Source organism: Corythoichthys intestinalis, chromosome 9, assembly GCF_030265065.1.
Source record: "Corythoichthys intestinalis isolate RoL2023-P3 chromosome 9, ASM3026506v1, whole genome shotgun sequence".
NCBI lineage: Eukaryota > Metazoa > Chordata > Actinopteri > Syngnathiformes > Syngnathidae > Corythoichthys > Corythoichthys intestinalis.
In genome coordinates, this window is record NC_080403.1 from 40,830,339 (window position 1) to 40,952,234 (window position 121,896).

At 39.4% G+C, this 121,896-nt stretch overlaps 2 protein-coding genes and 1 pseudogene across 4 annotated transcripts; 1 reads left to right on the forward strand and 2 right to left on the reverse strand.

Moving 5' to 3' along the window:
* Positions 1-983: 983 nt before the first annotated feature.
* mettl1 (methyltransferase 1, tRNA methylguanosine) lies at positions 984-34,501 on the reverse strand. 3 transcript variants are annotated; one of them, XM_057846152.1, is made up of 6 exons: positions 34,288-34,501; positions 33,996-34,123; positions 33,731-33,891; positions 22,052-22,165; positions 16,421-16,522; positions 984-1,363 (listed from the first exon to the last, which is right to left on the reverse strand). In XM_057846152.1, the coding sequence occupies exons 1-6, from the start codon at positions 34,365-34,367 to the stop codon at positions 1,232-1,234; spliced, it is 717 nt and encodes a 238-aa protein (XP_057702135.1). In that variant the 5' UTR covers positions 34,368-34,501; the 3' UTR covers positions 984-1,231. The 3 variants fall into 3 exon arrangements, with proteins under 3 accessions (XP_057702135.1, XP_057702134.1, XP_057702136.1); XM_057846151.1 differs by having other exon boundaries at positions 988-1,363; positions 33,731-33,915; XM_057846153.1 differs by lacking the exon at positions 984-1,363 and adding an exon at positions 16,134-16,347 and having other exon boundaries at positions 33,731-33,915.
* Positions 34,502-42,823: 8,322 nt separating this feature from the next.
* LOC130922080 (E3 ubiquitin-protein ligase MARCHF9-like) lies at positions 42,824-61,253 on the reverse strand (annotated as a pseudogene).
* A 9,374-nt stretch (positions 61,254-70,627) lies between these two features.
* cdk4 (cyclin dependent kinase 4) lies at positions 70,628-121,220 on the forward strand. Its single transcript, XM_057846640.1, has 8 exons — positions 70,628-70,912; positions 95,419-95,649; positions 95,737-95,872; positions 101,121-101,288; positions 103,826-103,935; positions 108,808-108,858; positions 108,948-109,083; positions 116,966-121,220. The coding sequence occupies exons 2-8, from the start codon at positions 95,432-95,434 to the stop codon at positions 117,065-117,067; spliced, it is 921 nt and encodes a 306-aa protein (XP_057702623.1). The 5' UTR covers positions 70,628-70,912; positions 95,419-95,431; the 3' UTR covers positions 117,068-121,220.
* The last annotated feature ends 676 nt before the right edge of the window (positions 121,221-121,896 follow it).

Sequence of the window (121,896 nt, forward strand, 5' to 3'; positions counted from 1 at the left end):
GTGCTAATAATTGTGACACACATTATTTGATGTCAAATAATTATTTCTTTATGTGGGATTTTTTCCCCACTGAATAAATGCACTTGTATTGAAGGTTGGATTTTTCTCTTCATTTCCATTAAGGTCCCATATTATTTAGAAAAAAATACATTCGAAGCTAAAAAACATAATTATTATGAATCCAATTATAATGGAGGGCACTGTAAATGGTCTCCAGGAGTGGTGGGGGAATTGTATTTTAACACTTTAAACACTATATTACAGCTCCATGCATTATCGTACTATTCTGTTTGATGCTTCCCTCGCCCGACCACGCCCCTTTTATTGCCGCAAACTGGGCACCCTAGATGTCTGGGCTCGGTTGCCGCCGCAGCCCTCCTAAGTTCCGCCCCTGGCATATGGAATGTAACAATGATTTAGAGTAGATAGTATTGACACATTTAGGCATATCCTCAGGACTGTACAGAATGGGGCACTAAAAGTTCTAACAACAGCTAGTAATTCCACATTCATGTCATCAAATTGACAAATACATTTGAGTGTCGGATTATAGCCAACACTAAAGGTGATACCATCAAGGTGCATTTTTCCGATCAACCAACTCACCTTCTATTGACTGGGGCAAGTGCCGTCCCGTTACTAATCACATCCCCTGCAGCAGCAAATACTTCAAAACTCCTGACAGAAAAAGATATGTGCCAAAGTGCCAAAATTAACTGATGAGTTTAGAAAGCTGCCAATTGTGTTAAAGACTCCTCTTTGCACTGCACCTTTGATTAAATAAGCTTGTGTTAAACTGCAACAAAGAAATGGTATTTTCATGCCTTGGCTTGTTTATAGCTGTGAATTAAAAATCACTGGTTAAAAAAGAGGATTAATTTGACTTTTTCACTCTGGTGATTGAAGAAAATTCTAACATTTTTTTCCCAAGCTAGCCAATAAAGACCATAAAATGATGCTTTAATAATTTAAAGGCTCCCTTTATTGTTATCACTGTATGATAAGGGTACGACAATGATAAAGGTATTGGGTTTTGCATCATGATTTACAGGAAACATTTAAAATTAAAAAAACAAACATTCAGAGAAAGAAACTCAAGGTTAGACCCTAAAAATACACATGATATTGTAATGGAGAAAACATCCACCTGTCAAATCAGCAAAGCTGCTTAATCCTCCATGTTGTACCAAGAACGGAGCAAGCATCTGTTCTTCGGTTTCTATGAAATGTCCTAGATATTTTTTTCTGCATTTGGATCTTCAATCCTCCGGAAAATAGCCCGAAAATTTTGCCCTTTGTTGCGCTGCACTTTCTTTCCCTCCTCTGTGCAAATACCCAAGCGAGGAATGATGACATCATCTACCTGCGAAAAGAAATTATTTGAATGAAAACCAAAGATATCTTTCCTACATGTCAGATATACAAAAGAGAAAAGACATTCGTTGTGCATGTTCGTTTGAACAAAGAAAAATTGAGACAATAGAGCATTGAGGTACATTGCGGAGAAAAAAAAAGTTAAAAAAATAAAAGATTTATCTAAAGCCATGTTACAGAAAAATGAAACTTTAGCCGCTTTCACATACACCTGAACACTGTTTAAATCCTGGGATTTAAATGGGCAGCCCTTATATGTGGAAACAATTTCCCGAGTTTGACTGACACGGAGATGAGGCGAACATTTACCGAGTTACGTCTTGTGTAATGTCCTGGACTTTACTGGGAAGTGGTGTGTGTGAAAGCTGGTGTTAAATTCACGGATGACGTAAATAGCATGATGGGCCGAGCGTTACTTCCTCTTCCTCGCAGTCAGACGAAAAGCGGTAAACAAACATCGCAATTATCAACATAGCAAGCTGAAAATAGCTAAATTAAACTGAAAACATAACAAAATTTGCTACTTGATCGTATCTTTGGAAATGGAAAAACAACGGAGGGATGCGTTCAAGGGTTTATTAAATACAAACAAAAATACACGCGATCGCGGAAAAGGGGGAATAACACATTGGGTCTGTGACAGTAGGTCGACGGGGATCAATAATACTAATATAAGCGGTAGGCAGAGAGCCGATAAGACAAAATATACACTCAAAAACCAGCACAACATAGGGGATTTCAAAACAAGGGCGGCAGACAAACAAGCTAGCAAACGCACAAAATTCGAGAGTACAAGGTGTCGAATGGCACCCAGCAAGTTAATATCTCGGCTAGTGCTGCAACGGTTAATCCATTAACTCGAGTATTCGATTAGAAAAAAATATTCGAATTAAATTTTGCTGCTTCGAGTATTCGTTTAATTAAAGTGGCGTTGTCCTGGTTTATTTTTAAAGTGTTTGCATTGAGTTTTATTGATTTGGGTGGATACATTGCCTTTTAGTCTGCCTCATTTCACATAGCTGAATCCAGGTGCTCCCTGTTAAGACTAACGTAAATGAAATTTTTGTTTGAGCTAATCTTTCTTTTGAATGCATTTGTAATTTAGTTTATAGGTATATTTAGCCTATTTTTGTGGAAATATGTGTCTGAACCATTTGTTAAGAGCATTGTTAAAAAGTAAGCATTTTATAGCATTTGAACTAGCAGACTTTTGCTATGTAAGTTAGCCAATTGTTCTTTTGTTGTACATGGATCCTCCTTCATTTTTTTATACTATTTGAGGCTCAGCTTTGGTAATTTAATTTTTCATGTGTCTTATCTGATTATTCGAACTAATGGTTCATCGATTAATCGACTACTAAAATAATCGATAGCTGCAGCCCTGATCTCGGCACTCTTCTCTTGGATCGCCTGGGCTTAAATACAATCTTCATGAGCTTGAATTAGCTGCAGTTACGACATAGGGAACGTTCCCACGACCAGCTCTGTAACAAAATACAATCTGACCAACACTATGTGACAGCTGATGCTGACCAAAAATGTCAGGGTTATACAATCGCGCCAGCAGCCCTCCACAGAGTCCCCGTACAGAGAGCGCCAAGTGGGCAACATGGGACAAGTCCTTGAAAGTGTCCAACCCGCGTCATTCCCGGGATTTCTCTTCATGCGTGAAAGCAATGATGGGAGTAAATCCCGTGTCACCTTACATGGGAATTTACCGGGATATGGGTGTGAAAGGGGCTTTAAATATTTTTGGACCATAATTTGTTACACAATGTAAAATCAATAAACCAAGCAATTGTATAATAGGTCAAAGCAAACTGTTAATAATGACAACTTAAAAACCTAGTTCCTAGTATTATTGGGTAGAGGTGGGAATCTTTGGGTACCTAACAATTCGATTACGATTCAGAGGCTCCAATTCGATTATAAATCGATTATTGATGCACCAAACCCCCCCGCTTTTAATTTTTTGTACACTACGTTTTGTACAGCTACAACATTAGCCTGGCTCATCAAATATTTCAAATAGATCTTTGTTATGGTTGTTTTTGGGAAGCAAAATGTGAAAAAAAATGTCATGATATGACGTAATTTTGCCATGGCACGACATGGTGAGGGAGTCGGACTCCGATGCAGCCCATCACCACAGCTACAAAAAAAAAAAAAAAAAAAATAATAATAATAATACATTTTATTTATAATCCTAGGAGAAACACTGTAACCTATATTTTTTGCAGCCTGCAGCATAGGATTTAAGAGTCTAGGAACTTTAATAGTACAGGACTGTCTCAGGAAATTAGAATATTGTGATAAAGTTCTTTACTCTCTGTAATGCAATTAAAAAAACAAAAATGTCATACATTCTGGATTCATTACACATCAACTGAACTATTTCAAGCCTTTTATTATTTGAATATTGCTGATTTTGGCTTACAGCTTAAGAAACCTCAAAAATCCTATATCAAAAAATTAGAATACTTCCTCAGACCAAGTAAAAAAATAATTTTATAACAGCAAAACTAAATCAAACATTTGAAAATGTCCATTGATGCACTCAGTACTTGGTTGGGAATCCTTTTGCACGGATTACTGCATCAATCCGGCGTGGCATGGAGGCAATCAGCCTGTGGCATTGCTGAGGTGTTATTGATGCCCAGGATGCTTCGATAGCGGCATTCAGCTCATTTGCATTTGTAGGTCTGGTGTCTTTCATCTTCTTCTTAACTATACCCCACAAATTCTCGATGGGGTTCAGGTCAGGGGAATTAGCAGGCCAATCAAGGACAGTGATGCCATGGTCAGTGCACCAGTTACTGGTGGTTTTGGCACTGTGGGCAGGTGCCAGATCATGCTGGAAAATGAAATCCTCATCTCCATAGAGCTTTTCAGCAGATGGAAGCATGTAGTGCTCTAAAATCTCTTGGTACACAGTTGCATTTACTCTGGACTTGATGAAACACAGTGGACCAACACCAGCAGCTGACATGGCTCCCCAAACCATTGCTGACTGTGGGAACTTCACACTGGATTTCAAGCAACTTGGATTTTGCTCCTCTCCAGCCTTTCTCCAGACTCTGGCGCCTTGACTTCCAAATGAAATGCAAAACTTGCTTTCGTCTGAAAAGAGGACTTCGGACCACTCTGCAACTGTCCAGTGCTTCTTCTCCATAGCCCAAGTCAGACGCTTCTTCCGCTGTCTTGAGTTCAGAAGTGGCTTGACCATGGGAATACGGCTATTGTAGCCCATTTCCCGGACACGTCTGTGAACTGTGGCTTTTGATACCTGGACTCCAGCTTCAGCCCACTGTCTTTGAAGCTCCCCCAAATTCTGGAAGCGGCTCTTCTTCACAATTTTGTTAAGGCTGCGGTCATCTCTCTTGGTTGTGCAACGTTTCCGGCCACATTTTTCCCTTCCAACAGACTTTTTGTGGATATGCTTTGAAACTGCACTCTGTGAACAGCCTGCTCTTTGAGAAATTTCTTTTTGTGTCTTACCCTCCTGATGGAGGGTATCAATGATGGTCCTCTGGACAGCAGTCAGATCAGCAGACTTCCCCATACTTGTGATTTAGTTTACTGAACCAAGCTGAGTGTTTTTAAGGCTCAGGAAACCCTCGCAGGTGTTTCGAGTTAATTAGATGATTCAGGTGATTAGTTGAATAGCCTACTTGTATACTTTTTCATGATATTCTAATATTTTGAGATAGGATTTTTGAGTTTTCTTAAGCTGTAAGCCAAATTCAGCAATATTAAAATAATAAAAGGCTTGAAATAGTTCAGTTGATGTGTAATGAATCCAGAATGTATGACATTTTTGTTTTTTTAATTGCATTACAGAAAGTAAAGAACTTTATCACAATATTCTAATTATCTGAGACAGTCCTGTATATACTGTACTGCTCATCAATGGCTCTCATATTTATGACATGGGAGGAGTTCGGCGAGGCCATGGAAAACAACTTCCGGATGGCTTCGAGGAAATTCTGGTCCACCATCCGGCGTCTGAGGAGAGGAAAGCAGTGCACCGTTAACACTGTGTATAGTGAAGATGGTGTACTGCTGACCTCGACTCGGGACGTCGTGAGTCGGTGGGGAGAATACTTCGAAGCCCTCCTCAATTCCACTGACACGCCTTCCTTTAAGGAAGCAGGGTCTGGGGACTCTGAGGTGGGCTCTTCGATCTCTGGGATTGAAGTCACTGAGGCGGTTGGTAAGCTCCTCGGTGGCAACGCCCCGGGGGTAGATGAGATCCGCACGGAGTTCCTAAAGGCTCTGGATGTTGTAGGGCTGTCATGGCTGACACGCCTCTAAAACATCGCGTGGACATCGGGGACAGTGCCTCTGGATTGGCAGACCGGGTTGGTGGTCCCTCTTTTCAAAAAGGGGGACCGGAGGGTGTGTTCCAATTATAGAGGGATCACACTCCTCAGCCTCCCCGGTAAAGTCTATTCAGGGGTGCTGGAGAGGAAGGTCCGTCGGGAAGTCGAATCTCGGATTCAGAAGGAGCAGTGTGGTTTTCGTCCCGGCCGTGGAACAGTGGACCAGCTCTACACCCTCGGCAGGGTCCTTGAGGGTGCATGGGAGTTCGCCCAACCAGTCTACATGTGTTTTGTGGATTTGGAGAAGGCGTTCGACCGTGTGCCTAGGGGAGTCCTGTGGAGGGTGCTCCGGGAGTACAGGGTACCGAGCCCCTTGGTAAGGGCTGTTCGGTCCCTGTACAACCGGTGTCAGAGTCTGGTCCGCATTGCCGGCAGTATGTCGAATTCGTTCCCAGTGAGGATTGGACTCCGCCAAGGCTGTCCTTTGTCACCGATTCTGTTCATAATTTTTATGGACAGAATTTCTAGGCGCAGCTGAAGTGTTGAGGGTGTCCGGTTTGGTGGCCTCAGCATTTCATCTCTGCTTTTTGCAGATGATGTGGTGCTGTTGGCTTCATCAAGCCGTGACCTCCAACTCTCATTGGGGCGGTTCGCAGCCGAGTGTGAAGCGGTTGGGATGAAGATCAGCACCTCCAAATCCGAGACCATGGTCCTCAGCCGGAAAAGGGTGGCATGCCCTCTCCGGGTCGGGGAGGAGATCCTGCCCCAAGTGGAGGAGTTCAAGTATCTTGGGGTTTTGTTCACGAGTGAGGGTACGAGGGAGCGGGAGATTGACAGGCGGATCGGTGCAGCGTCTGCAGTGATGCGGACTCTGCATCGGTCCGTTGTGTTGAAGAAGGAGCTGAGCCAAAAGGCGAAGCTCTCGATTTACCGGTCGATCTACGTTCCTACCCTCACCTATGGTCACGAGCTGTGGGTCGTGACCGAAAGAACAAGATCCCGGATACAAGCGGCCGAAATGAGTTTCCTCCGCAGGGTGTCCGGGCTCTCCCTTAAAGATAGGGTGAGAACCTCGGTCATCCGGGAGGGGCTTGGTGTCGAGCCGCTACTCCTCCGCGTTGAGAGGAGCCAGTTGAGGTGGCTAGGGCATCTGGTTCGAATGCCTCCTGGACGCCTCCCTGGAGAGGTGTTCCGGGCATGTCCCACCGGTGGGAGGCCCCGGGGTCGACCCAGGACACGCTGGAGAGACTACGCCGCTCGGCTGGCCTGGGAACGCCTTGGAATCCCGCCGGAGGAGCTGGCTGAAGTGGCTGGGGAGACGGAAGTCTGGGCTTCCCTGCTAAAGCTGCTGCCCCCGCGACCCGACCCCGGACTAAGCGGAAGATAATGGATGGATGGAACTTTAATAGTATATACTGTAATGCTCATCAATGGCTCTCATATTTATGCTTAGGGGCCGTTTACACGAAAATGGCAACAGGGTTGTCAAGGAAAAATTTTTCCAGATAGCCATATCGTTTACACAGGGGCTTTTGGGGAGTTTGAGGCTACGTCTACACTAGAACAATATTTTTTTTTTGCCTTGCAATTCAGACAATATTTCATACCAGTCCGGACTGTGTTTAAAGTGCATTTATAAACGCCATGCTCCTGCAAGGGACTCCTCACTTTGCGCAGACTACGCCTGCGTAAAAAGGCGCAACCTCGTGTGTGACATCATCGTATCCGCTGGTCACCTCTGAACGGAAGCTTATAACATATCAGTTGATAGGACACGGGGCTCGAAGCTGATCCGTAGGGGTGCTATTTTCAAAAACTTAAAATTCAAATATTTTCAAAACCGAAGCCCCTAACAACCTAAAACCAAAACAGGCACCTCCTTTCAGCATATATGAGTCTCCAAAAGCAGCAACATAAAAAAAAAAAAAAATTTCAACAACTAATAAATCACTCATTTTTCACATTAGAAACCTAATACTTGAGGAACACGTTCAGAATCATCTTCTAAATTACTAATTGTTTGCCAAAAAATGGGCAGTTGGCCGAAAATTACCTGATCATTTGAATGTGAAGTTACGCTATTGTGTATGGATACAACATGGCAGCCATCACAAAACAAAGAGCTTTTTAAATTGAAAATTCTTGTATATACATGCGTAAATCGCAGAATTTCTATAGATATGAACATAAAAGAGTCTAGATTCTTGGTTAAAAGCAAAAAAAAAAAAAAAAAAAAACGGGCAGTTATCATTCATTTTACGTAAATATTTTAAGCTAAAGTTACAACATGGCAGCCATCACAAAACAAAGAGCTTTTAAAGTTGAAAGTTCTTGTAAATAAATGCGTAAATCCTAGAATTTCTACAGATATGAACGTAAAACAGTCTAGATTCTTAGTTAAAAGCAAAAAACGGGCAGTTATCACTCATTTTACGTAAATATTTCATGTTAAACAAATTTTTTCCCCATTCGTTTTTCTTCACAACGTTTCAAAGTGCATGCATGGTGCTATTTTATATAATAATTACCTTGAATCCTCGACCAAATCCCTCTTGAGACACTCCTGCCTGCTTGTATGCAGTAAAACTTCTGTCCTTTTCCACCTAAATCAGTCGTTTGAACGCAGCGTGTGTAGCAGTGAAAGCTTCACAAAGCTCTGCCTGGCCCGGCCCCCAACGGGAAGGCGTGGCGCATTGTCTTTAGGAGCTATCCAGTCAACTAATGGTGAAGTCTATACTTATGATTTTTCAGCGATGTTCAATGTCTTCTACATATTTAGGCATAAAATGTACAAGCTCTTTCAGTTGTAAAAAGCAGAGCAGGAAAGCAGTGTCTTTACCATTCGCCTCCATTGTTTACAATGCCATAAAGGCGATGGCGCACTCCGTGACGTTACGTTCTTTGTATCCGATTATTATACGGATAGCCTGGCTATTCTAGGTGGCATAGGCGCCGTTCATAAAATTACGTGCCCCCTAACACATGTAATAACATCTCTGGACAAGAGGTCAGTTAGCCGAAATGCTGTATAGTCTAATTACTAGGGCTGCAGCTATCGAATATTTTAGTAATCGAGTAATCGACTGAAAATTCTATCGATTAATCGAGTAATCGGATAAAACATTTATTTTTTAGGTAAAGAGCAATTATAAATATACATGAGAAAAAAATACATTTAATCCAATATTGAACAATTTTCAGTCAATCAATGTCTTTATTTTCGATGTACATTGTTGGAAACAGCCAACAATGGCATCTCAGATGTGACTAGAAAAAAAAAATCACTGCTTTAACTCAAAAAACTTCTAGGTCTTATTAAAAAAAACATATTTCTTACCTAAAAACGTAATTACGCTTGATAACACACATCACCTGAAAGCTACGTGTTTTTCCCACGTGTTTCAATTTAATTTCCATTTGTGTCAAGCTATTTTTTAGTTCTAGTTAAGTTTTAAGTTACTCTAAACTGTAAGTACTGATAGGATTTTGAGTTTTTGCAGTGTTCAAAATAAATGTATGATACCTGCTGTATTGGAGCACATTAGGGACCAGTGCTACTTGGTGTTTATTCAGCAATGACTACTGAGCTAAAACTGACAGTTAGCTTTATTATGTTTTAATTTTACACCCTCATCACTCTACAGCGCTGTGTTTTGACAGATTAAATAAAGCCTGTATGTAAGACACGTTAGCCACGCATCAACAGTGGTCATAATCAATAGAAACCTAGCCCTCCGAAGGGCTAACGTTACGTGAGCGAGTGACAGTAATGTTATATTTATTAGCGAGGAGAAGTCTACTGCTTAAAGATGGCGGCTGTTTACTAACGCTGCCCAGACGCGGCCGAGTCTGTCATTTTGCATCTAGTCCTAAATGCATGCGATATCTATGAGACGCATTGGACACTACCTGCTACCACATCACACAGGCGTAGTTTTTAGCAACGTCGTCGTAGTTTGTAGCAGCTGTTGGCTGCGGTAAGGTTTTTTTTTTTTTTTTTTACTGCTTCTTCCTCTACGCACGTCACGTCAGCGCGTTGTCCCCCATTAAGAGTAGTCTGGGCAAAACGTGATGCTTAGAGCTGGCAAAATTAAACGATTCCTCAAAGTGAATAAAATTACTCGGATCAGTTTTTAAACTCGAGTTACTCGAGTTGCTCGAGTATTCGTTTCAGCTCTACTAATTACACTTATCCGTCCTAGTGTAGACGTAGCCTGACAATGCAAAAATTTGAAAACGCCCTACAGAGTTGAAATCCTGACAACGCTCTCCCTTGCCGTCGTTGTCTAAACAGTTGACAATGCAAAATTGAGTTTTGGGTGACAACTGACTTCCGCATTCCAAAACGGTACGTGGCGATAATGCTCCAATATATTTGTCAGTGAAAGGGGTGAAGATACTGATGACGTGGACAGTCCAACAGAGTATGAAAACATGTATTTAAGTAGCTACCTTGTACACAGCCTAACTCAGTGTTTCTCAATTATTTTCTGTCACGCCCCCCCAAGGAAGACGTAAATGTTTCGCGCCCCCCCAACTCTCTGCCGCCACTGTAAATAGTATCATTTGTCTATAAAATTACTATTATAAATACGCATCTGCCTAACATTGTGTCCTTTTTTTTCTAATAAAGAAAAAAAGTATCATAGATCAACTTATAATAAAGTATAACTTTATTAACATTGTTTTGTTTGTAACAGAAGACTTGACGTGCATCAATTTGCCTGAATTTTAAAAAAAAGTCACATCCAAACTGTAAAAAATACACTCAAGGTACATTTTTGACCATACAGAAAAATAAAATGTAATAAAATCAGTAAATAATAACAAATTAAAATTGATTAGAAACATTCACTCATGAGGACAATATGCCAAAAAATTTGACCGAAAAAACAAAACTGAATAAAAGAAAGAAAAAAAAAAGAGTGTCCTTGGACAGGACAGCTTTTATTTTTGCGGCTCACAGTATTTACCTCCTTTGCAATGGTGTGGAGTTATTTTGCAATGAGCATGCTAACAATGCTCGCTGGATTACTGATATAACACTGACAAAGCAGGACGATTGTTGGCAATATTCGGCACGTTTTCACTGAAAAACAATCAAGCGCCTTATCAATGAGATTGGGGTCTAATGTCTTTAAGTGGCGTCGTAATTGATTTGGCTTCTGGCTGTCCGCTATAATTATTTTTAGACACAGTAAACAGTGGTCTTTCCTCATCACCCACTACATTATAAAGTCAAAGCTAAAAGGCAAACGGCACGAAAAAAGCGCATTCTCGGTGGCCGAGGTAGAACCGTAGGTGAGGGCGGTCGTCGTGACGATCCCAAGCCGAAAATGGCACTTCTCGGGCGGCAACGTGAGAACTGAACAAGACAGTGAGTCGCTGCGTGAGTGAGTCCGGTCGGAAAACGGCTTTCGAAAACGGCGGTGGCACACTGCTCTTCCTATCTGTCTTCTGTGTGTGCTGAGTGCTCTTCCTTAGTTCAAAAATACTGCGCGCACTCTGAAAATGAGAGCACCACTACCACCTACTGAGTGGATGTGCAAGTACACTTTATTCCAGTACGGCAAAAAAACAAAAAATGCATGTTCCCCGAGGTCACATGCGCCCCCCCTGGCATCGCTCTGCGCCCCCTCAGGGGGGCGCGCCCCACTATTTGAGAAGTACTGGCCTAACTGCGTTCAACATTATTTATGAATCCAGCCAACTATTCACTACTCTACTTACAGCCTGATGCACTTTGCCATTTTGTTATTTACCAGGACAAAAGAGGAAACAGCAGAAGGGTTACACGAAGGAATCAAGTTTTGGTGTTGCTGCCACCTACATATTGGGAGAGCACACTACATCGGCAAATTGGAGGTTTCGTGCACTTTTGTGCGTCCGTGTGCACGCAGCTTTCCCCCAACACAATGTTTGTGTAAACGCGGAATAATTAGAGACATCCTGATCCGATCACAAGATTGGAAATCGGGCTGATCGCGCCGTTTTTCAGAGGATCAGAATCGGCTGAAAAGGATGGAGTTTTTAATTAGAAATATATTTATGTTTCTCTGCTTCATGCGTGTACAGCTGCTTTTCCTCCTCACCAGTGCACTCTGCAATTTGCGTGTTAAAGTTAACGATGAGTGACAGCCGTAAGAGCTTTGATGTTGCAAGAGAAGCCTGGGAGCGCTGCACTTATACAGGGTGACTGTAAGATGTGCTTTAATGCTTTTGCACAATAACAGTATTTACAATAACAGTATTTACAATAATTAATGCAATTATGTGTGTTTAAAACTAGGTGTTATGATTATGTTTTCTCTATTCACTTATGCTTTAGTGTTTACACAATGAAAAGAGTGAAGTTTCTGTTTTCAGTAAACGTCACCATAATGTTTCATTCTGGTTTCTGTTCTCAGGAAATGATACAATCTCGATAAAACAAAACTTACGCATGTGCAATGAATGCTCTCCCACTTCTTAATAAAAGGCTGCTCTCCTCAGGGGGAGGGAAGATAAGCTTGTTGTGAGCCACTCGCTCCGCATCAACCTTTCTCCTGACGGCCGTCAGCGTAAAAACCTTATCTCTGTCTCCGTTCTGATCCTTGTCTTCGTCCTCCTCTAGGTCTTTATTATTTTGCTAGATACAAGTAAGTTTAGACCTAACAGTGACCCAAAAAAAAGTTTACACTGCCATAATACAACTTAAATGCCATGTTTATTCATCTTAGAATTAGAATTGAATCACAAATTATACATTATTGTAAAGAACATGTACAGTACACTCTATTTTTCAATGTGTCCTCCCTTAAGTGTCACAACAGCCTTCAGGCGCCTGCTGAACGCTTGACAGGTCTTCTTTATGTAGGATGCTGTCATCTTTTCCCAAGATCTAACAATGGACCTCTCCAAGGCTGCCACAGAAGTTTGTGGCTTCTTACAGGCAGTCATCCACAGTTGCCCATATGCTATAATCCAGGGGATTGAGATCTGGACTCTGGGGTGGCCACATATCACCTTGTCAATCAACTTTTTGGTCCGCCCAGATCTTCACTTCCAGACCCAGGTTTTCGTGAGGCTGTTCCAGTATCTTTCAGCTTCTTTTTAACTTTGTAGACTGCACATCTGGATATTCTCAGATTTGCTGCAATCTCAGTAGGTGTCAGACCGGCGCGCAGCAATTCAGGTACAGCTAAAGTTTTCTTCATTTTCAGCAGAAGCACAGGAATTGTAGAGACGAGAGATTACCAGCTGCATTGAGTGACCTTAATGTATCACTTAACCATGACAACCTATTTAGATACAGTGCCTTGCAAAAGTATTCGGCCCCCTTGAATCTTGCAACCTTTCGCCACATTTCAGGCTTCAAACAAAGATATGAAATTGAAATTTTTTTTGTCAAGAATCAACAACAAGTGGGACACAATCGTGAAGTGGAACAACATTTATTGGATAATTTAAACTTTTTTAACAAATAAAAAACTGAAAAGTGGGGCGTGCAATATTATTCGGCCCCTTTACTTTCAGTGCAGCAAACTCACTCCAGAAGTTCAGTGAGGATCTCTGAATGATCCAGTGTTGTCCTAAATGACCGATGATGATAAATAGAATCCACCTGTGTGTAATCAAGTATACATGCACCTGCTCTGTGATAGTCTCAGGGTTCTGTTTAAAGTGCAGAGAGCATTATGAAAACCAAGGAAAACACCAGGCAGGTCCGAGATACTGTTGTGGAGTTTAAAGCCGGATTTGGATACAAAAAGATTTCCCAAGCTTTAAACATCTCAAGGAGCACTGTGCAAGCCATCATATTGAAATGGAAGGAGCATCAGACCACTGAAAATCTACCAAGACCCGGCCGTCCTTCCAAACTTTCTTCTCAAACAAGGAGAAAACTGATCAGAGATGCAGCCAAGAGGCTCATGATCACTCTGGATGAACTGCAGAGATCTACAGCTGAGGTGGGAGAGTCTGTCCATAGGACAACAATCAGTCGTACACTGCACAAATCTGGCCTTTATGGAAGAGTGGCAAGAAGAAAGCCATTTCTCAAAGATATCCATAAAAAGTCTCGTTTAAAGTTTGCCACAAGCCACCTAGGAGACACACCAAACATGTGGAAGAAGGTGCTCTGGTCAGATGACACCAAAATTGAACTTTTTGGCCACAATGCAAAACGATATGTTTGGCGTAAAAGCAACACAGCTCATCACCCTGAACACACCATCCCCACTGTCAAACATGGTGGTGGCAGCATCATGGTTTGGGCCTGCTTTTCTTCAGCAGGGACAGGGAAGATGGTTAAAATTGACGGGAAGATGGATGCAGCCAAATACAGGAACATTCTGGAAGAAAACCTGTTGGTATCTGCACAAGACCTGAGACTGGGACGGAGATTTATCTTCCAACAGGACAATGATCCAAAACATAAAGTCAAATCTACAATGGAATGGTTCAAAAATAAACGTATCCAGGTGTTAGAATGGCCAAGTCAAAGTCCAGACCTGAATCCAATCGAGAATCTGTGGAAAGAGCTGAAGACTGCTGTTCACAAACACTCTCCATCCAACCTCACTGAGCTCGAGCTGTTTTGCAAGGAAGAATGGGCAAGAATGTCAGTCTCTCGATGTGCAAAACTGATAGAAACATACCCCAAGCGACTTGCAGCTGTAATTGGAGCAAAAGGTGGCGCTACAAAGTATTAACGCAAGGGGGCCGAATAATATTGCACGCCCCACTTTTCAGTTTTTTATTTGTTAAAAAAGTTTAAATTATCCAACAAATTTTGTTCCACTTCACGATTGTGTCCCACTTGTTGTTGATTCTTGACAAAAAATTAAAATTTTATATCTTTATGTTTGAAGCCTGAAATGTGGCGAAAGGTTGCAAGGTTCAAGGGGGCCGAATACTTTTGCAAGGCACTGTATGTTTCAATGGCTTTTAAACAAGCAGTCAACTGAGTGTAAACTTTTTTTTGGGTCACCCTGTAAGACGCCACATGTTTAAATCATCAATGAGCTTGATAAACTACAGCGCTAGTGTGAGTGGCAAGTCATTGTGTGTGTTCAAGTGTTCTCAGCAGCGTGAGTGGATTTGAGAGGACTCACTCAGTGAGGCATTTAATAAAGGCAAGTATATTTCTACGTTATTCTTGTTAAAAAAAATTGGTGGGACAGTAAAATGTTTAAAACTTTTTTTGTGGAACAATTTTCTTGGTATCGGAGAGGGACTCGGTAGGGCTGAGCGATATTGGGAAAAAACTGAAATTGCGATTTTTTGGGGGTTTGTGATATATTGCGATATTAAAACTAGAAGAATTTTCACCCGACTTGAATAGATCTGTTTGGGAAGACTTTGATTGACTCACTATGATGACAACGTATACATTGGATATGTCCCGATCCGCACACATGATCGGAAATTAGGCCGATCGCACCATTTTTCAGAGGATCGGAATCGCCCGAAAAGGATGGGGTTTTTAATTAAAGAATTATATTTATGTTTCCCTGCTTCATGCATGTACAGCTGCTTTTCCTGTTCACCAGTCTTGGCAGTTTGCCTGTTAATGTTAACGATGAGTGACAGCCGTAAGAGCTTTAATGCTGCCAGAGAAGCCTGGGAGCGCTATACTTGTAAGACGCCGCATGTGTCACTCATCATTGAGCTCGATAAACTCGATAAACTTGATAAACTTTGGGAAGACTTTGATTGACTCACTATGACCACAACGTATTCATTAGAGATGTCCCGATCCAATCACATGATCGGAAATTGGGCCGATCGCACAACTTTTCAGTGGATGGTGAAAAGGGTGAAAAGGATCGGGGTTTTTAATTTAATAAATATATTTTTCTGCTTAATGTTCGTAAATCATCTCACGCTCCTGAAAAGCAGTACGACCAAACTGTTTTCTTGGTCATCAGTGCAGCTGGCATTTGGTACATAAAGTGAACGATGATTGACAGGTTGTAGAGCTTTGATCTTGCCAGAGATGCCTCGGTTGCTTTACGATCGAAGGAACAAATGTGTTGATCATTTTGAGATTGGTACACAGTCTGAAGTGTTCTGTGATAACTCATTCATTGTGTAAGGGAGAGGCTGTTCTTGGCAGCGTGAGCGTCAAACCAAAAAAAATTTAAAAATCGATATCGGATCGGGACTTGGTATCGACAGATTCTAAAAATCAGGTGACTTGGACTCTGATTTGGGTGCAAAAATATGTGATCGGGACATCCCTAGTATTCATATAATACCGTTTAATCCAAGCTAAGGGCATTTTTGCATTATTGTGTAAGATTATTGTTGGGTAAATGTGGCCTTAGATGTAATGTCGTAAAAATTGCTATCGCCATCAATGGCAGCCAATTAAATGATTGTCAAAGCGTTTTTACTATGACAACATTTCAGTCAGTTTTTCCTTTTACCTTTCAATCATCAGCAGAACAATGAGTGAAAAAAACACTGGGAGGTGGTGAAAAGCCCTTTTTATTGCAGTGACCCAATGTTTCATGGGGGGGTGACTTGAACAACTAAACTTCCAACATGCACTGAACTGAACAGTTTGAAAGGCTCATAAGAGAGCTTGGGGAGTTTAAATATTGACCAGACATTCTCACTTGAACACCTCACAGAAAAGTGGAACACTGAAAAAAATGTGCGACCTCTGTGGAGCAGACAGAAAACAAATACAGTTGTGTGTGACCTGCAAATACAGCGTAAAAAAAAACTCCACGTACCAGCTCTTCATCGGGGACCTGTGTAAATAACGGATGTTCACTGAAGTGCTTCACCATCCAAAGGTGGACCTCCTCCACATCTGTGATGGTGTAGACTAAACCCTAAAGAGACAAAAATCATTTCAGAAAGATACTAGAGTTGTCTGATAATTACTTTTCAAACGATAAGTATATATTCCGATATTGTCCTCTAAAAATCCGATACCAATAAACGCGGCCGTGGAATTAACACATTAGGGCTAATTGTGTTGTGATGCCCAGGTTAAATGGTCTGCTCACATAACACATCCCAAGTATCTTAATTTGGGGACATCTAATGGTCAATAAGCATGCTGTACTAAGCTGTGACAGCCCTTGTACAAAGGCAGAAGGCTTCTACATTCACTTTCAAGGCAACATACACATTGGCCCAAAATCGATCATGAAAAACTGATATATAAATATATGAAATATTATCCGATATCATTTTAAAATGCTCAAGTTATAGATGATGTATGATTTGTATTGTTTAAAAAAATACCAAATGCAAAGCAATAACAGGACTTATGTGGTGTGTTAGTCTAACTTTTTAATTGCCACACAGCAGAGCAAGAATATAAATTTGCAGCAAATACTCTCCATAACCTCTTTCACCAACAACCCTGGCCGAACTTGCCGTCTCCTAAGCATAAAAAGATGATTAACTGTTGAGATATATCACTTCAACGTGCTTCCTTGACAGCAGTTAGTACATTGGTGAGTTTTTCCACCGAGGATAGCTTCTACAGAGGGAAAAAAATTATGATTTGACTATGTAATAACTAAACTATGGCAAAAAAAAGTCAGAATAAATCCATCAGAGTTTAGTTTTACATTAAACACCAGCAATTTCCTAAAACTTGGCCAAAAAGAAACCGTTATATTTTGGTATAGACCTGGCTAAAGGGATTTTCCCCATTTTGTAGACCTCGCTACATTAGTCATTTTACTTAATTTCACCAAAGAAATTGCACTTAATATTATGACAGCATTAAGAGACATGCAAGATGTAGGTATTTCTAATGATGTACAAGTTGGTGCAGATCCAAATTAGGGTTACGCAAACTTTGCAGAGGCCTGTGGTCCACAGGGAGCCAGTTCCAGTTATTAGGCTTTCAGTGCAAATTGCTTCTGAATGTTTCATCACATGTGCAGAGCAATGATCCTTGGCAGTATGATAAAAATAACACAGAGACAACACAGAGGTTAATCCACGATGTCACTGCTGTTTACTTTGGAGACTGCGCAGATAGGTTTACAAGAACAAGGACTTCTTAGAAAACCCAGTCATGCCACACATTACAACATTGTACTGCACTTTAGCTTACTTTTTTTTTCCAGGGTAGCCCAAATGAGGACATGAGACTGAATGCACGTTATCTGCCCTCTCAAATGTGACTTATGTCCAAAACAGATCTACAGATTGTGTCACTCATTAACTTTAATTCACATTTTGGGAGCGAACTGCAGACTTCATTGACAGCTGTCCCAACTGCCAGCACAATCATGGCTGGGTGCCAAAAGACGCTGCCAGACCTTGTACACACACACGCACGTGCACACCCACACATGCACACACACGCCCAACACAAACCCATAACTATTAAGCTTAATTTCGGCACAATCCATTCTTTGTTAGCGAGAATGAATTGGTGACTGGATTGAAAGCTTAAAGTTGCAAGGTCAGATGTAGGCATGTGCCGGTCTGAGATTCTGACGGTGTGATAACCTTAAGCAAAAATATCACGGTTTCACGGTTTGCACCTCTAAAATGTGTTAGAGATATCTGGGTTAAAAAAAACAAAAAACAAAAACAAAAAAAAAACCCTATAAATTGAAAAAGACTTATTTTTCAAAACATTAGCAAATTGGAACATAAGTATAGTGTAAAGATACACGATAATATCGGTCACCGATAATTATCGGCCGATAATGGCAATTATGATGCACACAGATAATCCAGAAAAAATTCAACCGATAATGCAATCCGATAACTATATACTTGATTTAGCCTCCAAATGTGCGCAACCGAAGAATTCAGCACACCGCCTCCTCAACCCCTCCCCTCTCTGAAGCCCCTGAGGGAGGTGGGGTGGAGGAGGCGGAGTTACATGACAAGAAGTAGTTGAATATTATGGCGGCTGTTACTAAAAAAAAAAAAAAAAAAAAACGACGCTCTCGCCATCTGCGAAACATGTACCTCAGAAGTTCCACGAGGCGGAAAGAAGGCGTCCACATTCAAAACCACTAACCCAGCATCCATTTAAAACTGCATCACAAAGATTTTTGGAACGAATACGAGGCTGCTGCTAGCGGGAATGCTAAAGCTATTGTAAACACAAACTAAGTTAAACTACGGGGCGTGTGACGATACAGAGTCGGGTTGTTTGGGAATGCAGCCCAAGGCGGGTGGTAAACTCGTATCTAAGGCTAAACACCGGCACGACTGGAGACCGATGGTCGGCATGTAGCCGTCTTCCGACGGAGCCCGCCGCTCTGGCCGGTCCGGCAGGTCGCCGCTGCCTCGCCGTTGGCGGGGCGGGCCGAGCCCGGTCCCCCGGCTTCGGGACCTCTGACGAACACCTTGGTTTCTCTAACGTTCCCCCACGGCGTGCGAGCAGAGCCAAGCCCCGAATACGCCGCGGCGTACCGGCCGGTGCGGGTAGATTATCCGATACGCACGTAAGCTGCCGCCGCCAAGACAAGACACGATTTTATTTTTACCGAAATGACCCGAGAGCCAAAGCCCTGGATAAAAAAAATAATGCAGTTTATACGACCACCAATCTTCATGAAAAACATGCCAATCACATTGTCACCACAGACATTTGGAAAAGTGATGTCCAGTAAGCAAGCTTATTATGACGGCACAGTGGTTAGATGATAATTTAAACATGGAGAAAACGAAGTCAGCCAGTCAATAATTTATTCCGTATGTAAAATGACGAGCGGTCAAATGACTTCGTAACGCTGCCTTTATTTTCGGCTCAACAAAACTCAGGCACAAAAGAACACACACTGGGATGCGAGCTCCAACTCAGTCCAAATAGTACTGCCTTGTATCAGTTTAGCTGCTGTAAAGCAAATGTCGTGTATGCCGCAAATGTAAACAAAGCGCTGCAGAATGGGTACATGACATCTCGCTCTTTTGACTTAATCATTTTCACAGTGTGCAACAAAGCATATAACATTAGCAATCACTTTTCAAATTAATTTAACTTATTTGTCTGCTCAATTACAGTCACAGTAGATAATCAAAACCTATTGGCACTTATTAACACTTATCAATTTTTATATGCACATTCCTGTTGTAATGAAATAATAATATTCTGTAGCCACAAACATTATTCAAAATCTTTCCTTCTTCCAAGTTTTTTTTAGGATTAAGTATAACAATGTATTGCTTAAAATAAGGCTGTTAAGATTATTTTCAGCTAGCTATTTTTCTTCCAAGAAATCTGAGGGAAATACACTTGAAGCGCTGGCAGATAATTCCACTTATTTCCAATAAATTTACACTTAAAATTGACTAGTTTTAAGGAGGTGTGTTTTGCAGTGTATTAATGTTACATATGTTAGGAATGGCTTACTTTTAAAGGCATTTCTGTGCAACTTAGGTATTTACTCTAAGTAATTGTTGCCAAAAGTTTACCATTACACATATACAGTGGGGAGAACAAGTATTTGATACACAGTCAATGGGAAAACCCATTGGCAGTGTATCAAATACTTGTTCTCCCCACTGTATATGTTGGAATTGAATACTTGTTCATATTTTATGTTGAAAAAAAGAGCAATAAATGATATTTTTGCACAGTAATATTTTCTTTTGTGTATACTTTAAAATTATACATAAATCTTTTAATAGAATTATCGGCTTGACATTATCGGTTATCGGTTGGAATGAGGAGGAAATTATCGGTTATCGGTATCGGTTGAAAAAAGTATTATTGTGCATCACTAGGATAGTTTTAAGTTCAAATAAATATACATAAAAAAAAAACCATTAAGTGACATATTTTAAATACAATTAAAATAAATGCAGCCCTTTAGGTGGGTCTAAACCCACAGCCACAGCTCAACATTATTAACATCAGAACAAAAATAATTCAATTATTTTCCATAAAAAGCACGTGTGTATGACTCGTATCATGTATATATTATACACACACACACACACTATTTCTCAGCAGAGACAGTTGCCAGGGGAAAAAAAACACCACATTCTACCATCGCTAAGCACACCAAACACGCTGGAGTTAACTCTCGTAGCTGGTGGGAAACATTCATGATAGTGTTTACGAACCTTTTATTTTTGTGTAAATGCGAAATCATATCAGAGGTATTGCCTTCTGAGCAGCCATCATCCGCAAACAAGTTATACATGTCGGTTGGCCCTCCTTCTCTAAGCTGCGGCCGTCTGTAACTGACGTATTCCCAAACCAGCGATTTCGTTTTCTTCGATGGGGGACAAAGTTTAGGAGTTTGAGCAACTGAGCAACAACCGGTGGGGGAGGTTTGAGCCTCGCAGCTGCAAGCGAGGGATTTCTCCCTGCAATTTTGGCACATTAAAAATGGCTAAAAAATTCTTGCAGTTTTGAAACTGTGTCGTGTTCATAACACGGTATACCTTAACACCTGTAATTTTGCACATGTCTAGTCAGATGTAGGAAAAATCACATATAGGATTTCTCAACTAGGGGTGTGACAATATATCGAAACGGTGATATATCATTATACTTTGCATCCCAAAAGGTTATCGATACGCTCATTCCAAGAATCGAGAAAAGGTATCAATGTTTTAAAAAAAAAAAAAAAAAAAAGAAGGAAGGAACCAACAAGTTGCTACCAAAATCTTACTACATAATAGTATTTCAGTTAACTCAATGGCAGCTGTCACTCTTTCTGATTTTCAGGGCATTTACAGGTCACTTTCTGTTAATTTTAGGGCATTTACAGTTCAAATGGATTGGATGTAAACTTACAGCAGAAGGATGAAGATAGCTTGTTTTTCTGTTTATTAGTTGTTTTGTAGAATGATTTCCTGACCAATGTATCGGTAATCGCTGTACTGCTATATCGTGAGATCATCGGTATCGTGAGCTTCATATCGGAAATCGTATCGTATCGTGAGGGACCAAGAGGTTCCCACCCCTATTCTCAACTGTAAAGTTTATTTAAAAAAAATGTGTATACAGTATCAACCCTATAACTATAAAGTCTAAACCAGGGGTGTCAAACTGGTCCTCGAAGGGCCTCAATATTGCAAAACATCGTCCTCGATGAAATACTTTCGTTATCGTCACTGTTGACGAAAATAATAATGCTTCAGGCAAAAACATGTCGCATTTGGACAGGCCAAACAGTTACACAGCTCCTTCCAACTACTGGAGTTTCACTCTAATCTAAATACAGTAAATCCACAGAAATACTACCAGTACTACCGAAATTAATATTAGGGTTGCACTGAAATAAAAATTGATAATCAAAACAAGGATACCAAAGCCAATTTGATTTTTTTCAGGGTAGACACAATTTCTGAGAATATATCTTTTAAACAACTAAAATGAGTTTACACAAATGTTTAATGAATGTGCTTTATGTGCTACGTACGCCGATTCTCAGTGTGTAGGCATACTCTGCCAACAACGTGGGACTGATGATCCTCCATTTGTGCTTGGTCTTCTTAAAATGAGGGTCCGGGAATAGGAAGAACATCTTACAGAGCTGAAAAGAAGGGAAAATATTCAGAAACCATTTAGTGAGCCCCACAAGTGATCAACTTTTAATCACTTTGACCCACACACAATTGTAGTTTTTATTTTTTTAAATATTTACTTTGACACCATATAATGTAACCTTTAAACATGGCAGCCGTTAGACTTTGTGGTCAGTTGTAAAACACGGCTGTTTGCAAACTGGAATTTCTCTTTATAGGTCCTTATAGTTTCTCACGTCAAGTACACATATTGTTAATATTAGTCTGCCAGATCCATTAAACACATTCAAATCACTTTTAAAAAAACATATACACTACCGTTCAAAGGTTTGGGGTCTAAGCGATCCCAAACTTTTGAACCGTAGTGTACATAATGAAAAAAAAAATATATATATATACAGTGGGGCAAATAAGTATTTAGTCAACCACTAATTGTGCAAGTTCTCCCACTTGAAAATATTAGAGAGGCCTGTAATTGTCAACATGGGTAAACCTCAACCATGAGACAGAATGTGGGAGAAAAAAAACAGATAATCACATTGTTTGATTTTTAAAGAATTTACTGCAAATCATGGTGGAAAATAAGTATTTGGTCAATACCGAAGTTCATCTCAATACTTTGTTATGCATCCTTTGTTGGCAATAACGGAGGCCAAACGTTTTCTGTAACTCTTCACACGTTTTTCCACACACTGTTGCTGGTATTTTGGCCCATTCCTCCATGCAGATCTCCTCTAGAGCAGTGATGTTTTGGGGCTGTCGTTGGGCAACACAGACTTTCAACTCCCTCCACAGATTTTCTATGGGGTTGAGATCTGGAGACTGGCTAGGCCACTCCAGGCCTTACGAAGCCACTCCTTTGTTGCCCTGGCTGTGTGTTTGGGATCATTGTCATGCTGAAAGACCCAGCTACGTCTCATCTTCAATGCCCTTGCTGATGGAAGGAGATTTTCACTCAAAATCTCCTTCGATACCTGGCCCCATTCATTCTTTCCTTTACACAGATCAGTCGACCTGGTCCCTTTGCAGAAAAACAGCCCCAAAGCATGATGTTTCCACCCCCATGCTTCACAGTGGGTATGGTGTTCTTCGGATGCATTTCAGTATTCTTTCTCCTCCAAACATGAGAACCTGTGTTTCTACCAAAAAGTTCTATTTTGGTTTCATCTGACCATAACACATTCTCACAGTCCTCTTCTGGATCATCCAAATGCTCTCTAGCGAACCGCAGACGGGCCTGGACGTGTACTGGCTTCAGCAGGGGGACACGTCTGGCAGTGCAGGATTTGAGTTCCTGGCAGCGCATTGTGTTACTGATTGTAGCCTTTGTTACTGTGGTCCCAGCTCTCTGTAGGTCATTCACTAGGTCCCCCCGTGTGGTTCTGGGATTTTTGCACACCGTTCTTGTTATCATTTTGACGCCACGAGGTGAGATCTTGCATGGAGCCCCAGATCGAGGGAAATTATCAGTGGTCTTGTATGTCTACCATTTTCTTATAATTGCCCCCACAGTTGATTTCTTTACACCAAGCGTTTTACCTATTGCAGATCAGTCTTCCCAGCCGGGAGCAGGTGTACAATTTTGCCTCTGGTGTCCTTCGACAGCTCTTTGGTCTTGGCCATAGTGGAGTTTGGAGTGTGACTGACAGAGATTGTGGACAGGTTTTTTATACCGATAATGAGTTAAAACAGGTGCCATTAATACAGGTAACGAGTGGAGCCTTGTTAGAAGAAGTTTGACCTCTTTGACAGCCAGAAATCTTGCTTATTTGTAGGTGACCAAATACTTATTTTCCACTCGAATTTGGAAATGAATTCTTAAAAAAAAAATCACACAATGCGATTTTCATTTTTTTTCTACCACATTCTGTCTCTCATGGTTGAGGTTTACCCATGTTAACAATTACAGGCCTCTCTAATCTTTTCAAGTAGGAGAACTTGCACAATTGGTGGTTGACTAAATACTTATTTGCCCCACTATATATATATATATATAAATATATATATATATATATAGTGTCAAGTATGAATATAAAGACACGGTGGCAATTACTAGTGATTGCAGAAGCTCAGTGCTTGCTGATGGAAAATTGGGGTTGGGGAGGATAACCATTTATTGCATTTTTTTCCCTTCTTTTTTTAATACAAGCAAACCAAAAACAAATTTAAAAAAGTGTTTCTGTCTGAAGAAATGTTTAATTAAATGGCAACCCTATTTTTTCAGGAATGAAAAAACCCCCAAAACATATCAATACATCATGTATTTCCTTATATTAAAGGCTTATTTCCACCGCATGCAGAGCGTTTACGATCTTTCGGTGAATGCCAGCCAAAATAAATTTTAGTGCTGCAACGATTAATCGATTAATTTCTGTAATTCGATTAGAAAAAAAGCTTCAAATCAATACAGTGCTACTTTGAGGATTTGTTTAATTAGAGTGCTGTTATAGTGGTTAGTTTTGAAAGTGTCTGCATTTAGTTTTATTGATTTGATGATTAGGGTGGAAACACTGCTCTAGCGGCAACATTGAATGTGACATAACTCATTTAAAATGGTTGAATCCAGCTGCTTCCCATTAAGACCAACAAAAGTAAGTTTTTGTTAAAGCTAATGTTTTTTTCAGCATTTGTAATTTACTGTAGGTTATAGGTATATTTAGCCATTGTTTTTGGGACATACAGTACAGTGCAAAAGATTTAGGCAGGACACCTGCCTAAAACTTTTGCACAGTACTGTATATATATATTTTTTATTATTAAATTTAATAGGATCATGGAAGCCTCCACTTGGGGAAAATATATATATACAGTATATCCTGTATATACATAATATAATAAAAATATACAGTACTGTGCAAAAGTTTTAGGCAGGACACCTGTGTTGGAACAATTTGTTAAGAGCATTGTAAATTTTTCATTTTGCTATGCAAGTTATCCAATTGTTCTTTTGTTATTCTTTTTTTATACCGTTTGAGGCTAAGCTCAGATATTTTAATGTATTTTTAAATGAAAGTGCAATCCTGCATAGTTTGAAGAAACACTCGAGAGTTTTATTTTGTATTTGCATTTAACGCTCTTTTGAAAGTGCAATCTTGGCAATCTTTGTTTTACATCTAAAATGAATTCTTAATCCGATTACTCGATTATTCGAACTAACCAATTGATAGACTAATCGACTACTAAAATAATCAATAGCTGCAACCCTAATAAATTCTCAGCCATTGAAATCAATAGATGTATTTCCATAGGACAGGAGTTGCGCATGTGTCCTGCGTGAGCTCTGTGGCAGACACAAGCCTTACGCGGGGCTCTTACTTCTGCCAGACGTCGCAAACATAACGCATCAATTCAGCTAAGCGCAACACGAGCGGCAGCAGAAGTTCTACAGACTAAAAGAATTGCTAAATTGTTCTTCACATGTTAATAGGATCCTGTTCCAACTATGATTTTAAAAAAATCTTTTAAATTCACAAGTTTTAGTCAATATGGATGATGAAAAACAGATTCTGGATCTCCAAACCATACAATTATTTATTACACAAGAAAAGAAGGGACACGGTAGCTGAAGAGCTGGGAGTTGATGGTATACTGTTGATTAAACTAACAGTTCATTAAAATATTAAAACAGCCAACATTCCATCCATCCCAAATGATGAATTATAGTTTACATTGGCCGTTTGATGACCGTTTGCAACGGTGCAAGCATGACCGAAGAACCCAATGTTGTAGGCTGACAAACAGACTTAATTTTATCTCTTAATTTCGGCTTTTGAATTTGTCCGTAGATGCTGACTCAGGCCATCTCAGGTGAACATTTAATCCACTATAAGCGCATGAATTTGGCACAGTACAGTATGTGATCTAAAAGGAGTTTTAAAAGTCATAGATTAATACAGCTAAATGGAAAAGGTAAAAGTGGCTTGCACAAAAGTACTCTTAATTGAGCTAAAGCGACAATCCCTTCAATAAATCACTCCATTGTAAGTAAACCCTATATCAGCGGTCTCAAACCGACTCCACAAAGGGCCGCAGTGGGTCCTGGTTTTTGTTCCAACAGATCCAGCACAAACAGTTCAACCAATGAGGTTTCTACTAACATAAGCAGCACCTGATTGCAATCAACTGATTACACTTGTAAGAAACCAGATTGGTGAAAAGGTATTTGTCTCGTTTGGTTGGAATGAAATCCAGTACCCCCTGCGGCCCTTTGAGGACCGGTTTGAGACCACTGCCCTATATGTTTTGTAGATAAATCCCTCTTGAACACGAGGATTTTTTTTTAAGGGTTTAGGGTCCTGTTGAGCTGCTTAGACACATATATATGCACACTAAGATATACAGTGGGGAGAACAAGTATTTGATACACTGCCGATTTTGCTGGTTTTACCACTTGCAAGCCATGTAGAGGTCTGTAATTTGTATCATAAGTTCTCTTCAACTGTGAGGGACGGAATCTAATACAAAAATCCAGAAAATCACATTGTATAATTTTTAAATAATAAATTTGTATTTAACTGCATGAAATAAGTATTTGATACATTACCAACTAGTAAATATTTCGGCTCTTAGTTCTTTTTTAAGAACCCCTCCTGTTCTCCACTCATTACCGGAAGTAACTGCACCTGTTTGAACTTGTTACCTGTATAAAAGACCTGTTCACATGCTCAAACAAACTCCAACCTCTCCACAATGGCCAAGACCAAAGAGCTGTGTAAGGACATCAGGAATAAAATAATAGACCTGCACAAGGCTGGGATGGGCTACAGGAAAATAAGCAAGCAGCTTGGTGAGAAGGTAACAACTGTTGGAGCGATTATTAGAAAATTGAAGAAGTTCAAGTTGACGGTCAATCTACCTCGTTCTGGGGCTCCATGCAAGATCTCACCTCGTGGGGCCTCTCTGATCATGAGGAAGGTGAGGGATCAGCCCAGAACTACACGGCAGGACCTGGTCAATGACCTGAAGAGAGGTGGAACCACAGTCTCGAAGAAAACCATCGGAAACACATTACGCCGTCATGGATTAAAATCCTACAGCGCATGCAAGGTCTCGCTGCTGAAGCCAGTGCATGTCCAGAAATGTCTGAAGTTTGCCACTGACCATCTGGATGATCCAGAGGAGCAATGGGAGAAGGTCATGTCGTTGGATGAGACCAAAATTGAACTTTTTGGTCTAAACTCGGCTCGTTGTGTTTGGAGGAAAAAGAAGGATGAGTACAACCCCAAGAACACCATTCCAACCATGAAACATGGAGGAGGAAACATCATTTTTTGGGGCTGCTTCTCTGCCAAGGGTACAGGACGAATGCACCGTATTGAGGGGAGGATAGATGGGGCTATGTATCGCCAGATCTTGCCTGACAACCTCCTTCCTTCAGTGAGAGCCCTGAAGATGGGTCGTGGCTGGGTCTTCCAGCATGACAACGACCCAAAGCACACAGCCAAGGCAACTAAAAAGTGGCTCCGTAAGAAGCATCTTAAGGTCCTGGAGTGGCCTAGCCAGTCACCCAGATCTGAACCCGCTAGAAAATCTATGGAGGGAGCTGAAAGTCCGTGTTGCCCAGCAGCAGCCCCGAAACCTGAAGGCTCTGGAGAACATCTGCATGGAGGACTGGGCCAAAATCCCAGCTGAAGTGTTTGCAAACCTTGTCAAGGACTACAGGAAACGTTTGGTATCTGTAATAGCAAACAAAGTTTTCTGTACCAAATATTAAGTTCGACTTTTGTGATGTATCAAATACTTATTTCATGCAATTAAATGCAAATTTATTATTTAAAAATCATACAACGTGATTTTCAGTTTTTTTGTATTAGATTCTGTCCCTCACAGTTGAAGAGAACTTATGATACAAATTACAGACCTCTACATGCTTTGCAAGTGGGAAAACCAGCAAAATCGGCAGTGTATCATATACTTGTTCTCCCCACTGTATGCCATTATCTGAATATCTTTAACCCTCAAGCGACCAAACTATTTAAATGGTTAATATTACTGACTAGGGTCATTTGTGACCCCATTGACTTTATATTGGAATATTTCAATATTTTAGAGTTCTTTATATGTATTTCACTCCTTAATATACAGGTGACCCAAAAACAGTAACACTTTAACAATTGGATAAAACCAAGATTGACGGAAGGAAGACTATTTTATTTACAGTGATTTAGACCTTAAAACATGCCATTTAAGAAACAATGATGGAATTTATTTAAATGACATCCTCCTGTATAATTATTATATATATTGCATATTTCATCCTGAATTCCTTATGGTTACTAAAACAGCAGATTGTTTACTTGCTCAAGGTCATTGTCTCGCAGTCCAGCAACTTGCTCATGTCTGCCAAAACGCAGAAATTCTCATTTTTTTCAACTGTAGTCAACTGCAGATTTTAAGAATGCATTCACGCAGGAGGATGCCATTTAAAGAACCTAATTTTTAAATGAAAATTCCATGGCTGTTTCTTAATTGGCATGTTTTAAGGTTTCAATTACATGAAAAAAATATTCTTCTATCCAGGGTCGTTTTTGGCAACCCTTTTAATTTTCGTCTTAGTTTTAGTCTTTTGGACAGTAATACTTAATACTGATTATTAATCACAGTCATATTTTAGTCATTTCAAAATGTCTTTGTCTTCGTCTAGTTTTTGTTGACGAAAACTGACTAATTTCCAACTATTTTGAATGAACATTGACAGACGAAGAAATATTGTAGCGTCTACAAGGTCAACGCCAACTATGTTATAATACGCACTAGGGCTGCAGCTATCGAATATTTTAGTAGTCGATTAATCGATGGACTAGTTAGTTCGAATAATCGAGTAATTGGATAAGGAACATGAAAATTAAAATACCTGAGCTGAGCCTCAAACGGTATTTTTTTTTTTTTAAATCAGGACCTATGTACAACAAAAGAACAATTGGCTAACTTGCATAGAAAAAGTCCACTAGCTTAAATGCTATTAAATGCTTTTTTTTTTAAACAATGTTCTTAACAATACTCTTAACAAATGTTTCACATATTCCCACATAAAACGGCTAAATGTACCGATAACAAAACACACATAAAACATTAGCTCAAACAAAAACTTAGCTTACGTTGGTCTTAACAGGGAGCAGTTGGATTCAGCCATGTGAAAAGAGGCAGACCAGAGGGCAGTGTATCCACCCTAATCAATAAAACTAAATGCACTTTCAAAATAAACCATTACAATGCCACTTTAATTAAATGAATACTCGAAGCAACAAAATTTAATTCGAATATTTCTTTTCTAAATGAATACTCGAGTTAATCGATTAATCATTGCAGCACTAATACGCACTCAGTGAGAAAAAAGGGACTTTACTTTCAGTTAATTATACTCACCTGAATGCCACAAACTGTATGTAAAAAAAGTAAGAGTTTAAGAGGACACTTACCATTAACATTAGCCGAATGCTAATGCGAACGTGAAATCTATGCTAACACTACGAGTTACATTTAGTGTGTGATGATCAATCAACACAGTCTATTAAAGGCTAAAGCAACATTGCATATTTTCTCTTTTCAAGAGAAGAAAACAAAAATTACCGTGTGTTTCAAAACAAGCAAGCCTGGAGAGGACACTGGTGAGTCGGGCTTGCGCAACAAGTCACAAGAGTGACACAACCAGAAATTGCTACAATGCAGGGTAACTACACATAAAATGTCACACATTGTGAACATGTAACAGAAACTAAGGCACATTTTTGTCTCGTTCTCGTCCTACCAGACGAAAGCTGGCATTTGCCTCGTTATGTTTTATTCTCCCAAGACATGTTTTTAGCTCGTTATCGTCTTGTCATTATCATGAAAAAATGGTTCATCAACGAAATAGTTACATCGTTGTAGTCATCACTGATGAAAACAACACTAATTCCCTCGCTCCTGGTTTTATTGGATTGTTAAAAAGTGCCAGTATTTTTGGGTCACCCTGTGTTTGTCCAATATTATGTAATAAGGTATGGAATTTGATATGTATATTTCCTTTTACAAAAAAGATGAACGTTCAATCCCCCGTCCCAGTCAAAATAGATTAAGCATCTAGCTACGTCAGTGGCAGCCAGTTAGGTGAAGCTGGCAACTGCAAGGGTTAAAAAAAAAAAAAAAAAAATCAAATTATTGCATGCACGTCATAAGTTAGCAGCACACCTTATTAGAACTTATATTTTTTATAGGGAATGAGATGCCAAATATGAAACATCTTTCAACGTGATGCAATGATGATGACGCATTACAGTTAAGATTATTTTACAAGTAGTTTCAGAACTGCGTGATATCCCTAATAGAACTAAAATTTCTGTATAATTTCCCTGTAATAGCGAGAAGTTTTCTCATAAGTGCACTCGGGACTATTTTCATTCCAGTTTTTGGTGCTCCACTGAAGTAACAAAGTCCAAAAGAAACCTCACAAACCTTTCAGCAAGCCAGCTTGTCATAAAATAATGGAAACCGGCCACATTTGGCAACAAAATAGATTGGCCAGGTATCAAGACATGCACGAGGTGTCAATAAGCCAGGGAGTGAACATTAATGTGGAAAAATTGTATGGGAACGTTATACTGTACAGTATGTCTTATATATAAAACTATATCATAGTAATAAAGTAGAACAATAAAAACCTGTGACAGCCAGATGCAGATTTCTGTTAAAGTCTAAAAGCTGACAGAATGAAGCAAAAAGAGTATCAAACCAGGGCATGGTGCTCACAACTTAACAGCAGTGGTGCAAAATCCCTGCTGCAGTCAGTGCAAACCTGGAGAAAAGTTAAAGGATTTTTTTTGTCTCTGTAATTGTAATCAAAGGCTACTGTATAAAATATTAACAATGACTTTTTCGGGTGTTCAAATACTTATTTGCAGCCGTATGATACAAATCAATTGTTAAGAAAATCATACACTGTGATTTCTGGATTTTTTTTAAAGATTGTCACACACAGTGGACATTAGGGGTGTGACAAAATATCGAAATGGTGATATATCGTGATACTTTCTATCCCAAAAGGTTATCGATATTTTCCTGTCAAGAATCGAGATATCGTTTTAAAAAAAAAACAAAAAAACGCTGCCACGCCCAATCCATTTAGACCGGGAACGTTCGTTCATTCAAAACCAGAGCATTCAGTCATTCGGTTTTCGGGGCATTTACAGGTCACTTGCTGTTCATTTTAGGGCAATTACAGGTCATTTCCTGTTGAGTTTGAGTCCCTGCCTATTCATTTGTGTGATTCCCAGGTCACTTCCTGTTCTGTAATGCAAAATAAACAGGAAGTGAACCATAAAATACCCCAAAATCAACAGGTAAATGACCTTAAATGGCCAAAAATTACTTCTTTACCAGGCATTGGCTGCCACTGACGGCCATAGACGTTCAATCCGTTTAAAGTGGGAAGGGTGGCAGCGAATGAACGAATGTTCTTTCGCTGCCACCCTCCCAGTTCAAATGGATTGGACGTCTACTAGTGATAAACTCATTCCAATTCACAGCAGAAGCTTGCTTTTCTGGTTATTAGTTTTTTGTAGAATATCCTAGAATGATTTCCTGACCAATGTATCGATAATCGTTTTATCGCCATATCGTCAGATCATCGTTATCGTGAGCTTTGTATCGCAAATCGTATCGTATCGTGAGGTTCCCACTCCTAGTGGATATCCAAATTTCAAACCTGCCCATCATTTCTTTTCTTTTTTTTTTTTTTTTTTTTTTAAATTAAGACGAAGCAAAGAGTAGGAAGGGGTAATGGGGGACCAGAACAATAGAAGGAGAGAGACTGAAGAAAAACAACAACAAAAAATACATTGAACGCCAACACTATCTATGAATATGTTGGTCAGGTGCTATCTTCAGCTAGATGTAGGGCTGGGCAATATGGCCTTAAGTACGTATCACGATAAATTGAGCAGATTTACCTCGATAACGATAAATGACGATAAATTCGCCCAAGCAAACTGTTATATAATTTGATAATTTGAATTAATGGATGGAATACAAATTAACAGTTTCTCGTTAAATGTATTTACCAGCTTTCAATTTAAAAATTGCACATGCAGTGCAATTAAGTATTAAAAAAAAAAATCTTGTAAACAAGAAGAATTCTTGTGTGAACATTTATAACAGCTTGTATGACTTGAAAAATATCATCACTTGAATTTCATTAAATGCATTCCGCATTGTTATACACTACATAGTGGCATGCGTTTAGATATTTAGAATAGATACAAATACGACACATCCACCCGCCCCCCAGAAATTATACTTAATTAAAAAATAAAATGTTTCACAAACCTTTCCTTTCTTTTATTCGGCTCAGTTTTTTACATCTTATGATTTTAGAAATCCTTACAGCATGCAATAAATAATATTCCTGTTCCCAAGCACTGTGCTTACTGTACTGTAATTTTTACAAAAAATAAGCAATACATAGTTACTCCCCGTCATCTAGGACGAGCCACTTACAAGACTAGCACTGTCGTGTATTACAAATACTGCTTTGAACACATCTTCACAGACAAAAACAATGACACAGGCTTAAAGAGGTCAACTTTAATTGTGTAAATCACACTTAATGACGACACAAACTCCTGGTTGAAATAGACGACATCCACTTAATTCTATTGAAGATATGTAATGCTGAGGCAATTTGTCAACTTTACTTTTAAAAAGAAACGTGCACTGTTTATCCAGTAGATGGGGCTCCTGCAGTATGTCAAACAGTGATTCAATTTAGGGCAATTGTCTTAAAAGTGGTTCATTGTTTCAGAAAGCCTCGGTTTTTCCATCCCTATCTGGAACCCGTCAAGAGTTTACTTAATGTCGGGTGAAAGTTTGGCGAAGCTAACTTAAGCCCGACTTCATCCCGTTTACTTGTAGCGTTAGCCGCTAGCGTTAGCAGCTAGTGTTAGCCTACCGGGCTTCTGTTTAATTGGCTTCCTGAAAACCATGTGACTCCAAACGTAAGCACACTGTCTGCTTTCTTAAAGGGGAATGAACATAGCCGAACAACACAGAGTCAAAGCGGGATGAAAAGACTATATTTTCTTTTATTAAATTACCGAATTTACCGACATGGTCAAAATTACGTCGGTAATCGTGAAGAATTTCGGTAACGGTCAATTTTCGGTTTACCGCCCTGCTCTAGCTAGATGTATTTCCGGTTGGCATCATGTGGGGGGCCTGATAACCAGGAAAAGAAGGGGGTCTAGAAGGTAAGTGATTGGGAGGGGTGGAGTGTACACAAATCAACCCTGTGATCTAGAATGGTAAACCCAGTAATCATGTGAATCTCTTGTGTGCGTGAGCTTGTTGGCAACCCACTCCACGCCACCACATTGCCAATCCCGGCACCGAGGCCCTCTACCCGAGCGCACCCAATCACATCCAGTCATGCATGAATCCCACTAAACATGCGATAGCCACGCAGACAAGCGAAGATGCCACGCCGGCTGCTCATCATTTCTAAGTGGGAGAATTTGCCAAATCGCAAGGTGTTCAAATACTTATTTTCCTCACTGTATGCGCATGCACAAAAGCAATGAAATAAAAGCCACATAGCCTACCTGTCCTTTCTTGAAAAAGTTGGGAAGATACTTCATGGCGTTGCTGCGAAGGCAGGCAATATTCTGGTAGTTTCCTGGATTGGTCTCACGCAATGACTTAATACGATCCTGGACATAATCGGACACCTTCACCCTGATCTCCAATCCCAGCATAAGTTTATCTGGGAAAAGTGGAGATAACTCCACTGAGAGTTAATGCATGTTGGAATGGAAATATTCAATGGTCAACTATGTAGATAAGTTTGAAGGGTTAAAATATAGATACCCAAAAGTCCCCCGTATCCACATCCAATGTCTGCAAACTCAACTTGTGGAGTTTCTTGAGGCGACTGCACCCCCGTGAAAAACTGTGGATATAGCGTGTGCCATTCCATCTCCTCAGGAGACACAGGACTGACAAAGGAAGATTAAAAAAGTGAGTCTATGTAAACAAGTAGGAGTTGAAATAACGTGAGGATGATAGACAAAAATATTGTTTCGTGGAAAATACTGAACATGCGTTCTCTCATTGTTGATCAAAACTATTCATTAACCGCAAATACACTGTCGTGACTTACTAATCAAATGTATGATGTGCCATCGGATTTGAATGTGCTCGCTGTCTGTAGTAACGCTTCTGTGGCATTGACGAAGCCATTTTGGCTTCCACAATGATGTTTTTCCCGATAACACGCCAAGTTCTTCTAATATTCACTCATCCAAACCTGATGGCAATACTGCACAAACTTTGCTGTCACGTTTCCATGAACGCTTAAACTAGCGTCGCAGAATTTAGACGTCATCGTGAAGCAGCCAGACGGGATTGGTTAGCGAAAGCTGAACCTACAATATTTTGTTAAGGAATTTCTGCCTCCACAAATGTAAATTTAGCAAGCTTTACCTTCATTTTCTCACGTTTATAACGAGACTCTCCTACATAAGTCTGTTGAGAAAAAAATCAAAGCATCTGAAAACGAAAAAAAAAAAAGCTCATTGTCTGCAAAAAACCCCTTTGGCAAAGTTCTGTTCGTTCTATTTTTGTTTTATTTTTGGTATATGATTATTCACAATTTTTTCCGTACACTTGTTTAAAAAAAAAAAAAAGTTAGCGAAGGTTACCGACGTGCCTACGTGCCAATCATTTTAGTAAAATCCCAACAAAAGGAATGCAAGAGCATTGAAATAAACGTCATCATTTTTTCATTCAATTTTCATGATGATTAGGTGTTTTTTTTTCTCAAGGCAAAAACATGTGCTCTTAACTCACAACGTTTGGGGGGAGGACAATTATAGTGAAGAGTTGGGCAGAAATTAATATAAATGTAATTCCAAATACCAAATTATACATAGTATTACATACAGTGCTGGCCAAAGGTTTTGGCACCCCTGCAATTCTGTCAGATAATGCTCAATTCCTCCCAGAAAATGATTGCAATTACAAATGCTTTGGTAGTAATTACTTCATTGATTTTGCTTGCAATGAGAAAACATAAAAGAATGAGGGAAAAAAATCAAATTATCATTTTACACAAAACTCCAAAAATGGTCCGGACAAAGTATTGGCACCCTTTGAAAAATCATGTGATGCTTCTCTAATTTGTGTAAGTAACAGCACCTGTTAGTTACCCGTGGCACATAACAGGTGGCAATAACTAAATCACACTTGCAGCCAGTTAAAATGGATTAAAGTTGACTCAACCTCTGTCCTGTGTCCTTGTGTGTATCACATTGCGCATGGAGAAAAGAAGACCAAAGACCTGTGAGCCATTGTGAGGAAGCATGGGCAATCTCAAGGCTACAAGTCCATCTCCAAAGACCTGAATGTTCCTGTGTCTACCATGCGCAGTGTCATCAAAAAGTGTAAAGCCCATGGCACTGTGGCTAACCTCCCTAGATGTGGATGGAAAAGAAAAATTAACGAGAAATTTCAACGAAAGATTGTGCGGATGGTGGATAAAGAACCTCAACTAAAATCCAAACAAGTTCAAGCTGTCCTGCATGCAGTCCAAGGGTACAACAGTGTCAACCCGTACTATCCGTCGGCATCTGAATGATAAGGGACTCTATGGTAGATTACCCAGGAAGACCCCACTTCTGACCCAGAGACATGAAAAAGCCAGGCTGGAGTTTGCCAAAACTTACCTGAGAAAGCCAAAAACGTTTTGGGAGAATGTTCTCTGGTCAGATGAGACAAAAGTAGAGCTTTTTGGGAAAAGGCATCAACATAGAGTTTCCGGGAAAAAATAAAATTGAGGCCTTCAAAGAAAAGAACACGGTCCACGCACCCAAACATGGCGGAGGTTTGCTGATGTTTTGAGGTTGCTTAGCAGACTCTGGCACTGGACTGCTTGACTGTGTGCATGGCATTATGAAGACTGCCAACAAATTTTGCAGGATAATGTAGGGCCCAGCGTGAGAAAACCGGGTCTCCCTTAGAGGTCATGGGTCTTCCAGCAGGACAATGACCCAAAGCATACAAAAGCAGTAGAAAATGGTTTGAGATAAAGCACCGGAGACTTCTAAAGTGGCCAGCAATGAGTCCAGACCTGAATCTCATAGAACACCTGTGGAGAGATCTGAAAATGGCAGTTTGGAGAAGGCACCCTTCAAATTTCAGAGACCTGGAGCAGTTGGCCAAATTCCAGCTGAGCATTGTAATAATCTCATTGATGGATACCGGAAGCGGTTGTTTGCAGTTATTTTGTCTAGAGGTTGTGCTACCAAGTATTAGGCTGAGGGCGCCAATACTTTTGTCCGGCTAATTTTTGGGTTTTGTGTAAACTGATAATGATTTAATTCTTTCATTGTCTTTTGTGTTTTTTTCATTGCAAGCAAAATACATGAAGATATTACTAGCAAAGCATTTGTAATTTAATCATTGGGAGAAATTGAGCATTATCTGACAGAATTGCATGGGGTGCCAATACTTTTGGCAAGCACTGTATCACTATGTCAGTCTGCATTAATGAAAAGTTGATTTCAAATTCCGTTTATACAACAAGACATGAACTGCGAAACCTTTATTATGTAGCTAGTCTGTGAAACACACTTTGTTGTCCTTTGACTATAATATTTCTCCTTGTCTGCCATTTTTGGGAAGGCCATCACAGCTTGAAATATGGATGCATCACATTTGCGAGGACTGCTTCTCTGACCTTTTGGTTGCAGGTGAAGAAAAGGACCAAACCTTTCTCAGAAACCATCCAAGCGCCACCATTGCATGCAAAGTTTAATGAACATAAATTTGTTGTATACAAGGCCTCAACTTTCCCCTCAAGCGCAAATACAGTATAGCACAGTGGTTCTTAACCTTGCTAAACATACCGAACCCCACAAGTTTCACATGTGGATTTACCGAACCCTTCGGAATTAGATCATCAAGATTTTTTTTTCAAATTCAAAACCAATATATCTAAATAGTGCTGCAACGATTAATCGATGAACTCGAGTATTCGATAAAAAACAAAACAAAAAAACATTCAAATTAAATTTTGCTGATTCGAGTATTCGTTTAATTAAAGTGGCGTTGTAATGGTTTATTTTGAAAGCGTTTGCATTGTTTTATTGATTTGGGTGGATAATCTGCCCCCTGGTCTGCCTCATTTCAAATGGCTGAATCCAACTGCTCCTTGTTACGACCAACATAAGCTAAGATTTTGTTTGAGCTTGTTTATTTAATGCATTCGTAATTTAGTTTATTGGCATAGTTAGCCGTTCTTTGTGGGAATATGTGTCTGAACCATTTGTGAAGAGTATTGTAAAAGTTAGCGTTTTATAGCATTTAGGGTAGCAAACGTTTGCATTGTAAGTCAGCCAATTGTTCTTTTGTTGTACACAGATCCTCAGTTTTTTTTTAATTTTTTTATACCGTTTGATGCTCAGCTCAGGTATTTTAATTTTTCATGTTCCTTATCCGATTACTCGATTATTCGAATTAACTAGTTAACCGATTAATCGACTACTAAAATAATCAATTCCTGCAGCCCTATATCTAAGATAGCAAGCTAATTAGTAAGCAAATTCCCGTTCAAAATTCTTCATTTTGACTGCATGTTTCATAAACCGGTCAAAATTTGAGACCAGGCTGGCCAATGGTCTCTTGTATTCTCTCAACCCAGTGTGAGTCAACCTTCTACTGAGCAAACCAGTTCCTCCTTCTATCAGATTGAGGACTAGCAGTTAAAAGAAATGGATTAAGCCTGTACATTAGGAGCAAACCAGTTCAAAACCTGGTCTAAAAAGCAGAGTTGTCTAGATTTAATTAGCGTACGAAAATAGGGCCCTGCGTTTCTTACCTTTGCCAAACCCCTTCGACTTACTCACCGAACTCCTGGGGTTCGATCGAACCCAGGTTAAGAACCACTGGTATTGCATATTTTACATCTAAATTGTTTGATTTAAAAAAAACATGTTGGCATTATGATTACTGTTCAAAAATACAAATTTCATTTTTTAAATTCAATGCATATTTAAATACATGCAATACATTGGATGTACATATATTTTTAAACAAAGTTGATGCATATTGGACATACTGTACATTTACTAAACTTGAATATACATTTTTGCCATAATCTTACATGTTTTTCTTTATTGTAAATTTTCCTTCCAGATACAGTACATTTATAAACTGTGATTACATGTCACTGATGGTGTAGTCTAGGCATGTGCCGGTATGATATTTTGACGGTACGATAACCATGAGCAAAAATACCACGGTTTCACGGTATCACGGTATTGCAATTGTGGCTCCAAAAAATTTTGAGATTAGGGGTTTGAGATTGAGGTTAAAAAAAAAACAACTTTTTTCCAATGAACAGGATTTTTTTTTTAGACCATAGTTGCAAACTGGAACATGAATATATTGTTAAAATAAATAAATTATCAATAAAAAAATATATATTTTAAATAAAATATCGCTTATACACTACACTCACAGCCACAGCTCAAGTTGCTCAAGATTAGAGCAAGAACAAAATAATTTATATAAAGTAAAAACACTTCTGAATAATTAAAAAAAAAAAAATTTATACTGCATGACTTTTTTTTTCAGGGTGGAAAAGCTTAAGTGAAGTTTCACCATTTTCAGCCACATGATGTCATGCCTTTGTTTTAAAAAGAACAAAGAATTCATAAGTTAGTTAAACATGTATAAGTTAGTTAAAACGTCAATATTGTTGTGGAAAGGTTTCATCAAAAAAAAATTTTTTTTTTTTTTTTAACATTGGGAGTGAGACCTCTCCTTGATCCAGCGAACGTGGATTTGTGCTTAGGGCAAGATCATCTTTCCCAATAAGCGATCTTTGACGCAATCACTTTTTCTCCTTCATTCAAGCGAATCAAGCTTGTTTTCTCACTCTGCGGCAGTCACACTCAACGAAGTTGCTCTCCCAGCTCCTAGGCTAACATTCATCTTTGTAAGCTTTTAGTTAGTTTGTATATTGAATTTGAAAGGAAAATGTGTGTTTTGTTTTTGGCGACCTTTTACCATAGTGCTAATCTGTTGAAGCTACTCACATGGAAAAATCTAATTGTACAACATTTTAAATGTATTCATTTTGTATATTACACTTAGCACGATTTGAGAGCTCAATAAATTGAAGAACAGTACGCCTTATGTTTGAAGTATTTGTTTTTGGGTTAGCTGGCTGGCTAGCCGATAGCGTCACTTTCACACACAGCAACAAACGGGAGGGGGTGAGCGCTGCTGCGCCAAGCCGCTTCTGGCTGCATTTTTGACACAAGAAACATAGCGAATACCGCACTACGGTCTGACGGAAAATTTTAGTGGTTTTGAAACCGCGACGTTTTCACACCACGGTAAACCGTGAAACCGGTAACCGGCACATGCCTAGTGTAGTCACGCTTGTGGTACATTTGCCTAACTTCAGAGAAAGCAGTTTGGGATTGATTCCCACTCAGTAGTTGTGTGGTTGTGAGTGCGAATGGTTGTCTGTCTCTATATGTCTGCCCAATGGCTGACTGGCTAACAGTTTAGGGTGTAGCCTGAGGATATTCAATGTTTGAAAGTGGATGTATGTTTTAGTTATAAGGCTTTATGGTATTTTTTTTTCTTAATCACACATATACAGTGCAATTTTATGCTATTCAATATTCTCATATTACTCTGCAAGTATTTTTGTCCAGCCACAAAAAAGTGTCAATACAATCTTAAATATTGTGTTAACATGCAAAAGTATATTTTAAATGGATTTAAAGATTTGAGGTTTTATGAGGATTTTACCAAGGGCATAGGTTTGCATAGGGACGGTAGGGACATAACACTACCAACTTTTCAGGATGAGCAAATTATCCCCACCAACTTTTAATCAGCCTTATTTGCATTATTTGATGACTTCAGTTATATAGGTCATTTACATTGTCTTCCCATATGTTGAAAGGATAGAATTGATCCCAACATTATTAAGTGAATTACAGTACTTTCATTATGTTCAGACTTACACTGACCCCTTTTCCCTCCCTGAATGTGCCAGTCCATTTCCCCCCCTCAAACGCACGTTTGATTGGGTGATGACTTGAGCCCCCCCCCCCCCCCCCACACACACACACATTCACAGCCCGACAGATGTCGCCTCCCCCGCCCCCTTCAGAGACATGGGATATTAGAAGTTTTTTTCTGCCAGCAGCAGCAGCAGCCACTGTAAGTAATGTAAAAGACAGACATGTTGTGGAGGTGAGGACACTCCACTAATCTTGCTACTGTTACAGTGCTTCAAGTCGATTTTACTCACTTAGATTTCTTGAAATAAGAAGAACAGCTAGCTGAAAATAAGCTTGACAGAATTATTTTAAGCAAAAAAATTGTATATTTAATCTTAAAAGAAAAACTTCGTCAGAAATGTTCTTAATTCAAGAGTATTGTTCAAAACATTATCTAAAATATCTTTTTTCTTGATTTAGGTGAAAAATTACCAACTTTCAGATGTACAGTTGTGGTCAAAAGTTTACATACACTTGTGAAGAACATAATGTCATGGCTCTCTTTAGTTTCCAGTTATTTCTACAACTCAGATTTTTCTCCGATAGAGTGATTGGAACAGATACTTCTTTGTCACAAAAAACATTCATGAAGTTTGGTTCTTTTATGCCTTTATTATGGGTTAACAGAAAAAGTGATCAAATCTGCTGGGTCAAAAATATACATACATGGATCTGAAAAAGCGAATCATTGACTTGAACAAGTCAGGAAAGTCACTTGGAGCCATTTCAAAGCAGCTGCAGGTCCCAAGAGCAACAGTGCAAACAATTGTTTGTAAGTATAAAGTGCATGGCACTGTTTTGTCACTGCAACGATCAGGAAGAAAACGCAAGATATCACCTGCTGCTGAGAGAAAATTGGTCAGGAGTGTGAAGATTCAACCAAGAATCACCAAAAAGCGATCTGCCAAGAATTAGAAGCTGCTGGAACACAGGTGTCAGTGTCCACAGTCAAGCGTGTTTTGCATCTCCATGGACTGAGAGGCTGCCACGCAAGAAGGAAGCCCTTGCTCCAAAAGCGGCACCTTAAGGCTCGACTGAAGTTTGCTGCTGATCACATGGACAAAGATAAGACCTTCTGGAGGAAAGTTCTGTGGTCAGATGAAACAAAAATCGAGCTGTTTGGCCACAATGCCCAGCAATATGTTTGGAGGAGAAAAGGTGAGGCCTTTAACCCAAGTACACCATGCCTACCGTCAAGCACGGTGGTGGTAGTATTATGTTGTTGGGCTGTTTTGCTGCCCATGGAACTGGTGCTTTACAGAGAGTAAATGGGATAATGAAGAAGGAGGATTACCTTCAAATTCTTCAAGATAACCTAACGTCATCAGCCCGAAGATTGGGTCTTGGGCGCAGTTGGGTGTTCCAACAGGACAATGACCCCAAACACACGTCAAAAGTGGTAATGGAATGGCTAAATCAGGCTAGAATTAAGGTTTTCGAATGACCTTCCCAAAGTCCTGACTTAAACCCCATTGAGAACTTGTGAACAACGCTGAAGAAACCAGTCCATGTCAGAAAGCCATTAAGTTTAACTGAACTGCACCAATTCTGTCAAGAGGAGTGGTCAAAGATACAACCAGAAGCTTGCCAGAAGCTTGTGGATGGCTACCAAAAGCGCCTAATTGAAGTGAAAATGGCCAAGGGACATGTTACCAAATATTAGCGCTGCTGTATGTATATTTTTGACCCAGCAGATTTGATCACTTTTTTCTGTTCACCCATAATAAAGTCATAAAAGAACCAAACTTCATGAATGTTTTTTGTGACAAAGAAGTATCTGTTCCCATCACTATCAGAGAAAAATCAGAAGTATCTGTTCCAATCACTATCAGAGAAAAATCATAGTTGTAGAAATAACTGGAAACTCAAGAGAGCCATGACATTATGTTCTTCACAAGTGTATGTAAACTTTTGACCACAACTGTATGGGCTTAATATGAACAAATAGTAATGTTTCCTTAAAGTAAGTGGAAGAATCCGACGCATTAATCTGTTGAAAGGTGGAAAAGCGCTATATAAGTATAACACCATTTACCATTTAACTAGCCTTTAACACTCAAAAAAAAAAAAAAAAAAAAAAAAAAAAGATGGAAAAAATTATTTGACTAGATTTAACAAAGTATATCAGATTAAAACGTTATAAATTTGCAGTGTGAAAGTTAGTATAGGTCAATACAGATTTGTTATGCATTAATAATTTAGCCGATCAATTAATTAGGTTCATATTGGTGAGAAATGTAGCCCTGACCCCCATTCACTAAATATGTTTGGTCTTATTAATGTCCCGTCCCCAGCAAAAAAATGTACATGCAGTTATAACGTCCCTACCAATATTAAGACCAAACATACTCCCTTGGATTTTACAAACCCAATCTGTTAACGCTAGACATTCACATGTATTGGTAAATGCAAATGCAGTACAAATAAGCATAACAGCATTTCCACAAGTTATGTTCATTCATCAGGGAAAAAAAGACAACAATGATTGGTCCTGGTGTTAAAAACAAGACAAAGACCAATGATTACAGACAGAAAACAAACTTTAAAAGTTCTATGGAGTGGTTATGCTGCAATGCCAGAGTTCATTTGCTTGCTGCCGACGCTGCTACGCTGCTACCTCATGGCCACTTCACTGTCGTTGATGTTGTTTGGCCAAAGCCTGGTCAAGATGCGCAGAACAGAATTGCTCAAATAGAGATAAAGGCCAGACCTTAAACATCGCCTCGGCTCCAGTGTGTTGTTTGTGACCTATCCGCTGTCCTGACCATCGGCACCTCTGCTGGAATCGGCCAAGTCTTTGGTTTTTTCATAATTCATAACCTTCCACGTGTGGTTCATTATATGCCAGCGCTTCATGATGCGGTAAACAGATGGTCCTTCTTTGACTAAAACAGCTGTGCACAAGGAAGAAAGGGTAGAGGTGCGGCAAAAGTTGAATATTGTTTATTCAGTTGGAATCAGGAACTACATTTAATGGTTCAAACGAAACAAAGTTATGCATTTTAAATTAAGTGCAGGAATTGTGGCGCTTAAAGACCAAATGTAAAGTAATTTCATAAAATGCCAAATAGGGTCACAATTAAAGTAATTAAACATTGTGCAAAAAAAAATAAAGCATGAAAAAATAATTTATATGTTGTATATTTGACTAAATAATCTCGTTTCCGAAGTTCGAGCCTGAAAGGAGACGAACCCGTCACACCGAGAACAACGATGGCAGAGCTCCATACGGCCGCCCTACAAAGCCCCTCAAACAATAATTCAAACAGCGATATAAGTGATAGATCGCCCGCAAGTGAGGAGATCCAAGTTTTTGAAGAGTTGGAGGAAGAGGAGGAAGTTGGAATTTCATGTTGGACCGTACATGTATTAGCCAGACGCTAATCAGGATGCAAACAATGTGCCCTGATTACCTGAAATGGAATGGGGACAAGACCCATCGAGATTACAAGATTGGTAAGGTATAGGCTGTTATTATTTTTATGATTTGAAGCATGTCAGGTAAATAAACCACCTACTATTGCCTTGGATAAAAGAAAAGTTTTGACAAATCCCCAAATCATGTTGTGGAATGAACAGTAGAAGCTAGCGACTAGGGTTGTTCCGATCATGTTTATTTGCTCCCGATCCGATACCGATCGTTTTAGTTTGAGTATCTGCCGATCAGATTGCGTTTTTTTGCTCCCGATTCAATTCCAATCATTCCCGATAATTTTTCCCGATCATATACATTTTGGCAATGCATTAAGAAAAAAAATGAATAAAACTCGGACGAATATATACATTCAACATACAGTACATAAGTACTGTATTTGTTTATTATGACAATAAATCCTCAAGATGGCATTTACATTATTGACATTCTTTCTGTGAGAGGGATCCACGGATAGAAAGACTTGTGACTTTGTATATTGTGACTAAATATTGCCATCTAGTGTATTTGTTGAGCTTTCAGTGAATGATACTGTGGCCATGCCCAAATGCATGATGGGAAGACTGTGCATAGTGCTACCAATTGATATATCTTCTCTGCGTTGGGAAATAACATAAGGTGTTAAGAAAAAGATCAGTTGACACCTTGCTTTCCCACATTGCTTCCCATGATATTTCTAATTGTAGGGAGAGGGATTGTAAGGCTTTAGCCAATTAAAAAAAGGCTCCAAAGGCTGCCAAAATTCACTCTACTCATTTTACGCTGCCTTTTATCTCTATATATAGGTAAAACGGCATCATTTCAGATTGAGCGCGACAATGCGTGAGTGGGTCGAGCAGCGCATGCATTAATTGCGTTAAATATTTTAACGTGAAACATTTTTTAAAAAATTAATTGCCGCCGTTATCGGGATAAATTTGATAACCCTACCTTAAGCCTAAACTAAAGACTCTGGATGAGTGTAACATATTATGTCTGTAACGTTAAATACAATTAGAAAACGATTTAATTAAAAAAAAAAAATATATATATATATTTTATATAAAAAAAGGCATGGCCGATATTTTTTTGCCGATTCCGATACTTTGAAAATGACGTGATCGGACCCGATCGATCGGCATCTCTACTAGCGACGTTAGCTTTTAATTACCTGACATGTTTCGGCGAACACTTCCACCTTCGGACCCTCCGACGAAGGAGGAAGTGTTCGCCGAAACATGTCAGGTAAATAAACCACCTTCTATTGCCTGGGATAAAAGAAATGTTTTGACGAATCCCCGATCATGTTGTGGAATGAACAGTAGAAGCTAGTGGCGTTAGCTTTTATTTACCTGACATGTTTCGGCGAATACTTGCGCCTTCGGAACCTCCGACGAAGGAGGAAGTGTTCGCCGAAAGATGTCAGGTAAATAAACCACCTACTATAAAAGAAAGGTTCTGACGAATTTATAAGTGTAGGCAAAATGAACTCAATACAACTATGATCGGGGATTCAACGAGTTAGCTTTCGGCTAACGTCGCTAGCATCTACTGTTCATTCCACAACACGATTGGGGTTTTGCCTCGAGTTACCTTTCGGCTAACGTCGCTACCTTCTACTGTTCATTCCACAACAGTTGGCAGCTCTGCTTTGACAAAGTCATCAGTCACCTATCCAAAAATCACACTTACTTTTTTGCAAATCCTTGATCATAAGCAGACCGGTTGAGGAAGCAGGCATCTTCGAAGTGTTTGTAGCAGAGAACACTACTTGATGATGGCGTGAAATTCATTCGCTTCATACGAACGAAAGATGTCCATTTACGTGCCCTGCTATCCTTTGGCCACTCATACAACTTTTCTTTAGATTGAGAACAATACATCGCCACACACCGCCGTGGCATCTTACCGAGAAGCAATGCAACAATACTGTTCTATGACGGACTTCTCTCGCAGTTCTCTGTGTGACGTAATTTCCGAAGATTTCCCAAGATTGTCAAAGAAAAGCAATTTCGTTGTCAAGGGCGTCGCTATGGGTTAAACAAAGAATCTGGAAGGGTTGCGTTAAAAAAAACTACGAAAATATGCTTATAATTGTTTAGCCATTCCTATTATTCAAAAACATGGTTGGCCAACTTTACTTCACATTTGGTCTTTAAATTATACAAAAGTCAGGATTACAAGAATTCACAGATATCCACATAAATTTGTTGATTTATTGTGGACGATGGCTTTAGTTATGATTGAGATGTAAAGTATGTACAGCTAGGCCCCTTATGCAATATGTTTGAACATGGCTTAGAGTTGATTGAAAATTGAGTGTCAATCAAGGATGTAGCTTTGCAAAGAGGATGCGGGCAAGAAAATGAGTAACATGGGGACATATTGAAAAACCTGTGGGCAACGAGGTTTGCAATTTCATCCACTGGTACATTTTTAATCAAATCCAAATTATAAATATGGTCAAGTATTGCTGGTCTGTGTTGGCACGCTTCAAATGTATTCGTAGCACGTGAACGGTATGCTAACGCTACATGATGCATAAACAACGAACTGAGAATGTGCCCGGTATGTTAACGTAACATAGATAATTAGAGTTATTCAGATAACTATAGCCAGAGACTTCATAATGATTGACGGGTCAGATTCCACCTTCACTGCACAACGCCTTTAAGTTGGGGGCCGCCCTACAGTCCGCTTCAGTTATTCGCAGTCAGTCGATGAGTCAACACATGCAGTAATCCAATGCCTGATTTAGGATTTAAAAAGTACTAAAGCTGTACCGCATACAAACAGGAAGATTTGTCTCAGGAGTGATTTGTTCGAGGATTCAAGATTATTATATTTTTCGTACCATGCATTCATTTTGAAACGTGTTTTTTTTTTTAAATTAATCACTCCGGACTAGCATCATTCTTCTACATATTTGCGTTAAGTAAATGCAGTTTTGTTTTGCTTTTAACCAAGAATTAAGACTCTTTTGCGTCCATATTTATGAAGAAATCAGGGATTTAAGCATTTATGCACAATAATTTTGAACGGAAAAAGCTCTTTGTTTACATATGGCGGCTACTAATTTCCTCACAGACTAGCCTCATTGTTCGCAATATTTACGTAAAATAAATGCTACCTGCACGTTTTTTTTTTTTTTGCTTTTAACCAAGAACAGAGACTGTTTAACGTCCATATCTATAAAGAATTCAGGGATTGAAGCATTAATTAAGAAGAATTTTCAATAGAAAAAGCTCTTTGTTTACATATGGCAGCTGGTAATTTCTATACATACTAGCCTTATATTTCGCAATTTTTTACGTAAAATAAATGCTACCTGCATCGAGACTCTTTTATGTCAATATCAATAAACAATTCAGGCATTTATTCACAAAAATTTTCAACGGAGAAAGCCATTGTGGCAGCCCCCTTATCACAACAAAGAGCTAAGACACTAGCATCATTCTTCGACATAGTTACGTCAAATAAATGCTCACCACGTTTTTTTTGCTTTTAACCAAGAATCGAGACTGTTTTACATCCATTTATATAAAGAATTCAAGGATTTAAGCATTTATTCACAAGAATTTTCACCGGAAAAGCTCTGTTTACACAAGGCGGCCACTAGCTACATTTACTAACAGACTAGCATTGTACTTCGACATATTTGCATAAAATAAATGCTTACTGCACGTTTTTTTCTGCTTTTAACCAAGAATCGAGACTGTTTTACGTCCACATCTATAAAGAATCCTGGGATTTAAGCATTTGTTCACAAGAATTTTCAGCGAAAAAAGCTCTTTGTCTGTGATTCCACTCGGTCAGCTTTGACGGCCTCGCCAACAATGCAGGCCCCCTATTTATTGGCCCCGCGCCCCGCGTCCCATCAATACATTATGAAGTTTATGCTATAGCATAAAGAACATGCTAATACCTGTTAGGTCTAAACTTACTTGTATCTAGCAAAATAATAAAGACCTAGAGGAGGACGAAGACAAGGATCAGATCGGAGACAGTGATACGGCTTTACGCTAACGGCCGTCAGGAGAGAGATTGATGCGGGCCGTGTGGCTCGCAACAAGCTTATCTAAACCCCCCCCCCCCTGAGGAGCGCAGCCTTTTTATTAAGGAGTTGGAGAGCATTCATTGCACATGCGTAAGTTTTGTTTTATCGAGATTGTATCATTTACTGAGAAAACAATCATAACACCTAGTTTTAAACACACATAATTGCATTTACTATTGTAAATATTGTGAATATTGTTATTGCTGTTATTGTGAATATTGTTAATACTGTTATTGTGCAAAAGCATTAAAGCACATTTCCCTCCTGTTGTGGGTTTAAAACTTTTCAGCTTTCATCAGAGTTAGACATTCCCGAGAGTGGGGTTGGTGTCAAGACCCGTCAATTATCCATTAGCAGGAGTTATGAAATGCCACGATAGGGGCGAAAAACCTAAGCACGTAGGAAAAAAATCCCCTATTCCCTCCCCATTAGCGCTAGGGACGAGAGCAGCTTCATTGCCATGGCTTCATGGAACACAAAACATTGAAATAATATGGTGAGCAAGTGTATATACAGGCTGGAATTCTTCTGAACGCCATATTTCAGCGATTTATGATCGCCGCGTCGGTGTTATTTATCGAGAGTCCATAGGGTTGCAGAGTCGGGATGGCCGAAGTGGGGAAACTGCTTTAGACGACAGTGTCCGTATCGTCACTGTCCAAATCGTTCTGCTTTAGACGAGAGAGTCCGACTCGTCACTGTCCATATCGCTGTCAATATCCTCTGAGTGATCTTGGGCTACGGACTCGTACTGGACGGTGTGGGCGATGAACATGGCGCTAACCTTCTGGTCCATGTTCAAAAGCACGCGGTTGATGATAACCTTTCAGAGGGGCACACAGCAGCAGGAGAGAACGAGAACAACGGCCAGGATGGAGGCCATTGCAGTGATGGCGGAGATGACGACGCTCTTCCAGCTGCCAAACTTGTCCTGGAACCACTTGAGGATGGCGTTCTGTGGGACTCCTTCCTGTTGATGGAGTCGGTCTTTGAACTCCTCGAGCCATTCCATGAGCTAGATGATTGAGCCATTCTTTGCCATGTCGAGTGGGACCAAAGTACAGCATTCTCCTGTTTTCTTGAGTAGACGGCGTGCAATTGTTCGGCGAACCTTGATTGGAGTGCTTGTAGGTGGTAACCAAGAAGAGCGCTCCAATGATAGGTAGCTGGGATGCTGCTGCCGCTTTACCCTCGTCGATGAGCTTGGCCTTGTCAGGAATGTTCCTCGGCGAAATAGACTCTGTTTGCGTCGGTGAGCAGCTCAGCCAAGATGGATCTTTTTCTTCGGCGAGTGGACTTTGGTTCTTCATCAGCTGTCATGTTGCTGTGTCTTTGATCGAGCACGATCGTTGTGGACTTTTGGACGGGGGTGACGAGGGCACATCGTCCGATTCATTCCATCAGGAGCTTGGAGTATAGGGTTACTCCTCCACAGAACCACCAGAGGCCGGTCCTGATGACATGCCAGTGTTCTGGACTGCTTGGTTTGACAATGGTAAGGTTGCATATCAGAGGGTCAAGGTTTCTCAAGGTTTTGCAGGGTGGTCAGGAAACTGTGTAGGGGCCGTCCCAGCGTGGGCTTGACCAGTTTTATCTCTTGATGACTTTAGGTGAGGTCGGGACGTTAGGAATCAGGGTCTGGTGGACTGGCGTCGCTAGGTCCTTCTGGCAACCGGAAGAGCTTGCACTGGGATTGACGAATTCACCCAGTGCATCCGTAGACTTTCACTGCAGTCGGGCTGACGCCAACCATCTTTTAAGGACCGTCCCAGCGTTCACTGTCCCATCTGGCATGCTGCAACACTTTCAGGAAGACCAAGTCTCCGACCCGCACCTTGAGAGTCTGTGGATCGGAACATTCTGGCAGATCATTGTTGTCTCAAACTTGTCTTTGATCAAACTGTTTCCCTATGTGAGCTGGAATGCTGCCAGAACCTTTAACAGGTCCTAGGGTTAAATCTGGCAGTCTAAAAAGTGGCAAAGTCTTTCCTTCTGCATCAGTCTGTTACTAGTTTGTCCAATTTGTATTTTCCAATAGTCTGGCAGACTGGGGTCTGTACATGCAATCACTGTTTTTTCGTCCTCATGTACGCTACGAAAAATCTTATCTAGAAAATACATCTATTTTTCCCCAGGCAATATCTTTTCCCCAACACTCTATTTAACTCAATACATGTGCAATGTATGAAATAGTTCAGTTGGTTCTAGAAACCTCCCTCTTTTTGGTCTCTCTGAACATTGTTTATGCAAAGTAAACTCTGAAAATTTTTTTTTTCTGTCCAAGTATGAATTGAAAAAAATTTTTTTTCCAAGTATGAATTGAAAACATTGCGCCACAATTGTCATAGTGTCTATTAAGCAATTATTAACCAACTCAGTCCTACCAAACCATCAGTGTCACTCCATTAGCAATTAGATTTTTTTGTTTTCTTCATTTCAGTAAACGTAACCTCCGCGTTTCGCCAGTTCCTCACAAGTTTCTCGCTCACTCCAAACTTTCTTTCTGCAGCTTGATTACACTTTTCGGCTTTATATTTCACTATTTGCATTTTGTAATCTGCAGAATATGATTTCTGTGCCATTTTGTTCAGCCCTTCTCAGTTCCTTTAGTTTTTATAAGTTACCACCAAAGTTGAAACACAGGCCTTCAGCGCACTCTTGCGGTTTAGTGTGAAAATAACACGTGAAATAATATAATAATGTGTTAATTTCCCGCAAAAATTTCTCCGGAGCATAAATCACACCCCCGGTCAAACTATGGAAAAAACGTAGAGGTCGAAAAATTGTGAATAAAATTCAAATTAAAGAGAATGTGTTTAACCTTGGCTTGGTTTTTAAAGGTGATGTTTAAGGTCTCGGCTCTATATTAGTTAAATAGCTTTGCTTTTTCCCCTATCTTGTCTCAATTTAGTTAAAGTCTTGTCTTGGTCTCAGTAAGATCCGCTCTCGGGAAACTCTTCCCAAGATTCCTGTCCGTTTCATCGAGCAATTGAATTAATTCAACTTATTTCTTGTATTTGACAAGAAAAAAAAAATCCCTTTTTTTCAGCGTATGTAGCTTTTATGTAGCATTTCCTCCTCTTTGCTTCCACCACACATAACAAAATTGCTTTCTTTGCAAAAAAAAAAAAAAAAAAAGATTGTATCATCAATTTCACTACATCATATATTTCTTTCCGTATTGCAATCATAATTGGCAATATGTAAACAATTGTGAAAGATGTGACTTGAGTGTTATATACTGTACATGTGTGCATCTTACCTATACAAATGAAATCAATGAAGATATAACAGCCATATAATATCTGAAAGATATAATCCTTGCGTTGCAATGCGGCATAGGGGCTGACCATTGACCAGGTAAGCCAACCAAAACTGATTATGAGGAACAGTAAACAAAAGATTATGGCTGAAATCTGTACCCTTTCAATGAAGTTCAGGGAGATGCATTGCCACTGCAGAAAAAGACAACACAGATACGTAGAAAATATTTAGAATGTCACATCAACGTAATACAATAAATTAAAACCAAAATCACTTTTGAGGGGTGAAATTAAATGTTCAGTGAGTGCTTACAGTATATATAAATGAGATTTTTGGTATTTTGATGTTTAATCTTAAGATTATAAAGGGAAAAGAATCTGCTGCACTTGCATTTGGAATGCTGAAAAAATGATGATAGTGAACAGCTACGTACAGGATGTAAATAATGTGAAACAAGAAAGTAGCTAGTGATGGAAAGCCACTATTCCAAACGTAACCACTCTTCAGGTTCTCCGTCAGTGGAGCAACGTAAACAAAAGGATCACAAAAATGCTGTTACCAACATACATACAAGACATGCTTGTTGTACTGACAGTCCGAATTCACATTTTGAAACTCTACAATGTTTCATCAGGGCAAGGGCGTAGGTTTGGTCTCAACATTGGTAGGGACGATATACAGTAGGGCAAATAAGTATTTACAGTGGGGCAAATAAGTATTTAGTCAACCACTAAATGTCCAAGTTCTCCCACTTGAAAATATTAGAGAGGCCTGTAATTGTCAACATGTGTAAACCTCAACAATGAGAGACAGAATGTGGGGGAAAAAAAACAGAAAATCACATTGTTTGATTTTTAAAGAATTTATTTGCAAATCATGGTGGAAAATAAGTATTTGGTCCATACCAAAAGTTCATCTCAATACTTTGTTATGTACCCTTTGTTGGCAATAACGGAGCCCAAACGTTTTCTGTAACTCTTCACAAGCTTTTCATACACTGTTGGTGGTATTTTGGCCCATTTCTCCATGCAGATTTCCTCTAGAGCAGTGATGTTTTAGGGCTGTCGTTGGGCAACACAGACTTTCAACTCCCTCCACAGATTTTCTATGGGGTTGAGACCTGGAGACTGGCTAGGCCACTCCAGGACCTTGGGATGCTTCTTACAAAGCCACTCCTTTGTTACCCTGGCTGTGTGTTTGGGATCATTGTCATGCTGAAAGACCCAGCCACGTCTCATCTTCAATGCCCTTGCTGATGGAAGGAGATTTTCACTCAAAATCTCTCGATACGTGGCCCCATTCATTCTTTCCTTTACAAAGATCAGTCGTCCTGGTCCCTTTGCAGAAAAAAAGCCCCAAAGCATGATGTTTCCACCCCCATGCTTCACAGTGGGTATGGTGTTCTTCGGACGCAATTCAGTATTCTTTCTCCTCCAAACACGAGAACCTGTGTTTCTACCAAAAAGTTCTATTTTTAATTCATCTGACCATAACACATTGTCCCAGTCCTCTTTTGGATCATCCAAATGCTATGTACCAAACCGCAGAAGGGCCTGGACGTGTACTTTCTTCAGAAGGGGGACACGTCTGGCAGTGCAGGATTTGAGTCCCTGGCGGCATATTGTGTTACTGATAATAGCCTTTGTTACTGTGGTCCCAGCTCTCTGTAGGTCATTCACTAGGTCCCCCCGAGTGGTTCTGAGATTTTTGCACAACCTTCTTGTTATTATTTTGACGCCACGGGGTGAGATCTTGCATGGCGCCCCAGATTGTGGGAGATTATCAGTGGTCTTGTATGTCCTCTATTTTCTAATAATTGCTCCCACAGTTGATTTCTTTACACCAAGCGTTTTACCTATTGCAGATTCAGTCTTCCAGACTGAAATCTTGATTCCAGAAATCTTGCTTGTTTGTAGGTGACCAAATACTTATTTTCCACTCTAATTTGGAAGTAAATTCTTTAAAAATCAAACAATGCGATTTTCTGGTTGTTGTTTTTTTCCCACATTCTGTCTCTCATTGTTGAGGTTTACCCATGTTGACAATTACAGGCCTCTCTAATCTTTTCACGTAGGAGAACTTGCACAATTGGTGGTTGACTAAATACTTATTTGTCCCAATGTAATACAATCCAAGATAGCTCGGGCAGGGTCATGAAAGGACTACAACAACATCTGTTCGTGACATTCCAGAGGTGAACAGTTAAATGGGAAAAATTCACTTTTATGATTTTGTAGAAAATGAGCATCACCGAAAGGCTCAGTTGTTCATAACCAAGAATGATTGATCAAGTGCAAATAGTTTATAATAAAGTTTCTAAAGATAACAGTTGCAATCGTGAAAGTTCAAATTCTGGTGCAACATATGTATGCTGTCATCCACAATAGTGTGACTTTGTAGCGAAAGTGTGAGAACTGGATTGGCCTGCCAACAATTTTACCATTGAAGATATTTGGTGCATTATTATTCATAACTTGTGTCAAATGAGACCTTGATCTTGAATGTCAATCCCTTATTTCACCCCTGTATTTTATTTATTTATTTTTTTAGAAATTATATTGCTTTTTTTCTCTTCAGTTAAGAACAAACCTCAAATTGACCTGATCTCAAAAGAAAATGAGAGTAGATGAGCAAACGACATTCTTGAACTTTAGCCAAGTCTTTGGCTGAGAAACGCGGTGTGGGTTTGATTGACACCACTGTATTGTTAGCAGAAAGGTTTTTTTCAAAGACGAATGATCAGATATCGGAATGACCGATACCCTAGTGGAGGGGGCAAGATGTGAGATGTTGATACCTGCAACGGGTTTTTGGTGGAAATAGCATAAACGTTGTATTTGAAGCGGCACAGCTCACAGGTCCAGGAGCCAGTTTCTCCGATCCAGCGGACAAGACAAGAGAGGTGACAAAAGCGGACAGAGCCGTCACAGCGGCAGGGGCTCAACAGTTCTTCCTGAAGAAAAAAAAGAGCACACAAATGAATGAAGGTGACTGACATTTTTGTCTTCAATGTTGATTCACACATTTTATGGCTTTTTCAATTGGTTATGATCCAATCGTGAAATACAGTAATATATTATTTACTATTTCCCACATATGATACATGCACATAACCTTAAATTATGTTACTTTCTCACAGTTGCTCTTTGATTTTGCATTTTGCTTCAGTTCGTACTGTTTTGATTGTATTCGATTAAAGGAGTTCTCAGTTAAATTTTCAGTTAATCTAGTTTTTTCTTATGGTTTATCTTCAATTCTAATCTGTTTTTGATTTGCTCCAAGATTATTGAACATCTAAACCAGAGGTCGGGAAACTTTTTGACCAAGAGGTTCGAACATTTCTAAATAAAATCACCATCAAATGTGATCTGATCTTTCTCAAAATCACACAGATGAAAATACAGTGTCTGCTTTAACTAAAACCACCCAAACATTTATAGGTTTCCACATTTTGACGAGGATAGCATGCAAACAATGGCAGAAGGGGGAAAATAAGTGAACCCTCTGCCTAAAGAGTCTTAACCCTTTCTTGCCAAATGTATCACATTTGATACACTTAGAATTTCTTGATTTTGAGACTCTTTTGGGAATTTGTGAATTTTGAGAATTCAGAATTTTGAAATATCTTTCCTAAAAAAAATAATAATAATGGATGCAAGTCAACTCATGCAACTGTAGGATCCAGGAGAAAAAAAAAAAGCTTTCCTGATGTAACGGGTACACGCAGGTCCGTAGCGGCGCGTGGAAACCTTCCTGCCAATTCCTTCATGTGGGGACGCTGACGGCTGCGCCGTGGGCTCGAGCTTTATTGGCACAGTGGTTAGTGTCCCTGCACTGTTGATAGTCAGAGAGGTGGGAGCGGATCGCGTCGGGGTGTGGCGCGTTTCAAACCGGCTACATTGGTGCCGCGCCCTGGATCGGCAGCGAAGGTTTGGGGGGTGAGTGTTACGGGTACGCGCAGGTCCATAGTGGAGCAGTGGTTGGCGTCCCTACCTGCCAAGTGGAAGCGTTGTGGCACGGGGGTTCGTGTCCCAATCAGAGGTGGGAGTGGAACGCTGACACACCGGTTACAGGGACTCTATGGTGGAAGACCCCACTTCTGACCCAGAGACATGAAAAAGCCAGGTTGGAAAAGTTTGCCAAAACTTATCTTAGAAAGCCAAAATGTTTTGGAAGAATGTTCTCTGGTCAGATGAGACAAAAGTAGAGCTTTTTGGGAAAAGGCGTCAACCTAAGTTTACAGGAAAAAAAACGAGGTCTTCAAAGAAAAGAACAAGGTCCCCACAGTCAAACATGGCAGAGGTTCCCTGATGTTTTGGGGTTGCTTAGCTGTCTCTGGCACTGAAATGCTTGACCGTGTGCATGGCATTATGAAGTTTGAAGACGACCAACAAATTTTGCAGCATAATGTAGGGCCCAGTGTAAGAAAGCTGGGTCTCCTTCAGAGGTCATGGGTCTTCCAGCAGGACAATGACCCAAAACACACTTCAAAAAGCACTAGAAAATGGTTTGAGAGAAAGCACCGGAGACTTCTAAAGTGGCCAGCAATGAGTCTAGACCTGAATCCCATAGAACACCTGTGGAGAGATCTGAAAATGGCAGTTTGGAGAAGGCACTCTTCAAATCTCAGAGACCTGGAGCAGTTGGCCAGAGAAGAATTGTCTAAAATTACAGCAGAGCATTGTAAGAAACTCATTGATGGATACTGGATGCGGTTGTTCGCAGTTATTTTGTCTAAAGGTTGTGCTACCAAGTATTAGGCTGAGGGTGCCAATAGATCCTACTCACATGACATCACAACCACGCCTCCGCGCCATATTGTCCGTCAGCTCATCTTGTTTACGCATTACCGCTACGTAAATTCCTCCTATTATGGCGTGTTTTTCTGCTCGTTAACATTAATAATCAAAATGGTGAAGGCGTGTGTGGCGGTTGGTTGCAGTAACAGAGAAGATAGACGGAGAGACTTAAAGTTCTATCGTATTCCGAGAGACCTGGAGAGGAGAGCAAGATGGACTGCTGCAATTCGACGAGAAAACTGGGCACCAAACGATCACCACAGACTATGTAGTAGTCATTTTATACCTGGTAAGATGCATTTAATATATATTTAGAGGGTTTTGGGCTGACAACCACAATTAAGATCATTGCGAGGCTAATCGCCGACAACATACAGTTTCAAATTCAAGATGTTTATTTCTTCCGCCGTCATTATTTTTTGAATAATACTTAGCTGGTACCAAGTGAAAGAAGCTGGCCTCGTCTACGGATCATCAGTTAAACAGGGATGTCCAAACTTTTTGCAAAGGGGGCCAGATTTGGTGTGGTAAAAATGTGGGGGGCTACCTTGGCTGATTTACGTAGAACAATATATTTAAACAATTTTTAGCAAGCCCTTCTGTGTGTCACATTTGCTTTATTTTTATTTTTTTAATTCATAATTTCAACAATCTCGCCTTTGTGCCATTGTCTTTCGACACTCGGGCTCTTGCGAAATACTGCTGCTGTGAAATTAAACTAGCTTCAAGTTGCTATAATTTCTCGCTGCGTATCTTCCTTGTAATGTTGTCGTACATGTCAGCTTGTCTTTGAAAACAGCGACTGTCTCTTTGCAAATGAGGCAGACAGAGTTGTTGCGTTATTGTATTGAAGAAATAGTCCAATATCCACCTATCCTTGAAGCGTCGGCCATCGCAGTCAACTTTTTTTTTTATTGATTGTCGCCATTTTAGAACATTGAAAGTATAGGGTCACATGGGGTAATGTTGCTTTGAGTGCTGCTCTTAAAGTTTTTCAAGGTTTTGTGAGAATAGGCTGAGTTTCTGTGGACAAGATAGTTGTAGACATCAGGGTAGCAGATGTCAGGCAGAGACGGCGAAGACAGCGGGTCGAAAAATATCGATTTAGGCATCAAATATGGATCTGGCGAATGGATAAACTGAAGCTTTTCCACATAACGCCTTTTATGCAACGCATCCAATGAGTTTACAGCGTCTGAAAGCACCGGGGCTTCCATGAATTGCTCTATAAATTGCACGACTAATTGAAACCATTGAGAATAGGGATAAACAATGACGGACAATATGGCGGCCAGATACAGCGACACGTCATTTTGTGACGTTGGTGAGTAGGGTCTATACTTTTGTCCGGCCCATTTTTGGAGTTTTGTGCAAAATAATGATTTAAAAGATTTTTTCATTCTCCTTTCTGTTTTTTCATTGCAAGCAAAATAAATCAAGATATTACTACCAAAGCATTTGTAAGTGCAATCATTTTCTGGGAGAAATTGAGCATTATTTGAAAGAATTGCAGGGGTACCAATACTTTTGGCCAGCGGTGTGGTTACTCTATACCACACATGTCCAAAGTCCGGCCCGGGGGCCAAATGCGGCCCGTGGTCAAATTTCATCCGGCCCCCAGCCTCTGTCATAAAATAAATAACGTCTGGCCCGCACACAGACTTAATAAATTGGTCAGCAGTACCTGCTACCAGCATATGAAGTAGCTTACACACTAAATGCTGCTCTTCACAAAAACAAGCTGGATAGGGGCCCTCAATGACCGACGTTGGCTACCCGTTCCACGTAAAGGACATCAGCCAAGTTCGGCCCCCCACATTTTTACCACACCAAATCTGGCCCCCTTCGCAAAAAGTTTGGACACCCCTGCTCTATACCATACAACTCCTTGGTTCAATTTTATTTTGGACTGACCTGTCATTCCTTTTTAAACATTTTATTAAGTTCAGGTTCAACAGTTACACACGTAGCCACTATTGCAGTGGTGTCCAAACTATTCCACATAGGGCCGCAGTGGGTGCGGTTTTTGTTCAAACCCATCATGAGGACAACCTTTCACCAATCTGGTGTCACACAAGGGTAATCAGTTGATTGCAGTCAGGTGCTGCTTGTTTTAGCACAGACTTCATTGGTTAAACTGTCTGTGCTCGATTGGTAGGAGCAAAAACCAGGACCCACAGCGGCCCTTGAGGACAGGTTTACTATTGGTACACATATTGGTTATTTTTCTAGTGAAAATGAAATACCCCAAAATGTCAGAATCTCATAACATCATCATCTTTTAAGGATATTTTACAGAATAAATATGTTCAAACATGAACCATGGCTGGTTTAGTTTCTCATATCAAACTACCGCCCAAAACATTCACAAAAGTATACTAACTGAAAAAAGTGATCGTCTCTTTCTGATACTTTAGAGTAAAATGTTGGCCTGTTTCGTTGATCATAAATACACTTCATTTCTATGAATGACAAACGGATCCTGCCATCTAGTGGAGGAGCATTTAATTGCGCTTTCTGTCACTCATGATCAATGCAACAATGATAAAGAGTATGACTTTAAAATAGTGGTGTTACCAGGATACCAGGTGTGGGTGGGCATTAGTCTTACCTGGGGCGTGGGGGAGCTACAATGCTCAAGTAGGTCGAAATCCAGCATAGGGCTACTGCACCTTAAAACATGTTTTGTTTTCTCCTGGAGATAACTGTTGTTGTGATTTGTTCTAAACAACTAAAAGTTGATTTGATTTGATTTGACTTAGAACACATCCATAACTGAACACTATGGACATGCAGGTGACAATGTTTTTTTTTTTTTTTTTTTTTTTTTTTTATTTTGGTTCCTCGGTTTAATTATTATTTATTATATGTATTCTTTGTTCCGCAGCCCATTTGAGCTCAATTTGACCCCCTTACAATGCTTCAAAATGCACCAAAATCAGCAGGCAGGTCAAGACAGGTGCCACCTTTGATAGAGTGTTAAGACAAATTCCAAATGCACTATGTAGCGCCCCCTAGAAGTCATTCTTTGTCCCACCGACGTTTTGAGCCCTACTTTGACCCCCTTAGAATGCTTGATAGTGTAAAGCGCTTTGAGCGCCTTGATAGGTGGAAAAGCGCTACATAAGTATAACGCCAGTTACCATTCAAAACTCACTAAACTCATCAGCCAGGTGAACACTGGTGAAAACTTTGATAAAATGTTAAAAAAAAAAAAGAAAAGAAAAAAAGAATCAAAATATGCGTAAATGTATGGGGCGCTGTTTGTAAAGCAGAACATGCTAAAAATTACGACAACATTTACTCACATTTAGCGCCACGCGTTGTTAAAATGTGGTGTGAAATTTTTACAGTCACTTTTTTTTTGCACATTTACAACAATTTTTAGCAACTTAAATATATTTTTTAAAATAATAAGGTTTGTAAGGTTAGGATTTCAATGTTTAAATCCAGAACTAAATATTTATTTAAATTTAAATACAAATCTTAAATTTATAATCTCAATATATATTTGAAATTTATATCCTAAATAGATTTATTAAATTGATATCCGAAATACGTATATATTTTCAATCCCAAATTTCAATCCCGGGTCTGCTAAATACTATATTTAAATCTTAAATCTGGAAACAGTTGAAACTAAATATTATGCGTAATATGCAAATTCACATGACTGGGGACCGGACGTAAGAAAATAAAAGCTGGAGGAGCTCAAACTTCTTTACGTTGCTTGAAAATGAATAACACCTACTCAACGGTGGCAGTCGGTTCTTGGACTTGAACCATTGTGATTATAACAGTATCTAGGCAATATACACAGTTAGGAGAAACCTTTTAAAGAGTATTTTGTGTTTTTCGTGTCACTTTTACGCATATGAGCCCAGTAAAATTACCATGAATAGCCACGAAAAGTCTCTGTTGGACTGGACTGGACAGCAATGTTGACTTCTCTTAAAGGGCAGCTGAAGAGCTTTTCGGATTTCGATGTAATTTTACGAATATGAACTCTGGACGAGTTCGTCAAAACAACCATGTCATTATTAACGCCTAACTGCGAGGGTTATTTGCGCTTTTTTATTTTTTTGCACTCCGTTAATGGTCCCTTCCCAAACCTGGAAATGTGACGTAAAATCTTGCACGTCAGAGCCGACTGCCACCGTTGAGTAGGTGTTATTCATTTTCAAGCAATGTAAAAAAGTCTGAGCTCCTCCAGCTTTTATTTTCTTACTTCCGGTCCCCAGTCATGTGAATTTGCATATTACGATAAATATTTAATTTCAACTGTTTCCAGATTTAAGATTTAAATATAGTATTTAGATATGACGTTTACATTTATGATATAAATATAAAATTTAGATTTAAGATATATATTTCGGATATACATTTGATAAAGTAATTTAGGATATAAATTTAAAAGATATATTTAGAACATAAATTTAAGATTTATATTTACAATTTAAATAAATATTTAGTTCTGGATTTAAAAATTCAACTCAAAAACTTATTATTTAAAAATAAATATTCAAGTCGTTAAATAATTTTGTAAATGTGTAAAAAAAAAAAAAAAAAAGTGACTAAAAAATTCACACCATATTTTAACACCGCGTGGCGCTAAATGTGAGAAAATGTAATTTTTAGCATGTGCTGCTTTACAAATGGCGTCCCATATAAATGTGTGTAGCGCCCCCTAGGGAAAAAAAACAGCATTTCATTTCATTTTTCTTTTTAAGGTGAAAGAGGTTTTTTTAAGGTGAAAGAGGACGTAACAACGCACAGGTTAAAACTTAGAACACATCAGTACTATATGAATGGGATACCATACGCGGTGCCCAGACTGCCGTTAGTTACTACATCCAGTTTTGTTTGGGTGGGCAGAGCGTGTCCGTGGGTGGGCACTAACCCCCCCCCCCCCCCCCCCCCCGTAACGGCCCTGCTTTAAAAAATAAAATAAGCTTTATTTTTCTCACTTATCTAATCAGATACATTTTTTTTTTTAGATTACATTTGATTCTTTCCTTTTTTTAGGAGATGTGATTCAGGATTTTATGTGCCGTGTGGAATGAAGTTTCTAAAATTGAAACCAGCCAAATAGGCCCACATACTCCAAAAGGATGCATTGTATTGTACCTTGTCTGGACCATGTAAACAAATCCTGCACTGCGAAGTTCGCGTTACATTTTCGGCAAGACTGGAGAGGGAGCCAGCTTCCTCAAGATGTTTGGCTTTTTCGCCCGACAAACCAGAATCCCCCAGAGGATGCTCCGGTAAAGAGGCCCCCATCATGCTTGGACCTGATGTCGGTCCTCTCCTCGTGATTGATTCGGAGCGGAACACTTTTTTTTTTTTAGTTAGATACCTGCTGTACTCATCCTTTTGCGAACATACAGCGTTGGTGGATGTTTAAAACGCCACTAAGTGCAGCGCCGAAAAGCCATAAAAGTATGGATAGCGCTGTCCTCGATTTAAAAATGAATAACTAAATAAAAATAACAATTAAAAAATATCTTGACGGCATGAATTTAACCCACTATCACAAACTCTCCTCCATAGATGGTTCTGACGCCCAAAACCTCGAAGAGTCCGTAATTGATCCAATTTCAATCAACTGCTTTAATCCGTCATGCTGTTTTGGTGACGTGATCGTGACGATGTTTATTTTACTGCTTCACAACAGAGATGATGTGTTTATCATCCTCATAATATGGTGACTTACATGGCATTTCAAAGGGCACACGCATATTAGACAGTTGCGTTTGTTTCCTTCCAACATCACGGAAAAAGCTGAAGTGTATGAAAATTGGATACTAATACACACACTCTTTGAATTTCATTTTTGGGGGGTATGTAACCTGGTGAACTTCACTTTAACGAAAAATGAATGGTCACGTCAATTAATATGATAAACAAAAAAATGCAAGTCTGCTATCGAAGCTCATGCAGAAATATTTAACAAATAATATGTTTTCTGTTTGTCTGAATATGAACAGTGTTGTTAATTACGGGATTGTTATTATTGTTTTTTTTCCCCCAGTTGTGAGCAGATGGGTCTAATGTAGCCAAATATAGTACTCAAGTAAGAGTAGTGTTAATTCAAAATAATATTACTCAAATAAAAGTAAAAGTAGTCATCCAAAAAATGTACTCAAGTACATGTAAAAAAGTATTTGGTGAAAAGAATACTCAAGTAATGAGTAACATTGTGAGTGACTGCTTATATTTTTGTTGGATTTTTTCCCTTTTTTAAAAAAAAATAATGGTATTTTTTTGTGGGCATATAGTTGTCTATATGGAATGTTGTTATCATGATACTGTACAATAACCTATTACATATCCACATTAAATCGGAAATGTGAACTAAGGTTGGCCAACCATGTTTTTGAATAATATCAATGGCTAAACAATTATAAGCATATTTTCGTTATTTTTTTTTTAAACGCAACCCTCCCGATTATTTGTTTAACCCATAGCAACGCCCTTGACAACGAAAATGCTTTTCTTCGGCAATCTTCGGAAATGACGTCACACCTAGAAGTGCGAGGGAAGTCCGCCATAGAACAGTATTGTTTGTTGCATTGTTTCTCGGTAAGATGCCACAGCGGTGTGTGGCGATGTTTTGTTCTCACTCTAACGAAAAGTTGTTTGAGTGGCCAAAGGATAGCAGGGCACGTAAATGGACATCTTTCGTTCTCACGAAGCGAATGAATTTCATGCCATCATCGAGTAGTGTTCTCTGCTACAAACACTTTGAAGATGCCTGCTTAACCGGTCTGCTTATGATCAAGGATTTGCCAAAAAGTAAGTGTGATTTTTAGATAGCTAACTGATGACTTTGTCAAAGCACAGCTGCCAACTGTTGTGGAATGTACAGTAGAAGCTAGCGACGTTAGCCGAAAGCCAACTCGTGGCAATCCCCGATCATAGTTGTTGTTGCGTTCGCTAGGTTAAACGTGTTTAAATTGTGCGTCATCTACGATCTTGTCCGAAAGGGTTAATCCACTGTCAATCGGGAAAGGGGTGTAGATGTGCATATAACCAGGTCGGCGTCGCGGTAATTCACAGTCACGTTGCTGTAAGAGACACACACCGCCGGTGAGTTTGTGCACATTTATTTGTATTTGTATTATGTATTTCCACCTTCATGCTCCATGCATTGTATTGCATTTGTACGGTTCGGCGTTTCTTTCACAGTGATCGCTTGATAGCCTTCTAGTTTGTGTTTTACGAGAGCCTCTGAAAGGTGACAACTAGCGTGTTGGCATTGAGTCAATCTCGCAGCGAATCAGCGAGCGGCTCAAGTCACGCAGTGAATCATGGGAAATGTAGTCTCGGGACAACACTGAAGTGGTGCTTTGTAATCTGTTCGCTTGTGTGAAAAAACTACATTTCCTCACGCCATTAGACGCCATTTCCTGCCGAGAGCCCCAAGCTGTGTTTTTACTGTGAGCTCCATGTGTTAATAAAGAAACAAAGTTGTCAGCATGTTGTGTGTTCGATACCTTTGTCAACAAAAAGCTCATAACAAGACACTATGCACGATCCGTTTAAGAGACGCTGGGACTGGAAGTAGTAGTTGTTGGTAGTACGAGGCGAGGCGGAGATGAGCGAGAAGCAAAACTTCGCAGTCGAATGTGAAGGCAGTCCGCTATTAGTTTGTTTTCTCATTGTTGCCACAATAAAGTGGAGAAAGCCATCAACGACTCATCTCCTTCTTTCCCCCCAACGTTTTTATATTATTATTTTATATGCACGACAGCTGCTGGATCTGCCAAAATGAACATGAAGTCTGATTATTATTTTTTTTAACAATGTCATCAGATAGACAAAAACATAAAATTATGTGCAAATGCCTGCATCTTCAAATCATGAAAATAATAACAGCCTATATCTTACCAATCTTGTAATCTTGATGGGTCTTGTATCCATTCCATGTCAGGTAGTCTAGGCACATTGTTTGCATCCTGATTAGCATCTGGCTAATACATGTTAGGTCCAACATAAAATTCCAACCTCCTTTTCTTCCTCCAACTCTTCAAAAACTTGGATCTCCTCCCTTGCGCTCAATCTATCGCTTATATCGCTGTTTGAATCATTGTTTGAAGGGCTTTGTATGGCGGCTGTATGTATGGAACTGCCATCGCTGTTCCCGGTGTGGCGTATCACTTCCGGGTTCGTCCCCTTTCAGGCTCGAACTTCGGAAACGCGATTATTTTGTCAAATATACAACATATAAATTTATTTTTCATGCTTTATTTGTTGGACAATGTTTAATTACTTTAATTGTGACCCTATTTGGCATGTTATGAAATTACTTCACATTACTGCTTTAAGGCCTGGCAGGTGGATTGTTTTATATATAGGCTTTATATTTACCCTGTGACAGGCCAAAAAACAACGAGCCAAAGACCTATTTGGTGCTGGGGATATTTGAATTTGCATAATACCTATTGATATAGTAATAAAATCACATGAGTAGACGACCTGTCAGCAAACCTATTATGACAGGGCAACAACAAAAAAATGTCGCGCTTCAACAAACAGGCAGTAGGAGTCCCCCTCGTTTATGTGAAGTGCATCAAATTTTAGAATCAGAAAACCCAGTAAGGGTCTCTACTTACGTCTTTGTAAAACCAAGGTTGCATTGTTGTAGGTTTTCAAAGCTGTCGTTGCTGAAATGATAAAAACAATGAGCCGATTGGGGACCTGTATGCATGCTCACAAAAACGGTCCAAACCTTTGCAGGAGAAGTTTTTTTAGACCACTCATAGAGTCTCGAGTCTTCCTGTGAGCAATTCATTTCTACACATCGAGATGGCATGACAAATCTCCCGAGTAAAACCCAGAAAATGTTTGCAATATATGGCGAGGATTGCGTGGTGCTATATTTCCGTGTTCAGAGTGGTGGCGAGGCTCCCTGGAAGTTACGTCATCAGGTAGCGGTCAGCAGGGCGGCGCGTCCCTCGTTGCTATGGTGTTGCTACGGCCATAACTAAAAAATTACGCGGTCAATTATATATTTTTTTTATGTGACTTTTTGAGACAGCGAATGATGCATTTAATACAATTCAACTGAGTAAAACACTCAAGAGCGAAATCCCAAAAGCTCTTCAGTTGCCCTTTAATGCAGTTATTGCAATTTTGTTGTTTTATCACGATAGATTGGTTTATTTACATTTCAAAAACCAGAAGCCATTCATTTACGAATGTGATTGCACTTTAGTTTGCATATTTAAATGTTCAGATACTAACCCTTAGATGCACAAGTTACTGGACCCTACACTCTTCCATAAGTGGGTCAAAAATGACCCATATTAGAACCAATGTGTTTTATGCCATTTTGGTGAAGAATAATCACTTGTATATTAATTAGTATGATATTTAGGGCCACACAAGAATTACTTCATGCTTGAAATATCTTTATGATTCAATTAACATTTTTTTAAAAAAACAAAACAAAAAACAAACAAAAAAACAACAAAAACAACAACAACAACAACAACAATAGACTTTAGCCTTCCTTGTATTTTATCATGATGATGATGAAGAGCTCCCATGCATCTTTTACGTGAGACAGCGGTGCTAAGCCCTTGTGGAGGCACTGACCGATTTCTGAGGATATTGTGGCTCTGTTTTCTGCCCTGGGTGGGAGGTAATTCTCTCTAGTAAGAGCCCTACCAACTCATTCTGTTGGCCATGATTTGGACACTTTTTTCTTCAGAGGACACATAAGTGGAATCTTATGAGTCAGATTGCTCTTGTTCAGTTGGATTTCCAGGTGGACAACTGCCACTGCCACCTGGACAATAGTCTGGGTCCTCATCATCAGAAATTTCGGACAATTGAGTCCAACCCCGTCACTGCCTCTCCATCATCCAACATCTGTAGGACCATTTCAGTTGTAAATCTTGCACAAATCCGATTTTTCCGTGTTTTTCCGACTCGACTGAATGGGAAAAGTCGCATGAAAGTGGGCCATTTTCAAATTCGATCCAGGTCACTTTCGTATGTGGTTAAAATCCCGTCCGGGCCACATTTTTCCAGAATTTGGCTGCGGTCCGAACTGTCAAGTCCCCCAAATTGTAATTCATGCAGCAATTAATATCAGCAAAGAGCGAAGAGCTACAGTAGCGGTGCAGCTGTGCATTAGCGTTAGCGCCTAGCTTGAACGTGGCTTTTGGGGAAGGCGCGGGCTTGACAACAGTCATGAAAAAATAAAATGGGTTGAGAATAAACCTGACAATGCTCAGCTTTCTCTCTGCTCCAATGCTCCTGCGAATGCGGGCCAGTTTGCTCAGCGCATCTCGGACTGCGAATTAGGCTACGTTCATACTACAGGTCTTAATGCACGAATCCGATTTTTTGTCATATCCGTTTTTTTGGCGTACCCGTTCAGACTGCCTTTATCCACTGAGACCGTTCAAGTATTAAGCATGCGCACTAATTCGCAGTCCGACACCCGCTAAGCAAGAGGACCCGCATGCGCAGAACCATCAAAACAAATGACAGACGTCATCCGTCATTCCAGGGATATCATATTTTGCTTTTCAAAAGGTGGACACAAATAACAGACATAAATAATCCCCGTTTAGGCAAATATTCAAAGTTTATATGGATCGATAGCATGCACGCACTGTCCGTGCACGTCACACACACATACGGGCAGTTTGTCCCGACTCTCGGCCGTGGAGGCAATGTTGAAATATTGCTCACTTGGAACAGAGAGAAAACTGACCATTCTCAGGCTTATCCTCAACCCATTTTTATTTTTTATGACTGTTGTCAAGCTCAGCTCTTCCTCAAAAGCCGTGTTCACTGCAAGCTAGGCGCTAATAACGCACAGGTGCATCGCTACGGCAACGACTCTCTCGCCATTTGATGACGTAATTGCTGCATTAAATCCGATTTGCGGGACTGGACAGTACAGACCGCCGCGACAGTCTGGGAAAATGTGGCCCAGATCGGATTTAGACCACATACGAAAGTGACCCAGATCGGATTTGAAATGGTCCCGTTCTATGCGACTTGTCACGTTCAGACCGTCAAGTTAATGCCTCACTCGAGTCGGAAAAACACGAAAAAATCGGATTCGTGCATTAAGACCTGTAGTATGAACGTAGCCTTAGAGTGCATGTGTGATACTTGAACAGGCTCAATGGACAAAGGCAGTCTGAACGGGTACGCCAAAAAAACAGATATGACAAAAAATCGGAAATGTGCATTACGACCCTATGAACCTAGCCTTAGTTAGCTAGCTAGTTATAAAGTAGGTTAATTTGTTGATAAATAATAATTAAGAGTCATGAAAGACACACACATAAAATACTACATGGACATAATACTTACAGTACACGTATCAGCTCTTGCTGTGTAAAATAATCTTCTTAAGGGATGTCACTTTTTACATACCTAGTCTGTGTGGTCCACGGTAAATTCATTCCTAACAGCCAAAGTTGATAAGAATGAAAGATTCCCATTGGATTCCATAGAAAATGCATGTGGGTCATTTTTGACCCACTTGTGGAAGAGTAGGGTAGTAATACAAAAATGACAATTTCTTCAAATGTATAAAAAGCTCATCAAAAATTTGAATGGCATTATATCAAAATGTTTTTTGATAAATACCTGGAATATGTATTGATAACGATATTTCATTCCGAAGATATTTCAAGAAAACAACCTCACAGGGTCATTTTTGACCCACTTATGCATTTAAGGGTTAAGATGTGAATGAGGCACAATCAGGGCCGGCCCAGGCCATTTGGGGGCCCTAGGCAAATTAATGCAAAGGGGCCCATATTTTTGGCCCACCATTTCGTCACAGTGTACTGTGAAAGCCATACATGCAATCCAACCTATAAGGTACATATTTTGTATATTAATCAGATTTTGTTGCACTGCATACTTCAAACTTCTCACCCCAAATGATTGTCAGTACTTACCAGTGACGTGCGGTGAGGTTCATGGTTGGTGAGGCACTGACTCCTTTAGTGTCAGATTTCCAAATATATAAACCAAAAACGGTAGCTTATTCAATTGGCTACTGGCTATTTCATATCTCATCAGCATTCTTTACAAAACACGCACACACGGTACATATTATCGATACGTAGAAGTAAGAAAATAACATGCATTTGCCCCACACCCTCAATGTGTTGGTCGTCGCAATTCTATAATTCAGGCAACATAAATGAGAGTAAAGAGTGGTGTACAAAGCCACAGAATTCAATTCTGACCTTTAGTGAAATATTCAGTTGTTTTTAAAACTTTTAATTCTGATACTTTAATCAATTTATTACAGATTGCTAAACAAAAAGTGTGAAAAGAAAAACAAAGAATATTTTATTTAAGGCCAAAATTTAGTTTTTAAATATTCTATTGTATTTTTCTTGGTCTAAGCTCTTTTTTTTAATTTATTTTTTATTTTTTATTTTATTTTTTTATAAGATTGAAATGAAAACTGTTTGTGCTCTTGCGCCTGTCCTTCACCACAAAAACCGGCATTACTTTGGAAGGGCATAGGTTTGGTATCAACATTCGTAGGGACGATATAACAGCATAATCTGCATGTAGGTACACTTTTTGCTGGGGACGGGACATTAATTAGACCAAACAGATTGGATGCAGGGGGCAAAGGGCCACATTTCTCATGTATATGAACCTAATTAATTAATAGGCAAAATGATCAATGCAAAATAAATCCTTATCTTCTGATAATAACCTTTACATGCATTGGTTCAGATGATACACTGTTCGATTCAAATCTTTGTTTTCAAAAAATACTAAAGAAACATTTTGAAAACTTCCTGAATAAATGTCTGGTTTTTATTAGCAAACATAAACATAATGAAAATAATTCACTTAATAATGGTAGGGTCAATTCTATCCTTACAACATATGGAACTATTGAATAATGGTAGGGTCAATTCTATCCTTACAACATATGGAACTATTGAATAATGGTAGGGTCAATTCTATCCTTACAACATATGGAACTATTGAAAGATCTAAATTCTCTATATAACTGAACATTATATCACGCAAAAAAGGTAAGGTTGCTTAAAAGTTGGTGGGGACAATTTTAGCATCCTGAAAAGTTGGTAGTGTTATGTCCCTACCGTCCCTATGCAAACCTACGTCCTTTTTGTAAAAGTCCTCCTTATTTTCCTTTACTTTAAAAAAAAATCTCTCCGCCTCAATGGAGAGGATTGCTTCAATTAGATCGTTCTGTGTTCTATTTGACAAGCCAGAAAACACAGTGGATGTGTCCAAAAGTCTAGCTAACCTTTCATCTTTCTCAGCAAAACCATGTAATCGTTCTACATATATGCCTCGTTTAGAAAAGCTTACACGCTCATCGTTACCACGAAATGTTAACTCCTGTTTAGCTAGGATGCAAGTTGCATTAATGAGGTCTTTCAAATTCTTTTCTTTACCTTAGCATTGAGGATGCTACCGTTGAGCTTCCGCTGTTCGTCAAAGCCAAATCGATCCTTGAGCTTCCAAAAGTTTTTAAAGCAATCAGGCTTTGAATGTGAGTGGTCGAGCTCTCATGTTTGCTGAGGCTTTGTCGTAGTTTTTTAATGTCACAATATCTCGTGTTAGTCCAGACATTGGCACAAGTTGAGAAGAAAAGGCAGGGAAAGCAGCAAAGGCGATTTTTCGAAGGACAGCCACATAGCCAGTCTTTTCGGGTGTACCAGTCCGTTTGAAAAGCGCGAGTTATCTTCTGTCCCGTAGTTTGAAGCAAACCTTCTAGCTCCGGTGTTGTGTTAACCGCGTCCACATTTAACGGAAAGTCCAGTTTCACGTACGCCCCCTAGCAGTGCGGCAGAGTACTATCTGCCGCAGCATGTGCCTTTTCACTGCGGTTTTATGTCCCATCAGCAAAACTAAATATGTCGCTAACAAACATTAAACTTTAAGGGATAAAGACATTAGCCAGAATGTGGAAAATCAGGTCAAATAAACGTATCTGGAAACATTATAACGGCGACATGCAGATGTACGGCAACCAGCACGCTCCAATTCCATGTATCAACCCAGTTTGTTATGGATTGCGCAATCAGAGGTGAGGCTTTACTCGTTGCTGCCGCACCTCTCGTTTCATTTCTTTATTTGAACAGGAAATAGGCAAATTCAGCGATTTTGACTATAAAAAATGTTTGAAATGAGTAATACATAAAGAGCAATGGACAAATATTCATATAAATTTGATGCTATAATTATTTTTTTGTCATGATGACAGGTGAGGCTCTGCCTCACCTGCCTCCCCTGACCGCACGTCACTGGTACTTACAGTAGATAGCGCCAAACCTTTTTCTAAAAGAGGAAAGAAAGAAGTTAAGGAAGTAAGTGAAGTTATTTTTTTAAGCGTGTAATCAAGTATGAAAACTCACAAAAGTCAAATAAAGCAAACTGAAGTAAACAAAATAGAATATAAATTTAAAAATTGCCAAATTGGGGGCCCCCTAGTGGTCAGGGTCCTAAGCAGCTGCATAGTCTGCGTATTGGCTGGGCCGGCCCTGGGCACAATAACACGCTTTTTCTCTCAATATATTGTTATAATCATTTCCTTCGGATGTACTGCAATTATTATCTGTATAAAAATTAATTTGGTGTTCAAAAAGTCTTTTTCAAACTTGAGTCTTGAAAAAGAGTCGTCTTATAATCAGGGCCGTCTTATATTCGGGCCAATACGGTGTTATTATAAATATTTTTGTAAGTAATTTTATTACTGACACTGCGTTTCGGGGTCATCAACATGTTGTGCCTCCCCTGCCCCAAAAGTCAAACTCTGCCAATGGTTCTGGTCACCATGAAACGCGAAAATCGAGGGATCACTGAGTTCTCATCATCGTGGTTGTGATGCATGCCGAGTGCCGATAATATGTAGCACCGCCCCCAGCAAGCGTTCATGAAGCAACAGGAAGCGAAAACCCCCCGAAAAGAGTGCAGACTGAGAGGGATAAGAAAGGGTGGGTGGAGGTCGAACTCGCATCGATTGATTTTCTTTTCTCAATCGACATCCGTGCGAAGGCTGCACAACTAGTTCTGGTCGCCTCGGAGCCCAGTGTCTCTCGGGGTGAACTTATACGTGGCACCGCATCGAAAAGCATGTGCGCCTCGTAAGATCCGAAGAAAAACGGAGGAGCCGGTTCTGGAGAGGGACGAAGGTAAGATACTTTGAAGCAGACGTATTATGACATATCTTTCTTTTGATCCCTCGGGGCGACTGCTTGGCCACCGGACGCGAGGCGTTTACGTAATATGTGGCCATGTGCAAGTTTTTACAGGTCACTTTTGCTCGTTGGCGTGCACTCCATTCGAAAAGGTGGAAGTGGTGATGCAAACTCGTGGCTGACCCTTATTCATTGAAGCCTTAGTTTAAACTTTTATTCAACAAAAGTGGGATCAGCACAACGTGTTGCACTTCCCGTCCGACTTGGCCTGATTCTCACTGCTTCCGCCCACCAGCCTCGTGTGTCTGGATGGCTTGGATCAGTAACACGATTTTGCTGAGATACAGCCCCCCAAATGGATTTGAACTTAAGACTAGTCCCACAGTCCACGATGAGTGAGTGAGGCGAATGACCTGGTGAAAGACTTCAAAATATGGAGACATCGTTGTTGTCTCCAGCTGTTTCCCTGATGGGGCCATTGAACAATTTTAATAGGAGAGGCTGGCTGACTAAAATCACGAGGCAAACTCATGTTCTGAGTACCATGGTTTTGGGCTCCGGTTTATCTGGAGCAAGGGTGTAGGTTTGGGCTCAACATTGGTAGGGACGATATAACACAGGGGTCCCCAAACTTTTTCCTGTGAGGGCCACATAACCCTTCTCTTCTCTGATGAGGGGCCGGGGTCAGTTTGTAACAGAAAAAGTGTGACGATTGCAGGAGTGCCTAAATGTAAAAATGTATTGTTTTTCAGAAAGCCACAATCAAATAACCCTTTCTGGATTCTTCACGGAACCAAAGTAAATAAAATAAAAATGATATAATATAATATAGTATAATATAATATAATATAATTAGGGCTGTCAAACGATTAAAAATTTTAAGCGAGTTAATCACAGCTTAAAAATTAATCGTAATTAATCGCAATTCAAACATCTCTAAAATATGCCTTATTTTTCTGTAAATTATTGTTGGAATGGAAAGATAAGACACAAGACGGATATATACATTCAACATACTGTACATAAGTACTGTATTTGTTTATTATAACAATAAATCAACAAGATGGCATTAACATTAATATTCTGTCAAAGCAATCCCTGGATAGAAAGACTTGTAGTTCTTAAAAGATAGATTTTAGTACAAATTATAGAAATTTTATGTTAAAACCCCTCTTAATGTTTTCGTTTTAATAAAATTGGTAAAATTTTCAATCAAAAAAATTAACTAGTAGCTCACCATTGTTGATGTCAAGAATTACACAATGCTCATGGTGCATAAAATCAATCGCACCCAAGCGCCAGCAGAGGGAGACAAAAAACACAAGTAACAAGTGGACATGACACTGCTGTCATTTTAATCTGTTTGAGCGGGGCATATGCGTTAATTGCGTCAAATATTTTAACGTGATTAAAGAAAAAAATTAATTACCGCTCGTTAACGCGATAACTTTGACAGCCCTTAATATAATATAATATAATATAATACAATATAATCAGGAGTGCACATAATTTTTTTGCCCAGGTTCTCAGAGGAGGACCTGGAGATGTGACTTGGTCCTCATTGAGCTTGAGTGCCGACCCACCTGATGCGATAAATTTATGACAAGCTTTACTTAGAGCCAATTAACTTTGATTAATTATATTAACAGTTAATGCTTGATTAACATCAACTGGCACAACAAAATTGCCATTACTTTGAAGTGAAATGTAAAGAAATAAACCTAAAAGCACCAATTCAAAATAAAGGGCATTATGCGGCTCCCACATTAACTCCAAGCCTTTTTAAAAGTGGGATGTCCTCCTCATAAGACTTCATTGAACGTGCATGTTTAGCTTTGTAAAATGCGAGCAAAAACACGTTTGTCAGTGCATGTCGCTGTTCATTACCTTTATTCCGCCCTATTCCACCACATGTCCATAGGGCGAGTGGGGTCCTGTTTGACATTGATAGTTTGCTTAATTGCCACATGCTCTCTGTTTTTTTCGTGCTTTTCAAAGTTTGGATGGCTGAAATTCTTTGACCCTACATAAAATGCGTTGCTCTAATCGGCGACATTGGGATTCTCACGGCACATTTTGTACCGCATTTCCGTGCGAGCATCATTCGCTTCTAGCCATGGTACCTCCTGTAGCCACTTTTCAGCAAAAGTCCTTTTTTTCGGTAGCTCCGGTGAAGTCTCTGTCGTCTGTCTGTCTTTTGACGGGGGTGGGGGAACACGGAAGTAATTACTCAGTGTGGCCTGCCTCATCGACATTTTGAGAAGTTATTTTCTCGTGTCCGCCGCAAATAGAGTGGTCAGCCATCGGTGCGCAAAAGCGTATGGAAGCCGTTGAGGGCCAGCGCGTTTGTCTACGTCCAGTACGCATGTGCGGACCACTTATGTGCACCCCTGAATATAATATAATATAATATAATATATCATGTAATATAATATAATATAATAATACTGTATTAATTAAATGGATAATAACCAAATAACCATTGCTCAGTTCTTCACAGAAAAAAGCCAGGACATAAATAACTCTATTGAAAAAAAAAAAAAAAAAAAAAAAATTTTTTTTTTTTTTTTTTTTTTTTTTTTTTACAATTTTTTTTTTGTTGTTGTTCAGGTGGCCGGACCAAATGTGGCTGCGGGCCGTTTCCGGCCCGCGGGCCGTAGTTTGGGGACCCCTGATATAACAGCATAACATGCATGCACACTTTTTGCAGATGACGGGATATGAATAAGACCAGATTGGGTAAACAGGAATTAGGGCTACATTTCTTACGAACAGTGTTGTTAATTTTACTTTAAAAAAAGTAATTAATTACAGTTACAAATGACTTCTCCCAAAAAGTAATTGCGTTAGTAACTCAGTTACCTGAATGTAAGAGTAATTAGTTACTTGGCAAAGTAACTATTGATAATTTTCTTTTCTTTTTTTTTTTCTCCAAAAAAAAACAGGTCACACAATGTGAAGTTTAAAGGGTTTGGGGGACGATTGGCCCTAGCCCAATTCTTTACCCTTCACTTAACTAGACACAAGGGTATTGCGATAACTAGATAGTAACCTTTGCTATGTGTTGAAGTCGTTTAAAGTTGTGAATCAACCGTTAAAGTTGTTAAAATTGCTCCCGGTATTGCATTAGTTCCCGTCTGTCTACTTTAAACATGTTTAAGTTTTAAAACTGTTTCATCATTTAAAGATAGTTTTAAGTTGGGATTTTGCCGATTTAGGAGCATTAAAATAAAAAAATAAAAAGTTACTTAGGTTCGCTAGGAAGTCGCTAGGAAGGATCTCTACATCAGAGCCTTCCTGAGAGGTCTACTGCTTTAAGATGGCGGCTGTTTACTAACGCATGTAGTCCTTAAAACATGTTGCCAATGCAGCTGTGTCTGTCATTTGCATCTAGTTCTATAATATGATATCTACCGTGTCATGTGGGCGTAGTTTGTCGGCTATAGCTACAGTCAGGTATTATTGGAGCCACCTAGCATCGCGGTTGCAACGGCGTCTTCCCCACTCCTGCTCTGCTCTTTCGTCTCCGTGAGTCCGTTTCTCTCAGAGTTTTTTTTTTATTCAACCAACTTAGTAACGCATATTAACGCACGACTTTCCCGCCTCAGTAACGGTAACGGCGTTGCCAAGATGAAAAAAGTAATTAATTAGATTACTCATTACTGAAAAAAAATAACGCCGTTAGTAACGCCGTTATATTCTAACGCCGTTATTAACAACACTGCTTACGAATATGAACTTAATTAATTGATAGGCTAACTGATCATTCCAAAAATAAATCTGTATTTAGTTATACCAGTGCTTCTCAATTATTTTCTCTTACGACCCTCATAGGAAGACACTATGCGCTCATGCGCTGGTCCTCATGGGAAACTTAAAAAAAACTACCGCTTTTGTCCACCAGCGTCGCTAAAACCGACCAAAACTGAAAAGTTACCAAGTGTTTCTTTAAGACCACATAAACAAAGCAAAAATGAAAATTGAGTAGAAGGGGGTAAACCACGGTTCACTACATGTCTCACAGTTTAATTAACGTTACAGCAAAAAATACAAAAGTGGAGGACACTTCTCTCTAAGCAGCTCAAGTTTTGCAGGTTAGCAAATTCACACAGTTTAATGTTATGCAAACTTTGATGCAGGTTGTAGCAAAATTTCAGTTGCAAAATTAGTGGTGTGTTCCCCACATTCATAACATTGATGTCTTTTTACATGACTTACATTGGCTGCTGCTGGCTGGGGGAAAAAAAAACTTCTAATAGCCCTCCTCTTTGAAGGGGGTGGTTGAGGCGGCATGTTGGCGACATGTTGTATTTCCGTCGGGTCAGTGCGTGTTTTGTGTGGGGGGGGTCAAGTCATCAGCCAATCAAACGTGAGTTTGAGGGGGAAAAATGGACTAGCACATTCAGCAAGTGAAAAATGGGGAAATATAAGTCTGAAAATAATTCACTTAATAGTGTATCCTGTCAATTGTATCCTTACAACATATGGGAAGGCAATCTAAATTACCTATACAACTGAACTGAAACTGAAAAATGCAAATAAGGTTGCTTAAAAGTTAGTGGGGACAATTTGAGTATCCTGAAAAGTTGGTAGTGTTACGTCCCTACCGTCCCTATGCAAACCTATGCCCTTGATCTGGAGCTTGAGGTTCCTCCTATGTTTTCATCCCACATTTATGAAAACCTGCAAAGTATGATTATTAACAAAGACTCGTGTTCTCCATCTTTTTACTGGAAGTACAACCTCAGAAAGATAAATCTTTCTGCACTTCCAGTACTTCTGCAAGTACTTCCAGTACACTAGATGTCCAACACCTGTCATCGTGACATTGAACAACAGTAACTTAACTAAGTTCTTACCAGGGGTGAAAGTACGGTGGCCGAGAGGTGTCAAGCGAAATGCAAAGTCCAAACACTTTACAAATAGAAAAAGCACGAACCCCAATTGCAAACGCTTTGCAAAAGAAAAAAAGCACGAATGCAAACTGCCACAACAGGATCCCCAATTCCTAAAGCACGATCACAAATTGGCAAAAGCACGAACCCCAATTGCCACAACACGACAGCAAATGGCTCGCTGCACGAATGCAAATTGCCACAACACAATCCCCAATTCCTAAAGCGGATTGCAAATTGGCAAAAGCACGAACGCCAATTGCCACAACACGACAGCAAATGGCTCGCAGCACGACCGCAAAAGGCTCGCAAGACAATTGCAAAGACAATGACCCAGAAGTTAAAAATAAATAATAAATAAGACGACACTTTGCTATATGTGCTTTGTGACTATCTCTACGGGCCTCCGTAAAGTTGCACCCCCCCGCCCCATCAGACGCAAATTTATATAAAAATGATGTTAATCGTTTGTGCTGCAACGGTTTTGTAGCTACAGTATTATGCTTTTATTGAGATATTAATTTCGAGTGGGGACGTCATTCGTAGCTTTTTCGTAGCTTAGCTCCCGCTGCTAATGGAGCGTACCAACTCTCTCAATAACAGAGGGGTGTGCTAACAACTAGCACGAACAGAGCACAAAAAAATTCTGGTCCATTTTGCGGTAAATTGGGGGTCTTGAGATATTAATTTCGAGTGATGTTTAAGAGTCAGACCTCTTAAACCACTGAAATGCAAAGAAAACTGTTTTAGCACAGTTATTTCTATAACACATACAAAAACTGATTTTCATTCAACATTGTATTTTTTTCAATAAAAGTTAATAAACCAGCAATAACCCCAACCTCCATCTCCTAATTTTCCCCTCATTTCCTCACATACTAAATGCCAAATCTCAATTTTAACTTCTTAAGAACATAGCATATGTATTAAAATGGAAGTTAATGTAAACATTTCCTTTTTTTTTTAATAATAAAGATATAAGTAACATACATTCAGAAAAATAAGTACAAATGACTTATATTATGCAGAGTGAATTGAAATATATTTTGACGATCGCGCAAACATTGACTTTTTTTAAATCATAAGGAAATGGCTAAGTAGCCTAACCTAAATTAACAAATATAAGTCCAAAGTGCACATTGACAGCTAAGATGTTCTTAACCTCCCCATCAGAGTAAATAAAACTAAATATGATAAATAAGCCTCCTTAACTTTCGATGCTCTTAAAGATTTGATCCATTTTATGTTGCATTGCCCTTTTTTTGTCGCATCAATTCAACAAGCTTTTTTTTTTTTTTTTTTTTTTTTTTTTTTTTTTTTTTTTTTTTTTTTTTTGCTGTTCCAGAAAACATGCACATTTGAACCAATCAGAGCGAACCATCTCTGCTAATCACATGTCAGTATGTCAGCCAATTGAACTGATAAATGAGTCCAGGCGTTTTGCTTTGCTGCGTGCATTTGCACATTGACGTGACTCATCATCGTCAGACTCTGATAACTGCTGCAGCTGGGGAAACCTCCATACCGTCCGTGGAATAAAATCAATCATAAATATTGGTGGAAACGGATTACGCTACTCAAGCACTTTATTATGCTTGTTGTTAACACTTTGTATGTAAATCTGATGTTGGTAGATTGTTTTCTTCTTGGATCTGAAATGCATTTGTGGCAGCTTAGCATTTTATTTTATTAAAAAAAATTTTTTTTTTACATAGCGTTTTGACAATTGCTGTCATATTTTCGGAGTCAAAGCACCGTGTACCGGAACAGCATTCCGGCCCTAAATCTTATACCGGAACTGCGTTCTGGCCCTGAATCTTATTCCGGAACTGCGTTCCTGACCGTTCTGACCCACTTTCATATCTGGTTCTTACACAATACAAAGTTACATTGTGTACAGTGGAACATTCACTTTGCACATACAGGAAAATTATAGTATCTACTTATAAACAAGTTATCGAGGTACTTCCGCTGTACTTCCGCATTTCTGCTCGCGACTTTTATTTTACACTTTTTCTAACCAAAACAACAGTGGCGCTGGAGTAGCATTACCATACCTGTCAAGTTGTACGGTTTCGGCGTAATTTGTACAAGTGACCACTGATTTTTAAATGTGTACCCCATCCGTTCAAAATCTGTACGTTTCTCGTGCATTACGTTTTTTTTCTCCTTTCGGATTTTGTCACCGTTTCGGCAACGAGACCATGCACCGAAACGGTGTGCGTTACTATGCGTTACTACGTTGGTTGAATGACGCGAGAAAAGTCAGACACTGTGAGGGAAGAGTGTTGTGACGCTGTTGCAAACGTGATGGTAGGCTAGGTGGCTCCAATATTTCCTGACTGTAGCAGACAGCCTACAATCTACGCCCACATGATACAACGCTAGATATCAAATGCATATAGAACTAGATGCGAAATGACACTCAGCGGCGTTATCAAGCAGCCGCCATCTTAAAGCAGTAGACTTCTCAGAAATGCTCTGTTGTAGTGAACCTTCCTAGCGAACCTTCGTAACTTTTTATCTAAAATACTCCTAAATCGGCAAAATCCTGAATCCAAAAATCCCATCTTCAAATGATGAAACGGTTTTAAAACTTTCACATGTCGAAAGTAGACAGAAGGAAATGAATGCAAAAACCCGAGCAATTTTAACAACTTAACGGTTGATTCACAACATTAACTGGCTTCCAAACATAGCAGAGTTTACTATGTTTTTTTTTTTTAATTAAAGAAAGTAAAAAAAAAAACTTGAAAGGTGACACTAGTTACTTTGCCAAGTAACTAATTACTCTTACATTCAGATAACTGAGTTACTAACTCAATTACTTTTGGGGAGAATTTGTAACTGTAATTAATTACTTTTTTAAAGTAAGATTAACAACAGTCTGCAGAATGAAAAGCTATGCTGTGACGAAAGCGGAGATTTTATTCTGCCAATTTGTTGCCGGACACAATTTGCCTGCAACTATTGCTGATCACTTCTCAGAATTGGCAAAAGAAATGTTCCCTGACTCAAAGATTGCAGTTAATTTTATCAACTGACCTTTTTTAATGTATAATTAGACACACTAACGAACTGCCTTCAAGTCGCGAGCTGAAGTGCCATGAAGTGCAGCCATCAAAAGACATGATAGAAATTGCCAAAAGTGCTACATACCATTATAAAAAAAAAAAGTCACTGTTAAGTCTTAGTAATCATGATGTAGCTGAAGATATTGTTCTTTGATTGCACTAGGTTATATGTGACAATATTACCAATAAATTCATATTATTTTAAAAATTGAGTTTTTGTTTCATATTGCACTGTGTATCATATTGCCTCTGCAAAGCCCTTTGAGACAACGTTGTTGTGATCCAGGGCTATACAAATAAAATTGAAATTAAATAAAACGTCGTAAGATCAGTCACCAATTTGTTAGGGCATACGTCACTATTTGTAAGATTGCCATTGGGCTCGGGTTGACAGGTATGCATTACTCATCAAAATCCCTTAAAAAAGACTATTTCTCTTTCCTTCGTCAATATTTTTCTAATAATGTTATAAATTGTGATTTATTGACCTGTCTTTCACATGCACCAATTGTTTTACATAAAACAAGAAATAGAATCATGTTGTCCAAAATTTTTATTGCCATCAATATCTGCAGTAAAAAAGAATGACAAACTATTTGTGTTTATATATACATATACGATGAGCTCATAATACCATAACTATAACCTAACTAGATGAAAATTACATTATAGTATTTCCTTGTAACAACAAAATCAATGTCAGCCCTTCTGAATTTGGCAAGTGTAATATTTGTAATTCTGCCTCATTTTGGACACTGAAGTGGCCGGCGTATCAATCTACACTGCATGTTAACACAGGCTGCACAGATTGTTAGAATTTTGTCCATGAACGATCAACGAAGTGACAAGAACAAACATACAATCTTTTAGGTGGATCGTCCCTACCGATGTTGAGATCAAACCTACGCCCTTGTCATCAGGTTAATGTGAAGATTAGTTTAATCAGTTAAACAGAACACCATGGACGTCCTCAAGATGTGCACCCGTTGGCGTTGGAATATATCGCTTTTAGTTTGAAAATTAATCCAAATTTCGATAACCTTCAGTTGAAAATCTGGAAATTCCTACAGAATTTTAATTTTTTGACGACATTGCATGATGACTAATTGTTTAATAGTAACTCTGTAGAATGTGGGGAATTGTTGAAAGACAAGCAATAGAGTGCACTCCTGGCCTTCAGTCAGCAGTGGCCATTATTTATATACGTATATACAGCATTTAATTATCCTCTTTCGTTAATTTGAATATTTTGGCAAATGGAAGTAATTCCAACCGGGTGCTGTGGCACAAGGGTGGTCATAAGAAATCATTAGAGACGTTGATGGAGATTTTCCAATTGTCCAAAAGTGATTATTTATGAATTACAAATATTAATTCATTCAGTCTTCTGTACCACTTATCTTAATGAGGGTCGTGGGGGTGCTGGAGCTTATCCCATCTAACCATGGGCAGAATGCGGGGTACACCCTAAAGTGGTTGTTACCAGTCACAGGGCACACACAGACAAATTAGGTATCAACTAACAATTATTTTTGTAATCGATTAATTTGATGATTAATTAAACGATTAATGGATTAATCGGATAAATGTCATTTATTTCATTTACCTTCACAATTTAACCTGAGGTTGTTTTAGGTATGTCGTAAGTAACAATGAAGACAAAATGGATTACTATTTCCTTCAAAAATGATATTTTATTACAGCTTCCTCACTTAAATGTCAAATGTATAATAAGTGCTGCTAATTGACATTTTTTTTATATTGTGGGCAAAGAGCTGATATCAATAGCGTCAATGACTCATTTAATTTCTTTAAACTAAACAACAAAATTGAATAAGGAGCAGACTGTATTACTCAGTTTTCGTTATCAAACAGTTATTCATAAATAAAATCCAAATCCAATTTCAAAGCACTCTATCTTGTATGAAAATTTACGGTTTGAATGGGAGCTTTTGATAGCGGTTAGCTGACTTTAAGCTGTCATATGAATGGGTTTATGTGTGTTGTTTCTTTATAAAAAAAATAAAAAATAAAAAAAATGAGACGCATTACTATCTAACAATAACTCAAGTGCTAATATGCTTCTCCAAAACACAATACAAACAGACACTTGAGACACTGATTAGCATATTCGCTAACTAGCTTAGCGTTCTGTGCTAAGTAGTAGCGCATTTTCAACAAAGAATACAAACAATACAATTGGCTTCATTTACTCACCTCTGACGGAGGCACACTGGATCTAACAACACAAAAGACAATCTAACTCCCGACACTTCGTAAAGTCGATTCAGCAACCCAACCTGAGTGTAGCAGACTAGAAGTGAATTCTCTCTCCCTTTTTCTAATCACTGACGTGGGCCACGCCCAGCCTAACGTTACCAGAAACAAAGACCTAAACGGGACAGCTCATAGCTATCGGCAAAAAACGATGATTAAATTCGTTGGCAACTAATTTATTAATCGATTAGTTGCTGCAGCCTTACAAACAACCTTTCACATGAATAATTACACATATAGAGAATTTGGAGCAGGGGTCGCGTTAACCGAATATTTTCCGTCGTTGACCGGTTTTTTAAAACGGTGACGGAAAAAACTGAAGTCCATCCGTCATTTTGACAGGTTGCAATTCACACCCCAGACCACAGGATGGCGAGTGAGCATATTAATTAGCTATTGTCTCTCTTGATGCATGACGTCGTTGGCCTTACCCGGAAAAATGCCCGAACTAGCATTCAAGTGTAGCAAACACAGAAACGTTAGGAAGCTTTGGAGAGCATTGTCTAAGGCTACGTTCATTCTACAGGTCTTAATGCAGGAATCCAATTTTTTCGTGTTTTTCCGACTCGAGTCAGGCATTAACTTGACGGTCTGAACGGGACAAGTCGCATAGAAGTGGACCATTTCAAATCCGATCTGGGTCATTTTTGTATGTGGTTCAAATCCGATCTGGGCCACATTTTTCCAGACTGTCGCGGCGGTCTGTACCGTCCAGTGTCCCAAGTCCGATTTCAGCTGTGCATTATTAGCGCCTAGCTTGCAGTGAACACGGCTTTTTGGGAAGGGCCGGGCTTGACAACAGTCATAAAAAAATTAAAATGGGTTGAGGATAAGCATGAGAATGATCGGTTTTCTCTCTGCTCTATGTGAGCTATATTTCAACATTTCCTACACGGCCGAGAGTCGGGAGTGGGGTCTGGCTGCAGCCCGTCTTGGAGAGTCGGGGAAAACTGCCCGTATGTGTGTGTGACATGCACGGACAGTGCGTGCATGCTATCGATCCATATAAACTGTGAATATAAGCCTAAACGGGGATTATTTATGTCTGTTATTTGTCTCCTCCTTTTGAAAAGCAAAATATGATATCCCTGGAATGACGGATGACTTGTCATTTGTTTTGATGCTTCTGCGCACCGGCGCGTGTCGGACTGCGAATTAAAGCGCATGCGTAATACTTGAATGGTCTCAATGGACGAAAGTAGTCTGAACGGTTATATAATATAATGTAATGTTTTCGTTGTACAAAATAACAAACAACAAGACAAATGGAGCTTTTGATCGCAAAGTAACAATTTATTTACACATAACTAAACTATTGAACTGTTGAAGTATTTGCGCACATAACAACGGGGAAGGCTCTCGGCTGCTCCCGGTTGAATGAGGTGGCTGCCAGTAATCTGATGAGTCCGGATCAAGATCGGTCTCAATTTTTTCATTATCTTCATCGTTGGTTTCAACCTCGGGCTAACGAGTAATGCAATGTGAGCTCTGCAGAAGCCGTGTGGAACCTGACGCTGTTGTGGACGTCACCGTCTGTCTCATCAAGATAGATTTTTTTTTATCCTTCTTTGACAATGGTTTTCTTTTGAAAACACTCCTCCAGTGTCGTTTGCCTTTTTTTTCCATTTGTTCTCCACATTTTTCTCAAATTCTCACGCGTCTTCACAAGAACCCTCCAACTTCCGTTTCCTGACTATTTTTTTTTCACTTTCTTTCTTGGCCCGAGATGAGTTCTTACCAAATGCGCTACTGACCTCCAGTGGCCAGTTCTATTGCTTTAAAATGGGTTTTGAGCTTTGTGCATTGTATCTTAGATACATCTGAACCTATACATGCCTCTTACCTCATTGCCTGGCGTTGGCGGCCACTACCGGCCATAGACGTTCAATCCGTTTGAAGTGGGAGTTCATTCGCTGCCACCCTCCCAGTTCAAATGGATTGGACGTCTACTAGTGATAAACTCATTCCAATTCACAGCAGAAGCTTGTTTTTCTGTTTATTAGTTGTTTGTAGAATATCCTAGAATGATTTCCTGACCAATGTATCGATAATCGTTGTATCGCCATATCGTCAGATCATCGTTATCGTGAGCTTTGTATCGCGTATCGTATCGTGAGGTACCAAGAGGTTCCCCACTCCTACTTGCTAACCACTGTGCCACCGAATTACAAATATATCTTTGTTAAGATAGCTATGCCAGCACCTCAGAGTGACAAGCAGAACAATTAAATCTGCTTTCATTACATGGCAGAAGGTATGATCAATCTGTGTGTCCAACTGTTGCAATTCATACAACAGAACAAGACACGGCATCCTGCAAGTATATCAGCTCAGTTTAACAGGCCGAGATTCCATTAAAAAAAAGTGCATTCATGAGTAAATTGAAAAAATACTGTCATTATTACACAATTCATACTTTCCGTCCAGGTTTGCCTGATGTTGCATTGTGATATTTAGCAAATATATCATGGGTGCTTTGGGTCGAATGTTGGTAGACACTGCAGTAGATAACCACCATTTTTAGTTTAATAAGGAAATCTCAAGAGTTAATAAATGATGACAGGCCTAGCTTCAGACAATGACTCATCTTTCTCAACATAAAATATTCGTCATTCATCATGAAACATCACTTCCTCTTGTTCACAACTATACACCTAAGCTTATGATGACCTAAAAATGGTTAGTTACAGTAAAAAGACATGGAAATTGGAAACCCATTACAGTTTCCACTTCTACAATTATATGATAATTAATTGTAACTGTGGACCTTTGGTTGTAAATTTTGGCTTGAATTTAATTTACATGACTCCTGGCGATGCCTTTATTGAAAAATGTTTTTTTTTCTGTGGTGGTCCGTTCGTGAGTAAAGGTGTGGGTTGTGGGGTGCTAGAGCAGAAAATACCACACCCTGACTAGTCAATGATAAGTCGCAGGGTGCATCAGCAACTGTTCGCACGCAAATTCACATTGTCACCAAGTGGAAGTGAACCCCCCCTTCACTTAAGTCATTTGAATGAACCACAAAACTCTCAATGACTTGACTCATGAAATTGAATCATCATTGATTGATTCATATTTAGTTTCTACTATATTTTCTAGAGGTGCAACAATTAATAGATTAATAGACAACTAATTGATTAGCAAATTAATCAACAACCATTTTGATAACCAATTAATCGTTTAGGACCTTCTTCAAGGTATCCTCTATTTTTAAGACAAGTAATTCTTATAAGATAAATGTTAGTATGAGTTATAATAATTTGATATTAAAACCCCTCTTAATGTTTTTGTATTAATAAAGTTTGTAAAATTATTTTAAGTGATAGGTCGCGAGTCTTGTTACGTCGCAGTGCGTGACGTTACTGGTCCCGATGCCGAAATTCCAGCGTGTCAATAGTTAGCTTTCCCAACATGTCGTCAGTTCTACCCTTCCTATTTGAACCAGATCTGAAAAGTGAACAGCAGGACAGCACTGTCGGTCGTTCACAAGACGAGCTTCAGGGAAAAATGCGTGCAGCAAATACCTGATAAGACAAAAGTTGGGCAAAACTGGTGATGCACTCGCTGTCTCAATGGCAACAGAGCGACAGAGTGCTATTGGGAACTCGGGTTGGGAGCGAGAGTGATGGGAACTCCGGTTTTATTAGCAGATATTCAAGGTAAGCATATTGCGTTTTCAAACTTATCCCAATATAATTATGTAGATTGTTAGCATCCAGAGCTGCCGTGTGCTTAGTTTACATACAGTACAGGCCAAAGAGCACACCTTGTGTAATCCATGTCTTGTACATTGTAACGCGTGGTAGGTAGGATACATGTATATAAGTACCAAAAAGGGGAGAAGCGTCCACTTATGCACATTTATTCACAAAAAATATTTCCACCTTGACCACTCTTCACTGGGGAGCTCAGCAGTACGCAAACCCGTGTTCCCTGACGAACTCCAACATTGTTGTAAGGTCCACGTCAGAGTCACTGTCGTCACTGTAGCGTGCCATAGTGCTTTAATTATTTAGTATGATTTGGGGAAAACTCCCACGAAGAATAGTCAACAAAAAAGATCGCAATAGTAATCCAAATCCGCGTTTTTTACTCACTCGAAGATCCAGGAATTAGACCGATCCCATGGCAATGTTCCAGCCGCGATCAGGCCGTCGATTCCACAAAATAGACTGATCCGAAAAGCCGCGGTGGGACCGACGAATCAAAACAATGGACAGATCCGAAACCAATATTGCAGACGCGGTGGGACCTTACTTGACTGAGGATCCAGGAAAAATGTTCGGGCGCCAGTTGTAACGCGTGGTGGTGGGTAGGATACGTGCATACAGGGACCAAAAAGGGGGAGAAGCTTCCACTTATGCACATTTATTCACTAAAAATAATAATTCCACCTTGACTACTCACTTCACTCCCCTTGTTTCCATTTGATTGGAAATTGCATCCAAAAGCAGCACATCGTGGCATTTTACTTCGCGAGTTTAGGCAGCAATAAACAATTGTTGAACGCGCTACACATTTCGAAAGATGCCAATGACGTCATCACTGCGAGCCCGCAAACCATGGCATCAACTAACGGTCAAAATATGTACTAAATATGATAAAATATTGCCATTGATTTAACATTTTATGTGTTTCTAACAATATATTTTAGTACGAGAGAACAATTGTGGTTTATTAGAGCCACATGTATTTAAGTTAGAGGATCACTTTCAAGTTAAACTTGTCTAAATTCTTGACATTACAACTAAGGGTGTGACAAAATATCGAAATGGTGATTTATCGTAATACTTTGTATCCCAAAAGGTTATCGATATGCTCCTGCAAGAATCGAGATATCATTTTAACCCTTTAATGCCTGCAATATGAAGCAATTGTCAGAGAATCACAAAATTTGAAAAATAAGGTGTTAATGAAACCTTTTTTTCAAATTTGTAAAAAGAAAAGTCAAAATGAATATGTGTAATAAGCGCTCTAATATCTATAACCCTTGCTAAATCCTGTTTCTTTTTCTCATGGAACCTGACTTGCATCCATCATTTTTCTTTTCCAAAAAGAATTGTCAAAATTCCGAATTAGTCTCAAAATCATGAAATTTTATGTGTATCAATTGATATATTTGGCTATAAAGGGTTAAAAATCTGTCAATGTCCAAAAAAAAAAAAAAAAAAGTTGCTACCAAAATCTTCCACGATAATAGTGTCTCAGTTAACTCTAAGGCTGCCTTGACTGCGCTTGACACCCAATCCATTTAGACTGGGAACGTTCGTCCATTCGAAACCACAGCATTCACAGTCATTCTGTTAGATTTTCAGGGCATTTATAGGTCACTTGATGTTCATTTTAGGGCATTTCCAGATCAGGAGAGTTTGAGTCACTGCCTATTCATTTGGGTGATTCCCAGGTCTGTAACACAAAATGAAAAGGAAGTGACCCATAAAATACCCCAAAATCAACAGGAAGAAATGAACTTAAATGGCCCAAAATTACCTCATTGCCTGGCATTGGCTGCTACTGACGGCCATAGATGTTCAATCCATTTGAAGTGGGAGGGATGGCAGTGAATGAACATCGCTGCATCCCTCACAGTTCAAATGGATTGGACGTCTACTAGTGATAAACTCATTCCAACTCACAGCAGAAGCTTGTGTGTGTGTGAAGCTTCTGTTTATTAGTTGTTTTTAGAATATCCTAGAATGATTTCCTGACCAGTGTATCGATAATCGTTGAATCGCCATATCGTCAGATCATCGTTATTGTGAGCTTTGTATCGCAAACCGTATCGTATCGTGAGGTAACAAGAGGTTCCCACTCCTAATTACAACACATATATATAACTAGGGTTGTTCCGATCATGTTTTTTTGCTCCCGATCCGATCCCGATCGTTTTAGTTTGAGTATCTGCCGATCCCGATATTTCCCGATCCGATTGCTTTTTTTTTTTTTTTTTTTTTTTTTGCTCCCGATTCAATTCCAATCATTCCCGATAATTTTTCCCGATCATATACATTTTGGCAATGCATTAAGAAAAAAATGAATAAAACTCGGACGAATATATACATTCAACATACAGTACATAAGTACTGTATTTGTTTATTATGACAATAAATCCTCAAGATGGCATTTACATTATTAACACTCTTTCCGTGAGAGGGATCCACGAATAGAAAGACTTGTAATTCTTAAAGGATAAATGTGACTTTGTATATTGTGACTAAATATTGCCATCTAGTGTATTTGTTGAGCTTTCAGTAAATGATACTGTAGCCATTTAACTGTTCTGCCCAAATGCATGATTGGAAGTGCAACCATTACTGTGCGTAGTGGCACCAATTGATATATCTTCTCTGCGTTGGGAAGTAACATAGGGTGTTAAGGAAAAGATCAGCAACTGCTGTTCTTCCCCAAATTGCTTCTCACGATAGTTCTAATTGTTGAAAGAGGGATTTTAAGGCTGTAGCCAATTAAAAAGAGGCTCCAAAGACTGTCAGAATTCTCTCTACTCATTTTACGCTGTCTGTTAGCTCTATATATAGGTAAAACGGCGCCATTATAGATAGAACGCAGCAAGGCGTGAGTGGGTCGTGCAGCGCATGCGTTAATTGCATTAAATATTTTAACGTGATTAATTTAAGAAAAATTAATTACCGCCGTTTACGCGATAAATTTGATAGCCCTACTTTAAGCCAAAACTAAAGACTCTGGATGAATGTAAGACATTTTGTCTGTAACATTAAATACAATTAGAAAACGATTTAATAAAAAAAAATATATATATACAGTATATATATTAAAAAAAAAGGCATGTCCGATATTTTTTTGCCGATTCCGATACTTTGAAAATGACGTGTGTCCCGTTCGATCGGGACATCTTTATATATAACTTCTCAGTTCTAAATGCAGTATTATCAGATTTCTTCATTAGATTTTTCTTAAGTCAAAGTAGCACATGGAAAAAAAAAATTCTTTGGAAAACAACAATTCACATTTTTGCAAATTTTCAGACATCTTACTATACTATCTAAACTAGCTTCTTAATGAGGCTGCAACAACTAATTGATTAATGAATTAGTTGCCAACAAATTTGTTGATCGATTTTTGCCGGCAGCTATGAGCAGTCCTGTTTGAGTCCTTGTTTGTGTGTAATGTGAGGCTTTATGCATGTGTGCTAGTGATTAGAGTGAGAAAGAGAGTTCACTGCTACACTGAGATTAGGTTGCTAAATCAATAATATTACAAAGTGTCGAGAGTTAGATTGTCTTTTGTGTTGTAAGATCCGCCAGAGGTCAGTAAATGAAGCAAATTGCATTGTTTGTATTCTTTGTTGATGAGACGTTAATACTTCATAATACGTAATACATAATCGCTAACCTAGTTAGCGATAATGCTAATCAGTGTCCTAAGCGTCCGTTTGTATTGTTTTGGAGAAGCATATTGGTGCTTGAGTTATTGTTAGATAGTAAGGTTGAAAGTAAATTTCTTTTTATAAAGAAGCCACGTACATAAACCCATTCATATAACAGCTTAGTGACAACACAAACTTCCATTCAAACTGTAAATAGCCATAAAAGAGAGTGTGCTTTGAAATTGGATTTTGTCTTCATTGTTACTTACAACATGCCTAAAACAACTTCAAGTTAAACTGTGAAGGTAATTGAAAAAAGCGACATTCATCCAATTAATCGTTTAATTACCGTATTGGCCCGAATATAAGACTGCCCTGCTTATAAGACGACCCCCTCTTTTTCAAGACTCAAGTTTGAAAAAAGACTTTTTGAACCCCAAATTAATTTTTATACAGAAAATAATTACAATTATTTTTAATTAATTAATTAATTAATTAATTTAATTATCCGAAACAAATGATTATAACAATATATTTGAGAGAAAAAGCATGTTATTTTGCCTCATTCAATTCTTGATATCTGAACATTTAAATATGTAAACTAAAGTGCAATCACATTCGTAAATGAATGGCATCTGGTTTTTGGAATGTAAATAAACCAATCTATTGTGATAAAACAACAACATTGCAATAACTGCATTAACCATCAAAGTGAAGTCTAACTGTAGTCTTGAAACAAATCTGAATAAGGAAAAACATTGTAATAAAATAATGCAAACTGGTTAGACTTGAGAGTAGCTGAGATCTGTCATGACAGAACATCACTAATATCTGGCGCCATCTAACGTTGTGAATGGGTATAATGTCTAGACCGCGAATATAAGACGCCCCCCTTCTTTTTCAGTCTTATTTCAATGCAAAAAACACAGTCTTATATTCGGGCCAGTACGGTAATTGGCCGATTAATCGATTATAAAAATAATCATTAGTTGCAGCCCTAATATTATCTGATACTTTAGACAGCGGAAACCAGAAATTTTACATACATTATTTGCAGTGTTCATCCAGCAGCCACCCTCCGAGGGTTTCTCAGCTAGCTGTGTATCATGCAGCAATGAGTCCAGCTGATTTTCAGCGAAGATATCTTATGCCAAGGTTCAGGACTTAAGGCTTAGCCGCCAAACAGATTGCCAAACAGACACGCCTCTTCTTTGTGTGACATTGTTGGAAATGGTGGCCCGATATAACGACTAGGCCATCATTAATGTCCGACCCTAGCAATTGACTGCAAAATTTACTCTCATTTCATACAACAGTGCATTCAACCAACTTCTGCTCTTGATTGATGAAGCAACATCACAAAAGTGAAGTTGCATTCTAACATGCTGCTATCAACAAGGTGGACGCCCATTTAAGGGTGTTGAAGGTTTTCTAAGGCAATGACAAGAACACACTACAAAAAGCAGTCAACTCATTGCCTGGAGTGTTTGGCTTTGCAAGTGTTTCTGTTCATTTGTCGCTGCACTTCAATCACTCTCCCCTGCAGAAACAATCCAAGCTGCAGCTCATTTCTCCCCGCTAAACAAGCTCTTGCCCAGCAGGGCTTGGAGGCACAAAAGTCATACCTCTCTACAGCATTAGTTCTTTCAAAGGGATTGTGCCACTCAGTTCATAACTGATCTACAGAGCAGCCTCTTTTTCTATGAAGTAAGGCAGAAAAGCCTGAAACATTTGGCATTTACAGTGCTGTAGTCTTTGTATACTGTCCAGTCAGCCATAACTGGGAGGTCAAAGAACTCTTGCGTGCTCTGAAATGAGCGTATTGGAGACAGCAGGCTTTTCTTTTATTTATCAGATATTCAGCAATATGTGTTTGATTTACTCTCGGAATGCTGGATGAGTCAACAAACTTGCTGATTCTTTTCACCTTTGCTGTGCAGCTTATTCACGATCTGCTTTTACAATGTACCACACAAGGACATGAATGATCAGGGTGGAAGACTGAAGTGCCCATTTCACAGCAAAGATCTCCGCAGGCAATAAACATTAGAGTATGGGACCGCAGGAGTTTGCTTGTGGCTACTAATACTTTGCGCAACTTAACTCGAGCAAATCAGTTTCTTCTTCAATCGTGTCAGAACTACCAGAACGGCACTAGCGCGCCACATTTGAAGGGAATGTGACGGTGACTGCTGATCGGCTGTAAATGCATTGACAAATTATCATGCCTAAATTGGTGCAAATTTGCCTCTTTCAAATACACCTGCTTGCATGTGTTTGCTAATTTACCAACACCAAGTCTAAAATGCATACTTACAACGACGCGCAGTCTAGATCTGCGCTGGACAAGGAATTGAAGCCAAAGAACCTAGATTTTCAATGATGAGTGGAGACTTTTCCAAGGATGTTTACAAAATGTTTGGTGAACAGACACTTAGGCTAGGTTCATACTGCAGGTCTTTATGCACGAATCCCGATTTTGTCGGTTTTTTTGTGACTCAATTGAGGCATTAACTTTACTATCTGAACAGGGCAAGTCGCATAGAAGTGGACCATTTAAAGTCCGATCACTTTCATATGTGGTTTAAATCCGATCTGGGCACATTTTTCTAGACTGAACTGTCAAATCTCCCAAATTGGTATTCATGCAGCAATTACGTCAGCAAAGGGCGAGATCAGCACGCAAGACTGCAGCGATGTTGCTGTTCATTGGTTAGAGCCCAGCTTGAACTCTGCTTTTACTACCCAGGAGGCGGGCTTGACCCCAGTCATAAAAAAAAAAAAAAAAAAATACAATGAAGAAAACGATAAGCCTCATAATGCTCGGTTACTGTGCACCAAATAAGCAATATCTCAGTATTTCTTACATGACTGAGTCAGGGCAAACAGACGCACATAAATAAGGCTTATGTGTGTGCGTCATGCACGCACAGTGCGTAGTTATTTGTTTGATACTTCTGCGCATGCGGGTCAGTTTGCTCAGCGCATGTTGGACTACGAACTGTCATTAAAGTGATCCTCTAACTTAAATACATGCAGGCTCTAATAAACCACAATTGTTCTCTTGTACTAAAATATGTTGTAGAAACACATAAAATGTTAAATCAATGGCAATATTCTATAATATTTAGTCCATATTTTGATCGTTAGTTGGCGCCATGGTTTGCGGGCTCGCAGTGATGACGTCATTGGTATCTTTCGTGTTCAACAATTGCTTATTGCTGCCTAAACTCGCGAAGTAAAATGCCACGATGTGCTGCTTTCGGATGCAATTTCCAGTCAAATGGAAACAATGGGAGTGAAGTGAGTGGTCAAGGTGGAATTATTATTTTTAGTGAATAAATGTGCATGAGTGGAAGCTTCTCCCCCTTTTTGGTCCCTGTGTGCACTATCCTACCCACCACACGTTACAACTTACTAGCACCCGAGCATTTTTCCTGGATCCTCAGTCAAGTAAGGAATCCGTCTATTTTCTGGATCCGACGGTCCCACCGCGTCTGCAATATTGGTTTCGGATCTGTCCATTTTTTTTGATTCGTCAGTCCCACAGCGGCTTTTCGGATCAGTCTATTTTGTGGAATCGACGGCCTAATCGCGGCTGCGACATTACCATGGTATCTGTCTAATTCCTGGATCTTCGAGTGAGTAAAAAATGCGGATTTGGATTACTATTGCTATCTTTTTTGTTGACTATTCTTCATGGGAGTTTTCCCCAAATCATACTAAATAATTAAAGCACTATGACACGCTACAGTGATGACAGTGACTCTGACGTGGACCTTCCAACAATGTTGGGAGTTCGTCAGGGAACGCGTGTTTGCGTACTGCTGAGCTCCCGAGTGAAGAGTTGTCAAGGTGGAAATATTTTTTGTGAATAAATGTGCATAAGTAGAAGCTTCTCCCCTTTTTGGTACTTTTATACACGTATCCTAGCTACCACGCGTTACAATGTACAAGACATGGATTACACAAGGTGTGCTTTTTGACCTGTACTGTAAGCACACGACAGCTCTGGATGCTACATAATTATATTGGGATAAGTTTGAAAACGCAATATGCTTACCTTGAATATCTGCTAATAAAACCGGACCGCATACACTCTCGCTCCCAACCGGACTTCCCAACAGGACTCTCTCGCATCACCAGTTTTGCCCAATTTTTGTCTTATCAGGTATTTGCTGCACGCATTTTTCCCTGAAGCTCGTCTTGTGAACGACCGACAGTGCTGTCCTGCGCTTCACTTTTCAGATCTGGTTCAAATAGGAAGGGTAGAACTGACGACATGTTGGGAAAGCTAACGAGTGACACGCTGGAATTTCGGCAATGGGACCAGTGACGTCACACACTGCGATGTAACAAGAATGGCGACCTATCACTTAAAATAATTTTACAAACTTTATTACAACAAAAACATTAAGAGGGGTTTTAATATCAAATTATTATAACTCATACTAACATTTGTCTTTTAAGAATTACTTGTCTTAAAAACAGAGGATCCCTTTAAGACCTGCAGTATGAACCTAACCTTTTTGAATGTTATATTTTGAAAACAATGATGATTATTAATTTCCTGAAAAAACTTGATAATCAGGACTCTTACTTTCAAATGGATTGTGTATGTTACTCATTTGATCACCTGGATGCTGTTGTCATCCCATTTGATTAAACTGATTTGCTGACTTGCAATTTTTGTTGTGTTCTAAATACACAAATTCTGGAAGTTTAACTGATTGATGTTGTAATAACAATGTTCGCAACAGGGCACGGTCCCTATCCAAAATAAAACATAATTTACAATCATAATTTATTTGTAGGGGTGTGATGTGGGAAAATATTACATTATGCTTTTGTGATGTATGATTGCTTCTGTGACATAGATTGTAACAACTTCTATTGTTTTTCACCTTGTTCCCATAGTTAGGAGACGCACTTGAGAATCTCACGAGATAACTTGTTTTGCACCATAGTATTGTTTTGCTACACGCCTGGGTCCCATAGTTACACGCCTGGGTCCCATAGAGATAACTTGTTTTGCACCCATAATATTTACCATTTGATGGCATCCGTTGCAGCACAGCTCATTTGTCTCATTTGAAAAGCCCTTTTTCAAGGGGGCTGAACCAAAAGTAGCTTGTGATTGGACGGGGCCGCGCCGCTCGGGGGCGGAAGTTGGCCTCTCCGCCTCCGAGGGGTGCGTCCTTACAAAACCGGACATTTCCGGGCGACCCGTGAGGTCCACCAGCGGGGTCACGTACAGATCGCCTGGCTTTTGTCCTTTTGACGCTTTACTGGAGTGTTGTTGGCTTCCCACTCGTTTGTCACGGTAAGCGATTTTCATTTCTAAGGGACAACTAGTTGTGCTGTAATGTAACGCGGGGATTCTGAGATTGACAAACTCAAATCTAGCATCACGTCACCATTTGTTTGCTTGTTTTTGATAGCTGTTGCTTGCTTTTGTGGGATTGTAATCAATAAATCTCATTTATTCTGCATTTTCTAATCAATAAACATCGTCTATTGAGCAAAAGTGAGCCTGTTACAGATTCACCGCGAACATGGAAATTTCGGAAAACAGGGTGTGACAAAATATCGAAATGGTGATACATCGTGATACTTTGTATCACAAAAGGTTATCGATATGCTCCTGCCAAGAATCGAGATATCGTTTTAAAAAGGTGTCAATGTCTAAAAAAAATAAAAAGGAACCAACGAGTTGCTACCGAAATCTTCCACCATAATAGTGTCTCAGTTAACTGTAAGGCTGCATTGACGGTGCACGGCGCAGATTCCATTTAGACTGGGAACGTTCTTCATTCGAAACCATAGCATTCACAGTCACTCTGTCCGATTTTTTTTGCGCATTTACAGGTAATTTCCTGTTGAGTTTGAGTCACTGCCTATTCATTTGGGTGATTCCCAGGTCACTTCCTGTTCTGTAACTCAAAATCAACGGGAAGTGACCCGTAAAATACCCCCAAATCAACAGGAAGTACTGAAAATCAACAGGTAAATTACCTTAAATAGCCCAAAATTACCTCATTGCCTGGCATTTGCTGCCACTGACGGCCATAGACGTTCAATCTGTTTGAAGTGGGAGGGATGGCAGCGAATGAATGAATGTTCATTCGCTGCCACCCTCCCAGTTCAAATGGATTGGACATCTACTACTGATAAACTCATTCCAATTAACAGCAGAAGCTTGTTTTTCTGTTTATTAGTTGTCGAATATTCTAGAATGATTTCCTGACCAATGTATCGATAATCGTTGTATCGCCATATCGTCAGATCATCGTTATCGTGAGCTTCGCATATCGTATTGTAAGGTACCAAGAGGTTCCCAATCCTAATAATTTGCGAGTATCCAACTTGCGCTTAGATGGTATAGGATGGCAAATCACTTCTTTTGTCTCAATGAAACTCGTCAAAGCATATGAACATAGTTCACTGCCAGCCCATTAAACTCCCAATTTTTTTTTTTTCCCCTTCTGCACAAAAACGCAAATAAGTGAATTTTCACCCAATTACAGAGAATAGCTTCCAGAAAGCAGATCTGTCAGTATGTGGAGGTTCATAGTAAGTGTTTTGAATGCTGTAGTTTGGTATAAATATAATCTTGATTTTGCAATTTCGGGATTTTAAGGCGCACCTGACTGCAAGCTGCACCCTCCAAACAAGAAAACGGCATTTTTTTATACGCATATGAACCGCACTGTACCATTGACCGCAGGTGTCCAAATAGGAGGGAAAGTATCGGCTTATCGTCTGGGGAATTAAGGTAGCTTTAAGGTGTAAAAGCTTCATCCAGATTTAGAATAATTTATGGATTTGAGAGGGCAAAATCAAACAATGGTCTTGCTTTTTCTTGTACTGTTACTTTAATATAATATTGTCAATGTTTCTGTCTTTCAGTGCGAAACCGATCATGGCCCAAGGTACCAACATCCAGTATGAGCGAGTGGCAGAGATCGGCGGTGGTGCGTATGGGACTGTTTATAAGGCCCGTGATATGGAGAGTGGTCAATTTGTGGCTCTAAAAAGCGTGCGGGTCCAGACAGACCATAATGGCATCCCCATTTCCACGGTCAGAGAGGTGGCTCTGTTAAAGCGACTAGAGCAGTTTGACCACCCCAACGTGGTCAGGTAAGAGAGTTGTGTACCCTCTGGATATTGTGTGTGGCTTCTTGTAAACATGCTCAATCATCACCACTTTTCTCATGTCTATGCCAGGCTCATGGATGTATGTGCTACAAAGAGGTCGGACCAGGAGACTAAAGTCACGTTAGTCTTTGAACATGTGGACCAAGATCTCAAGACATATTTGGAGAAAGCCCCAGCACCAGGGTTGGGTCCTGAACGCATTAAAGTGAGCACCAAGCAGTGTTGTTAATCTTACTTTTAAAAAGTAATTAATTACAGTTACAAATGACTTCTCCCAAAAAGTAATTGCGTTAGTAACTCAGTTACCTGAATTTAAGAATAATTAGTTACTTGGCAAAGTGACTGGTGATAATTTTCATGTTTTTTTTTTTTTTCTCTCTCTCAAAAAAAAAAACCAACAACAACAACAACAAAAAACAAACAAAAAAAAAACAGGTCACACAATGTGAAGTTTAAAGGGTTTTTGGGACAATTGGCCCTAGCCCAATTCTTTACCCTAAACTTAACTAGACACAAGGGTATTGCGGATATTGCGCTAACTAGATAGCAACCTTTGCTATGTGTGGAAGTCATTTAATGTTGTGAATCAACCGTTAAAGTTGTTAAAATTGCTCCCGTTATTGCATTAGTTCCCTTCTATTTTCGACATGTGTAAATTTTAAAACTGTTTCATCATTTAAAGATAAAGTTAAGTTTTGCCGATTTAGGAGCATTTTAGATAAAAAGTTACTTAGGTTCGCTAGGAAGGTTCTCTACAACAGAGCCTTCCTGAGAAGTCTACTGCTTTAAGATGGCGGCTGCTTACTAACGCATCTAGTTCTTAATTATACATGTTGCTAATGCCGTCGTGTCTGTCATTTGCATCTAGTTCTGTATATATGTGATATCTACTGAAGCATCATGTGGGCGTAGTTTGTAGGCTATCGGCTGCAGTCAGGTATTATTGGAGCCACCTAGCATAGTAACATCGCGTTTGCAATGGCGTCACACTCCCTTGCCTCCTCCTCACTCCTGCTTTGCTCTCTCGTCTCCGTGAGTCCGTCGTCTTTTTCAGACTTTTCTCGCGTCAGTCAACCAACATCGTAACGCATAGTAACGCACGCCTTTCCCGTCTCAGTAACGGTAACGGCAACGGCATTGCCAAGATGAGAAAAGTAAGTAATTAGATTACTCACTACTGAAGAAAATAACACCGTTAGTAACGCCGTTATATTCTAACGCCGTTATATTCTAATGCCGGTATTAACAACACTGGCACCAAGCAAACTCAAATATTGGCTATGTGATTATGAATACCATGACACAACAAAATCCTATAGGCCAGTGCCTTGAGATATCAGTGAGCCCATTTAAGAGATTTCAAAATTGACACCGTTGTTTGGACAATCTTTTGCCTTGACTTGTAAGCAAGAATTTGGGAAAAAGACTGCTGCTTAGCATAGAGAACAAATTTGTAAAATACAGGCTTCAAGCTGTTTATTTACACTCTGTTGATGACTTACAAATTATAAACCGAAGAGAATCACACGCTGTGTATTTAAAACCACAAACTGTAGCGTTGCCTTGATAAAATCCCTTTTTTTTTTTTTTTTTTTAATGCACACACAAAAACCGCTCTAGAAGGGCTAACAAATAGCACTGGCTTCACAGAGTTATAACCACTCAAACAATTGATATTTGTATCCAAACAATGTCGACAGACAATATAAACAAGTTTCCCGAGCGAAACATGGGCGGCGCCATCTTGGAAAATTTCTGCTCTGAAGTTCCGGTTTAGACAAAACATGAGTTGCGGTGGAAGTTAGCAGTGTGTTGACAAAGTCAAAATCAAATCAAAGGAAGCCACTGATTCTCCAAAAATAGATTTAGCACAACGTAAACGAGGGCCCGGGACTTTCTGTGTTGTACGTGGCTGTGTGAACTCCTATAAGTGCCGAAATATATGGTTTGAAGGGGAATATTTTATCACCGACCAGCTAAGAAGCGCCACTGTGGATGTACCCAGTTATACACCTTGCATCTGAAACGAGCAGACAATATTTCAAGAATGTGGATCGCTTCTCTAAACTTAAAGGCTCCACCTAAAAGATTGTTTGTTCCTATCACTTCGTTGATAGCAGCTACAGCAGCAGCAGTAGTTGTTGTAAAAAAAATATTAAACTTCATAATTACAATGGTCATAGTAATATCAATAGCAATAGCGCCAGATTTTAGGTTTTGTATTTTTGGAGAACATACCTTCCATAATACAGCGGTAGCAGGACTACACGAACGCCCGGGATCCGCGATACATGTACAGCCCGCAGTTTCCACGTCTCCCTCCTTTATTATCAGCACCCATGCTTTGTGGTACGGAGCATTGAGGCACTGGCTTGGTTCCACATCCGCCTTCATGGTAACCAAATTTCTGTGTTCGTGTATGAGGACACATCCAACTCGGTGGCTGTGCAGGTACTGGAATGCCTTGGGGCTTTTCAGATTCTTGATGGCGTTTCCATCCACTGCCATAGTCAATAAAATACAATATTTTACTTTTGGTCACCCTCGGCCATTTCTTTATTTTGTCTTCCCATGTTGAGATGGCAGAAGGATGCGGTATTTCCAAATAAGTGTTTTTTTCAGGGTTTTTAGGGAGTGATGCCACTCCAGCGCCATTACTGTCAATGTAAAATATCGTGAAAACGGAAGTCGTGAGCAGAAATGTGGAAGTACCTCAGAAACTTGTCCATAACTTACTCATTTGGGCACATATTTGAGTGTTTCAAGTTACGAGCGTGGTTTTGAAAGGATTTATTCCTGTATCTAGAGGCACCACTGTTTATTACATTTAAAGATGCACCGATACCGATAATAGTATCGGCAGGGGGCGCCGATCCGGCCCGAAATGGTGGTATCGGTATCGGCGAGTACCAACAAAGACGGCGCCGATACTATTTACCGGTCCATTATTATAACATTTGACCGCAGCCTTTTTTTCCTCCTGGCGCTCACTACATTGTCTCTGTGTTGTGTGATGACACGTGAACACCAAGCAGCTATCGCTATTGGCCTGCTCCAGACCAATGAGAGCGGGCCAATAGCCTCTCTGACCAATGACAAGGGCGCTTTTTCATATGGAGGAAAAATAAACCAGGAGAAATGGCGGCAGTCAGGAAATATTTCCAAAATAGAAATCCCGTTGATTAAAATCAATGGCTGCATGCAAGATTTGCAGCCTGAAAGTTTCGAGATGTGGAGTTAAATCGGCCAGTTTCAATACCTCGAACCTGATAAAACATTTGAAGATGAAACATGAACGAACACGACGAGTTTGAGCCTGGAAGAGCAGGACTGCTCTCCAGAGGAAGGGCGCTGGACTGGAGCAATAATCTCTGGTCAGTTCACTACATCTACTTTACTTTTATTGTCTTTTACTGAAAGAAATGCCGCAGAAATTGAAATAAGGGATTCCCCCCTCCCGAAAAAAAGGAGGCTAATAGAGAGACAGGATGCTGTGGTCAATTATTATTACTTATAATTGTTAGCATCCGCAAATGCGGAAACAAGGTTGAACCTCGAAGCAGACAACAAGCGGGGGATAAGTACAAGGGTTTAATGATTGCAAACATAAAATAACACACAATCGCGGGATAGTAGAGATAACAAAAGGAGTCCGTGACAGCAGGTCGACGGAGCTCAACGCTACAAACTCGAAGGTTAACGAAGACGATAGGCAGCGAGCCAAAAAGCCAAAATAAAAACACTCAAATACCTGCACAGGGTAGAGGTTACAAACGAGAGCAGCACACTAACAGAAAAAACCCAATGCAGGGGCGTAACAAGCAAATGTAGCGAGACTATAGTGCGAGATGTCAAATGGCGATCAGCAAGGCAAATATCTCTGCAGCCTTCTCTGAGATCACCCGTGCTTAAATGCTGCGTTGATGAGCCTGCATTGGATTCAGGTGCGACGTCAGGAACGCCCCCACGACCAGCCCAGCAACAAAACACAATCTAACCAGCAGCAGAATGTGACAATAATTTCATGAAAGTTGCACTGTTTGGACTTTGAGAGGTTTAAAAAAGTTAATTCAGTTCATTCAGAGTTTATTATTATGAATTTATTTTTACTTTCTTACTGTTGGGCTAGTATTATACATGTTTTATTAATTTCACAAATGTAGCACTATTTTGGCTTTTGAGAGCCAAAGGATTATTCAACTATTGTCTACTAGGGTTTAGTGTACTTTTTCCTATTTTGCAAAGGTAAGCAACAGCCTGACAAAGTCTTGATAGCAATGATTTCACATCCAATTATGTAGCTCTTTGGGGGGGTATATATATATATATATATATATATATATATATATACGGGGTGGTATCGGTTCGGTATTGGCCGATACTGCACAGCCAGGTATCTGTATCAGGGCCAAAAAATGGTATCGGTGCAACACTAATTACATTGGTAATGTGACATAGTCAGAGATGTATCATTTTTTTACCCTGGATATTAGCATTTTTCTTAGTTGTATTAGATTGCCATGTACTGAAGAGCATGGTGGAACAAATCTGATCACGGCCCAGGTACTATTAGTATAACGGGGGCCCGTATAGCCAGGGTGGGTGCGTAGTTATTTTGCTGAGAGATCAATGCCCACTGCCAATACTGAGATCATCCCTACATTAAGGCACCGAATGGGGGGGCGTTCGTATACGTATATCAGCACTGCACATCATCATACATAATTTATTCTTGTCACTTCCTTTACGCCTGCAAACTGGGGGCTGAGGACCAGGTGCGACCACAACACACCTCCAAGCTCCGCCCCTGATCCTCAGACCGGTTTTCAATACCTTCACATACTGCTGGTTAGGTTAATTGAAACATTGACTCGTAGGTCTCTAGCACCCCCATCATAGACTAATAATCTGTCAAGGAATGCGGGCGTTTGAGCAGTGTGGACCCAAATGCAGGGAAAGGGAGGTGAGGAGCACAGGCAATGCAAAATTGATTTAATTAAAGCCAACAAAAAATCTAAGTACAAACCAAGACCGTGGTGATCCAAAAAACACTGGAGGCCAGCAATAATCAGGGTCCTAACAAAACACTGCGTATTAAAAACTTACTGAGAGGAACACGAGGACTTGGACGCGGGAACGGACGAGAATCGACACTGACGTGAACATGGACAATGTCGCAACAAAGACTCAACAAAAACGGGGACCTTGTATACACACACACAGACCAGGGGTAAAAAGGACCGGGTGGGTGACACGGGAGGAACCAGGTTGGAGGATACCCACGGAGCAGGCACAAAAGGTGAAATCAATGGGCAATCACAGGGACAAGTTACACTAGGAGGAAACAAACACAAAACTTAACATAATCATGTTGTTAAGTGGATGTCATTAATATCTGCAAGTATCTCAAGTTTATCATTTGCGATAAAATGGACCTTCTTGTTTTTCTCCAGGACTTGATGAAACAGCTAATGTGTGGTCTGGCATTCCTGCACTCAAACCGTGTGATGCACAGAGACCTGAAACCAGAAAATATCTTGGTAACCAGCCAGGGTCAGGTGAAACTGGCTGACTTCGGACTGGCACGCATGTACAGCTGCCACATGGCGCTCACTCCCGTGGTTAGAACCTTTCTTTGATATATTTATCACTGTTACACATTAATTTGATATTTAGGGTCCGTTTACATGGTACTATTATGCTGCGTAATGGCCTCGCCTTTACATGGTGACGGCGGAAACTGAAGGCAAAGACGCAAACTTTTGATTCCGGCCTCCAAAGCAGAAAGATTTGATGCAACCACATGAATGGAATGCCCTCGCTCCGATGACGTCATCACTTACAAACGTCAATTTGGGCATGCACATTCGCTGCTACGAAACATTCAAAACAGAAAACATGGCGGAACATCGGCTTTAATATACTGTTTTTATATTTTGTAATTTAAAGATATTTTATGTTCACGTTTTTGTGCTTTCGAAACAAAAGAAAAAAACTTATTGCCTCGAGTGGGCGGCTATGTTGTCTTCCGGGCTGAGGAGGTTGTTGTCAAGTGCATAATTGGCTGTATCCTTGTAAAACTGCACTGCCTCCTTGGGCCTGGCATGAATACTACATTGATTTCACGCGGAATTGTGACATCGTTCGAATGGAGACGGAACCATGTAAATGCAAACATGAAAAGTGACATATGGTCGGAGCGTCACCATGTAAATGGCACCTTAGTGTAAATTTTGATAAAATATAGTAATTACGACATTTAAACACATTTCACACCTCATGTTACCACTATGTTATAGTTTTAGTGCTAAGCTTGTTCAGTAAGTAGTACACTGCCATTGACACTACATAATTACGTTATTCCATATATTAAGAGTAAATTGCGTGCCATAAGGCGCATTAATAATATTTTCTGTTGCTGAGAATCAGTGTTGTTAATCTTACTGAAAAAAAGTAATTAATTATAGTTACAAATTACTTCTCCCAAAAAGTAATTGCGTTACTAACTCAATTACCTGAATGTAAGAGTAATCAGTTACTTGGCAAAGTAATTGGTGATAATTACTTTTTTTTTTTTTTTTTCCCTCAAAAAAAAAAAAAAAAAAAAAAAAACGTTGGCCACACTATGTGAAGTTTTTTGTGGAGGTTTTTGGTACAATTGGCCCGAGCCCAATTCTTTACCCTAATTTACCCTTTACCCTGAATCAACTGTTAAAAGTTGTTAAAATTGCTCCCATTATTGCATTAGTTCCCTTCTCTCTACTTTCGACATATGAAAGTTTTAAAACTGTTTCATCATTTAAAGAAAGATTCAAGTCAAGATTTTGCCGATTTAGAAGTATTTTAGATGAAAAGTTACTTAGGTTCGCGAGGTTCTTCTCTACAATAGAGCCGTCCTAAAAAGCCTACTGCTTTAAGATGGCGGTTGTCATTTTGCATCTAGTTATATCTATATACAGTACATGGGATATCTACCATGTCTACCATATCTACCATAACATGCGGGCGTAGTTTGTCCGGCTATCGGCTACAACATGTATTATTGGAGCTACCTAGCATCGCGTTTGCTCGGCGTCACAACTCTCTTGCCTCCTCCCCGCTCCTGCTCTGCTCTGTCGTCTCGGTGAGTCCGTCTCCCTCAGACTTTTCGACCAATATAGTAACGCATAGTAACGCATGCCTTTCCGTCCTCAGTAACGGTAACGGCGTTGCCAAGATGAGAAAAGTAATTAATTAGATTACCCACTACTGAAAAAAATAACGCCGTTAGTAACGCCGTTATATTGTAACGCCGTTATTAACAACACTGCTGAGAATGCTCCCTAAGGGTGTTTGATTAAAAAATTTTTCATCCATGGTCCAAGCCTCAGGCAGTTATGGCTTGATGTTACACTCATATAGTGCCATGTTCACAAAACACCTTACTGGCACCGGCCAAAGAATCTGGCTGACAATGGAGCTGAAAAATAATTTATTGCTCTAGCAATTCAGTCCAAAATTGTTCTCTGCCTCTACGAGTTTATCACACTTCAAACATATTCAACGGTATTTAGAAACAAATCATGAAAATGACTTTACAGGGTAAAAGGAAAATGTTTTTAAAATAAATGCTTGACAAAAAGACAGTTTAGTTCGAATTTAGACTTGGTGAGTAGTTGATTCGACCAGGCACTTTCCTTGATTTATCAGTGCAACAATTGGGCCAACTCCCATTTCCAAGATGGCTGTACTCATGAAACCAAGGCTTCATTTTCTGTCAACAGAGATTGGTGGGAAACTCAGAAAGCATATGGTGTTTTAGTTAAGGTGCCGGTGTACTCGGTATAAGTATGATGTTATTATCTCTCACATGAAAGAAATAAGATATAAATATATATATAATAAATATTTCCATATAACCTTCTAAAATATAAATTAACCAGAATGGAGTTGCCCACAGTGTTTCTGAGCAATTTGAATCTTGTATACTAGAAGATTTTTAGGCATTCTTATTGTGTGGTTCGGCAGTCCAATGTTTTAAAGATTAAACTTTCATTCTAGTGTCATCGATCTTTCAAAATTCAAATGCAAGCTACTCAGAGCTTTAATTGTAAGAAGCACTGGTTGATTTAATTGATGACCTCTGTGACTTGTTCCCTTATATGTCTGTCTCCCTAAGGTGGTGACGCTGTGGTATCGGCCTCCTGAGGTTTTGCTGCAGTCTAGCTATGCCACACCTGTGGACATCTGGAGCGCCGGCTGCATCTTTGCGGAAATGTTCAGACGCAAGTGAGTCAGCAAAAATACTAATCCGATTAAAAGACATGGTTTTAAGTACAATATAATTTGAGTCCCTGTATTTGAAGCTGTCAAATTAGATATTTAATGAGAATGTAGATACTGTGACAAGGTCTATTTTGAATCTCATACATTGTTATCACAGTTCCATCATCTAATATTAGGACTAGGGCTGTCAAATTTATTGCGTTAACGGGCGGTAATTAATTTTTTTAATTAATCACATTAAAATATTTGACGCAATTAACGCATGCGAGGAATGACCTGTTCATGCGTTGCCTCAAACAATTTACAATGACGCCGTTTTAGCACATTGAGAGCGAAAAGGCAGAGAAATGCGAGTGGACTCAGGTGTTCATTGGACCGCGCCTTTTATTGGCTTAAGCTTTGGCAGCCACTACTAACAGTCATGGTTGCCCAACTTCCCATCATGCATTTGGGCGGAGCAAGAAATGATCTTTTTTTAACACGCTTAATTGAACACAACACAGAACATATTGTATACCATTTGCAGCCACCACTGACAGTCATGGTTGCCCAATTTCCCATCGTGCATTGGGCAGAGCAGGAGACGCTCTTTTTCTTAATATAAAATTACTATAACTTGTACTCAAATTTATCTTTTAAAAACTGCAAGTCTTTCTATCCGTGGATCCCTTTAACAGAAAGAATGTTAATAATGTTAATGCCATCTTGTGGATATATTGTTATAATAAACAAATACAGTACTTATATACAGTATGTTGAATGTTTATGTCAGTCTTGTGTCTTATGTTTCCATTCCAACAATAATTTACAGAAAAATATGGCATATTGTAGAGATGGTTTGAATTGCGATTAATTACGATTAATTAATTTTTAAGCTGAGATTAACTCGAGTAAAAATTGTAATCGTTTGACAGCCCTAATTAGGACACATTAAATCACTACGTCATCTCATTAAGTACATATCAGTGGCGGATGCTGGTCTTTCAATTAGCGCTAAGCTCAATGCGTTTCGACCTGTGAGTGTTCTGTGACGGTAGAGGGGCTCAGCGGCACCTGCTGCTCGGTAGGAAAAGAAACTAGAGTGCGAGAAGTCAAGTCCCCGAATACAAGCAGGTACAATAGAAAAATACACCAGAAATAAGCTTGATTTTTAGCTTGTCGTGTTTAACAAAGCAAGTGTCGCTAGGATGATTATGAATGTGTCAACTCAGAACAACGGAATGAAAATTGACAGATGCCTCCTGCTGATATTAAAGGGATCCACGGATACAAAGTAGAGCTGTCCCGACTAGTCGACATAGTCGACGACCACAACATCCCGTCGACGGTTAATGAAGGGTTAAAAAAAATATATGCGTGGAAAATTCAGAATGTTGGACGCTCTGTTTGCAAGCGGGGAAAGCGACACAAAGCCAAAAAAGCGCACCAGACTGTCCAAAACATTGACTTAATTCAAAGAAACAAAGCAGGGTACACTCTTGTGTCCTGTCTCTTCAATGCCAAACTTGGCTGCACGTCGGCCGTGAATAAACACCTAAAGCGCGGTCACCCAGTTTGTAAGTCCATCTAACTAACTAACTAACTAACTAATGACATGTTTTATTGAAGTTGCTAAGCCTGTCGCGATATGCAATGAGTCCAATTATCGCACGGCAAATAAAAATGATTATCAGTAACACAATGCGCCGCCAGGGACTCAAATCCTGCACTTCTAGACGTGTCCCCCTGCTGAAGAAAGTACAAGTCCAGGCCCGTCTGCGGTTCGCTAGAGAGAAAACTTTTTGGTAGAAACACAGGTTCTTGTGTTTGGAGGAGAAAGAATACTGAATTGCATCTGAAAAACACCATATCCACTGTCAAGCATGGGGGTGGAAACATTGCGCTTTGGGGATGTTTTTCTACAAAGGGACCAGGACGACTGATCTGTGTAAGGGAAAGAATGAATGGGGCCATGTATCGAGAGATTTTGAGTAAAAAATCTCCTTCCATCAGCAAGGGCATTGAAGATGAGACGTGGCTGGGTCAATCAGCATGACAATAATCCCAAACATTCAGCCAGGGCAACAAAGGAGTGGCTTCGTAAGAAGCATTTCAAGGTTCTGGAGTGGCCTAGCCAGTCTCCAGATCTCAACCCCTTTAGAAAATCTGTGGAGGGAGTTGAAAGTCCGTGTTGCCCAACGACAGCCCCAAAACATCACTGCTCTAGAGGAGATCTGCATGGAGGAATGGGCCAAAATACCAGCAACAGTGTGTGAAAAGCTTGTGAAGAGTTACAGAAAACGTTTGGCCCCCGTTATTGCCAACAAAGGGTACATAACAAAGTATTGAGATGAACTTTTGGTATTGACCAAATACTTATTTTCCACCATGATTTTCAAATAAATTCTTTAAAAATCAAACAATGTGATTTTCTGGGGGTTTTTTTCCTCCACATTCTGTCTCTCATGGTTGAGGTATACCCATGTTGACAATTACAGGCCTCTCTAATATTTTCAAGTGGGAGAACTTGCACAATTAGTAGTTGACTAAATACTTATTTACCCCACTATATCTGGGTAAAAAAAAAAAAAAAAAAAAACTTTTTTCCATTGAACAGGATTTTTATCAAAATAAATTAGCAAATTGGAACATAAGTTTAAAAACAAACAAAAAAAAAAACATTCTAAATAAAATTTCAAAAATGCAGTCCTTTAGGTGAGCCTAAACCCACCGCCACAGCTCATCATACCATCAAAACAAAAATAATTAAATTATTTTCCATAAAAAGCACGTGTGTATGACTCGTATCATGATTACATTATACACACACTCAACACAGTTGCCAGAGAGAACAAAACCCATGTTTTACCACCGCTAGACAAAATAAACATGCTGGAGTTTACTGTCATAGTAGGTGGGAAACGTTCATGACAGTGTTTACTAACCTTTAATTTTGTATAAATGCGAAATCATATTAGAGGTATTGCCTCCTCGGCAGCCACTCCCCGCAAACATGTTTTACATGTCGGTTGGAGATTGGTAACTTTTCTGTAGCTGAAGTATTCCCATACCAGCGATTTAGTTTTCTTCGATGGGGGAAAAGTTGAGTTTCCCCTCCTCAAGCTATCATGTAGCACAGCTGACTCACTGACACTGAGCAACAACCGGTGGGGGAGGGTTGAGCCTTGCAGCTGCAAGCGAGGGATTTCTCACTCCATTTTTGGGACATATTAAAGAGCTAATACTAGAGGTGTGCAAAATTTCCGATTCTTAGATTATTCGCGATTCGGCCGTGGAAGATTCGAGAACGATTCACGAACATCCAAATTCCGATTATTGAAATATGCCAAGTAAAGCGAAAGTACAACACACTCAGCGCGCAGCGCGGTCATCGGCACAATGAAGAACGGAGCGAGAGTAGCTAAACATCATTCTTCTCATTACCCGGCCCCTCGGGTAATGCCAATGCTCAACTCACGGCTCTAGCTCAACTCATGCCACGAGATAAACACAACAAACCTGACTGCTGCCGAAAAGCTGCCACAAAGTGCATCCACATAATGTTACGGTAGATATCATTTATATAGGACTAGATGCAATATAGATTCAATGGCGTTAGTAGCACATCTACAAAAAGCTAGATGCGGGCATTAGTAAACGGCCGCCATCTTAAAGCAGTACACTTCCCTGCAAGGCTGTTGTAGTGAACCTTCCAAGCGAACCTCATTAACCTTTTATCTAAAATACTCCCAAATCGGTAAAATATTGACTTGAATCTGTCCTTAAAATAGTTTTAAAACTTTCACATGTCGAAAGTAGACAAAAGAGAAATTATGGAGTAACGGGAGCAATTTTACAACTTTAACGGTTGATTCACAACATTAAATTAATTGAATGTAGTTTAAAGCTGCTGATACAGAATGGGGACTGGAGTTTTTTATTTACTGTTATTTTTGTATGTTTGTTTACTGCTACATGTTAACTTGATACTGAAATAGTAGTTTGGTTTAGCCTGAGAGTATGTTTGAACAATTTTGGAACTTATGTACAAAACATTAAAAAACAATAAAAACAATTCTTAAAAAAAAAAAAAAAAAAAAAAAAAGGAGGGGGGGTGCATCAATAATCGTTTTACAATCGAATCGGATCCTCTGAATCGTAATCGTAATCGAATCGTTAGGTGCTCAAAGATTCCCAGCTCTAGCTAATACCGTAGGGACAGTTTTGAAACGTGATGTTTTCATACTACGGTATAACTTGAAACCAGTAATCGGCACATGTCTACGCTCAGCTCTGATCCACTTCAGTCAGTCCTCTCAGGTCTGTCAAACAAAAAATACGTACGAGGTCTATTTTCTGGTCCGTCAACCTGTAGCCGGATCAAATCTTGCTATTTAGCATGCACCAAACCATTTTGCGCATGCGCGTCTGCAGTCCTCGGGTGGACAGACCCAACGAGAGACATATGCAGTGAGCATTGGGCATCGCATCTTGCGCGCAGGCGTTCTGCAACTGAGCAACGCTGAGCGGACACGGACTAATCGGAAGTTCGGGGTTAGCGCTATCTCCTCTGGTATAATCTAATGATGTTCCAAACGAGTTGCAGTAAACATTCTGCCTTACCAAAAGTCCATCAGTTTTAATTGACCTTGACAGTACCGGATGTTTAAATAGTTTTGTACCTCACAAGAAGCTAAAAGTGGTAGACAAAATATCAGGAAAACTTCTTTTTATGAATGCAATGCAGTACAACACCATATGATTGTGTCATTATTGGATTTGCTCCTAATTTTCTTTCCATTTTTCAAATTCTGACCATTATTGGATGTTCCAATCACAATTTGGAAGCCCGGCAAGGGTTGAACATTCTCATTCTTACACTGTTATTTCTGCCAGACCCTTGTTCTGTGGTGAATCCGAAGTGGACCAACTAGGGAAAATCTTTGAGTGAGTCACGCATTCATGCAGAGTTACTTCATTCCGACTTGTGCTGGTTGATGATTTCTATTTCTCTGAAATTGAATGTGTCATTGCAGAGTGATTGGTCTGCCACCAGACGAGGAGTGGCCCACTGGTGTTACACTGTCAAGAAAACACTTCCCCACTTTCTCAGCTCGCCCAATAACTGACTTTGTGCCAGAGATAAACGAGCAAGGGGGACAATTGCTGCTGGTAAGATATCCGTGAGTTGGAAGTGAAGTGACAGTCCAGAGCATGTTAACAGCAATGCAACCTGAGACTCCCTGCTGACTGAGGAAAGCTAGAAAAATGCCAGGATTGAGCCACGATGGCATAAAACAATTATCTTTTCAATTTAACAAAGAATATTGGAAAAAGGCAATTAAAATAAATGTAAGCCAACATTGGAGCAGTCTGAAATGATTTGCAAAAAGGTGTATTGAGGTCATACTGTGTCTCGGCTGTTCTATTTTTACACCAATGCAGCTGATACCAAGTTTATATCCGACCGGGCACATGTTTTGTCTCGGGCTGCAGCTATCGATTATTTTAGTAGTTGATTAATAGATGAACTAGTTTGTTGGAATAATCAAGTAATTGGATAAGGAACGTAATTAAAATACCGGAGCTGAGCCTCAAACGGTATAAAAAAATAAATGACGATTTAAGTACAACAAAGGAACAATTGGCTAACTTAAATACCAAAAGTTCGCTAGCTTAAATGCTATAAAATGCCAACTTTTTTTTTGTTTGTTTGTTTGTTTTAAATACAGGGTTTTTTAACGTGTAGAAAGTAGACAGAAGGGAGCTAATGCAAGAATGGGAACAAATTTAACGGTTGATTCAAAACATTAAATGACTTCCAAACATGGCAAAGGTTACTATCTAATTATCGCAATACCCCTGTGTCTAAGTTTTGGGTAACGAATTGGGCTAGGGCGACTGTCCCAAAAAACCCTTTAAACTTCACATAGTGTGACCCATGTTTTTTTTTTGTTTTTTTTTTTGAAAAGGAAAACCAATTACTTTGCCAAGTAACTAATTACTCTTACATTCAGGTAACGGAGTTGCTAACTCAATTACCTTTTGGGTCAAGTAATTTGTAGGGCTGTCAAACGATTAAAATTTTTAATCGCGTTAATCACAGCTTAAAAATTAATAAATCGCAATTCTAACCATCTATAAAATATGCCATATTTTTCTGTAAATTATTTTTGGAATGGAAATATAAGACACAAGACTGACATATACATTCAACATACTGTACATAAGTACTGTATTTGTTTATTATAACAATAAATCAACAAGATGGCATTAACATTCTGTTAAAGCGATCCATGGATAGAAAGACTTGTACAGTGCTGCTCGAAAGTTTGTGAACCCCACAGCGATGGTCAGATTTTTTGTAAAAAAAACTAAAATAACCTTATTAAATGTTAAGTTATACCCAAATCCACAATACTGACATTCCAAATAATGGACTGAAACAAAAGAAATAGTTATATTGTCATTCTTTATTTAACAAAAGTGGTTGATTTAAGAAAAACTCAGATATCATGTGTGCAAAAGTATGTGAACCTCTTCAGTTAATAGGATATTGCGCCTCCTTTTGCAGAGATTACCTCAACCAAACGGTTTCTGTAGTGACTAATCAGCCTCTCACATCTACTTTGGGAGATTTTTGCCCATTCTTCCTTGCAGAACGCAGTCAGTTGAGAGAGGTTTGATGGGCGTCTGGCATGAACTGCTCGCTTCAGGTCCCGCCACAGCATTTCAATGGGATTTAGGTCAGGACTTTGACTGGGCCAGTCCAGAACACGAATCTTCTTCTTTTACAGCCATTCCTTGGTTGTATTGCTGGAATGCTTTGGATCATTATCATGTTGCATGATCCACCTTCTGCCAAGCTTTAACTTCAAAACAGATGGCGTCAGGTTATGTTCTAGGATTTGACAATATTCCTCAGAATTCATGATTCCCTGGACTATGTGGAGTTGTCCAGGTCCTGAGGATGAAAAGCAAGCCCAGATCTTGACATTCCCACCTCCATGCTTCACTGTTGGGAGAAGGTTCTTTTGGTGGTATGCAGTGTTGACTTTTCGCCAGACATGGCGGTTTTGGTTGTGACCAAACAGTTCAATTTTGCACCTACATCAGTTGATGAAAACTTTTTAATTTAGTCTCGACAACACAACTGTTAAAAAAAACAAAAAAAAACTACTGAATTGATTTGATTAGGAAATCAGGTTGAAATAATAGAAAATTCCAAAATGTTGAGGGGGTTCACAAACTTTTGAGCAGCACTGTAGTTCTAATGTTCTAATGTAGTTGTAATGTTAGGACAAGTTATACAAATTTTATATTAAAACCCCTCTTAATGTTTTCATTTTAATAAAATTTGTAAAACTTTCAAACAAAAAATAAACTAATAGCTCGCCATTGTTGAAGTCAATAATTACTCAATGCTCATGGTGCTGAAACCCATAAAATCAGTCGCACCTACAGCTATCGAATATTCTAGTAATCGACTGAAAATTCTATCGATTAATCGAGTAATCGGATAAAACATTTTTTTTTTAGGTAAAGAGCAATTATAAATATACATGAGAAAAAAAGACATTTAATCCAATATTGAACCATTTTCAGTCAATCAATGTATTTATTTTCATTGTACATTGTTGAAAACAGCCACAATTGCATCTCAGATGTGACTAGGAAAAAAACAATCACTGCTTTCACTCAAACTTCTAGATCTTAAAAAAAAAAACATTTATTACCTAAAAATGTAATTACGCTTGATAACACACATCACTTGAAAGCTACGTTTGTCCCACGTGTTTCAATTGAATTTCCATTTATGTCAAGCTATTTTTAAGTTTTAAGTTAGTCTAAGTACTGATAGGATTTTGAGTTTTTGCAGTGTTCAAAATAAATGTATGATACAGTGCCTTGCAAAAGTATTCGGCCCCCTTGAATCTTGCAACCTTTCGCCACATTTCAGGCTTCAAACATAAAGATATGAAATTTAATTTTTTTGTCAAGAATCAACAACAAGTGGGACACAATCGTGAAGTGGAACAACATTGATTGGATAATTTAAACTTTTTTAACAAATAAAAAACTGAAAAGTGGGGCGTGCAATATTATTCGGCCCCTTTACTTTCAGTGCAGCAAACTCACTCCAGAAGTTCAGTGAGGATCTCTGAATGATCCAATGTTGTCCTAAATGACCGATGATGATAAATAGAATCCACCTGTATGTAATCAAGTCTCCGTATAAATGCTACTGCTCTGTGATAGTCTCAGGGTTCTGTTTAAAGTGCAGAGAGCATTATGAAAACCAAGGAACACACCAAGCAGGTCCGAGATACTGTTGTGGAGAAGTTTAAAGCCGGATTTGGATACAAAAAGATTTCCCAAGCTTTAAACATCTCAAGGAGCACTGTGCAAGCCATCATATTGAAATGGAAGGATCATCAGACCACTGCAAATCTACCAAGACCCGGCCGTCCTTCCAAACTTTCTTCTCAAACAAGGAGAAAACTGATCAGAGATGCAGCCAAGAGGCCCATGATCACTCTGGATGAACTGCAGAGATCTACAGCTGAGGTGGTAGAGTCTGTCCATAGGACAACAATCAGTCGTACACTGCACAAATCTGGCCTTTATGGAAGAGTGGCAAGAAGAAAGCCATTTCTCAAAGATATCCATAAAAAGTCTCGTTTAAAGTTTGCCACAAGCCACACCAAACATGTGGAAGAAGGTGCTCTGGTCAGATGAAACCAAAATGGAACTTTTTGGCCACAATGCAAAACGATATGTTTGGCGTAAAAGCAACACAGCTCATCACCCTGAACACACCATCCCCACTGTCAAACATGGTGGTGGCGGCATCATGGTTTGGGCCTGCTTTTCTTCAGCAGGGACAGGGAAGATGGTTAAAATTGACGGGAAGATGGATGCAGCCAAATACAGGAACATTCTGGAAGAAAACCTGTTGGTATCTGCACAAGACCTGAGACTGGGACGGAGATTTATCTTCCAACAGGACAATGATCCAAAACATAAAGCCAAATCTACAATGGAATGGTTCAAAAATAAACGTATCCAGGCGTTAGAATGGCCAAGTCAAAGTCCAGACCTGAATCCAATCGAGAATCTGTGGAAAGAGCTGAAGACTGCTGTTCACAAACACTCTCCATCCAACCTCACTGAGCTCGAGCTGTTTTGCAAGGAAGAATGGGCAAGAATGTCAGTCTCTCGATGTGCAAAACTGATAGAAACATACCCCAAGCGACTTGCAGCTGTAACTGGAGCAAAAGGCGGCGCTGCAAAGTATTAACGCAAGGGGGCCGAATAATATTGCACGCCCCACTTTTCAGTTTTTTATTTGTTAAAAAAGTTTAAATTATCCAATAAATTTTGTTCCACTTCACGATTGTGTCCCACTTGTTGTTGATTCTTGACAAAAAATTAAAATTTTATATCTTTGTTTGAAGCCTGAAATGTGGCGAAAGGTTGCAAGGTTGAGGGGGGCGAATACTTTTGCAAGGCACTGTACCTTCTGTATTGGAGCACATTGGGGACCAGTGCTTGCCTGGCACAGCCAGACTATTCTCCCTGTATTTTTCAAACACTGTGAGATGTAGTCTGGGACCCAGCCCATTAACAGCCTCTCGAGCAAGGTACAAAATCAACTGTCCAATCAGATTCGTTTATTTGGGTGACGTGTTCTTAACGAGTAACATCAGTCTTGCGCGCCGAAAGTAGTCTCTACAACAACACAGATGGCGAACGGCAGAGCCGAGAATATGTTCCAATCCACGGTAAAACCAGTTTTAAATGACCAAAAACAACATCGAAACAAGTCATTGACAACAGTCAACACGGCTCACGCTAGCCATGTTGAATAAACTTCTCCATTCTCCGCTCACGCCAATTACTTGTCGCTTTAACAACGTCACGTCTGCCTGTCGCTGATTGGTCCACTCTGCTGTCTGTTTGCTGTGGCTTGCTCCGCCCTCGGAGTTTCATCCGCCGGATGGTCGCCAGACTCAATCACTGGAACAGCGGTGAGTCTGGTGTACCAGGCAAGACCAGTGCTACTTGGTGTTTTATTCAGCAATGACTACTGAGCTAAAACTAACAGTTAGCTTGATTCTGTTTTAATTTTACACCCTCATCACTCTACAGTGCTGTGTTTTTACAGATTAAATAAAGCCTGTATGTAAGACACGTTAGCCACGCATCGACAGTGGTCATAATCAATAGAAACCTAGCCCTCCGAAGGCCTAACGTTACGTGTGTGAGTGACAGTAATGTTATATTTATTAGCGCTGAGAGGTCTACTACTTAAAGATGGCGGCTATTTACTAACGGCTGCTCAGACGCGGCCGAGTCTGTCATTTCGCATCTAGTTCTAAATGCATGCGATATCTATGAGACGCATCAGACACTAACTGCTACCACACTAGCATCATGCGTGCGTAGTTTTTAGCAACGTCGGCGTAGTTTGCAGTAAGGTTTTTTTTTTTTTTTTTTTTTTTTTTCCTTCTTCTTCCTCTATGCACGTGACGTCAGCACGTTGTCCCGCATTAAAAGTAGTCCGGGCAAAACGTGATGCTTAGAGCTGGCAAAATTAAACGATTCCTCGAGGTGAATAAAATTACTCGGATCAGTTTTTAAACTCGAGTTACTCGAGTTGCTCGAGTATTCGTTTAAGCTCTACTTTTCTCGCATCATTCAACCAACTTAGTAACGCATAGTAACGCACATTGTCTCGTTGCCGAAATGAGTATAGGTAGAAATAAAATTTGATAGTCTCTGTGCTTACATGTTCACCAAACAATAACAGTCAAAATATATATATCAGCCAGGACTCGAGAGGTTATCTTTGGTTTGCATTGAAAGAATTAAAAAGCAACAGATCAGGCATTCCCAAATTGGATTGTGTGGCCTGAAGAGTAGCAATTCATTTCAGTACACAACTTTAGACCATTTATTGGACCCTTTACATACTGCATTACAACTATTCAATATATTTTCTCAACTACTGTAACTACATTTTGACAAAAGATTGCTAAAGGTGGCCGTTTTAGGCCACTTTATACCTGCATTTAAAGTTTGTTCCAATTAACTGACAGCTTAAGTCACTAATTTCATAAGTTTTTGATTATTACACCACCAATTCTCCGAGGCAAACACTCCTAAAATCCTTCTTATTTACCAGTGAATCACCTCAACTCTTTGACTGCAATTGATAGGAACTTTAATCACCATTTAATATACTTGAACATATTTTGACTGTTTAAATACTCCCATCACAGTGATGAACTGCACCACTTTGTCTCGCTCTATTTCTCCACTGCATCCTGTGCCATTAACACTGACTTTAGTGCTACTTTGGCAATTTATGTGTATTCGTCACAGGGAAAACTGTTGAACTTTTTATTTATTTTATTTTATTTTATTTAATCGCAAGAGATAGGTCTTTTGCCCAAAAGACTGCTTTGTCGCTATCTACAATTAGGGATTTTGTGTGCTAATTTTTGGAGTTACCAATTAATATTCCACACCAAATGTAGGCCTGTAGAGATCAAACACTCATAGACGCTAAGAGTACAAAAATCGTTTGAGCTGTTGCGGAGTCCATAGTGAACGAAAACCCCGGCCACACATAGACAAAATTCAATTTATACATAATTTAGATGGATTATAGTCTCTAATCTTTGAAACTTTGAAATTTGAATCGAGTCGGTGTTATTGCTCCCAAAATTTAGACGTAGTATCTTGAAGTGCAGTGGTATGAAAAAGTATCTGAACCTTTTGGAATTTCTCACATTTCTGCATAAAATCACTATCAAATGGGATCTATGTCAAAATCACACAGATGAAAATACAGTGTCTGCTTTAACTAAAACCACCCAAACATTTATAGGTTTTCATATTTTAATGAGGATAGCATACAATCAATGACAGAAGGGGGGGGGGGGGTAAGTGAACCCTTTGCCTAAGAAGACTTAAATTGAAACCTATTTTCACCAAACATTTTAAGTCAAGTGTGTGCCCAATCACTAATGAGTGGTTTAAAGCTGCCCTGCCCACTATAAAACACACACCTGGTAAGAAATGTCTTGATGAGAAGCATTGTCTGATGTGCATCATGGCTCGGTCAAAAGAGCTGTCTGAAGACCTGCGATCAAGGATTGTTGATTTGTATAAAGCTAAAGCTACTTTGGCAATTTATGCTTATTCTTCACAGGGAAAACTGTTGATGAACTTTTTATTTTTTATTATTATTATTATTTTTAAGAAAATGTTTATATTCTACTCAATTTCACTTTTTCACTGTGCTTCAACCAACCAGACAAATTTACTTATTTTGCAGCTATCTTGCTCAAGTCTCATGCACAGTAGGAAGATAAAATTCTCAGTCAGTTGCATGAGAATGAAGAAGTTGGAAGACAAAATAATGATAATGATGTGTAGTGTTTTTGAAATGTACATTAAGAAGGAAACAATAATAGCTTAAAATTGGAGAAAACTTGATATAGCTGTTTTTATGAGACTTTTGGGGACGCTGGCAATCTTGAAGCCCCAGTCAAATGTCTGCACATGCCTAATAGTAAGTGTGCCCCTGTGTGTGGCATTAAATATGCTGCTAAAATATGCTGCTAAAATAAGGAAAATTAATTCAATTATCGCAGGCTCAGCTGTAGTATGCCTGCAAAGCTCCATCTTTTTTCTTTTTTGTTTTAAGTCCTTGAAAATTTGTGTTGATAACGTATGTACAGTGTACACTATAAAACAGCATGCGTATTGTATGCAATGCCATTATAGTGTTGTGTGCTGTAATAACTTGACCCTGAGAATGATTTTTTCCCCAAAAAAACTTCATAGAATCCTTTTTGGTTGCTTAGCAACTGGCCTCATCCAGGATGAGCGCAAAACATGTCGAATGGCAGCTGTCAATGTTTGCAAATCAGACTGTAAATCAGAGCGTAGAGCTGATGGTCAGCTTCATTCTTAATAAGAAGGAACAGGTGTCACATTCTAATTTAACTTTTCTAATATCACTCTCTTCTTTGTCTTCCAGGATATGTTAACCTTTGACCCTTCTGATCGAATATCTGCCCTGAATGCACTAGATCATCCATATTTCTGCAATGAGGAGATATTGACTGACACAATAAACTGAGCTGCTGCATAAAACAAAGCCACGAGGGATGAATCAACTGAGCTTTGGGCACAAGATTTTACACTCAAGGAGCATTCCTGCACCCAGGGATCATATGTTTTTCTTTTTTTTTACTCCAATATGAAATTGAATTAAATAATGGGCTCTTTACACCAAAACTTCCATACTGTCCAAATGCCAGCGTAAAAAAATGATGTGTTAACAGCATTTAATAACCATCAAAGACTTACATTGTCTTTGTAAAACTTCCTCCTTTGCAGGGATTAGCAATTTCAAGTTTTTTTTTTCATTTTAAAGACCTATGCATTCTCTTTTATATACTGATCTGATTACCGTACCTCTATTGGTTGGCTCAAAAAAAATATACAGTGGAGAAAATAAGTACCGTAATTTCCCGAATATAAGGCGCACCCCTGTATAACGCGCACCCCAAATTTACTTGTAAAATCTAGGGAAAGTTATTGAACCCGTGTATAACGCGTACCCTAATTTTAGCACCAATAAATAGAAGAATACTAGAAAACAGAGCTCGTGTCCAGATACAGAAATGTCATTTTACTGACTGGTGAAACACGGCACAAGCATAGCACATTGGTGGTTCAAAACATTACTGTAAACTGACAATATGTACGGTAATAATATGATCTGACAACTTCTTCAACTTACCAGAATCCAGGAGAAAAGAAAACAGATGTGACTTTTCTTTTAAAGGCTGCTGTATAACTTGCTCGTTTCATCATGATGAATTAATGTTTCTTCCAAGGATTGATACGGTAAAATAAAAGTGAGGATTTACGTCAGAAATCGGAAAGAACGCATCGCTGTACACTAGACTGTAACTATAGGAACTACTGTTTTTTGGGTTGGAGTTTCCCGAGGGAAAGATATAGTTGACAGACACAGGAAGTCTGTGTTGTGTTACGTTTGTTATGGTCAGAGTTGTGGAGCTGCAGTAAACGTTGACTTAAATGAGTTCAAGAAACTAAATTCTGTGCTTTATGAAGAGTGAAAAAAGCATAAATTAACACTGACGAAATCATTCGACCAATCAGAGTGAAGTATTACTTAAACAAAATGGTGACGTCACGTACCATAATGGTTGGCAACGTTTTGCCGCATACGTTTCTTCAACACAACATGGCCGTGTCAAAAAAAAAAAAATGTCTTTATATATATTAGGGCTGTCAAACGATTAAAATTTTTAATCGAGTTAATTACAGCTTAAAAATTAATCGTAATTAATCGCAATTCAAACCATCTATAAAATATGCCATATTTTTCTGTAAATTATTGTTGGAATAGAAAGATCAGACAAGATGGATATATTCATTCAACATACGGTACATAAGGACTGTATTTGTTTATTATAACAATAAATCAAGATGGCATTAACGTTATTAACATTCTGTTAAAGCGATCCATGGATAGAAAGACTTGTAGTTCTTAAAAGAAAAATGTTAGTACAAGTTATAGAAATTTTATATTAAAAGCCCTCTTAATGTTTTTGTTTTAATAAAATTTGTAAAATTTTCAGTCAAAAAATAAACTAGTAGCCCGCCATTGTTGATGTCAGTAATTACTTACACAATGCTCATGGGTGCTGAAGCCTATAAAATCAGTCGCACCCAAGCGCCAGCAGAGGGCGGCAAAACTCCATAAAACACAAGTGAGCGTTTCACTGTACTGTCATTTAAATCTGTCTGAGCGGAGCATCTGCGTTAATTGCGTCAAATATTTTAACGTGATTAATTAAAAAAATTAATTAACGCCCGTTAACGCGATAATTTTGACAGCCCTGATATATATTTATATATATATTTCTGTCTCCATCCGTGTATAGTGCGCACCATGATTTTACAAGTTGATTTTGGGGGGGAAAAAAGTGCGCGTTATATTCGGGAAATTATGGTATTTGAACACCCTGCTATTTTGCAAGTTCTCCCACTTAGAAATCACATCATAGGTGCATGTCCACTGTGAGAGAGAAAGAATCCAACAGAAAAATCCAGAAATCACAACACATTTTACTAGCAATTTATTTGTGTGATACAGTTGCAAATAAATATTTGAACACCTATCTATCAGCTAGAATTGTGACCCTGAAAGACATGTTAGTCTGCCTATTAAAAGTCCACCTCCACTCCGTGCACTATCCTGAATCAAATGTACTTGTTTGAGGTCGATGGCAGCATAAAGACACCTGTCCACCCCATACAATCAGTAAGACTCAAACTTGTAACATGGCGGAGACCAAAGAGTTGTCCAAAGACACGAGAGACAAAAATGTTCAACTCCACAGGGCTGGAAAGGGCTACGGTGCAATTGCCAAGCTCCTTAGTGGAAAAAAATGGTCCACTTTTAGAGCAATCTTTAGAAAATGGAAGAAGCAAAACATGACTGTCAATCTCAATCGGATTTGAGCCCCAATTAAGATATCACCTCGTGGAGTCTCAATTATCCTAAGAAAGGCAAGGAATCAGCCCAGAACTACACGACAGGAGTTGGTCAATGACCTGAAAAGCGCTGGAACCATAGTTTCCAGGATTACTGTTGGTAATACAATTAGACGTCATGGTTTGAAATCATGCATGGCACGGAAGGTTACCCTGCTTAAACCAGCACATGTCAAGGATGGATGACGCAGAAGAGTCATGGGAGCAAGTTTTGTAGTCAGACGGGAGTAAAATAGAACTTTTTGGTCATAATTCCACTAACCGTGTTTGGAGAAAGAAGAGTGATGAGTATTATCTCAAGAACACCATCCCTACTGTGAAGCATGAGGGTGGTAGCATCATGCTTAGAGGGTGTTTTTCTGCGCATGGGACAGGACGAGTGCACTGTATTAAAGAGGATGACTGGGGCCCTGTATTGTGAGATTTTGGGGAACGACCTCCTTGCTTCAGTCAGAGCATTGAAGATGGGTCATGCCTGGGTCTTCCAAAATCACAATGACCTGAAGCACACAGCCAGGAAAACCAAGGAGTGGCTCCCTAAGAAGCTTAACAAGGTTCTAGCAAGGCCTAGCCGGTCTCCAGACCTAAACCCAATAGAAAACCTTTGGAGGGAGCTCCAACTCAGTGTTTCTCAGCGACAGCCCAGAAACCTGACTGATGGGTTGGTCAAGATCCCTCCTGGAGTGTGTGCAAACCTTGTGAAAATTTACAGGAAATGTTTGACCTCTTTAATTGCAAACAAAGGCTACTGTACCAAATATTAACATTCGTTTCCATAGGTGTTCAAATACTTATTTGCAGCTGTATCACACAAATAAATTGTTTTAAAAAAATCATACATTGTGATTTCAGATTTTTCTTCTTTTTAGATTATCACAGTGGACGTGCACTTATGATGAAAATTTCAAACCCCTCCATGATTTTTAAATGGAAGAACTTGCAAAATAGCAGGGTGTTAAAATACTTAATTTCTTCACTGTAAAAGGAGCGATGTTGTTCGTGGTGCTTTCGGGGGGGAAAAAGCGACCTTTAGAAGGCTGGAAACTCTTTATATGAACAGAGGAAGGTGGGAGGGGGTTAAAACCGGGAAAGAGAGAAGTAAAATCTCTGTTGGACATGACATGACGTTTTGTGCAAAGGACCCCACTGAGAAAAGGAATCATGTTGACGAGAAGCAAACATATGGACCACTGCCATGCCTTTCCATAATGTAAACGTCAAACTTATTGATGTAAACATAGCATGACTTAATTGTTTACGCTCAGTCTGTCACTCGGCATTTAGTTACAAGCTCCACAAAGTGACAGAATTGACATCTTGGTTGTGAGCAAGTTTTTAATAAACTGAAAATGCACACCATGGCATCAATCACCCGTGAAGTCCTTTTAGGAAAATGTTTGGCATTATTGGATAGCTGAAGCAGTTAATGTCATTGAATTCCAAATGTTGTTTTTCAAAAATCAACCTGCACTGCAACCACAAAGGAATAAAAACAGCTTTCATCACATAACCATAAGGTTCACCTTCGTGTTAGAATTACTTGATCGGGATGCGCACTGAACTGATCAGCATCCAGTCACGGAAGCACTGAAATTTGTATCTACGGACAATTTACAGTCCCTAGTTAAAAAGGACATTCCCTGGTTGTGGGAGGAACTACATAGAATATACCCCACTTTGGCATATGATGAATATGTGTGTATACCACACAGGAAGGCTGGAGCTAAATCCTTGACTTAGCCGTTAGGCAAATGTGCTACCAGTCTTAAAAAGTATTGTCCTGGTCTCATTAACAATCATAAAAAAAAACAAAAAAAAACTAAAATGTTTTTTTAGATATTTTACTATTAACAGTATGGCCCGGTGTTGTTCGGGTTTGTATAAAGTGAATGCAATTCAACCAAATGGCCAGTAAAATATACTTTCCTTTGAGATGCAGCTGCAATGTAGTAATAAGGAAAAAAAAGACACCATTAAGGGTTTAATGCGCAATCACTTCTCCATCACTGTGTAGAGTATGAATATCCAGCCGAAATAATCTCTTAGTAATATTCCGGAAAATATTTTGAAATCCAGCGTCTTGTTGTGGAATACTGAAAGTCACAACATATAACATGTAAAGCCAACTCTGACATTGCAACCACAAGAGATGTGTCTTTTGCCCAAAAGACTGCTTTGTCGCCTCCCCAATTAGGGATTTGTGTGCTAATTTTTGGAGTTCCTAATTAATTTTCCGCACCAAATGTAGGCTTATAGAGATCAAACACTCATAGACGCTAAGAGTACAAACGTGTACATTTTCAAGAAAATTGTTTGAGCCGTGGCAGAGTCCATAGTGAACGAGCACACAGCCAAACACATAGACAAAGTTCAATT

Bases quoted from the DNA above. Each gene is read 5' to 3' on its own strand.
- mettl1 (XM_057846151.1), bottom strand. From the start codon at position 34,367: ATGGCTTCGTCAATGCCACAGAAGCGTTACTACAGACAGCGAGCACAT. The intron at 16,523-22,051 runs GTACGTAGCACA...TTGTCTCTTTAG, and splicing joins CCTACACACTGAGAATCGGC to GGTTTAGTCTACACCATCAC. The intron at 1,364-16,420 runs GTACGTGGAGTT...TTCTTTTCGCAG, and splicing joins AGGTCCCCGATGAAGAGCTG to GTAGATGATGTCATCATTCC.
- cdk4 (XM_057846640.1), top strand. From the start codon at position 95,432: ATGGCCCAAGGTACCAACATCCAGTATGAGCGAGTGGCAGAGATCGGC. The intron at 95,650-95,736 runs GTAAGAGAGTTG...TGTCTATGCCAG, and splicing joins GACCACCCCAACGTGGTCAG to GCTCATGGATGTATGTGCTA. The intron at 103,936-108,807 runs GTGAGTCAGCAA...TATTTCTGCCAG, and splicing joins GCGGAAATGTTCAGACGCAA to ACCCTTGTTCTGTGGTGAAT.